Source organism: Strongylocentrotus purpuratus, unplaced genomic scaffold, assembly GCF_000002235.5.
Source record: "Strongylocentrotus purpuratus isolate Spur 01 unplaced genomic scaffold, Spur_5.0 spur5_scaffold_18, whole genome shotgun sequence".
In the NCBI taxonomy this organism is placed as follows: Eukaryota; Metazoa; Echinodermata; class Echinoidea; order Camarodonta; family Strongylocentrotidae; genus Strongylocentrotus; species Strongylocentrotus purpuratus.
The window spans coordinates 16,532,725-16,676,903 of record NW_022145603.1 but is presented as its reverse complement, the minus strand read 5'-3'; the positions used below and the strand labels follow the sequence as shown (position 1 = coordinate 16,676,903).

Genomic DNA, 144,179 nt, shown 5'->3' with positions numbered 1-144,179 from the left:
TTTTATATGTGCATTGGGTTTTTACAGACGTGTATCAATCAGATATGATTATTTACGTCTGAGGACCGACCTTTAACGTCACCATCCGAAAGACGTGACTCAGTTTCTGCGTCGTCGGCTGAATCCGTTTGTAACTTCCATTTTTAGCTGGATTACAGGTGCACGCCACAACACCCCGTTGTGATAAGTTCTTTTCTATGAAAGCAGAAAAATATAAGAAAACTGAATGGCGAAAGTTTGAAATAGAACAGACTAAAGATCAGAGAGTTATGAATGTTTGAAATATGAGATCACTATAGCTATGTGAATCTTGTAAGTGGATTGTCATGTATTAAATAGACAACTCTCCCGTTTGTTGGAGACAAAAACCTCATTATTTCCTTTGTTCTTCCAAGTCCCTTCTACCTTTATGGGTCCTCTGAAAAGAAAATATCCTCCCGAGTCATTCATGTACATTTTAGTCGTTATGTGTTTTGGAACAAATTGGAAAGTTGTCCGGCACTACATCACAGTGACATGCCGATTCAGCCAATTTGAAGTTTCCGTATGTACATCATATTATTTACAACTTTCAAATCTTCATAACTTTCTTAATTTTTGTCCAAGCTAGTTCAAACTTTCACCGTTCTGCTTCTTTGATTTGTCTGCTTTCTTTTAGAGTTGTTTCCTGTTATTAAAGGTTGGATTCCTTTAAGTGTTTTTTTTATTCATAGAGGAAATGTACAGTACATGTACATGTAACACCCCCTTCCGATGGACATTTTTAATAATTGAAAAATACAGTTTTGTGTAGTCAAAACTTCCTACTGACAAAGTTTGGTTCATTGGCCAGATGGAGTGAAATCGACCCAGCTTTGTGGAATGTTTGGGGGGCTTTGGCTTGACCCGACAGCCATGGTCAAACTGACAACATTTTTCTGAGAAACCAGAAATGTATTTACCGTATTTCCCGGCGATAAGGCCGCACCGCCGCATAGGCCGCACCCCCGCATAGGCCGCACTCCAACTTTGACATTTCAAAGAGGGAAAAAAAAACGAAAAAAAAAACGGACAAAACAAAATAATCATAATTTTCTCGAAAACACTATTTTTGTTTTACAAACTGATATCAAATTCATCCATATTCTTATAATTTACCGGAAGTTTAGCTAAAAAAGTGATCGCAGGCAGATTTGGTGTCCCCCTACCACAATGTACGAGTAATGTGAAACTGCATGAAATGTAAAAACAAAATGGCGACTTCGGAGGGATGTTCGCGGCAGCTCCGTTAGACTGTCCCTTCCTTTACCTTTGCAATGCATTGGCACGAACTTAGATCAAGATCTATCGGCAAATGTTGTGTTAGGACGTTTATTTTCGTCTTCATGTCAACAATGCAAGATAAAATTGTCGGTAAGATGTTTGGAAATGTCCTGTACCATAGTGGTATTGTTGTTTTACCGTTTCAAGTCCCATATGTGCAAATTTGTGTTGGTTTCGACTTTTTTTTTTTTTTTTTTTTTAATCTTTCGTTGTAAAGGCCGCACCCTTACTTTTTGATATTTTCTCTTCCAAAAATACTGCGGCCTTTACGCCGGCAAATATAAGTGTTATTGTGCACTGTTCATTTTTATACAGCTATGCTTATATTTATACAACCTGTATGTTGTATACATTGTAATGTTGTTATTGTACATGTACATGACTACATGTACATGCATGTGTATATATATATATATATATATATATATATATATATACCTATACAACCTGTATATGCATTGACATGAATTTCACCTGTTTTATCTTCTTGATTTTTTTATTTCGACAGCAATTACCGGTATCAGAGGAACCTTACCAAACTCTCCGCACCAAAACCTCGCCGATTCTTCAGGATATGCCGAGAGAAGTAGAGTCGTATCCAACTCGTGGGAACTTTGGGCCGTTACGTTCAGTGACTCCTAGCGTTCGTGATGCATCAGAACACAGAGGGGTATGCCCTGGTAAGCATAAAAGTGACTCAGTAAAATCGTCTCAGATTCTGAAACAAAATCCTGGATTTAGCTCATGCTGCTTGATAATTATAAACCTTGGTCAGTCAGGAACCCCATGACTTTTACAAGCCGATTACATGTCTGATTATCAAGATATTTATGATTGGAAATTGAAATCAAATTTTCCATTTTCCTAACAGTTTCTATAACACTACAGTCTATTGGGGAAAAAGAGTATGGTAAAACTGGTCACTCATAGATTTTCACTTTTTTGAGGCACTTTATGATCATTTTGAAGCGCAATTTGTTTAGGGCTTCAATATTACACCATGTCAAAGACACTGATAACACATAGGGCAATGCATCTCAGATTTAACATTGTTTAACGATGCCTTTAATAGTGTAATTGATGGTGATGATGATAATAATGATGATAATAACAACAAGAACTACAATGATAATAATGATAATTATAATAAAAGTTATGATAATGATAATGATACCAATTATGAAAAAAATAAAGATATCAAAATGATAATTACTTTGATAATAAAAGTAATGATAATATTAAAAGTAATAATAGTTATAATGATATAATGATAATAGTAATAATGATTTAAACAAAATATTATAATCATTATTATTTTTAGTTGAACTAATGGTAGTAGTAGTAATATTATTATTATTATTGTTATTATTATAATCATTATTATTAGCAGTAGTAGTAGTATTAGGAGTAAAAGAAGAAGAAGAAATATTAGATGGAGTAGTAGAAGTAAAGGAGGAAGTATTAGAGGGAGTAGTAGTAGTAGTAGTAGTAGTAGTAGTAGCATTTTTACTGTTATTATTTTATTCAAAAGAAGATGGAGTTATTGGAAAGATACAAATAATTTGGGAGCATTCTCTTTGCCAGTTTGGAAGAAGATTACTGTAAATATGTACATAAAAAAAGAAATGCTCCTTATGTTTGAAAATATTTCAAATGAACTTTAAACTCATAAATTTACGTAATTCTGAATATCTCTCCTTTCTTTTTGTATTTGTATTAACAGGAAAGCAGTATTTAGTGGTTTCATCTGATAATGAACAAGACAGACAGTGGTCCAAGAAGTTGTGTAAAATTCTGAATAAGAAGGGACATCAAGCATCCTGGCTTCATGATGTGCATCCCGGGAGCTATCGTAGGCTCTTTTATCAGGTGAGTTTACACTGAGCCTCTTTGTCACATTTGAAAGAGGAGAGATATCAAGTCGTCTGTTCAGATCCAAAGAGGCTTGTACTCGGTGATTAGTATTTGAGTAAGTGCCCATCTTACTCAAATACTAATCTGACTTGATATCATTTGGGGTCATTAAACTTGAAATTGCTTAACCATAACAGATCTCCCCCCCCCCCCGATATGTTTCAAATAGTATTTTAAAAAGCATTTCCATTTACCTGTATTTTCTACATCAATCAATCGTTTTACCCATGCAATTTTCAATACTTTGAAAACTGAAGGAAGATTTAACATTTTTAATCCACCTTGATTATAATTCTCATAGGAAAGTTAAATATCCTTGGATTTTAGGTTATTTGCATGTTTTATAAGTTTAAAACTATTAATCTTAAAAGGGTTGCCACATAGTTAATTCGAGATGGAAAACTGTTAATTTGAAAGCTTTAGTTTTGCACAAAATGAATCTTCTGTCACTTGGTGACTATTGTTTTGTGCTAATCTGCACAAGTGACAAACAAGCAACTGTGTCCTTTGGCATTTGAGGCAAATGAAAGGTTACCGTCTGCCTGCTACTGTGAGTGTATTTAATTGTTTATCTTTTATTCTTTCAGGTTAATTATGTGTTGGTGATTTACACCGAGAAGTACAAGAAGGATTTTCAAACAAATGGAACTAGAAACCAGTAAGCACTCCTTTTGAATCCTCTCATTCTTGTAGGCAGAGGCGGAAATTCGTTCTTAGCCTAGGAGTCGACCCTTCCGGGGGGGGGGGGGGGGGGGGGGGGGGGGGCAGTGCCCCCCTTTTCAGGTACCCCAAAAGTACCCCTTTAACTGTGTAAGAAGTGCCCCTTTTACTTTGAAAAGGTGCCCCTTCCCCTTTTTACCTCTGATAAGTGCCCCTTTTATTTTGCCATGTGCCCCTTTTCCTTCGACAAGTTCCCATTTTCCTTTGCAATAAGGGTCCATTCTTCATTTTCATAAGTTCCCTTTTAAATCTTTATTAAGTGCCCCCTTAACCTCTGATAATTGTCCTATTTAAATCCGATGAGTGTCCATATTATTATTATTGTTATGAAAACTTTCTGTACAGCAGAGCACGAGAGAGAGAGAATATTTTCTTGCTGTCTGTATTGTAATTACTCCAAACCTCTTGATGCTTTTATGCAATGTAAACTTTATTCCTTTTTTTGGTGTCTTTTAGGATACTCTTTCAGGAGATGCAGATGGAATACCAATCCAACAGCAGAGTCAATCATCGATTCATCCCAGTGTACGATGTCAGCGTGATTCGTCTGTTACCTGATGCTCTGCTCAATGGCAACGCGGCTGAGCGGAACTACATCCTGGACCTTCTGAGTAGCAAGCATCCTCGTGGGGGCATGCATTCCTCTGCGCCATCCCGGGGGACACGGACCGAGGCTGTCATTGTTCGAGAGTACCACTCTCCGCAAACTCACGCCAAGCGCAACAACTCAGAGAAGAAAGGATTTTTTGGGAAAAAGAAATGAAAGTATCCGGAGGAAGGTTAAACAAACAAACAAGGAACTATTATTCAAACCAGATCAGAGCTTGACCAGGGGGGCATTTCACAAAACTTGTCATCAGTGACACATGACAGTTTTTGTCATAAGCTACTGAAATCCTTGCTTCTGATTGGTTATCAGCAGATTTGTCACTGAATTTGTCGTTTGTCATTGAAAAAAGGCTTTGTGATACGCCCCCTTGTTATCAACTATATTTTGTCATTCCCCAAGGCTCAGTACTGGGACCACCCTATTCTAATAGGCAATGAGTTAATGTCCATTTTTTCATGTCTTAACCCTATTTAGCCCGGGCTATTTTGAAACTGCATAGCCCAGGGGGGGCTTCTCAGGCCCCCCCCCTATGATCTCGGCCGTGAAACGCCTGATCGCCGCGAAAATTTGCATACATGTCAAGTGAAGTGTATAGAATACTACGGTAATTTCAATTTTTTGAAAAATTCACTCATTTGCATATTTATGGTAATTTATGCAAATAAGGTCATAAAATTCACATTTTTGCCCATAAATCAGACATTATTCATATTTAAGCATTCTTTCTCACTACATATATTTGTTAGACCATTTGGAATAATAATACAACACAAAAAATTGAAAAACCAGGGTTATTCCTTATGTTATCTATTGTTTTGATAATTTCTTATGTATTTCTTTGTTTTTTTTAAGTTATGTATTTTATTGTTTTTGTTGTTTTATTTCATTTCCAACTATAATTCAACTATTTTGACCCAAAAATAAACACCTAAACTATAAACAAGACCAAATAACCAATGTTTTATCTCTTTATTTGAAAAATGAGATTTACATATGTTTTGTACACAAATCACAAAAATGAGCGATTTTCGGGCTGACATGCAAAGACAAAAGGACACGTGACTTCGTAATGGTAGGTCCGATTTTCGAAAAATTTCTTTCAAAAGATGCGCAAGACTCGAAAGAAAAAAGTCACAAAATTTCAGTGCAAGATTTTCTTGCGTTAAAAAATTATCGCGAAAAATGTCGAGGGGGGGGGCTTCTCAAGCCCCCCCCCCCCCGGGCTAAATAGGGTTAAAGGGAAATCCAACCTGTAAGAGAAGGTTGAATTCTTCGGAGAGGTAACACATAATTTGTGAGCATTATCATCGTTATTATTATGCAAGTGTGGAAGAACATCAAAGACAAAGTGTTCCCTGAAAAGCATGGCTCTTCAAATGACTCCATATTCTAAATATGACAAATTACAGCTTAAAAATTAGGCCCGATTTTCATGCCACATGTTATATGTTTCCCATATACAACTTTCTGCGTACAGTGCTGGTTACTTTTAATACCAAGACTGGGCCAAATTTCTTATCATTTTGATGACTCCATAACCTTGCAGTACACACCAATACCTAAATGATCAACTATTTGTGATTGATTCCACACCGTTTCTTTCACACAGCAATCGTTAAACCAGAACTCATCTTTATCTTTAATAGTAAACTACTCTAAAAGAATGCAGAAAATCAGAGAAGCAGATTGGGGAAAGTTTGAACAAATTGGACAAAAAAAAAATTGAAAAATGATAAAAGAATTTAAAAAAAGTTGTATTGACTATATATACAGTGTATATGCACTGGCTGAATCTGTGGTGTCACTGCAACTTTCCCAATTGTTTCAACACACTAAAATGGCAAATTGTCACAATGTATGTCTCTCAATGGTCTGTTGTTTTGTCAGAGAACCTTTAATAATGTATGGTACCCATGACATCTATTTTAGATGTGCCCTAAGGGAGAAGGTACTTGTCTGGGAATCACGTCACAGTCCAGTGACCAAATTGCTAATTTGAGAATTGCATATCTGTTGTGATCTCATATTTCAAATACTTATAACTTTACTCAGATTTTTTTCAAAATGTCACCATTTTATTTCTCTGATTTTTCTGCTTTCATTGAATTGAAACAGCAATTTTTTAAATTCCAATTAAATCATTAGTAAAAATATTTTAAAAATATGTACCGGTATGTGAAATGGCTTTGCAGGACAGTGGTATTTAGGTTGAATTCAACCTTTCAAACAATCTTCCATCTGCATTTCTTTCAAGAAAGCCATCAATTTTGTAGTGGATACCTAAGCAAACAAAGAGGCTCGTGGATGAAGCTTCTTGAAGAAAACCAACCTTCACTGTGGTGTGAATATAACACTGTTAATTATGCAAAATAGAACATTGTTTAAAATCGTGTAAATTGTAGTAAACAGTGCTGTGTACATGTATAAAGTCTATATAAATCATTCCATTGTAGTTAATATTAGGGAATCATGTTTGTATGCTGCTACATGAGTATAGTAGTTGTCCTCGTTAAAATTATTTTTATTCCATCTTCTTTGCATCTCGATTTAGTGAGATGATTTTAACGATGGGTTTATCCGGCTTTGTTTGTAAATATTGCTTGATACAATCTCACATGTACATTTGATTCCTCTTATCATGTGTTGGTGAAAAATTTCTGTAATTTTGTTCATTTCAATGTATGTTACATGTCAAGTATAGTACTGTTCACATGTGGGAAAAGGCCATTTACATGTGTTTGAATGTTTGTAGTTGTAAAATGACTACTTGTTTGTTATGTAAGCAAAAATATCATTTTTTATTGGCATACCGGTAGTTGTGTTCACTGTAGATCTTTCTTAAAGTGACCCGGTAACATTGTTGAAGGTTGATGAAAAAAAAACTGCCTAATTTGTGTATGAAATGTTACTCATTATATTCCTTCTACTGTGCTTACCCGCTAACAGGCAACAAATCTTTTAAATATTCTCTAACCAAATGGGTATTTATGGTTTTCCTTGAAGGCGTTATGTGTAACTCCCTCTACCGTTGAATTCTTCTAACCAATTTTTGAATTTTCCCAACCGTTTTTTCATGAAAATTAGACATAAAAATATTTAAACTCTTACATGTTTGGAATGGTATATAGAGCCAATGCATTGCTTTGTAACGATATACATTCACCTAAACTTCAATTTAATTGTAATAATATAGTTGGGGGAAATTAAGGAATCGATCAGACCAGTTTTTTCCAATTTTGATCATTAATAATGGTCCGTTTTCACTCGAACTTTCATTTAATTGTATATCTAGCATTTAAGTCGCTACTTAGCACCATTTTCTCTCATCTAAGCAATGTTGCCACGTAAGCAATATGAGCATTTATTATTGGCATAGCTGTGTTCACTGTAGTTCTTTCTTTAGACCTTTTATTCATAACTATATAGCAGCCTTGTTTTCAACGCTTTTGCCTTGATAAAAGCATAACTCTTGAGAATGAATATTTGAAATGTTGAGATAACAACTCATGAAAAAACCTGTATTATATAGACGCCTATAGTTGTAAAAGCTTTTTGAAAAGGGACAATTTGACATATTTAGCCTTATAAGTGATTGATGAAGGAAAAAAAAATTGGATTTTGTAGCCTTGTGGAGATTCAAATGATGGATTGAAAAGAAGAAAAAAAACAAGTCCTTATTATACACATTCATAGTTTAGTGGAAAGATACATATATTTTATTAGTCAATACATGTACATGTAACTATTAAGATTGGATTCCCCTTCAAATGTATTATCAAGTGCATTGTACACAGGTACACGTGCATGCAATATGATAGGAATGTTTCTATTGTATTTTTTATAAAAATCAACACAAACAACTGCCAAATTTACCGAAATGTCCCAATGCAGAAACAAAAATTGAAATATTTTTTTTTGTAGAGAGTTCATGAAACTTGCCAATTTCAATGATTTAAAAGAAAAAATTGTTCTTATGGCACTTTTTTTATAATGAATATGACTAGAATTAATCTTTATTTTACTAACATGATATGCTGCCTTTTTTTTAGGGTAGAGAGTTCATGAAACTTGCCAATTTTAATAATTAAGAATTTAAAAGTTCATTCTTATGGCACTATTTTTTTAAAGGAATATGATGACTAGAATTTATTACTATTTTACAGATATATAATTATGGTGTATATAATCAGAGATTGCCTTTCTATATTGTGGGATGAAAGCTAGATCATTATAAGGGTTAAATCTATCTGTGATGGAGTTTTATATGATTTTACACGTGTAAATATTAAAATGTATATGCTAACGAGAGAGGTGCATTTTCCAGTTAATATGACAATTTCCCGTGATTGGAAAACAACATTTTGTGTACTGAGCCTCGAGAAAGATTATTTTAAATTATGAATACCGGTAATGTAAAATAATGGCATGCATATGACTTTAAAGAATGAATTATGTGAAGAACTTTTTTTTTTTTTAAGGATGAAAGTAATTTTGTAGTATGGTAAATGACAATTTATTGATCCCTTGATTCGTTCAAAAACCGAGACGAATATGCTTTTCACGCTGGTAAAGTTTTACTTAGCCCCGGACTATAGTGAGGCTAAAGGGGGTCTTGGCCCCACCGCTAGTCCTGGGCTAAGCTAAGCCCACTTTCTGTTCAGACACAAATTTACCAAAGTGGGCTAGCCCCACCTCAAGTACGGGGTTAGTTGGCCCTGCAAATATTACGGTGTTAACGTGAATGCATGTTCTTTACCGGGGATAGGGGCATAGTATAGGACTAAATGAGCGTGTGTAATTAGCCGAAAAAGTTAGTCCTGGGGGTGTTTCACAAAGATCCTAAGTTGGACTTAAAAATTATGGAAAGCCGTTTGTAGCCTTAAATAAAATACATACATGCCAACTGTTCAGATTAAAGAGGAACATTCCTCTTTTTGGGAGAAGATAATTATCATTTTAATGCAGGTGTTCCTCTTCCTGTACAAATTTGTCTGTAGTATTGAATAGGAGAGTTAGGATTGTTCCTCTTTTTTTTTGAAAATAGCATAATTTGTACAGATTTCGGATTTTCAAATGTTGGCATGTATGAAAATATATTCAAAATTGAAAATTCAAGTATTATAAACTTTTCATAAATTCCACATCAAGAACATGAAATCTCCCAGGATAATAGAAAATATGAATGATTTGAATCAACATTTTATGACTTTTAATATAAACTTTACAAAATATTTTCTAGGATGCTAATGGCTTTCCATAATTGTTAAGTCCAACTTAGAGATAAGTTCAACTTAGGATCTTTGTGAAACACCCCCCAGGGCTAAGGAAAGTACGGGGCTAATCAAAACAATTGTGAAAAGCATACAAGTCTTGAGCATTATCCTGTAGGAAAGGTTTTACACACATTCACTACCATTCATTTCTATGGGAGAAGATGAGATGGTCTTTATTTTCCAGACTTGATTGAACTTGTGTTTAATTTAGAGGGAGAAAAGGGGGTCAATATTATGCCACTTCACGAAGCTGAGAGCATAAGAGACAAACAAATCTTACTAAAGAATTTAAGAATACATGAATATTGTCTATTTGGAGTCAGTAAGGTATTAACCCACATACTTCAACAAAGAGTTAACAAACTTCTGGCTCTAAACAGATAGCACATGTATATTTCTATGGCTTTTAACCAAGTTATTTAGAATCCAATGTAATTAAAACAGTAACTTTTGGCTCTAAACAGATAGAACATTAATTTTTTATGGCTGTAAACAGAGACATTTTATTAGAATCCATTGGATTTAACAGTAAAGAAAGAACAAAAATATGCCTTGAAATTGTAGTAAGGGACAAAAGTGTGATTTATTTTTTGGTCTGTTTTACAGTATACATGACAATATATCAAAAACGAGAATAGGGACAATTATTTTGTACCAAAATGATTCATGGATGATCAGTACTGTAATGTTTACCACTGTTTATATTTGATAAATCATATAATTACATCGTTCTTCGAGGGATAGATGAAATTCTGTCTGTAAATCTGTTCATAGTCTGTATTTTGTGATTGTATGTACAATGTATTTGATCCACTAATTTGTGGTGAAGGGGTGTAATAAAAGAAAAATGGAGAAAGAAATGTTTATGTAGCCTTTGTTTGGTTGTCATTTAAGGGATCGTTTAACAATGCTAAATCTGAGATACACAGCCCTACGTGTTATCAGTGTCTGTGAGATGGTGTAATATTGAAGCCCTAAAAAAATTGCGCTTCAAAATGATCAAGAAGTGCCTCAAGAAAGTGACCGGTTTTACCATACTCGTTTTCCCCAATAGACTGTAGTGTTATGAAAACCTTTTGGCAAACGGTTTTCAAAATTTGTAATTACAATCATAAATATCTTGATAATCAGACAGGCGATCGATCGGCTTGTAAAAGTTATGGGGTTCCTGACTGACCTAAAGGTTTATAATTATCACTGCAGCATGAGCTAAATCCAGAATTTTGTTTCAGAATCCGAGACAAAGTTACCGGATCCCTTACAGAGGTTCACTTCCCATCTCTAGTGGTTTTTATAATTAAAATGATTTGTAAACTATTTTCTCAAAGATTGTCTCTATCCCTACTCTATAAACTCTATTCCCCCCTCCTTACAATGACTGAAAATTGCTCTGTGACCGTTTGTTAGGTTCTAGCTGACACACACCGCAAGTTCCTACAAGATTGCCACATGTGAGATCTAAAAGGGAATATATAATAATAATAATAACTGGATTTATATACCGCATGCTGGGAGATGGTTCCATTGGAGTGGGGCATTATTTAATTTCTCCAAGGTTATCTTTCTTTACTCTATACCCTCTTGTTGCCCCCATCCTTCTAATGATTAACAATATGCCCCTCTAGCTGTTCCTCATTTGTCCATCTGCTTTTCAGTCTTTGTTCCTCTTGCTCTAGCCCTATAAGTGTTTTGGTTGCTTTCTTTGTATCAAGATCCTTCTACATCTGTCGGACCATTTTTTCTCTTGGGTACAACCATGGACCTACTACGAAACTGTCTTCCTCTCTCTCCCTAGCTGTCTCTCATTTGTCTTGTTTGCTTTTCATTCTCTGTAACTCTTACACTCTATCTAGCCAAGTATGTTTCCAAGATCCTTGCCTTTTACTTTCTCTGTCTACTTTTCAGTTCCTCTTCCTCTTCCTCTCTATCTAGCTACGTATGTCTCCAAGATCGCCCTCTAGTAGATGTCTCTCTCTCTCTCTCTCTCTCTCGCCATTTCCCTCTGCCTGTATACATGTCTTCTACCTACTCTCTCTTCCTTACTGCCTTTAACTTTCTTTTCAGTCTCTCCAACTCTTACTCACTATCTAGCTGCGTATGTTTCCAAGATCGCCCTCTAGATCTCTCTCTCTCTGTCTCTTGCCATTTACCTCTGCATGTACACCAACTGTCTTCAACATATTCCTCTCTCTCTAAATGCCTTTTACTTTCTCTGTCTACTTTCCAGTTTTTCTTCCTCTTGCTCTCTCTCTCTGACGGGTTTAGTGTTTTGGTTGCTTTCATTGTATCAAGATCCCGTTTCCTACCTTCAATCAACATGCACATCCCCCAATATGTTTTCTCTCTCCCATCAAATGGCGAAGCTCACTATTTTAAAATCAAATCATGAATCTTTGCAAAACTTGCAACAAATTTACATGAATCTACCTGACACAAAGCATGATTTCAGCACAGTATAATCATAATTTTTTATTTGACAAATTGACGGTTCTTTTAAAGTCTCTTGTCAGTGTTTGTACATGTATTGTATTGTATTTATTAAACTTCATTGAAATACATCAATAATCTGTTTATAAACATATAAATCATATTACAATGCAATGTAACAAATTAATATTCTGTTTGTAAGCATATATCATGTAAATCAATTTTCAATGCAGTTGTATATAGTAAAAAAGAAGGAAAATTATATACAAAATAAATAAAATAATGTACCATAATACATCCAAAGATTTATATACCGGTATATATATATATATATATATATATATATATATAAAACCTAATATAGCAATTTTCGGAATAAATTATAACTCATGCTATACAAAATAGGTAAATGACGTACATGGAATGCCTAAAATAAATGACGTAATAGTACTTATACATATATGCGACCTGCTGTAAAATTAAACCAAAAACATAATATTGTAAATTTTTACTTTACATAGCATCAAAAAGTTACCCCTCAATGCAACTATGTTTTTGGTGAATGAAGAGAAAAATTCTCTTACATCTTTATTGTCTAATCTCATTATAAATATGAATAGGAGTATCTACAAATAAACCCCCAAAAGAACTGAACCGATGCTTGTGAAAACAAAATTCAATAATAAATGAGCAGTAATACAAAAATCCATGTAATATTACCAACGCTCAAAATACACGGGGGCGGTGGGCGATTCGCCCCCGTGAGCTCCACAATCGCCCCCGTCAGATGGTTCACGGGGGCGATTGCAAAATTAAAAATCGCCCCCGTGGAAAATTTAAAATAAAGATTATCTTTTCTGATATAACTTTAACACAATATTGTGTATCAATTTTCAAACCTTAAACCAATAAAATGGAACTAATTAGATGGCGCTTTCTCTCACATCTCTATGAGTATTACCGATACAAACAACAGAGCTCGCAGTGCAGCTGTAGTGCGGCCGTCAGCAGTGGCTATACTGCGCCGGTAGTGCCGGTGTGCACGCTGACGCCCAATATCTGCTGGAGCTGGAGACGATCGCGCAAGGACTGAACATGGAGAAGTTTTTCGTTGTGAAAAGTGTGAATCCTCTGAAATCTGGTTATTCTAAAAAATCAGCAAATAATGTAACTCGACCAGTAAATCAATATTGAGAAGAAGATCACCAAAGATGTTGCAGGGGCGGATCTAGGCGGTTTAGGGGGTTTAACCATCCCCCCCTCCCTTGGGCTGCCGAGTAAAAATGTGATGTGCATAGAAAAATGCTATCATGTGTCATTGTGTCCAGACCTACACAGAATTAGTAGATTTCAGTAGATGCCAGGAAAACATCACTTACGGGGGTTCAAAATAGCAACAACAAAAATCGCCTCGCCGCTACGCGGCTCGTGGATGATGTTCCACATCGTATTTGGGTTACCCCCCACCCCCCACCCTTAGCAAAAAGCTAGATCTGCCCCTGTGTTTTGGAAGGATATGGTAAAAACTAAAAGTAAAGAAAGAATGTATATAAGGTTGCTCCGAATAATGAGGAGGACATTATGTGCAGAGCGGGAAGAAATGGAGAGAATGTCATCACGGAGATAAAAGTCAATAACAGCTATATGTAACAAGTACATTTTTAAGAGGGAAAATGCCGACTTAAATAAATGATAATGATAAAATACCAAGGAATTTAGGAGTTTCATGGGTACCAATTCAATGAAAATTTGTATTAAAAAAAGAGCCCCCGTCGGTACTAAAAGAGCCCCCGTGAGAGGGCTCACGGGGGCTCTTTTTTTTTTGGAAGAGCCCCCGTGGACAAAAAATTAATTTGAGCCTTGAATATTACACTTATCCTGACAATATGGTCTACAACATGCAGTATGGAGACCAATGCACAAACATCCAGTCATGATCTTAATCCAAATTTGAAGAAAAAATATTAAAGACCCTATTTGATAAAAAGAAATCTTATATTAATGAAAAGCTGAATGAACGCAGAATACAAATATAAGGAATACAAAATATTTTTCCTTTCAGTATTGCCCGAAAGTAAATTAAAATTTCTTTTTCCGCACCCCCCTCCCCTCCCCAAATTGGAATGATAGTGGTGGTTATTTTACCTGACAGCTAAGAAAGCAATAAATGCTTGTTAGTAAGCAACCAGAAGACCGACTGATTTAGGTCCTCTCCGAGGGAACTTGGTAATGAGGATTAATGCCTTACCCAAAGGGCACTAGCACATCGACTTGGTTTCGAACCCGGGTCACCGGATTACGAGACCACTGCTCTACCGACTGAGCTATTAACAGGGTCAACAGGGGATAGATTTGCGGCAGTTACGGTAATGGCATGTGGACCTGATCGGCTCACCTATACAGGCAAATGAGCTGTGCTTAATCAATGCAAAGTCATTGTGAATATGCATACTCCACATAAGATGATGTCATCAAGTCGCTAGTGTTTAGGTCGACAACTTCTGATTGAGTGTTCAAGTAAAACTATTACAGTAGAGGTGTCGTGGATGAGAGGATATGTCACTGGACTGTGGATCACAAGGTCCGCGGTTCAAGTCCCACCGCGGCACTAATGTCCTTTGGCAAGACATTGATTTACATTTGCCACTCTCCACCCAGGTGTTAAATGGGTACCCGGTAGGATGCGAAAGCTAATGTGCTTAGATTAGCAAGTGTGCACTTGTAAAAATGATGCACTGGCTGGAATGCTCCCCAGGGAGTGGAGAATGTGCATACATTGTGTGCGGGTAAGCCTGAATCCGATGACCAGGGTAATAATATGATTGCAGGGCCCTCAGGGAGAACAGTATAAATACTGATGAGGCTACCCTTGGTAAACAAGATATTATTATTATTATTATTACATGCAATAATAATAAATGGCATTTATATAGCGCCGTCTATTAAGACAATTCTATTCCAAGGCGCACAAATAAATTATTACCCAGGCTTTAGCCTAACTGCCATTACATTTCAAGGAATTAATTCCTGCCAGGTAACTGTTTACCTCACCTGGTAGATTAATACCTTGCCAAATGACATTAGTGCCGTGTTGGGATGGAACCATGACCTTGGAATTTCAAGTCAAGTGCTAAACCACTCGACTACGACACTGCACAGTGAAGTTTCTAAATTGCAGCAGTCTCAGGAAAAGTTATTGTACAGCTACAACAGGCCCAAATTCTGCAGAGAAAATCCTTGAGCGTTTCAACATCACAAGAACTCCACTTGCGTCTAACTTCATTTCCATGTTGTTGTTCTTGATTTTGAGTCGCGACCCCTAGCCCCAAACAATGTGGATGCTCCTGGACGACCTCTGACCTCTCGCTCGCTGAGGTCAAGCTGGGCAAGTTCTTCATCATACCTGGATGAAGCAGAAAAAATTCAGTTAGATCGAACAAGGTAATTGAAATTCAAAGTAGCCGTTGTTATCAATTTTAAAACAGTAAAATACAGTCCCACTTTTGCACTAGAAGAGCTCTCCAAACACTGCCGAGATTTGTGACGTCACACAAGGGACCAAATAAACATAAGAATACGATGTCCCATGTTCTCTCAATATACGATTCCCATATCAGAGCTCAAGGTTATAGCTTTACGATGTACTTACAGCAGATCATAGTGTCCGTAGCATTCTTTAGGAGGTATCTTGTTCCATCTCACACTGTCAAATGAACAATAGAGAAAGTGCCGGTGAAATGTTTGTCATCTCAGACAACCAGAGTTATGTTAACAGAATTTAAAAAGATACATGGGACTGGAGAGCAGTTTACATGTAGATCTGGGGGGTGTTTCATAAAGATGTTCGTAAGTTACGCACGACTTTACGCACGACTGGAACATGTTCTTGGGTGCTAATCAGATTCTCAATCATTTACATGTAGCACAAGAACATATCACCAGTCGTGCGTAAAGTCGTGCGTAACTTACGAACAGCTTTATGAAACACCCCCCTGGAAAGATTAAAAGAGCTAACGCAAAAATACACTGCAATGTAATGTATAATAAATAGCAGCAACAAAATTTCTTTTTTCCAATTGCACAAACGTAAAAGAGATGTCACAAACTGAAAGATATTTATTACACTGATAAAAGTCATCATACAGTTTCATACATTATCATACAATATAATTTCCCTGAGATTTAACATATGAGCACGTCAGTTTTAGAGCTAGTTTCTTTTTACTTTATAAAGGGATCTGGTAACTTTGTCTCAGATCCTTAAAACAAAAACCTTGATTAAGCTCATGCTGCAATGATAATTATAAACCTTTAGGTTAGTATCAGGAATGCCATGACTTACACAAGCTGATCGCTTGTCTGATTATCAAGATATTTATGATTGAAAATCAAAATCAAATTTTGCGTTTTCCTAATGGTTTTCATTACTCTACAGTTTATCGGGGAAAATGAGTATGGTAAAACTGATCACTCAAAGATTTTTACTTTTTTTTAGGCACTTCATGATCATTTTGAAGCGCAATATTTGTAGGGCTTCAAAATTACACCATATCACAGACAATGACAATACGTAGGGCCATACATCTCAGATTTAACATTGTTAAACGATGCCTTTAAATCTAAACAATAAGGTAACAAAAAGTCTTACTCTGGTGTTTCTCCATTCGGCATGACAATGTTAATGGTGTCGTTGACGAGGTTGTATTTCATAATTCGGTCATTGGCCGTCGTTGATGTCAGTGATGGAGACGCGTTTACCTGGGAGTGAGTAGAAAATATTCATGAAATACTGAAGTCTTGACAGGCATACGAAGCGTACATGATTGAGGGTATTGTACAAGTGCTATGGAAGCGTTTCTGCATCAGGACTATCACAGTCTATAATAATAATAATACAGTCAAACCCTGCTTTAGTGACCACCTGTCTACAAAGACCACCTGTCTACAAAGACCACCTGTCTACAAAGGCCACATTTGTTGTTTCCCTTGAAAATGGTTTCATATTGAATCATGTACTAAAGGAACCTGTCTACAAAGACCACTTTTTGTTGTTTCCCTTGAAAATGGTTTCATATTGAATCATGTACTAAAGGAACCTGTCTACAAAGACCATTTTTTGTGTTTCCCTTGGGTGGTCGCTATAGACAGGTTTGACTGTGCATGAGATTTATAAGCCGCCGAATCTACATGAATCAAATGCTCAAGGCGCAGTTGTGAAGGAAAAAAAAACATGTGCATTATAAACAAAGGAACAGAAGTAAGATAGAGCATACAAAATGACAGAACAATAAATTATATACCGAATTAAACAGATACGTTTTAAATTACTTGAAACACTGATTTGCTATTACGAATCTCACGAGGAAGAGTATTCCACAGCGAAGCCCCTTCTTGAGCAAAGGTTCTTTCCCCTCACTGTAGTATTGAGCTTAGGAAGATCAAGAAATCAGAAGTTATTAGGACATACATATCTGGATGGAATGTCATGATTTATCAAAGTAATATTGTACTGTACAGCAGAGCTAAAAATATGGACACAATGAAATAAAAGCAAAATAATTCCGAACAAAATGTGTTCAGCCATAGAGGGCACCACCAGCCATGGGTATGTTTGGCAAAAGCTGGCACTTCCACTTCCTTTACATATACAATGAGACTATAACTGGAAAGTCTGATAGAAACAGTTTCGGAACCAATAAACTATAAGTATATGTATAATTCTTTGTGACTTTTCTACTCACTTCAATAAGCCATGGTTTTAAGTTGTCATCGATGATGGTGTCATACCCATAACACTCAAAGCAGTGTCTATCATTGGCCATCACAGTCTGGAATGAGAAGACATAAGAGATGAATACCATGAGAGAGAGAGAGAGGGGGGTAGAGAGAGGGTGAGAGAGGGGGAGAGAGGGAGAAAGAGAGAGAAAGAGAGAGGGAGAGAGAGGGGAGGGGATAGACACACAGACAGAGAGAGAGAGAGGGGAGGGAGATAGAGGGGGAGAGAGGGAGAAAGAGAGAGAAAGAGAGAGGGAGAGAGAGGGGAGGGGATAGACAAAGAGAGAGGGGAGGGAGATAGACGGAGAGAGAGAGAGAGAGAGAGGGAGTGGGAGAGAGGGAGTGGGAGAGAGAGAGAGAGAGGGGGGATTGGGATAGACAGAGAGAGAGAGAGAGAGAGGGGGAAGGGAAGGATACACAGACAGACAGAGAGAGAGAGAGGGGGATGGGGATGGGGATGTGGATAGACAGAGAGAGGGGATGGGGATAGAGAGAGAGAGAAAGAGAGAGAGAGAGAGAGAAGAGATGGGATAGGGGAGCAACAGATAATATACACATATATAAAATAGCTCTTAGTCTTTACACACACAAACATGTGATTGTGATTGGTCCACAGCTCCTCAATTCATATCAATTGCAATAATTGTTATTACCGATAGCATATTTCACTCCCAGTAATTCTGTTATGGTTAAATTGATCATCTATTGTCATTGTACTCATTGTACCCATTGTTTGCATCGTCTTAGTCACAATTTGACACAGAAAACTGAGCAGTTTGAGAAAACACAAGGCATGAGATTGCAACTATCCTTAATTTTACATCATAAAGTATACTAAAGGCTATATAATATAACAGATCTTGACTGGTGGGTGTGTGATATGACATCTTTAATTGGAACACAAAGAACTTATACATGTCCCTCTGCACTACAAGTTTTGGAAAATATAACCCACTTCAGCAGTATAGACATATTATTACACACCCTATCAGTCAATATCTGTATAATAAATCTGGGTCCTGTTCCATAAAACTTGTTATCAATAACAAGTGTTGCATTTCTATAACAAATGTGCTACCAGCCAATCAAATTTATGTGATTTCAGTAGTTTATAACCATCATTGTAACTTGTTGTAACTGATATCAATTTTTATGAATTATGATTGTTAGGTGAATGATACTTACAGAGACGGCTCTTAGAGAATGCACAACCTGCCAATTCATCTCATCAAAGAGCTTATCAGTTACCTGTAATAGAAACATGATCAATACAAATTGAATTGAATCAAATTAAATTTAAATTTATTACTATAATCATCACAATATATACAAAGATAAAAGATGGAATATCATAAGCAAATAATTACTGTTGGTGAAGGTGATGGGACAAACTATCACTTCCGAGGCGATCTGGATGTAGCTATCTTTCCAAAGCAAAGCTGAGGAATGATGGTATAGTCATACAGATCGCTGAGGAAGTGATAGTTTGCCATCGCCCGAAACCAAAAGGTGATCACTTTTTCCATCATTTCAGAGCAACAAGTCATCAACTAACAGCTAGCAAACAGTGCATGTAGTTTGTGGAACTGGTGTGACTGTAGTTCGTGCATGACCAAAGTTTGCATACTAACACTAAAAGCGCTTAAAGAGAGAGAAATATGCAACGTATACAATTAAAGTGCATTGCACTGTGTAGATACTATTACTATCTACTGAGTGCAACGCACTTTCAATGAAGATAGTAGTACCATCTACACAGTGTAACAAACCTTTCTTCTCCCATCAATGATGGGCGAACTATCTTTCATCACATGATGTACTTTTCACCAAACATAGAGCAAGATTCTTAGTATGTGGAATATAATATAACAATATTAAAATTTTACCTAAACTGAGTTTAGCTTTGTTTAACTCAAGGAAGAAAATTCTTGTTATTTGTTCCTTTGCAGGGGGGGGGGTTACATCTTACCTCTTTTCCCCGGGTGCCTTCCAGATGTAGTCTCAGGTTCTGAACTGTCCATTTACCACCGTGGTGAGAATTATACTCATCCTGTAAAGACAATAATCATGGTCCAATTCATGTATAACAATGATCCTGCAAGAAAACATTTCAAACAGTTTAGTTCATGTATTACATTATTCATTATTGTGGTACGTGTGTAAAAGCAAATAATTTTTGACAGGAAAAGGAATTTTTTCTAAATAATAAAGAGAGAGATAATTATAGCGTATTCAAATAGAGAATTCAGCTGGCAAAAAGTAAATACCACAATTTTTATATAGATACACTGCAATTCCCGTGCAACAAAACTGAATAATTATGTATAAATTTCAACCTTTATTCTATTATATATTGTACTGTATGGTTTATATACCGGTATGTCATTTTAATTTGTGGATATTCAAGTGGAAAAATAAATAAAATCAAAAATCAAAAGAAATTCAATGTTTATCTATTCAATGAATTACACTCACCCCGTGTTTCTGTATGGACACATTGGTTAGATGTATGAACATGTTATCCAGCTCATTCACATTGGCGTTGTATTTCACAGTACAGAAGCGACAGAATCCTTGCCTGTATCTGAAAAACAGACAAGACAAAAACCAAGAGTAAAACGTAAAGTCACAATAAAGTAGCTTTGCAAAATGCATTGCCACATAAAGATCAGTCCAGGGGGGGGGGGGGGGTGTTTCACAAAGATTAAACATTATGGATAGCCATTTGTAGCCTTAAAATAGAATATATTCAAGAGCAAAAATTAAAGTATTTTAGACTTTTTATAAATTCTGCATCAAGAACATGAAATTTCCTCAATAATAGAAAATATGAATGATTTGAATCAACATTTTATTCCTTTTAAAATTATTTTAAAATAATTTCATAGATGCCAACGGCTTTCCATAATTGTTAAGTCTAACTTAGAGACAAGTTCAACTTAGGATCTTTGTGAAACACTCCCCAGGGCCCCATTTTACAGACCTTGTCATCAGTGACAAATGGCAGTCTTTGTTTATAAGCTAGTGAAATCCGTGCTTCTGATTGGTTATCAGCAGATTGTAACCAATTTGTCACTGATTTTTGTCTTTTGTCATTGAAAAAAGGCTTTGTGAAACGGGTCACAGAATGGGAAAGGCATAATTGTTAATGATACTGATAAATAACTAGATGGAATTTTGACTGCGCACAGTCGAAAATGATGCCTCCGCCATAGAGCAATTTAAACAAGTTTGGAGTTTAAATCTCCAGTGGTTCTTGAGATATCATGATAACAATCTCAATGTATGGAATTTCATAAGTTGACCTCTGTGACCCTTGACCTTTGACCTACGTGCTCCAAAATCTAATCAGATTGTCTTCCTATGGTGATACACACTATCATTAAGTTTGAAGTTTAAATCTCCAGTGGTTCTTGAGATATTATGATATGGTGATACATACTATCATTAAGTTTGAAGTGAAAATTCTCCAGTGGTTCTTGAGATATCGCGATAACGATCTCAATGTATGGAATTTCATAAGTTGACCTCTGTGACCCTTGACCTTTGACCTACGTGCTCCAAAATCTAATCAGATTGTCTTCCTATAGTGATACACACAATCACTAAGTTTGAAGTTTAAATCTCCAGTGGTTCTTGAGATATCATGATAACAATCTCAATGTATGGAATTTCATAAGTTGACCTCTGTGACCCTTGACCTTTGACATACGTGCTCCAAAATCTAATCAGATCGTCTTCCTATGGTGATACATACTATCCTTAAGTTTGAAGTTTAAATCTCAAATGGTTCTTGAGATATCGCGCTAACAAACTCAATACAAGGAATTTCATAAGTTGACCTCTGTGACCTGTGACCTTTGACCTACGTACTCCAAAATCTAATCAGATCGTCTTCCTATGGTGATAAATACTATTCCCGAGTCTTAAGTTTAAATCTTAAATGGTTCTTGAGATATTGTGATAACGGTCAAACGAGACGGACGTACGGACGGACAACCCGAAAACATGATGCCTCCGGCACCACCTTCGGTGGCGGAGGCATAAAAAGTGTAATATATGACAAAAATTTATATACATATAATGTATATACATATAATGGCCCGTATTCTGAAGTCGTGTCTAACTCCTGTTTAACTAAACAGTTGTCTAAGTCCTGTCTAACTTTAGACACGAAGTCGTGTCTAACTTTTTTGGTATTCTGAAGTCGTGTTTAAATAAAGTTAAACAATAAGTCCTGTCTAAGTCCTGTTTAACTTTAGACAACTGTGAGGGGTTGTTTAAGTCCTGTTTAAGGGCGCGATTCTGCTGCTTTTCAACGTCGACGGTACACTCTACTTGCTGACCCCGAACTTGCGGGGGAGAACGATGGTACGTGCATTCTCTAAAATTTCAAATACGTTTTGCAGGATTTTTTCTCGTGTAGTCTAATTTTTTTTCTCGATAATATTAACTATTCTTATCTACTGGTGACATCTTGGAAATTCCATAATCTATAATAAACTAACCATTCTGTTGGAGAAGTGTCTTTTCCGGTTCTTCCGAGCACTGAGGCACTGATAAGTAGTGTGTTTGTCAATCTCAGTGTACAGTACGTGTACTACGTACGTACGTACATACACAAAGTATATGCAGTCTAGTCATTACGTCACGATCACATCACCATGGTACCAGCACGCACACAACTAGCTGTGCGCGTTAATTTATTTATCCGGTGCGCGCACGCATGCGCATTGGGTCTTTCGTCAGAATTAACGCCTACTGGGCATGCGCAGAAGTCGTGACTAAGAGTTAAACACGACTTGCGCAGAACTTAAACAGTTGTTTAGTTAAACACCACTTAGACAGGACTTAAACAGTTGTTTAGTTAGACGAGACTTAGACACGACTTCAGAATACGAAATTTAGTTAGACAGGACTTAGACACGACCTCGCGTCTAAGTCCTGTCTAAGTCGTGTCTAACTAAACAGTTGTTTAACTTTAGACGTGGCTAAGTTAGACACGACTTCAGAATACGGGCCTTTATGTTCATGTCATTCAAATTAATTTATTTGTATGGAATAGCATGTTTTAATCCAATGTGTTGTACTAATATTTTTTATACGAAGAGGGAATTTAATTAAATACAGTGAATTTCTTGATTGAATGAACACGTGGTACAGAACATTCTGTTACATTTCTTTCCCCCTTTCCTCTTCACACCAATTCCTTCTATACTTACAGATAGCACTTGAGAGGTCTGTACGATGTGACGAGGACGTAGATACGCAGATCAAACTTCTTTCCTCCGATCAGTAATGGGTTATCAATATACTTGGAGATTACGTAAGCATCCTTAGCAGATGGTGCTTGGAACCTGTCAATGAAATGAGGAATCTTATTTTATCTCTCTCTCTAAGTGCCATATCGTTTGACTTTGGCGATCATGCTGTTCCACAACCCTCGGCTCCTAGCCTTCTGTATTAGTACCACTCCCAGTTCTTTTACTCCTCTCTCTTCCAACAATTTCTGCAGACTGTCCACCTAAAGTATCCTCCTTCTTCCCCTACTCCTTCTTCATTCTCTAGGCCTTTTTTATGTGTAATGTGAATCATGAACTTCAACTGCCTAATCAGCATCTCACATATCATTTTCCTTTGTACTCCAGCTCGTGTAAGAACTCCCTCATTACCAACTTTGTCAGTCCAGGGGATTTTCATCATTCTTCTTAAAAACCACATTTCACAACTTTCCAAACGCTTTTTAGTATCAGACGCTAAAGTCCATGTTTTACTACCACACGTAAGTACTGGGTAGGTGGTTTTATTTTATATGGTGCGTATAAAGATAAGGTTACCCAACTTAGGTAGCTTCTAATTAAAGAGTTATAACCGTGCGAGCTTGAATCATATTTCATGGCGAAGCCTAGATACAAAGCATCATTTTAAACAACAAAACACTGAAGCACAAGGCATAATTTAACTTTTAAAAGGATTTAAGACCATGCAAAGAAGCATGGCCTGACCGACATTTGTTTCATTGGCTCAAACTTGGTGGGGGAAATGTTAATTATGAATCTACCCTATTGAGTCACTATGAATATGACGTACAAAGAAAGCGGACTAAATATACAGTTCCTCAGGTAGACAAAGGAACATCCCTTCACTGCTATTATGTAAAAATGTGTAGAACAGGCATATTCACCTGTTCTACACATTTTTACATAATAGCAGTGAAGGGATGTTCCTTTGTCTACCTGAGGAACTATATATTTCGTCCGCTTTCTTTGTCCGTCCTTTTCATAGTGAGTAGAGCTAACACTCACGATGAAGTCTTGCTGTCTCTTGACCATTTCTTAATCTGAGAGAGTTTGTTGATCAGGAAGATTCCAATTCCCCTTGCTGAATAAAGAAAAAAAAATGAAGAGGATGAAAACAATTCAAGTGTATCATGAAACAAAATGTAAGAATAAAAATGAAAGAAACATTGGTTATTTTAAAATTGTGACGCACATTGATATGAACTATAGAAGCCTAGATTATAATTATTATTATCATTATTAGATGAATTTTCAATATCCTTGCATAAAGAGATGTCAGGCCTATGATAAAAAGAAAGAGGAGAGGATAAGAACTTTTCAAAAAGTGTTCAATAGAACAAATATAGATTGTACAGTAGGCTTGCGGGTGCACCATGTGAGAGAGAGGGAGAATTGAGGAGTCCTGAAAAGGACTCTCGGTAATCTTTCTTGAGGGTGTGTAGTCCTGAAAAGGACTGTTGGTGTAGTCTTGAAACAGATTGTTGGTTATTTTTCTTAGCTTACATGGTGCACACGCAAGCCTACTGTATCTACATCGCCATGCAAGCCGATACTTACAAGCAGCATCTAGATAGATTGGTAAAAGTAAACGCTCTATATACTTGTATAAAGGAGAGATAGAAGGCCTGAAATAATACTAGCCATTTTACTTTTCACATGAGTATCTTTTTGAAATGATACATAAAATTGAATAGCAGAGAGCTACAGCTGATTTTTATATGAATGTATATTGTTCTCTGTTTATCAATATTCACTGTTCAGAATGACTACAGGATGATTATTCCTTCTTTTAGGAAAGTAGGAAAGTATCTTGGTACTTTTCTAAAGAGAAATGCCAACCACTATTATCAGATCTAAACTCTTCAAACTCTTTTAATAAACACTTATTCCAATACCGGTATTCATCCTTCTCTTTTATTTTCTTAATTTCACATTAAACACAGAACCCCCCTTCCCCTCCACACCCATTTCAGAGTTCCAATTGAATTTTTATCCCATGTTTATCTATGTGAGCACAGAGTAGAGCAAATTCACTTCAAATTTACAACTACAACCATACTACCACCTTATGGGATACTATATCATAACCATTTAGTCAGAAAATATGTACCCCCCTCCAAAAAAGAAAGAAAGAAAGAAGAAATTAAGCAATATAGAACACATTAGCAAGATGTACACAAAGAAATAGAGGGAAGGAGGGAAGGAGAGAGGGAGATATAGGGAGAGAGGGAGGGAGATACGGAGAGAGAGAGAGAGAGAGAGAGAGAGAGAGAGGGGGGGGGGGCAGGGAGGAGAGACATTTTTTTGCATCACAGTTACATTGTATTACCTTTTCCTGTAGGCTTCATGATCCAGGTACTTGAAGGATTTTTCCTGAACTCTTCAACAAACAGGTTGTAGTCTGCTGGCAGCAAGAAAGTGACTGGGATGAAGTCTAAAACAAATTCAAAATGTACACATCAGAATCATGCTAACAACTCTCTACAAGACATAGGTAGTGTTACAGTAGACTTGCTGATGCACCATGTGAGAGAGAGAGAGGGAGGATTGAGGAGTCCTGAAAAGGACTCTCGGTAATCTTTCTTGAGGGTGTGTAGTCCTGAAAAGGACTGTTGGTGTAGTCTTGAAAAAGACTGTTGGTTATCTTTCTTAGCTTATAGTTCTAAGGAGAACTATAGCGCTTGGAGAGGATGGGTGGCAGGAGTGGCTCGACATTTCGAACAGGTTGACTATCCGTCGTCAGCCTACTGTACATCAACATCACCATGCAAGCCGATAATTACAAGCAGCATATACATGTAGGTAGTGATTATACACAATTTAAAAAATAATTCTGTTTAAATAGCAAAACTGTATCATGTACACATTTTAGAGAAGTGTGGGTATCTTGATAAAACAGGATAAGCTATCAAAAGATGACAAAGAACTGTTTTGTCTTTATTTCTATATAATTCTATTCAGGTGGTTATCTCATCAAATCAGATCTCAATTATTAAACATAAGAAAAAGGGGATCATGGGTGACCAATGGGTACCGCTTAGGCATTGTTTGCTATATAGAAGGCGCAAGTAGCTACAGGTACTGCAGTCCCGCTTTAAGAGCAGTACAGTACAGTGCAGTACAGTATAGCCGCGTTATATACATACACTGTACATGTAATTATTGTTATTATTATTTATAACTATTATCATTATTATTATCATTTTTATTATTATTGTTATTATTACTATTATCATTATCGCCGTCGTCGTCGTCATCGTCATCATCATCATCATCATCACCACCACCACCACCACCACCCACCACCATCATCATCACCATCATCTTCTTCATCATCATCATCATCATCATCATCATCACCACCATCACCATCATCATCATCATCATCATCACCATCTTCTTCATCATCATCATCATCATCATCATCATCACCATCTTCTTCATCATCATCATCATCATCATCATCATCATCACCACCACCATCATCATCATCATCATCATCATCATCACCACCACCATCATCATCATCATCATTATTTGTATCAGTATTTACCTAGATGCATGTATTTGCCCTGTTCATCCTTCTCCGCTAGAGGGCTCCCTTCCTTCTCTAGATCCTTGCGATAACGTTTGATGTTCTTCACCATCAGGTCCTTGCGTGTCAGTTCATAGTGGTTTGGAAAATGGTTTAAAACTCTGGTAAAAAAAGAAAGGAGTGTGTAAAGATAATAATAATAATATTTACCTTTTATAACGTGCTTAATACAAATGTCTCTAAGTGTTTACAAATATACTATTACCCCAGTCATTGGATTCAGTGCTTGTTCGCACACACTGTGTGCACGATCTCCACTCCCCGGGGACCATTCCAGCCAGGCGTTACTTGACGCTCAAAAACTGTTTGACCAACAATGACGGTCGCATCCTACCGGGTACCCATCTGGGTGGAGAGTAGCAAGTGCAGGTTAATATCTTGCCAAAGGATATTAGTGCCGTGTCGGGATTCGAACCCTCGACCTTCGCATCTCCAGTCAAGCGCCTTAAACCACTCGACCACAACACTCCCTTGTAATGAAATACAAACCTCAAAAATGTTTTCTAAAGACTAACGGTAACAGATAAGGCAACATTTAAAAAGCATTGAGGCTTCTTGCTTTAAAAAAAAAAAATTGTAATGAAGAAACATGTAAAACATACTGTTAGAAAAGCCTAAAATAAAAAATTTCTGAAAAAATTAAAATAAAATAAAAAAAGATATAGATAACATAACCACATAATTTGACATAAAACGGAAGACACAATATAATTATATATATAGTTTTCAGAAAGAAAAATACTTTTCTTGATAGTTTTCATTTGATAAACAAGTCGAGCAACCATCAAAACTTATGTGAATACATGCTTCCTTTTTGAGGATTACTTGGTCACTGTTGGTGGAACAATTACTTTAAGCAGTCAAAAGAAATGCTATACTTATGATAGGTCTAGAACCTGCACACCCCAATCAGGCCGAGTATACGGCATCTGCAAGTATCTTCATTATTGAAGGAGGCAGATTATCTTGAAGAAGGGAGAAGGAACTTCTAAATTCTTCCAACTTGCCACTGGCATGATTTCAAGATTGTCAAACGTTTCAACACAAGACTTAGGCAGTATAGTTTCTCAATAAGGAGTGTAAATAATTGGAATGCCCTGCCTAAGGAAGTAGTCAATGCTGCCACCATTAACCAATTCAAGTCATCCCTAGAAAGGTATTGGAGAAACAATCCAATTGAGTTTGAACCATACTTGAGACGGGATGCAACAGTAAAGAGGGACAAATAAGCTAAGCTTCCAGTCTCTACACCCAAGTATACCCAAGTATAAGTAGACCCTATAACCAGAATCGCAAAATCTGGCTCTAAACTGACAATGCATTTAATAAAGTCATTTCTGCATGTCGGGTCCCCTCTCCATTCAGAGTTTAGTATGACATAAAACTTCATTAGATCTAGCCTACAATTACAAATTAGTCTACTTACTGATCATCTTGCATGCGATAGCCACTGTCTACATTGAAGATATTTCTGGTTGTCCCAACAGTGCTCCTGAAACAAGGAAAAATAAGGGGAAAAAGGATGAAACACTGATTGACTTAGTTTATAAATTAGTTAGTTTATAAAAGTATGTCGATCTAAGAGACTGTCTTAGACTTGACTTGCCTCGCCTAAGTTGCAATCAGCATTCAAGATTTTGATTAGACGAGATTCTAGATCTAGATCTAGACCTAGACTTCTAGATCCTAGACTCTAGATCTACCTTTTTTAGTTTTTAGAAATTTTATCAGATTTTGGCCAGATACATCATACAACCTAGATCTATATCTAACTTCGAAGGCCTGTGTATGATGAGTGAAGTCAAGTCTAGATCTAGTCCTAGAGACCGTTTTTTAGATTTCGAGTTATTTTAGCTGAAGTAAAATATGCGAAGCACTCGATTCAGCGGGTACAGAGGGATTTCTTCGCCAGCACTTCGGGCGTGCAGCGCGGCGTACGATCACCTTTGCCTCTGGTCGACCGCGTTCAACGTAACATTAAAAATAAGTGACCAGAACCACCCGCTTAAAAGCTCATCTAGATCTAATTCATGAATGAAACAAAGTCTCACCAATAAAAATTCCAGTCATCATCTCCTCCTACTTGAATCCATCCTCGCTTGTCAAAATTCCCTACAAGAACAGTTTTATCCAGATCTGTAGCGTAACGGATTTTGGCTGCCATTTTCGCGTACCGTTGATAAGCGACGAAAATGATGAAAATTAGTCTTGCATCTAAGCTTCATTAATTCTAATATGGATATTGACTGTTTTAAGATTAGGGTGGTGCAGGCGCGTAGCCAGGGGGGGGCGGTGGGGGCGGTCGCCCCCCCCCCCCCAAAACGCCGGCCAAAAAAAAAAGAGAGAGAGAAAGAGAAGAAAAAAAAGAAAGAGGACGTAGGAAGAAAAAGGGAAAAGGAGTCGAGAACGGTACAATGAATCTTCGAAGCTTCCGCGCTTCGCGCGGGAAGGGGGAAACTGAGTTCAAATTAAGAAATATGAGTCGGGAAAGGTACAACGAATCGTCTTCTTTCTCTAATAATTTAATGAAACGTCAGAGCTTCGCGCGAGAGAGGGGGGGGGGGGAACAGAATTCAGACAAGGATTAAGAGTCGAGAAAGGTACAACGAATCGTCTTCTTTCTCTAATAATTTAATGAAACGTCAAAGCTTCGCGTGAGAGAGGGGAGGGACTGAATACAGATAAGGATTAAGAGTCGAGAGAGGTACAACAAATCGTCTTCTTTCTCTAATAATTTAATGAAACGTCAAAGCTTCGCGCGAGAGAGGGGAGGGACTGAATTTAGACAAGGATTATGAGTCGAGAAAGGTACAATGAATCGTCTTCTTTCAAAGCTCCCGCGCTTCGCGCTTCGCGCGGGAGGGGGGAAACTCCCCCCTCCCTGCACCCACCCCCCTAGGGAGCGCGCTTCGCGCGCTTTTTAAGTGATTCGCACGCTTCGCGTGCTCACTACCGCCCCCCCTAAAATGAAATCCTGGCTACGCGCTTGGGGTGGTGGGGGCATTTACAGTAAGTATACGTAGATGGCAATAGCCACTGATGTTAAAAATTTATCTTGAGATACCAAGTCATCCTTTAGATACAAAATATCTACCTTCTAATCAGTCAAAACAAATTATTACCTCCTCATTTTCATTAAAACGTTATAAAATATAGACTAGAAACCCCAAATGACTCCACTCCCCCCCCCCCCCCCCCCCCACTCGGTTTACTAGGGTACGCATAATTATGCTTGTTCCCTCTTTTTGAAGGCACCCCCTATTTTGATGACTGCCAACATTTCCGAACCCCCCCCCCCCCCTTTAGCGGGCTCTTGCGGGCTTTTCCTGCCTTGGAGACCCCCTTAAATCATGAAAAATGCTCTATGTACCCCTCTAAATTCGGAATAATTTCTCAGGAGTCCAAAGAGATGAGAGAGAGAGAGAAAAAAAAAAAAAAAAATACCCCCTTTTTAAAGAAATCTCCGGGTGAAAAGTTAATACACCCCTTTTTTTTTTACAATTTTCGGGCCGGACTTTGTCGCACAAAAAGTACCCCTTTACTGGACATTGTGGTAATAGACCAGTTCACGGTTAGCACATTACTGCAATGACCCACAAATATCCACAGATCTTCAAAACATGAAGAGGTCCCACTTTGTACATTTTGAAATAATCACTCCTACAGCGATGGAGGGGCTATATAAATAGCATTTGTTTCCTCTTTTCAAAGAATACTTCCACCTGTGTATCATGAAGTGCACTGAATGTGCATGAATGCATAATGTTACATAACTTTCATGAGCACGTATCCAGAATATCGCCTCCGTGTATTTCAAAATTTGTTCTGCAATGACCTTTATCTGCTCATGCTCAGACTGCAACCGTGAACTCGCTTATACACGCATGAGGTCCGTCCGTTCTCGGAGTGGGGGGGGGGGGGGGGGGGCGGGCGGGCTCCACTCAAGCTACCAGCAACCTCCTCCTAGCTACTATACCCCATCTACTCCGGCCCCCCCCCTCTTCTTCCTCCTCCGCCTCCTCCACATTTTTCTCTGAATAAACATAAATTTATCAAATAATAATGATAGTAATATGATATCAATAATTGTAGGCGATACCGATTTGTTTTTTCCCTTTCCTCCTATGTTCACCTGATATGGCTTAGGATAAAAACAACACTTAATAATAATAATAAATTACATTTGTATAGCGCTTAATACAAAGTTTCTAAGCGCTTAACAAAAAATTAAATTAAAGTAATGTTAACCTACAAATTACAAGAATATAATACATGATACATAATACAAATTCCTAATAACAATCATACAATAATAATAGTTTATATTTACATAACGCTTTATAGTTAAACAAACAAAATATGATTACATTACATTACATATTAAACAGATAAGTCTTAAGTTTACTTTTGAATGTCTCTAAGGTTGGGGACTCGCGTATTTCATGGGGAAGATTGTTCCAAAGTTGGGGGGCACAGACAGAAAAGGCACGATTTCCATAGCGGGTGTGGGTGCGAGGGCCTGGGGCAAGATGAAGATGTGCTGTGGATGATGATCTGAGACGCATAGATGAAGTACGCGTTATATAGTAGGCCTAGTTGTAGGTGCCCCTTTTTTTCTCTCCAGAAAGTGCCCTTTTGGGGGGTGCCCCCTAGGCCTACTTTAGAAGATGCTCCACCTCCCATGCATTATGCTACTTGGTGATGATGCGGATTTTGGGGCCACGGTATTATTAGTTTAATCGATTTCCATAGTGGGGTATAGAATTTGGTTTATTAGGCCTACTAGCCTTTGTTACAAACTATTTGTTCAGATCAAATATCTATTTAAAAAAATCAAATAGTGCGATACGAGCTGAAAAGTGAACAATATATAATTTAAGATGACCATACGGAGAGTATGGTCTAAATATTATACTTATAATTACATAGATGTCCACAGAATACGATAAGATGTAATGGCAATTCACTCTTAATAATTGTACTACTGTTTTTGCTCTCATTCTGCGAGAAATGTCTGTGCATTTTCAAAGAGTTGAGTTTTGTTAGCATGCATTCTTGTATCCTGTTTTTGTAGGCCTACCTCTTTGACCCGCTCATCGTTTCTTACTATTTCAGAAACAAGATATTATTTTTTTTCTGATTATGATATACAGTGTATTGTTTTAACCTCCGTGTACGTATTTAACAACATGTCTATTACATTTCAGGATGAGACATTATGTTGTATAGGAAATTGATATATTCTGGATCACTTAATTTCAAACAATATTTTTTGTTTAAAAACAAAATAAAAATAATTCAAACATCATAATATTCTTACAAAATGAAGCAGGTTTAGACAGATCAAACAATGACATGCTTGTGACTGTTTGTGCGTTGCCAACAATCATGTTAGGAGAATCACTATTTTCTTTTCGAGATAATCTCCTAATTTTGGGGGCTTGTTGAGAAAGACGATTAAAAAAAAAATAAATCATCACGTGTACAGTTGCTGATAAACTACTACCAGGAAAGAAATAACAAAGCGCACACTTGTAATCCTGTAGAAACCATTCAGCATTCTGTGCCATTTTATTATAGAGCAGAAATATTGACATGTGTATGATAATAAATTAATGGAGGGTGTTATGTAATGAGTTGAGTCTGTTCTATATTTTTGTTCCGGGGGAAATTGTGACAATGAAAATACACTCAAAAACTATATCTATATGGACGGCGCGAAAGGAATGTTGATTACCTCACACCCGGGTGGGTTAATTAGACCAAAATGTATGATGAGTGTACACACAAGGTCAGGACGGGTATTGTGATATAGACAGGGCCTTATGGAAGACCAGTTTTAATCTGAAAGAGATACCCTGAATAAATATGTGAAATAAATAAATAAATAATTAAATAAATATACGATTATACGGGGCCAATTAACGGCTAATGGAAAGGCGTGATGTTTTTTTAAATTGTAAATCACTTATATGTTTTAATGAGAACAAAATGAAAAAATACCTAATACTAATTCGGGGACAGTTCTTGACAGAAACAGGAATCTCCGGAAAGGGGGGGGGGCGTACAATTAAGAATCAAATTGTAGAAAATATACGACAAGCATCTGTCATAAATATTTTTTTTTAAAGAAAAGAACATAAAGAAAAAAAGAAAGATAAACAAAGGTGGGGGGGGGGAGGGGGGGGGGGGGGGGTCATGCATGTGTCCACTGTGTAGGTCTTTTCCCTGGATCTGCGGGGAGTGGTTTGCCTTGATGAGCCTCACCTCTACGGTTTCGCTGTGATTGTTTAATGTGTAAGGCCTATATACTGAAATTTCGTCCACTTAGGCGGACTGGTCCGTATGACGCGACGGTATTCGTGGAAAATCGAGTCGACAACTTCAGTTTCCGGTGTCACAAATCTTTGTTTGGTCAGGTATGTATTTTTCTTTTTATTGCACTAATTTATTAAGAATCTATAACATTTGATAACTCATTATTTCAAGTGAACCCCTGTCTGCTTATATGATTGTAATTAATGCAAATCCATGTTCGTTAAATCGCATCGAGCTTGAATAGAAGTTATGTCGTAAAATATCGTCTGTCCCATACGCTAAAATTGGCGTATGGTCAACTCTGATGAAGTTGAGTGCGCTTGCCATGTAGACATTGGTGGTGTGACCAAAGTTCGCGCGTGACCTAAGTTCGCTATCTCAAAGAAATCAGTAAGATTTCGAAAATCTGATATCACCAATGGAAAGAGGAACATAAAATTACCCAGAAATGAAATTTTCTTTGGAATTGGGTACGAAATTGTGAAAATATTGCCAAATTTTGCAATCTTTTAATTTGTTTGCGTCCGTTCTGAAAAATTATCAACTTACCAATATTGCGATCAGGGTGTGGAAATCTTCATTTTGAGAGCAGATATCCTCAAAATTGTAAGTAATTAGTGGTACCGACTGGTTGTATGATATTTTGCCTTGCAAATTATACCTTATTATTGATAGATCATAATTTTTTATAAAGCAGCTGTAAACCCCCGTGCATGAACTTAGGTCTCGTTGTTTTTATGACTTTCTTAGATGCAGCGCGCACACACGATCGGACATCAAATTTTTAGATCGCAATATCTTCGAAATCCTTTGACGATAAGATTAAGATTCTGCCTAACTGAATTCAGCTTCCAGAAGTTACCAGAGCATCCTAAAATACTCTAAAACTGAGAGTCGACGCTTATGGCGTGCGTATTGACCTCGAGTCTAGCGTTGTATACAAGTACTGTAGCCTACATCAAACTAATCAAAGATTCCATTTTTTGAACTTTTGTACCATTTGGATACTCTACTAATACAACTTAACGTGGACTATCAAATCATTAGGTTGAATATACCATAATGGTACATGATTCTCTTAGTAAAGTGGAAAGAAATGTCAAAAAAACTTACTTTTAAAAATAAAGCCCTTTTTCTCTCCCCTTTACCAGAGTCTTCGCACGTACTCAGTAGGGGCGCTGGTCCGAGAATAAGGATCGTCTTCGTAAATGCGGACAGACGTGTCCTCAAAATTAAGGATCCTCCACATTTTTGCAGACGTTTCATATTTCCGATCTGCTCGTCGGCGATGCGAAAAATGGATTTTGCGATGATTTTCTTGATGCATTTTTTATTGACTGTCTACAGTTATAAGTGATAAGTCCTCGGGAAGACAGACAAACCATACAAGTAGATGGTAAACTGGGGTTATTTTCTTATGCGAAATCTGTTTTTTGCATCGACAGAGTGCGGTTCAGGAACCCAAAACCCGCAGAGCGCAGATTAAAAAAACGTTCGCAAAAATGCAGAAGATACTTTTTTGTAGGAAGCAATTTGTCCGCGTTTACGAGGGTATCCTTGTTTATGCGGACGATCCTCATTCTCCGACCAGTGCCCCCACTGATATGTGGGCTCAGCGATAGCGCTTCGGTGGCAATATGCTATTTTAGATTTTAGATAATTCAGATGAACACTATTTATTGCCTGGAATAAAGACTCTGCTTGGAAACAGGGGTTCCCTTGAAAAAATGGAAACAAATCTAATTTTTATGTGTTTCTGTCCACAGAGTTGGGAATGTGCAATTGACTTGTCAAGATAATCTAAGATGGAACAGACCAGATATAACCTCCGAAGGAAGTCCAGAGAAGGTCCTAAGGTGGACCAAAGAGTGGACCAAAGGCCACCAACAAAAGAACAAAATGGTAAGAAATTTGTCCAACCAATAGAATCATCAAAGTTTATCTCAATTTGCTTTGAAGAGTTTACAGAACTTCCCTCATCATAAATCTGTTTCAGGTACCCGGTAGTGGTCCTATTCAACATTATGACAAGTCTTAAAAAAGTTGATTTTGTTATTGTTTAAATGTAATTCCTCAGTCGCACCTTTGTCGCTAGAAAAGACTTTTTAATTTTTAAAAGTTGATTTTGTTATTGTTTAAATGTAATGCCTCAGTCACACCTTTGTCGCTAGAAAAGACTTTTTAATTTAGGGTTGATTCTTAAAGGGGAGATTCTCAGCCTTAAAATGTTATATTACCCTTCAGAATTGTATGTCCCTAACTCAGATTGTTACTTAAGAGAAAATATGTTCAAAGTCTCTGACTCCTTAGGTCTGTGGCAGGGTGACAAAAGGAGGATTAAAACTCTATAGAAATTTCTGTGAAGGGAACTGTAATGATCAGATTGTTCTTAAACTTGACACACTAAATAAGCACATCGTGTTCTTTATTTCTCTGAGGAATCGATGTAATAGCTTACTCTGTTTTAAAGTTATTTGAAGATAAAACTGAGACCAGGGGGGCGTTTCACAGAACTTGTCATCAGTGACCAATGACAGTTTTTGTTATAAGCTACTGAAATCCTTGCTTCTGATTGGTTATCAGCAGATTTGTCACTGATTTTTGTAATTTGTCATTGGAAAAAGGCTTTCTGAAATGGGTCCCAGTAGCAAGGTCGTATTAAATGAAATAAAAACTACTACAACAAACTCAAATCAGGGAAACGTAGGTCTACAAAAGTGGTGTGTGTCATGTGATTGCTTCATAGCCAATAGGATGCTCTCTACCAATACCGGGCCTATTTCATGTATTTATATGTTCAGAAGTTAATCCGTTGACTAGTGAATCCATTCATTGCCATAGGGTGCATACAGGGGCCACCCGGCTCCAGTAGGCAATGACTTAAAGGAAACCAAAACCTTCATACTAAGTAACTTTTATTGTAAAGTTTAAGATAATTGAAAAATATCAGTGAAAACAAAATCGGGCAAGGAATAAGGAAGTAAGAGCTTTTTAAAATTACTAGTCACTAGAGGGCGGTATTCAATTTGATGACATCATCTGTGAACAACTCTCTATGCCTTTTGTACATCAAATTTCATGTTTTTCCTTCTTTCTTGTGATTGAGATAATGTACTCCCCTGAAAGCAAGATATAGAATGCAAAATGATATTCTACTTCACATGTTATGAAGTCGGATCAAGAACACAAATAAATACGAAGAAAACAACAAAATTGTGAAATTTTATGTACAAAAGGCATGGAGAGTTGTTCACAGATGATGTCATCAAATTGAATACCGCCCTCTAGTGACTAGTAATTTCAAAAAGCTCTTACTTCCTTATTCCTTGCCCGATTTTGTTCAAATTTTCACTGATTTTATTCAAATCTTTTAAACTTTACAATAAAAGTAACTTAGTATGAAGGTTTTGGTTTCCTTTAGAGGGAAAGACCAGTATTGGAAACGCCCCAATTTAAAAAATAATGAAATGAAAGCTCTTATTATCAATCATGTGAAAGAATGTGTTTTGAATATTACATTATGATAAAAAATTTGACGGGAAACCGCCTACTAATTGATATATTTGGTAAATTAGTGTACCTCTCGCCTGTTGAGAGATATGAAATGCACGTGTCGCGCACGTGTGTGTAGTCCCATATACATCTTTCTGTGTACAGTGCTTCTAACTTGATGAAGAATTGGCCAAATTTCTTATCATTTTGATGATTCCGGAACCTTGCAGTACATCTATGCTAGATGATCAACCTCTTCTGATCGATTTCACAACCTTTCTTTCACAATGCAATCGCATGACCATAACTGGTCTTTAGCTTTAAAGGAATTTGCCTCAGATTCTAAACAAAATCCTGGATTTAGCTCATGCTGCAAATATAATCATAAACCTTTAGGTCAGTCAGGAATCCCATGACTTTTACAAGCCGATCGCCTGTCTGATTATCAAGATATTTATGACTGGAATTCGAAATTTCAAAAATCGTTTTCCCCTACGTTTTTAATAACACTACAGTCTATTGGGAGAAATGAGAATGGTAAAACTGGTCACTCAAAGATTTTTACTTTTTTGAGGCACTTCATGATCATTTTAAAGCATATAGTGCTTCAATATTACACCATATCTCAGACAGTTGATAAAAACACGTAGGGCCATGCATCCCAGATTTGTAAAACTGGAAACATTGTTAAACAATGCCTTTAAAGATAAAGACCAGTTATGGTCATGCGATTGCATTGTGAAAGAAACGTTGTGGAATCGATCAGAAAAGGTTGATCATCTAACATATAAGTATTGGTGTATCCTGCAAGGTTCTGGAATCATCAAAATAATAATAAATTTGGCCTAGTCTCGGTAAAGTTGCAAGCACTGTACACAGCAAGATATACATGGGACTACGCGACACGTACATGACACATGCATTATATATATCAGGTGCAAATATATATAATAATTTACCAAATATATCAATTAGTAGGCGGTTTCTCGTCAAAATTTGTATGATTACGTATTAGTCAAAACATATTCTTTCACATGATTGGTAATAAGAGCTTCCATTTCATTTGTTGAGAGGGGGGCGTTTCCAAAACTTGTTTTTACCTTTAAACTATTTATCATTGACTCTCCTACCATTTCTAGATGTCCAAAGGATAGCTGAAAGCACGGAAGCACCCAGCGTGAAGACTGTAGAATCTACCGAAGTCCAGACCTCTCGTCCGGCCCTCATTGTTCTTCTTATATTCCTTTCATCTGTCTGTATCATGGGCCTAGTCTACTGGAGCTTTCCAGAAATTGATGAGTGAGTCAAGACATTTGAATTGAATTGAATTGAGCTGAACAGAATTGAATTGAATTGAATTGAATTGAATTGAATTGAATTGAATTGAAATGAATTGAATAGAATTGAATTGAATAGAATTAAATTGAATTGAATATAATTGAATAGAATTGAATTGAATTGAAATGAATTGAATAGAATTGAATTGAGTTGAATAGAATTGAGTTGAATTGAATTGATATTAATGGAATTGAATTGAATAGAATAGAATTGAGTTGAAACAAATTAAATTGAATTTCACCACTTTCATAAAAGCATGCAAAGTCAAAGAATACAATTGAATATTTCTTACAACATAAAAGGGAAAAATACTAAAGGAAACTACGAAGTGGTTGGATCATCAAAGGGTTACAGAAACTTATAGGTACATGATCCTACACAAAATGCAAAAACTAACAGGAAAAAAAGGGACAAAGAAATATGGTAATACAATGGTACTTACACACATAAAAAGTGTGGTTGTCAAAGTCATTCATTGAAGGGCATTAGTTTCACATTAAATAAGCTTCATGTTTTTGGCAATGCTGATTTAAAGATAAAGTTGAGTTCTGATCATGCGATTGCATTGTGAAAGAAATGGTGTGGAATAGATCAGAAAAAGATGATCATGCAGCATAGAAGTATTGGTGTGTACTGCAAGGTTCTGGAGTCATCAACATGATTTTTGAGTTTTCTTTCATAGACTCATATATTGTTAAATGGCTATGCTCACTCGTACATGAATCATACTGAGTGAACATGCACTCGCTTTTTTTCTGCCTTATTTCAGAGATGACATGGAGCATATTAAACTGCCCAAGAATATGGATGACGCAAAAGTTCTAGGAAAGATATTATCCCGTTACAACGAACAGAACTCCATTGCTGTGACGGCAGCATTCTTCATTACATACATATTGTATCCTTTGCTGCTCTGAGATATGCGCCAGTGATACTTACCCTGGGGGGTGTTTCACAGAGACTAAGATCGACTGTAAGTTGGACTTAACTATGGCTGGCCGTTCATGGCACCGATTCCTCTCACCATTATGATCTTTAGATAATATCTTTTCCTTCTATAATGAATTACCAAAAAGGTAAATTCTGTAGATTTGTGACCATAATTTGTATGTCCCTTGAGAGACGAATGCTAGTAAATGGTGATAGGAAACAGTGGCATGAATGGCTTGCCATAGTTAAGTCCAACTTAAAGTTGATCTTTGGCTTACTTTGAATCATTGTGTCATCGCCGTCCTGTCGGGTGGTCGCTTTACCCGACCTTTTGTCAAAACATGCCCCTTTATTCATGAAATGTCGGAGGTAATGTTTGTGAAATAAACCCCTCTCTTCTACAAATGGTCTGGTCCAATTTACCAGAAACTTTGTGCAAACCCTACGACATACATGTATCTACTAAAGGTCTTGAGATCTTCCGTGTTCATTTCACAAAAGGTTGTGTAACGCGACCGACCCCGACCGGAGATGATGACCTGATGATTTAAAGTAAGCCCTAATCCTACTGGTGTGGTGGGCTATTCTGCAGTTCCCCTCAGATAGCTTAGGGAAATGTAGTGGCAAGAAAAATGGCATTAGGGGGGTGTTTCACAAAGATCCTAAGTTGAACTTATCTCTAAGTTGGACTTAAACATTATGGAATGCCGTTAGCATCATTGAAAATATTTTGTAAAAGTTATTTAAAAGACATTAAATGTTGAGTCAAAACATTCATATTTTCAATCATCAAGGAGATTTTAATGTTATTGACGTGGAATTTATGAAAAGTCTGAAATACTTGAATTTTCGCTTTTGAATATATTTTATTTTGAGGCTACAAATGGCTCTTCATAATTTGTAAGTCTAACTTAGAGATAAGTTCAACTTAGGATCTTTGTGAAACACCCCCCATGGAATGCAAAATGCCTTATTGTTTAAAATCAAAATTTTAACGCATGATGGTTAGGATATGGAGCTGGACAATGCATGTATCATCTCAATGAGGGTTTAATGGTAGCTGAACTTTCATTCAGACGTGTCAACAAAAACTTTAGAATAACAAACATCACCAACTATTATGAACTTTGTGTTCCGCATATGTTTTTTCGTCGCACTACATTTTGCTAACCTACCTAAGTTTGTCCAGGTGATAGTAAAAAGAAGGTGGATTATAAGCTGTTGGAATGGAAGAGGGGGGGGGGGGGGGGGAGGAGAGGATATACCCTGTTTCGATATGCGATATCCGAATATCCGGTATCCGTCGTAGTTCAATAAACAACATCATTCACAAAATAATCGAGAGAATACAGCATCGTCACAGTGTCTCGGTATGGTACACTGTGTGCTGTGCGGTGCTCGCACTATTAGAAGTTACAACGACGCGAAAATCGTCTTCTAAATTATAAATTATAAAATTCCCAACTGTCTTGGACTGGATCAAGATGTACTTTTAGCAATCAAAATTGATTTCAAATATCCCACCGCTGCCACCATGATGAGTTTGAGGGTCTTGGTAAGGGTAGATAACCCGGGATAATAGAGAGTCGGCAGGCTGGTTTGTTATGGTAGACATGTTATTTATTCAACTACCACGGATACCGGATATTTGGATATCGCATATCGTAACATACCCCAAATGAGAATTTACTTGTGGGGATGTAATTATCCTCGAATAAATACATTTGCCCTATCATTATTGAAGAGAGGGATTCTATCTATCGGTAGACTTGTATGATCAGTTATACCGTGCGTCCCCCAAAAAAGGATTTACCTCTCACAAATTGGAAGGCTAATTCCTGCGCAACCTGATTTTCATACCCTTTACAAAAGTGAGCAGTGCTCACCCAAGCATGAATTATTCTCAGACTTTTTGGTGTCATATGAAAGTTGAGTTTATGAGCTTTCCATACATATAAAACTTTTCCCCCAGAATCATATATTTTTTATTCGACAGCCATTTCAAAAGTGTATATTTTTTTGGGGGGACGCACGGTACAGATAAATAATGTTATTATTTCCTTGACACTTTTCATCCGCTCAGTTTACAAACCTTCGCTATACCAGGGTCCATATTCCTGAGTATACTATCAGGATTCTTATTCCCGTTTTTTGTAGCTCTCTTTTTAGTCTGTCTGGTGAGTATTTTCAATTTATGTATATTTTTTCGAACCCAGTCCTCTACTAGACACACCCGTTCAAAATGATTCCAGCTAGTCATTCCATGTGTTTCGAATTGTACTGTCAAACCTTCTCTAGCAACTACCTGTATAGAAAGACCACAATTTTGTTTATAAGTCAATCTGGACTACAATACTTGTATCTACTTTCGCCCTGTATATAACAAACAATGCCTAAGCAGTACCTGTTTGTCCCCCATGGTCCCTTTTTTATTACGTTAATTGAGAGCTGATTTGATGAGATAACCACCTGTCAGTGACCATGCAGGGATGTGTAATCCCTGCTGGCCAAACTAGTGCAGATAGGCTTTAAGATATTCAAGATATTCTATTTACCCATAACCATAAAGACATACAGACATTAATACAATATACAATGGCAAGGACCACAAGATGAGAAATGCTTGTAAGGAATGGCGTGAAAAAAACAGTATAAACAACAAAACAAATACAGTCAAACCTGCTTTAGTGACCACCTGTCTACAAAGGCAACACTTGTTGTTTCCCTTGAAAATGGTTTCTCATTGAATCATGTACTAAAGTAACCTGTCTACAAAGACCACCTGTTTACAAAGGCTTTAAAATTGGCATACCTCTGTATAGGTTTATTAAAAACTGAAATTTGAATTTTTTTCTTGTTCTTGTGTTCTTTTCCCCTTGCAGTGTTCTGCTATTGGTGCCAGTAACTGCTACTTGATATCCTATTTTGTCGGAGTTCAGTTAGTTCAGAAGTACATTCCTGAAAGGGTAGAAAAATGGTCAGCAACGGTAAGCTTCTTGGTTATCCTATTCTTCGTAGTTTATATTTAAAAGCATATTTAATTGCATGTCATATTTTCTTTTAGTTATGATAACTTTCTTGTTTTTTCTCCTTATTATTTTCATGGGTTGAGGCTGTTCAATAGAGTCACCTATCAACATACCTTCCTAATTTAATCACGATCATTTTTTGTTGTCGACAAACTAGACAATTTATGACGTCAAAATTAGTGTAGTTTTATACGCTTCTTAGTGATGTCGAACTCCCCTTGAAAACATGAATATTCAATGAAGGTAGTTGCATACTCATAAGAATTTCCATACTTTCACTATTCAAATTCTTCTTCCACTATGCATCAGTGTTAATGGACCCCCCCCCCCTCCCCCTTGACCATGGTTTGTGTTATTTGATTTGTCATTGTTTTATGATAATATTACAACTTTAATTTCATTGTAATATAGTAATGATAACATATCACAGAATATAAGGAGCCCTTAGTAATAGTGCCTTCCACATGCTTTTATGACATGTATTACCCCTACATCAATCTCATAATCCATCAATATTTGTTGTGTATATTATGCAATTGCAAACAATAGCCAGTTTAGGTATCAACAAATAATTATTTACAGCTGGGGAGCGTTTCACAAAACTTGTCATCAGTGAAAAATGACATTTTTTGTTATAAGCTACTGAAATCCTGGCTTCTGATTGGTTATCAGCAGATTTGTCACTGATTTTTGTCATTTGTCATTGAAAAATGCTTTGTGAAACGGGCCCCTGGTCACACCACTAGTCCCTGCAAGGAGAGCCCCAAGGAATTTTGCTGCTGCTCATATCTGTGTTGGTCAGTAGAGCGTCCGCCTCACAACCGGGAGGTCGTGGGTTCGAACCCCGGCCGCGTCATACCAAAAGACGTTAAAAGACGGGAGTTGCTGCTACTTTGTTTGGCGTTCAACAATAAGGGATAGAGCAACGTCAGTCTGGCGCTGCTCAGTGGCTGCCGGGCTCATGATCAATTGGGCAAAAAGAATTTCCGTTTTCGGTTTAACTTAATAAAATTTGGAGTGGACTTTAAAAGATTATTATTATTATTATTATTATTATGTGGAGTAGATATCTTCAGTCACAATAACCAATCCTCCTTTTATTCCGTAGGTTGCAAGGCATCGAGAACATCTTCTTAACTACATCATATTTTTGAGAATAACTCCATTCTTACCGAACTGGTTCATCAACATTACCTCACCTATATTAGAAGTCTCCCTGTGGCCCTTCTTCATCGGTACTTTCCTTGGTAAGTCCCGACTCCTTGTGAAAAGATACACTTGAAATTATTATGAAAAACTCTCGTTAAAACTATACCCCACCACTATAACACAGGAATCAATGTAAATCAGGTGGGGTATCAGGACCCCACTTTCGTCAACATTACCTCACCTACATTAGAAATCTCCCTTTGGCCCTTCTTCAGTGGTACTTTTCTTGGTAAGTCCTGACTTCATGTGAACAGATACACTTAAAATAAACATAGGTTTCTTGTCTGTTACTCTGATAGTAATCTTGATAATAATGATAATAATGATAATAATAATTATAATAATAATAATGATAATAATGATAATAATAACAGTAATAATAATAAACAAATATACCATGCACTGAGAGGCTCTAGTTGAAATTATGGATCAAGGTGGCAGGAATAGCACTTTTTTTTGAGGGGCGTAGCCCCGAAGAAAATAGTGCTGTTTCTGTCACCAAGGAATCCATAATTTCACTAGTGGCTTGAAATAGTGCATGATGTATTTGTTTTATATTTTCAAACCAAACTTTATAACAATAATGATCGATAATGATAATAATAATAATATTTACTGTCACTGAAGTAGTGTAGAGTCGGTAAGAGCAGCACAGATGACCGCGACCGATAACACATTGATCTTGATCGATCGCATATACATGACGTCATCCATGGTATAGTACACTATACCATGGATGACGTCACGGTTGCATCATAGCAATGTTATGTTTGGTCGCATGATGCTATGTTGACCAATCGCTGAACAGGATTTCATTCATCAAAAATATAATAATAACTATAATAACATTCAAATCAAATAATAATAATCATGATGATGATGATAATTATAATAATAATAATAACAATTACACAAAAAATAAAAATATTATTACCCCCGTCATCAAGTTCATTCAGGCACATAGTGTGCACCATTTTCACTCCCTGGGGAGTCCTCCCATACTGTCTCCATGAGAGCAAAGTCTATCATAACGACTTTCGTCATACTACCAGATCCCCATTTCTCTCCAGGGTATGGAGTGGCAAGTGTAGATTAGTGCTTTGCCAAAGGCCATTAGTGCCGTGTCAGGGGTCAAACCCACAACTTTTACAATTCCAGTCAAGTGCTAAAACCACTCAACTTTAACACTTCTACACGTCATATACAGTGGTTTAGGAAAAGTGCAATTGGTTTATTCACTCCTCATGACTGAATAGAAAATGTTTAAAACCATTAAATTTATTGAGACATTAAAAGTTAGCTATTAAACTCTGAATTGAGCAAAAGAAATAGTGATTCTACTGAAACTGTTGGAGATTGAAACACTTATTCCAAGTGGGATACTGGTATGTAAATTCTTAATTTTTTAAAGGAAACCTCTGCTATTAATTAAGGAACTTTAGCAACATGACACCTTTTTCAAATCATATAAAACAGCCATGATACCCATAATTTGCAGACAGATATTTTTGTTTGCTGCAAAAATTCAGTGATATCTCAGATTTATTCGGTTATTATTCTCTTTTAATCTTTTAGAGATACTATGTCCCTTTTGAATTGAATTGATTTATTTGCAGCCAACATCAAATTCTGTAGAACTTTGCAGGAATTAGGAATATGTCTGTCCTATCTGTGAAATTTAAACATTAGCAGTGTCCTCGTATTCAAATTATGCAAGGAAACCCGTTTACCTTCAAGACTTCACTGTCAGACACTACATTTTTATTGAGTGACTGACTGACATATTTTTTTCTTTGGTAATAACATACATAAAATGAGCTGTAACGGGTAAATGACCATTTGTCTACATCAATAACCCACTACTTGTAATGGCCAAAATTAACCTGATTGAATCTTTGTGCAGCACCAAACGTACAACCATTCAGTAAAAGGGTCTAAAAAATCAGACTATTACTTAGGTGATTGCAATCACTTAAGTCGATTAGACGATTAGACAACTAATGTTTGTTATTTTCGCACTAAAAGCCATTTTCAAGACCTTCCGTTTTGAGGGAAGATATAAATTAGTATTGTATTTCAAATACCGTTGGAATTTAACCTTTTTCATTTTTTTGGCCTGCAAATGGGACATAGTACCTTTAAAGGTGTAGTAATAACCAGTGCAATCTCAGTTTTTATTCAGTTTTTTATTCTCTTTTATAGGTGTGGCGCCCCCCTCGTTTGTTGCCATCCAGGCAGGTACGACCCTGTATCAGTTGACCCATGCAGGCGACGCCCTCTCCTGGACGTCTGTCATCGTCCTGGCTGTCTTAGCAGTCCTATCTATCCTACCAGCCGTCTTCAAGCAAAGGCTACAAGCAAAGTTTGAATAATATGAGTCCATACATCATCATCATCATCATTGAATCAGACAATGTTACAGGGAAACCAATCTTGTCACTACATCGGTTTTAGTAGTGTCGAAATATTAATATATGGTAGCAGACGTAATTAACATTTGTTGAGCGTATCCGGACACCTACCCCCTGGAAAACCACCCCCGGACAACTACCTCCTAGAGTAGTTGTCCTAGAAGGTGGTTGTCATAGGGGATAGTTGTCTAGGGGGTAGTTGTCCTGGGGTAGTTGTCTGGGGGGTAGTTGTCCTGGGGAAGTTGTGTGGGGGGTAGTTGTCTGGGGGGTATTTGTCTGGGGGTAGTCGTCCAGGGGGTAGTTGTCCTAGGGAGGTAGATGTCCTAGAGGTTGGTTGCCCAAGGGGTAAGTTCCTAGAGGGTGGTTATCCGGGCGGTGGTTATCCAGGGGGTGCGTGTCCTAGAACCATGATGGTATATATATTCACTTTTTTTAATCAGTTAAAAGCTATTTATGAAAACTGATTTGACAGTACATTTAGAATATTTGTTATAAAGTTTTGTTTATTTGTGTTTTCATTCTTTTGTTAATTTTTTTTTTATGTGTGTTAATATAAACCCATTAATATAAATAAAGTTTAATATATAATGCATTTCCCATTGGTTTAATTATTACTTTTTACATATCATTTAAAGATGCTTAGCACTCATGGGGAATTTGACACTGTTCGGGTGTATACCGAATAACAGGTGTTGTCAATCACCAGGATTAGCCTTCAGTTTTATGACCAACAGGCCTTATGTAATGCTCTGCATCTTCCACCGATAGCCCCATATTGCAAAGTTGTTATCATTCATTTCCCTCACCCGAAGACTCTCTGAGAAACCAGGGGTGTTTTTTTTATGGGACCACAGGTTTGCTGTGTAAGAGGCTTGTACACTCATTAGTGGTATTTCCACCAAGTCTGGTGTCAGGGAATTACGACCTATTGCACATGGACACCGTCTACCATCTCCATGTAACGTGTTATTCCATATCAGTGTGTATGCACAGTGAGGACCGACCTGCATTGTTATATGTGTTGCATCAGTGCAAGGTTGCCGATGAGCCGGACAGTGTAACAAACCAATTCAGCGGAATTGTTCCTCAAACATTCCTAGAGGTGTTGTGGTTAAAGGGATTGGGTAACTTTGTCTCAGATTCTGAAACAAAATCCTGGATTTAGCTCATGCTGCAATGATAATTATAAACTATTAGGTCAGTCAGGAACCCCATGACTTTTACAAGCCAATCGCCTGTCTAATTATGAAGATATTTATGATTGGAAATCGAAATCAAATCTTGCATTTTCCAAACGGTTTTCATAATAATACTTGAGTATGATCAAACCGGTCACTCAAAGATTTTTACTTTTTTAAGGCACTGCTTGCTTATTTTGAAGCGTAATTTTTGTAGGGCTTCAATATTACACCATATCACAGACACTGACAACACGTAGGTCTGTACATCTCAGATTTAACATGGTTAAACGATGCCTTTAAGTGGATACATCATTGTGGATCATATGGTTTGCGGTTCAAGTCCCGCCAGGGCACTAATGCCCTTTAGCAAGGCATTAATCTTCATTTGCCACTCTCCTTCCAGGTGTCAAACAGGTACCGGTAGGAAGGAAATCCTTGAATGCTGTGAGCACTGAAAACGGTAGCCTCCCAGATCTGAGGTATTCATCGGTATTGCCATGAGCACCTTGCATGGTGGATATGTGCCCTATGAAATACCAGTATCTAATAGTACCGGTATTATTATTATTATTATTGTTATTATTATTCAACAATATGATTATATAAGTAGATGTCATCAATTGTCTACAAACAAAAATTAAATGTCCACATTATCAGTGGCAGTAACTGCCTACTTGGGGGTCAGCCGATGATGCAGATTTGTTCCACAGAAACACCACACACAATGTACATTTGTCTGTAATAATCTTTATGATTGAAGGACACAAAACTACCTTCCTTCCTGATAAACCTTCAACATTCTCTTGGAAGACCCACAGATTTATCAAAGATAATAAAAATGAGAATTTTGTACCGTACCCATTTGAATTCTGCAATACACTGACATTATTATCTGATGTCAGAAATTTGAATGGAAATGTATGCTTTACAGTTAACTCTGCATAGCTTGAAGTTGCACTAGTAAAATTTTTCCCTAAGGCCTAAAAAAAAAAATTGATGACTTGGCGTAACCCGCCCGACCCTATTTTTATCGCCGACCCTACGCTTTTTTTTTTTTTTTTTAATTTTTATTTTTTTTTGATTTTTTTTTTTTGATAAAGGATTCTGAAATACTGAAGACATTTTTTAACTGTTTGTTATTACAGAGCCATTCACAATTGTAAATATTTTCACAAGTTGTAATTGGCTACTCTTCTCAACCCTCATTCTTCAAGATTTTGGATACATGTTAACATGTTAACATGTTAATCTCTAGACAAGTTATAAAAATGCTAGTCAATACATTGTGCAAATACTAATATTTGTGAACAGCCCCTTCTAAACCTACATATTCACCTGTTTATCCTGTTGAAGACAGTGTCTGAGATATCTCAGGCTGGGGTCTGTTGGAAACCTATTAATGCGTTCGTATGTTTATGTGCATGAGGGTGTATGTACATGTACATGTATGTATGCAGGGGGGGGGGGCAGGTGTATGTATGCATCCCCCAGGTCCCAAGGTGATCAAGATTTCAACAATTTCTTGCTCACTTTGCTCACACAGTGTGTGTGTGTCCATATATGTGTGTGTCCATATATGTGTGTGTGTGTGTGCGTGGAGTTATTTGAACATATTGTGGTCTACCCCTCTCATCAGATCATCCCCAAGGTCTGAGGACCTATCTACGCCACTGTATGTATGTATGTGTATGAATGGCTAATTTCATGTATGCAAATATAAGCAACAACAAAAAAACAAAAACAAAAACAAAAACAAAAACAAAAAAAAATCGCCCTACCTACCCTAATTTTCAGTGACCCGTTACGCCAAGTCATCAATTTTTTTGTTTAGGCCTAAGTCAAATCATTTTATTTGACCAAACTATGCAAAACATGCCATGTTATGTACCCCTCCCAACTCAAATTTTGCATAAGTCGAACTATACGTGCATTGTATGGTCCCAACCGATTCAACCTATGTTGAGTTAACTGTATTTGTTTTGTTGATAATTTCAACAAAAACCTGCCTTTCATAAACAAACTTATACCTTCTGTTGCAATATGCTTGTTTTACACGATATATTTGTTTCACATTGAAATTCATCATTTGATATTCCATTTTGTTTAATTTTCCAAAATATTCATTGTTATGTGTTTGGTTGTACATGTATATTTATTGATCCAAAGAAGCATTATGCTTCAATATATATATATATATATATATCGTATAGAATGTAATTAATGTTCATATGTCTGTACTCTCAACATATTGAAGACATTTGTCTTTACATTCGAAAGCCAATCAACAGGTTACACTCTCACCCAGATGCATGTATATTGTTTTCAGAGACATATCACATATTATCTGAACAATGTAGCAATAAAAGAAATAAATCATTGTTGCCAATTTGAAGAACAATATGTGATTTATATATGTGGGAGTGTCGTGGTCGAGTGGTTTAAGGCGCTTGACTGGAGATGCGAAGGTCGAGGGTTCGAATCCTGACATGGCACTAACATCCTTTTGCAAGATATTAACCTGCACTTGCTACTCTCCACCCAGGTGTTAAATGGGTACCCGTCATTGTTGGTCAAACAGTTTTTGAGCATCAAGTAACGTCTGGCTGGAATGCTCCCCAGGGAGTGGAGGTTGTGCACACAATGTGTGCGGGCAAGCACTGAATCCAATGACCGGGGTAATAGTATATTTGTAAAGCGCTAAGAGACATTTGTATTAAGCGCTATATAAAAATTAAATATTATTATTATTATTTTATATTGGCACAAATTATAAATGCTGTTCCGAAAGGGTTAAGTCCGGAAATGAATGTTCATTTTCCTGAAAAAAAGATGGCAGTACATTTTCTGGTAGAAAATGTCTCTCGAATCTGGGACATATATTCATAACATCTGCAGTATATATAATAAAGTGGAAACTTGTTACGAAGAGCTCTGATACAAGATCCCTTATATAACAAGGTCAAGTTACTGGTCTAATCTGTTTATGCTACTTTTTTCTTCTTTTTTGCCTGATATTAGAAGATAATTTTCATTGTCCTTATGTCTTCATTATAACGAGTTCCCACTGTAAGGCCAAATTTAAAAAAAAACATGTTTAGCGTCCTGTTATTTTGAAAAATAGGAAGGAGGAGGCCCTTTTTTTTTCTTTTTCTTTCAAAACGGCCGCTCAAAATGGCCGCTCGGTACATTTTCCCTGACAGTCGGGCTATTTTTCAAGATGGACGCCGACATTTTTTTTTTAGATCAGAAATAGATCCATTTTAGCAGTGTTTTTCATGTTTTTTTTTCTTTTAAAAAAAAAAATAAAAAAAAATAAAATAAAAACAAAATAGGAGGCGGCCCCCCAAAAGGAATCGGGCAGGGACGCTAAACATGTATATTTGTTTTAATGGCCTAATGTTACGCTTTACATGCTAATAAATGAAACCTTATTATGGTTACCTGATTCTGGTGATTAGAGGGATTTTAATAAAAGTTTAATATATAAAGTGTTAGTGTCACTAATATACGCACAAAATAATTGTAATTGGTATGGAGTTTTTATTTTGGCGGGTAGAGATAGGTTGTAAATTTTTGGTGCATATTTTTTTACCCGTCATAAATTAAATGCATTATACCTCATAATGGCTATTACCGTAGAGTATATTTTGTTTGTTTATTTCTCATGTTTAAAAATAAATAAATCATAATTCCATTGTGTTCTTTCAGCTCCTTTCTATTTTTCTATGTGCTCAGTACAAGGATTCTAAGCCAATTTTATCTTCCTTCTCTAAATCCATGGATGTATTATTTCCTGCCTTTAACTTTGATCTTTTACTCCTCTTTATATTAATTTGTTACTCCTGCCTTTAAAAAAAACACCATTATCTCCCCTTCTTTTGTTTCTTTTGACATATCTCCTTCACGTTGTCCCTCTTATAGGCCTATATCTATTTTCTCACCCTTTTGTTTCTCTCTCTCCATATTTCTAATACTTATCTTTCTATCAAGTTTCTTTTCTTCTCTCTCTCTCTCCCCCTCTCTCTATCCACCTCTTAGACTGTCTCATATACTATTTGTTTCTCATCTTTCTTTCGCATTTTGTTCCCAGTTTTCTTTTTCTTTATACGTAATTATAAATGTAAGATAGTGAAGTAAAATATAGGAAGGTTAAAAGCAGGGAATACATGATTTAAAAGAACACATTTCCAAAGCCAGAGACTTATTTACAACATAATATTTCACAAAAAGAAACCAGTGAGACAGAGAGAGAGAGAGAGAGAGAGACGGAGAGGGGGTGAGAGCAAAAGAGAGAAGAGGAAAGAAAGACGAAAAGAAGAGAGGAGAGAGAGGAGAGAGAGTGAGAGAAGGAATACACATTTGGTCAGTAAAAATATCTACTGATAAATGACGTCAAGCAACACATCAGTATACAATACACACAAGTAACGAACCAAAGACTACTTTTGAAAGTTTTGTAAGTTATATTTAGTCATCAGAAATTATATAGACAATACACAGTATAAGTCAACAATATCTCGGAATGCTAGTAACGATTTTTGTAATCTCTTTTTTTCCTCATTTTTTTCTTTCTAACTCTATTGCCTACCTACTATGAAAAAGGTGGGATTGATATAATACAAATGGAACAGTTCAAACACGATTAATAGAAATTCCCCGAGTCCGTTGAAATACCCCTTTATACAACAGCTATAACATTCTTCATTCATTTATCTCACTGTATTTTCGCGCACCCAGCATCCAAACTGGTCGCCAAAATAGTCGCGCGCAAATCATTGAACACAAATTTTACATCGCCGCCTAAACGCGCACGAAAATGGACACCATATTTCACACGATAAGACTGCCCATGCCCCTGCACGCCGCAGTTGCAGTTTCCTTGTATGTTTTCATTGAACATATATACATGATCTCATTCTGACATCAGATTTGCAATGTACCAACAACTATCACATTTGTTCAGTTAGTAAAAATGACAAATTCGATAGGTGATGAGAACCTTTCTTAGCATATGAATTTGATTAAAAATAAAGCCTTAGAGTTTTGGTGTCGGTTACAGGTATTTTTACGCTCATTCGCTCAGTCGATCCCCATGATCACAACTTTTAACGGGAAAAAGGGAAAGAAAGAATTTGACGTGACACTTCTTCACGAGGAAAGCTGTTCCATCTGATCTCACACACTTGTAGATTTATTCAAAAAAAGTGAAAATGCTTTCAATAGATTTCCTAAATCGCGATACAGACTCTCTCGTTTTGACCAAAACTTTCTGACATTAATAATTGGTGAAAAAACTGCTATATCAGCTTCATAAAATGGGCAACAAGTTTGATCAGCAAATTTGCAGATACTTCCCTGATGCTTTTATATCAAACGACATAACTAGTAATGTCATGGTCCTTGGAGCAGCGGTGTAGTAAAACGAGAGGGGGGGGGGGGGGACTGCATCCCCTACCCTTATTCCATTAAAAACCTAAGTATATGCCATTAACGAAGTGCGTTTCATTGCCATCGATTTTGACTGCATTTTGTAAGTAAGCAATCGAAGGTAGGTCCGAATTATAACCCCGAATTTGTCGTGTCCAGCTTTTTGAAGAAAGTTTACGGGCTAGTTATGGCGGACGATGAGGCTGACGTGAACACACACACACAGACACACGCGCATACCGCACTTACACATCCGCGCACGCACGCACAATTACAGTTTAGCGATAATCTGGGCCCTGTTTCATAAAACTTGATATCAATAACAAGTTACAAGCTACTGTTATAAGCTACTGAAATCGTGGCATCTGATTGGCTGAGAGCAAATTTGTCATTGATAACAAGTTTATGAAACAGGCCCCTGAGCCGGCTCCCCAGTGATACAAATGAACGAATGTATGAATATTAAATATCAGTTTCTATAGTACACAACAACATCATCATGATTTAAGTCGTTTTTTTCTTCATAACAAATCACAAGTAATTTCCGTAGACCTACCACATAGACAACACGGTACACTTATGCACGATCGGTACAATTGAACATTCAGTACAAAACATGGTCATAAAAATCATCTTTTTGAAAAAGTACAGATTAAAAACAAGTACCTTGTACGTCCGATATGAACAATACTAGCCTCTTTCACAAACCCTGTATCATAATTCTCTCTTTAAATACATAAAACAGAAGCATAACAATAATCATTTAACTATTCTTCATACAAGGGAATCAATCCCTTGGTTTCTACAATAAATGGCAGCTATAAGTGTGCTTTTCCCTGCTTTATAGGTCATTAAATTTGATCACTGATTCAAGCAAATTCGCGTTGACACTCGCGATTTGATATACTCTAAATTGTCAAAGTGAATACAAGAGATTAACTATGAAATAGCTAGGATTTATGTATCGTTTGATTGTTCGGTGGGGCAATAAAATAAATTGTACTGCCCGCAAAGATTTGTTAGACTACTTACGACCACAAAAACTGTCGTAAAACCACCTTATTAAGGACATTTCAATAGGCTTAGTGGATAGTGAGTACATGACGTCACAGACTCATGAGTGAGTTGCCAATTTGTCTAGTGATTTTCAAAGTTTTTAATGTCATTAAAAATTCATAACTTTCTTATTAGTTATCCGATTTTGCTCAGACTTTTTTTGATTGGTTTGTCTGATTTTTCTGCTTTTATTGAACGTAAGTTTTTTTGGGGTGGACTTGTCCTTTAAGCTGATTTCTCGAAAGTTTATGCGACCGTGCTATTGTTTCTAATAACTTTCTTAGCTTACTGAAAGTGTTCCATTTGAGTTAGGTCGATAAAACCACTCTACGTTTCAGGAACTGGACATTTTTTCCAACGAAAATCATTGCACAGCACATGCCAACAATATTTTCATTGTTATAAAAAGAACACGGGATCTCATCAAATTGATAAACATTTCAACTCAAAATATATTTGAATGATTGTATCATGATACTTCCTGTCTTTTATGGGGGACCTCTCGAAAATTACAAAATGGAAAACAAAATTATGTAACCGTTTCTCAGATCAAATCATATGAACGTTAACAAATAGATGGTACACGACGTGAAAGCGAAGTGAAAATGTGCATTGATGCATAAATCAAATCTTCTTCATTTTACAGAGGTAGAAATAAAATAATGTTATCAAACTCTACAGTATTGCGTAGTTCAATGTCAAATTCAAAGCAACGCTAATGTAACGTTAAAAATGTTGCTAAAAACTTGCAGCGCATTAAACAAAAAAGAAGGCAAAAATATAGGTAGTGTATTACGTAAAACAACTTAGTACTTTCAATATTATTGATTTGAAGCAGTAAATTGCATGCTTTCTTCCTCTTTACTCTTCCTCTTTCAACAAATCTCTCTATAGATTTCTTAAAAATTAGATTATAACAGGTTTATAATTGGTAAAATAAATCCAGAGTATATGAACATACTGAATATCAATTATTCCCAAAAAGGACAAAGCTTTATTATGACTTTACTGAGAACAAAATTAGTACCATTCTAGTAATCTCGAATGCCTGTCAGATAAACCTTTTCTGCTTTTCAACATAATTATATGCGTTGTACGTCTACACCCATTTTGTTCTAAGGCGATTCAAATAGATGGAAATCCTCGAGGAAATATACACTACTAAATACCTATAATGGGGCTGTCCTATATAGACAAGCCTGTAGAATAAAATGCAACGTATAATTTAAAGTCTTAAAGTTGACATTTATCCTTCTGAAATCCATTGCTTTTCCTTGATTTCTCACAACCTGATTATTTAGCCAGCAAGAAGGGAAAGGTGGATGAAAGTAAAACAATACATTAATATATTAATCTATTGTTTTCTGAGTGACTAAATAGCTACAACTAATTTTCAATTGTATTTAAATGAAATTGTCCATACCTTCGGAGCAAAAATTTTCTTTGATGTGTAAAGATCGCAAAATTTGCCTGATTTAGCAGCAAATAATTTATGAAACTTAAATTTCATCTAGTCAGATTCTAGCATTTACTACAGGTGGAACCAAATATTTCTTTGCCAAGTGTTCAGGTAAAAATTATCAAATATTTAAATGCATTTTAAACTGGCTTATTTAACATGCAAGTTTTAGTTTTAAGTTCTATCCTATGTGCCTGTATGGGTATTTACATCTGCTATCAAATTGTGAAGCTTATAATGCAAGTTCCATCTGTAAACCGTTGGTATATCGCGCAAGCCTCATGCATGCCAATGGCTGCCAATAATAACCATTGTAAAGGAGGTAGACCTATGCAAAATCTGAAATAATTATTCTGATCTGGACTTAGAGTTGGGTTCTGAAAGAGATCGGCTGTACAATGAAACAATCACATTTGGACAGCCTACTGTGATATTCAAACTTATCAAACACAGTACTGTGACGATCGAAGAGTGTTTTTGTACACAATAACATACGGGTACCCTGCGCATCCGATTGCAAATGACATCCTTCAGCGATGACGATAGTCGTTTCTTCCTCCGTCTCTCGATCGGGAGAAGAAGAGACTGGTACTAGTTTCTCATGACTACTGAATGCGTGGCCAGTATTGGTGTGACGGGTGGGTATCAGCCGGAGATGAGCCAGGCACCTGTACGGGTACAGACACACCGGGTGAGATCAGACCTGTACACAAAAGGGGGAAGAAAAAGAGGAGGAATAGTGATATCAATGACAAGAAAAGTAACAATAGAAGAATGATGATGGTAACACTAGTCTTGATGGTAATTAATCAATAAAGAATGACGTTGATCACGATGACAATAATATGATAACAATAACAATAACAAAAGTAGATATAATGATAAGAAGAATAAAAAGAAGAAGAAGAAGAAGGAAAAGGAGAAGAAAAAGAAAAAGAAGGAGGTGAAGAAGATACTTAATGATGAAGAAGGAGGAGAAGAAAGTGTAAAAGAAAACAATGAATAATGATATCAAGCAAAAAAGAGAGAACAAAGATGGAGAGAGAGAGAGTGCGAGAGAGATTGAGGGAGAAAAAGGAAAGGGCCCCCTGGGGATGAATTTCAAATTTGCTTTCGCACCATCCACATATGACTTGAACAAATAAAATTTGATTTCGTAATGATTCAACTGAAATTAAATTGAATTTCAATAGAAATGAAAAGACATTTTTTTAAATATTGATTGAATTGAATTGAGAAAACCAAATTGAACAGATATTGATATAATTGAAATTGAGTCATATGGATTAAAACTGAATTGGAACTGAATTGATATTGATCAAGATTGAAATTGAAACTTAAATCGAAATTGAAATTGATATTTCAACTTAGCATCATTTCAAGCACTGCTCAACTAGAATTGAAATAATTAGTCTCAGCTGACGGTGAATTTAAATTGGAATGAATTGATATGAATTGACATAGATCGAAATGAAGTTGGAATTGATAGTTCAACTTTGCATTATTGCAAGCACTGTTCAACTAGAATTGAAATAAGTAGTCTCAGCTGACGATGATTTTCAATTGGAATGAATTGATATGAATTGACATTGATTGAAATGAAGTTGAAATTGATATTTAATTGATCAAGATTGAAATTGAAACTTAAATTGAAATTGAAATTGGTATTTCAACTTACCATTATTGCAAGCGCTGTTCATATGAGTCTGATGCATCCCGTGGTGGGTGGGGGCGTGTCCATGTGACGTCATGGCATGGTGGTTAGGTGGAGCAGAGTAAAGAGAATCGTAACCATGGCTTGGTTGATGGAGCATTCTTGTGTAGGAGCTGGTGTCCCGGGGCTGCATCCCGATATTGGGACCAGAAGCCATCGAGAAACTCGGCATAGGTGGGATGGCGCTGTATCGAGGAACAATCGGAACATTAAATCAAAATAACAGTGGTGTTAACACTATGAACATGATGGACAAAGAAAGAGGATAAAATATACAGTTCCTCATTCTACCCTCAACAATTGCTGTGGTAGACATAGGAACATCCCTTCACTGCTATTATGTAAAATAAGTAGAACAGGTGAATATGCATGTGAAACCTGTTCTACACATTTTTACATAATAACAGAGAAGGGATGTTCCTTTGTCTACCACAGCAATTATTGTTGAGGGTAGAATGAGGAACTGTATATTTTGTCCTCTTTCTTTGTCCGTCATGTTCATAGTGTAAATTAGTGAAAGGCTTTCATAATCAAAATATTGATCGTAAACAATATATGCAAAATGACTTGAGATCGCTGGTTAAAGATAACTGACATCTTGCTATCAACATTATGTAAAAAAGAATGGCAATGCTGCAAATTTGATGATATTCATTATTATTACATATTACAAGATTGCTTGGAAACTTCTTGTTCCCGAAGGAACTTGATTTTATGTCCTTACATGGATTTTGATGTATTCTTATTTACTGCGACGTCTTAATCGGATTTTGCTCGAACTTTCACCGACCTGGGGCCCGTTTCACAAAGCCTTTTTTCAATGTCAAATGACGAAAATCAGTGACAAATCTGCTGATAACCAATCAGAAGCAAGGATTTCAGTAGCTTATAACAAAAACTGTCAATGGTCATGCACTGATGACAAGTTTTGTGAAACGCCCCCTGTTTCTCTCATGTTCCTGCTTCTATGAAAACCAGCTTGATATCAGGGTGGACTTCCCCTTCATAATACTTAGAAAACCAGAATCTACCAAGTAGAAAAAAGCAGTAAAGTTCAAAGTTCAAAGTTGAAACCTACCTGTACGAGTCCGGTGCGGTACGGGGTACCATGGTGGCCGCGGAGGGTTGTGGGATCGGTTGATACACACTCACATTGTTGGTACTGTAACCGCTACTTAGTGGCAGATGACTGGAAGACTGTGTATGTACCCCACCCACCTCGGCCTGCTGTCTTCTCTGATTGCGCAGTTTCTCCTCGCGGCGCCATTTTGCACGGCGATTCGAAAACCACACCTATATCAAAGAAAGAAATGGAATTCAATTTCAATTTCGATTTATATTTCTATGAAAAATATAATAATTACATAATGAATACATACAACAAATAAGAAAGAAAATGGGAGGGGGGAAGAAGTAAACAACAATTAGGAGTAGAATCGAGCTTGTCACACATGCGGCACATATTTTTTTGTTATGGTGATTGTAACTGTAAGCACCACTACCAACCAAAAAGCTGCTTATCAACACTTTAAAGCTCCACTGCACTACTTATAGGTACTTGCGCCCTCTATATAGCAAACAATGCCTAAGTGGTGATCGTTGGTTCCCCATGGTTTCCTTTTTCTCTTGTGAATTGAGAGCTGGTTTGATGACCCAGTGACCATGCAGGGAGTTGTAATCCCTCCTGGCCAAACTAGTGCAGATAGGCTTTAAAGGAGAAGCTGGTGTGAAACGTTTGAGCATATTTTCATGGAAGGTGACTGTCTTTAGAAGACCTTTCTGGACTTGTGTGGTGCCCTTGATTCCATATATTATCCTATGCATATTTTATTGCGATCCAATATATTGAACTAGAACTTAACTACATGTATCTTTTTAATAATAATATTAAGTAATATTTTTGATAATAATAATAATGATAATGTAATCATGATCTCAAGGTCAGAGCTTAAATTACCTGTATTCTAGCTTCCGGTAGGTCAATTTTCTGTGCCAGCCTCTCTCGTGCAAAGACATCTGGGTAATGTGTTCGTTCAAATTCTGTAGAAAAGACAAAATGTGAATAAGAAATGATTAGTTAAATCATAAACGTTTGGGAAAAGAAATACGAAAATGTATTATCACTCATTGTAAATGGAGGAGGATATAGAAATGGTTAATATATAGGGTAAAAGTATTCTGGTTCATAATTAATTCGAAATTCTCTAGTGAAGGCCTATGTGGTGAGTCATCAACGTTCACTTCCAATGCATTCATTTCCTTCAACTGTCTGTCTTCGTGGAGCTTTCTCTCCGTCTTTCTCTTCCTCGCTTTGTCTCTCTCTCTGTCTCTCTCTGTCTCTCTATCTCTTTATCTGCCTCTTCGACTCTTCTCTCTCATCCATTCTTAAATTCACCTGTCCCTATCCCACCCATGACTTCTGATCGAACCCTCCCGTAATATTTCCCTCCCCTCCTCGTTTCTCATCCTCTCTCTCTCACCCACTCACTGTTTTATTCCTATTTCCTTTAATCAATCCATATCTTCCCCTCATAATTTCAAATCCCTCTCCCAATCTTTCCTTTTCCGATCTATAATTATCTACTTTCATTAACAGAGCCATCCCGCAAGTTTCCTTCCCGTCTCAATGAGTAAAAAAGACAATCTTTTATGAAGATAAGGCTGTATGAATATCACGACATCATTAAGAGCTCCTCTTTCTGTTGTCATCTATCCCGTTCTCTGTCTCTCTCGCTCTCTCGCTCTCTCTCTCTCTCTCTCTCCTATTTTTTAATTCATGTACGTCGGTGAAATTCCCGCGCGTACGGGGCAATCACCCGCCAATATTTCACGGGACAAGTCAGGCGTAAGTATGTCGCGAGCGTCTCGCTAAAAGGCCCGCTTTTGACAGCCTATACGGCGGAGACCTTGGCGCCTAATTGGATGGTATTGGCGAAGGTGCAATACCAGTTTCATCACGGATTCGGCCCTAGTGGATTCGGCTCCGACATTGGTGGTCTACTAAAATGTGCACTATGGAAAGATTGTCATAATGATCCTTATTCATCACTGTGAATTATAAATCAGATCACTGCGTTTGAATTTAGTATTAAAATGATACTACTAGGCCTATACTACTACTACTACTACTACTACTACTACAGCAACGAAGACTACTGTCAGTACTGTACTTCTACTACTACAACACTACTTCTACTATAATAATGACAACATCAACACACAACCTGCACAACATATGATGATGATGATGGTAATATTATTATTACTAATAGCATCATTAATAGTTATCATAATACTAATTACATAAATTTAAGTTCTTTATTCTTAAAGCGTCTACAGAATCATGCTTTTACCATCATTATCATCACTCTTAAGTATTCTTTTTGATAAACTTTGCAGTGTCATTTTCAACTTTCCTGAAATGACCCTATACAATAAGAATGTATACGATGATAAAACCTAGAGAATCTCTGAAGATCTATAGATAAAGGTTGATAGAAGTTATGACAATTTCACTTTTACAGTGGGATAGCCATGGGGGGGGGGCACATGCCCTAAATCAAAGAAAAAAGGAAATAATTATATTTGTTTGTTAAAGGCAATGGGTAAAAGAAGGCGATAGGACCCCTCCCACCATATCCCCTCACTTGAGGCGCTAGTAATACCAGTTCCCGGTCACCCAAGATACCCCCTATAAATACCAGAGTAGGCCTATACCCATGCTAAAACCCAAACACACCTTTTTTTTTGCTAATAAAAAACAAACCCCATTTGGTTTCATAAAGGAGAGCGAGCCCCTAAATATAGCCGAATACCAGTAAATACTGTTAAGCAATGGAATTCGTTAGTTTTCATTCCTCTAAAATGTTGAACATCTTTGTAATTCTATTTTCTAACCATCAAGTATGACATGCTGCAAAACTATTACAAAAATAATGACACAAATTATAGAATAATATGTCCTTTTACCCTAGTTTTTTTCCTGACATAGCTATAATCGGCAATGAGCTTTCGATTTTCTGTTCAATATTTTTACGCATAGCTATTCCGGTAGGGAATACTAGGACGTTTTCCGATATGAAAGATTGTCACGGCCAAGTAAAGGCTATATTGATGTAATGTGTTGAGAGGGATATGACACGTATTAATGCGTGACCTTGGCGTGGCCGTGCGTATTATCACGCGCGTACGTGTGCACATTAGCGCGCGCTCGGCTGCGTTACGCTGTCTATGCGACTCGTATCGCGATGTCGCACCCCGCTCGAGAAACATGATGTCATGTGAAAACATGTCCTATAGATACATGAATAGGTTGTGTGTTTTTTCTTCAAATGAGAGAGAAATAACTTAGTAGTAAAAAAATTGAAACACTCATGTCTCATGCATTTCATATTTAAACTGATTCTATCAAATATAAATAAAATTTCATTCTCTTCAGCATTGGTGATCAATTGAATTATTTTGTTCACCTCTTCACGTTGTTCTTAGTTTCTAAATTGCTGATAAATACATGTTTATATTCCTATAATAATCCTTTCAGACCTATTTCTCAAAATGACAACAAAAAGACATTGGAAGCTCGTCTGTTTCCAGGAAGCAGCTTGCACACAGCGATTCAAACTCAGATATAAAGTTATTATTTCCAGGGGATAAGCGTAATACTTAAGTGTCATAATCGTCAATATCATAAATACATTCAACAGTATCCTTTAAAAAAGCATTACTCAATCAAAAGAGAATTTTGTTTTAAGTTTAATGACATCGTTCACTTCATGTCTTCATCATCATTCGTGCTTCTTTGTAAGTTAATGGTATACAGTATATTATGCCTATATATATTTACTTTTAATCTGAATGATTGTGAAGAGGAAACGCTTTTTAGGTATTCCCGGTGTAATGCAATGCCTATATAATAATTTATATCAAGCAAACAATGAAAATGTGTATTTAGATCGAAATTGGACAAGTCTTTTAGGCTCTATGACACAATGAGTTATAAAGAAGCAAGAGAAGAAAGGGGGAAGAAGGAGAAGGAGAACCCCAAGAAGAAGGAAAAAAATAGATTTTAAACAAAGGAAAATTAATGAAGATGAAGAAAAAGAAGAAGAAAGAAGAGGAAGAGGTAGAAGGAGGAGAAGAAGGAGAAGAAGGAGAGAAAGAAGAGGGAAATTATATGAAAAAAAGGAATAAAGAAGCAAGAGAAAACAGGGGAAGACGGAGTAGGAGAACCCCAAGAAGAAGACAAAAAAAAAACGATTTAAAAAAGCAAATGAAGATGAAGAAAAAGAAGAAGAAAGAAGAGGAAAGGGTAGGAGGAGGAAAAGAAGGAAAAGAATGAGAGAAAGGAGAGGAATTATTTAAAAAAAAGAATAAATGGATAACAATTTTATTCAACCGGACAGTATTTTCAATGATCACCGGACTTGGGCGTACGCCACCGTCAAGTCGTCGCCTAGCTAGCAACGGGCGATTACCGTCCTGGTCTGCCGGACCGCCGGCCTAGGTTTGGCGCTAATCGCGTTACGCGGCTAAGTGCACAGTCTTGCCACCTCGCACGGCCACGGCGGCTTTGGACACCAGGGGGGTGTTTCACAAAGATCCTAAGTAGAACTTAACACTAAGTTGGACTAAAAAATTATGGACAGCCATTGGAGCCTTAAAATGAAATATATTCAAAAGCAAAAATTCAAGTATTTTAGACTTTTTTTAATTATAAATTCCACATCAAGAACATGAAATCTCCTTGATGATAAAAAATATGAATGATTTGAATCAACATTTTATGCCTTTCAAAATTACTTTTACAAAATATTTTCAAAGATGCTAACGGCTTTCCATAATTTTTAATTCCAACTTAGAGATAAGTTCAATTTAGAATCTTTGTGAAACACCCCCCTGAATACGGCGGATATTTTTATTTTCCAAGAAGAGACGGTTATTTATACATGATGAAGATTGACAAGGAGTACCTTTTCAGGGTTATATGCTTCATGATTTCATGGTACGGTCATCATTGTAAACCAATACTTATATTGAAATACAGGGAACCAAAACGAAGATTTATGCCCCCAAATTATTCATTTGTAATATATACCTGAATGATTTGTAATGTTCTTTGTATTAATGATCTACATGTATTTATATTCATAATTTATCAATTTCATTGTACTCAATTTAAAAATGTTCATAATCATGTTGAAAATGAAGGCCTATGTATTATCAATCCAACCCTTTGGTTGCTACGAATGAATAAATAAAGGAATATAAAATGCACATAATATTTTGATGACACCTTATCAATTAACGCAGAGATTTTTGCTTCATTTACTTTTTCTTTATGTTAATCAGTTAATATCTCGTACAAGCAGGGAGGTGAGTACAAGTATGAACAAAAGTGATATGATCATAAAGAGCAATAACACGAATTAAACACATATGCAATTCAAGTAGGCCTAATGAGGCTTAATTTTCGTTGTGAAAAAAGAAAAGAAAAAATAATGTTATACAGAAAAATCAACAATATATATAACGTTGTTTTAAATCACAAAGTTATTCCTGTGTCATACCAAAATAAAGATCTTGCGTATGTTACTACAATTATCCCAAAAGTAAACAGAAAGCAAGTCGGAAATGTCCTTATTAAATCACAAAATAGGCCTACGACAAATTCAGATATCATAACTCCGTAATATTGCGTATTTGCTATGACGATCTATGACATTGTTTGTTTGAAAGGCCTAAAGGCTGCCCTTTTCTGTCAAAATAATGAAAGGCAGATAACACAGGGCAATCCCTGTCTCCCGTAAGTATGTAGAAGCCAAACGAACGAGGAAATAACACAAATATTAGCGCGTTATCCCCACACCCATTAAGTCTACGGTGTCCTTCAATTATAAAAATGAAAACAAACTACCACTGCCATGGTCAAGCGTAATTACCATCAATTCCAACAACAGCTTCACTTCACTCTACTCCAAAATAAATACTCGTATGCCCTGATCGTGAAGACAGTTATGATGAATCATGGTAGATTTGAATGTTGGTTTTATTTCTTTGTTACTCAATAGGGACTTTTAGATTTGCTTGGACTGATGATACGTGTGACGTCCATTCAAGGCAGTGCATTAAAAGGACGTCGATCATAGCAATCCACGTTGTCGTTGTGCAAATCTAAAAGTCCCTAATGACGATCATCGGTTCACTGGTATCAGTCATTCATTGCATACAAGATAATCAATTCGTTAAAAAAATGGTATAGGAAGGCTCTTTCGAGGAATAAAGAAATCGAGGTCAGATGGTGACAATGAAAATTTATTCATTTACCTTTGCAACTTTACAAAAATTATATTTTCGTCGATTAGTTGACTTTTGGAGCTTTCAAATCTGAGAAATATTAATATTGAATCTGATAAATTGTCTATAATTTCTAAATACTCTTATTCCTTAATCACGTATTACCATGTTTAAAAAAAAATGCTTGCACATGATGTATTTTGCTATGAAAGGTGGAAAGGGGGACAATAAGCACATAATATTCATTAAAAATAGGAAACGGATCGAAGAATCATCCCGTGGATGGATAATAGGTGAACAATATACGGAAAGGAAATAAATTTGACCACAAGCAACCGCCTAGACCACATGCCCTCTGGGCGTTTCAAAGAAACTCTTTCAAGGTAGGTGTTTTTGTGCCCCTTTTAGAGTACCTAATTACTTAATTCTGGTGTAAAAGGCTTCATATAATACGGAAAATATCGATTAAATCCCCCAGCTGCACCTTTTCTGAAAAATGAAACTGCTTTTCTGACGAAGAATTCAGTTTAGTGCACGAACTTTTGGGGAACTCTTTATGATTTTCATCGAATTAAAGACCTATGGTAAGTGTAGAAAATCCCCAAAATATCCTCGAAATATTCATGTACCATCATATATTTATCACTACAATGTACTTTTGCTATCATGGTTTTATTCCAAATAGATTGGTTGTGGTTAGGGCTTGTTCATCTAAACTTCAATTGAGCAATATTGAGACCATAATCAACTTATTAATATTAATAACATTCTTGAAAATAAGGAAATTTTGACAAAATGAACTAAAATGACTGAACGAAATAGTGCAATAAGTTCTTTCAAAAGGACCGTGAGGATTAATACAATTCTTGGACAGAAAGTGAAAATACCATGACATTCAAGACTCTTGTGAAAATCCGTTTTTTTTTTTGGTGACAATTACACAATGCAAAATATAAGAACATCCTCATGTTAATAGCGAGCTCAATGGTGCACACTATTGTTTTATGCCAGAAAAAAGCTGTTGCCGATAATACACATGATGCATGATAATTATGAATGTAATAACCCATGTATGATATCATAACCTAGGGGTATGTCGCAGAGTGCTCAATACTTTGAGTTCCCAATCCTTAATCCAGACGAATGGATATGATGAAGGATAGCTGGTAACTACCATACTGAAACTGACAGACGGTCGAAAGACGCTTGGTTGAGAAAATTGACAAATTAGTTCTACTCGGCACCCCTTGACGCTGATGAATCAATTTACGAAGAATTAAACAAAAACATCCCCCAAGAACGGCGTCCAAAACGCGACGAAATACCCTCCGAACTTTTTTTTCATCATCTTTTCCCCAATTCCCCCACGGATCAAACAGTGCTCGCATTCCCAGTGCGATAGTGGCTGATAGTCAATTATTTACCGTTTTCACGACTGGGGATAAAGGCCACAAGGCTTGTGCGCGTCGGCGCAGTTTTTGGCAAGCAATATATCGAAACGCAGTGATGCTTCGCTAGGGAGAACCATTCTTTCTCGATTAGACGTCTTCCCAGGTGTATGGTGATTAAATATTAACACGGTCTTCCAAATAGCTTCGGGCCTTGAATCAGTACTGTGTTCGGGCTTAATGAGCTTATAATTACCACTTGTGCTAGGATCTGTCGATTTGCGGCGCTTCTTTTAGCCCAATAGTTCCTGATGAAATACATTTAAAGTATCAACGCCGAATTATCCCCCTTTTTCAAAGCATATTTACTCAATTCTGTATTAGCTTGATTAAGAGAGAAGTAGAGTGCACATGGCACGGTAACTGCGATATTCAGGATTTAAAACGGAGAGACAAAAGAACCACAGGGTAATAAATGAGAAATTTAATGATTGGGAGATACACAATTCTTCAATTCCAAATGATAATCGACGTCTATGATACATCTAATTATCTTTTTTTATTATTCCATCTCCCTTTTGTTATTCTTCACAGATATATCTACTTACTCGGTTTTGAAAAGTTTCAATTTCGATCGCAACACATGTGTCTGAAAAAGACTGACGCACTGCCAAAACCTACTTCTTTATCATTACACTTATTCTAATGAACCCTTCAGTATATACAGCTCAAAAGGCCTGCTTCATATTTGTCATTTCTGAGGTAATGATAGTCAAGTTCTCAATACTGTACAAAAGTCCTATCGCAGGGAGATAGTACTTTCTATCATTGATCATTTGACTTCGTTTAGACCAATCAGATTGCAAGATTCTTAGTATGCGGGATATAAGTGGACTTAATATGTTGGATAACCGACAGATGTTGAAATGTACTTATCCGATCTCCGAGCATTCATTCTAATTATCTTCATACACGTCCGAAATTTTTTGAAGAGATATCAGAATCGACACGACTTTCCTCCGTGAAATCCTACTTTATCAATTAAATTAACAGTAACATTCAAAGAATTTATAATTCGTAAGAAAGGTGTCAGTTTCTTATTAAGTAGGCCTATACTACAAAATAAATGCCAAATGAAAAGGTGAACAAGAAAAACAAATACAACTCGAACCCTTAACTTAAAGTGAAAGATGATTTCGACATTAAATTAAATCTAACCACAATTTTTATCAGTGAGAAAAAAAGGACCGAAAGCCTCCCGCCCTCATAAAGAGAGAGAAAGAGAGAGAGAGAGAGAGAGAGAGAGAGAAATAGATAGAGAGAGAGAAAGAGATTCTCATGCAGTCAAAAATGTTATTGTTGTTCAACTTTAACTATCTATCAAGTATTACTTTGAAAATAAAACCATTCCAAAAATAGATGAGTAGGTTTATCTCATGATACAAAAATATTAGGGATAAGCAATAAAAACAAACTCCAAAAGACGATAACGAAATCTACATTGGAATACATGGTTATTTTTTTTTATATAGTTACAATTCTGTTTGTAATGCAGGTATTTAGATGTCAGACACGCAGGGTGTTTGCATTTCTTTTCAACTTATATCCCGAGCATGTGGGAGCAAAGCGTGAACAATTCACCAGCTTTTGCGAAGCTTAATCCGGATAAGACAAAAATCACCGCGCGTGAAATTGTTTAATTTCTGTAAGAAAACCGGTGATAAATCACCTTTCAATCTCTTCAAAGCATCCAATTTATCTTAGATTGCCTACAATTGTGCTGGTTTGCAAGTTTGAATGGTTGTGTCAGTGTTGGTGGTTCAAACTATTGTCATCTAAATAAACAGCAATAATAGGTAGGTTCAATGTGCTATGGTTAGCTGGAGAAGATCACATTACCAAGGCGTGCATTGCATTTGTCGCGGTTCCTTTCATTTCAATTTATCTAGCGCGAGAAAACGAATTTTCTCATTACTTCAAGTATTTCAAAAAGATGGAGAATAAAAAAAGAACCTTCACTATTTTTCTCACGGTTTAACCCTTATTTACTCTTACTAGCTTTGCATGGTATCTCAACATTGTTTAATTGGGAGTTAACATACAATTCGTGATTTGCTAGATGACTTTAACGACTTAAAATACAGGTAGTAAATAAACAAGGGCACAATTATGAAATACAGACTTTTTCCCCTAAGGAAAATCTCTTCCTTTCTCTCTTCATTATATAGTTCAAAAGATTAATTTAATTTTCTTATTTGGCATGGATCGTGAGGTAAATAGCTTTTGGCGTCAAAAGCAACTATCATATTGATGTAAAAATAAACTTTCAGAAGGAATGATGCCAAGAACTTATAATGAATGAACAGATGCACACATTTTACTTATAACAGAAGAGGGTTATTGGTGAAGAATCAATCGTTTGACACTCAACCTAAATCTCAGTCCTGGCTATCAAACTAAGGGTTATTCTTGCTCCTAATCTCCAATTCAATCTGGCTCTCAATCTGCACTTGATCTTAATTTCTCTCTTAATCTTTGCCTCTCGCCTTAATCTCAATCTCAGCCCCCCTCTCAATATCAATCAACCTCAACCACTGCGTCCAAGTTTGGTTCCAAATTTTAATCTACGATTTGAACGCCAGTTTAGTGCTGAAGGCACAACACCGAAACCAATTCAATGCTATAGTTCCCCTTGGCAAGGCATTCATCCTTATTACCAAGTCCCTCGGAGAGGACTTACAGCCATCAGTTCCCAGGTTGCTAATATACAAGCATACACATGCTTTATTAGCAGGCAGGTAAACTCAACTAACCAACCAAACCAACCTCGAACTTGGTTAACCCTTAGCTTACTGGAACCGGGTGATTCCTGTATAAACCTATGGGGAATATGACAGTTTTAGGAGATAATGGGTTAAATTCTTACCTTTCTCAAGTTCCTCTATCTGTTGAGCAGTGAAGGATGTTCTGTTCCTCTGTAATTTCCTTTTCAGTCGTAATCTAGCTTGAGCATCCTCATCATCTTCCGCAGCCTTCGGTTCATGCTCACCTGAAAAATAAAAATAATGTGACTGATTTAATTTTTTGAGCTAATGAATATTCTATGTTTCCATCATTGACAAAATGAAGTGATAGGGTCAATTAAAGTGCATGGTCATTAATGCGGATGGGGGGGGGGGGGGGATTTCCTCTATTTTTTTTCTAAAGAAAGGAGGTTTCAATGTATTACATGTGTTATGTGGAAACAAAAACAAGGAGCTCTCTCCTGTTTTTTCCCCACCGACGAAATACAAATAACAGTGACAAGTCTGAAAAAGAAACACATGCGGAATAAGTGTGTGTATGTTAGTGAGAGAAAGAGAGAGAGAGAGAGAGAAAGAGAGAGAGAAAGTGAGAGAGAGAGAAAGAGAGAGAGAGAGAGAGAGAGAAAGAGAGAGAGAGAGAGAGAAAGAGAGAGAGAGAGAGAGAGAAAGAGAGAGAAAATGGAGGCAAATAATATCATGAAATAGGAACATAGTTCTATCATCATGAGCTTAAGAACATAATAATGATCACAGAGCTCTAGCTTCTTGCTTAGTATAATTACAAGTTTAGTGAATTGCCTCTGATGAGTCAAATCAACTGATGATTTACTATTGTTGTTTACATATCTTCATCAAGAACAAAAATCAACAACTAACAACAACAAGACAACTAGGACTTTACAGATATGATTATAGTACAGTGCTTAGAAATAGTAGTGTCAAGCGCTGTATAATCATATTTTACTATCATTATCGTTATCATTATGAAAAAAAATGCTGTTTCATTTCTTTGGCTTCAGATTTTTGAGTCAACATGTGTGATAAAAACGTACAGAAGGTGTTAGCGTTCTCAAACCACGGCATCCAACCTGTCCCAGAGTACTCGCCAAATTGCGGCATGGAAAGTCTTGGGTTCGGGATGCTCCAAACGCCTACTAGACGGCTTTCACTATACCCCCTTCAGATCAAAGACAGACACACGCTCTCGCCGCAAAAGAGATACCTGCATCCCCTTGTTACTGACTTTTGTGTCAACTTATTATTGGTGATTTTCGGTTATCTTGTGGTAGGTAGATCCCATGAAGATGTAGACGAACCAAAGAGTTCTTCCGAAGGAGCATTGACAGTGAAGGTATGTCACCAAGTGGGAATCGTTGACTCAAGGAATATAGTCTCCTTTGACTTTAATCCCGATGATATCCACTTTCATGAATCCAAATACAGCTTTCAAGATCACCTGTAGATATCCTCCCCTGGCAGAGTGTATGAATGTAACTGTAAAAGGCAAATTGGCTGCGGTAATCAAATGGGGGATTCCCTCGGTTATGCAATTAAAGAGTTCATCTGCACTTTAGCATCAAATTTGCGATTGTTTCAACGAGAAGCTATGACAAATGGGTTATGTTCTACGACAAACAACGAAGAAAGAAAAGTGTAGTGGTAGACAGATAATGCAGAACTTTCTAAACGTTTTCCTCAGCTTTCCTTAAAGATAATGTTCTCCAAGAGGAATATCAAGTAATCTTAGAGTGACTCAACTTTCTCCAGGTGGATAGCTAACCAATCGACAACACAGTTCTTTATTTGGCGGGTCTCAATCAACTGGTGACTTCAAAACTTGCTACTGTTAACCAACTCTGCCAAAAGTCTGCACGAGACTGTCAAAATATAGCATGGTGAAAAATCACCATTGCATGCACCAAGTTTTTAATCATAAAAGAAACACTTATTTCAAGTGCGTTCAATGACACTAGACTCTAAAGTGCAATTTTGCAATAAACAACAGAGAATAGTGAGGCTCTTTATTCGTCCAACAGTACATTCAATTGAAGCTCTTTATTTGTATGAAAAGACACAAAACAGTCCTCGATCTAGAGTCTTTTCTACTTCACACGTGACAATAAATTCCGTAACAAAAGTGCACAATTACCTTTCGGCCCATTCGGTTTGCAATTTGGTTTCCCGAATGATTACTCACCCCGCAAAAATTCAGTTTTAAGGTCAAATAAATAATTAACACAACATTCAATGAAACATTGGACCGATTTAGTGAAATTATATATCTGATCATATTCAAACATGCTTTTGATAGCATTGACATGCATATGTATATATATATATATATATATATATATATATATATATATATATATATTCTTCTTATGTGTTGTGTGGGTGAACCATGCTGAAACTTTGTGAATTGTTGAGTAAATTTCGATTTTCCTCATAGAAATGGACCTCACAGTACGGTGTTACTATTAATTGTACCACTTGTGGGAAGTTTTTGTTTAAAAGAGAGAAAACTAAAACGCACGCACTCAGTGAACTAAATACATGTATATTGAATTCTTTTGAAAGTATATATGGCAATAGATTCTGGTATAGAGTACTGATTTCGGTTAAATCGTAGGTGAAGGCATTGGGGACTAAAATATCTGTCTCGGTTTAATATTTTACACATACCTCCATTTCAACCAGATCTTTATTCTAAATTTAAGAAAGGAGCAGAAATAAAATGAAATATTCTATTTCTTTGTATCCCAACGCTTGTTCGATTATAGATGTAAGCTCATAATTAAAACAATTACCAAAGGAAATATTCAAAACTATTTTCTCGATGGACTTTCATACGATATGTATTGTCAACTTTACAAATTAGGCAGCGGTAAACACAATCTTGAATGTGACAGTCCATACAATGCATGCATGCACGCTGCATAGCGATACTCGGCTGTTTTTACTTGACAATTGTGAAAAATTGAAAGAAATCTATCGGACAAAAGTACTCTAATTTTCATATTTCTATACTCCCTATTATTTCCCTACCCGTTCCCCTCTTCCAACTTTTCTTGGCGTACTTTTGAATTTAATTATTTACAAGAAGCGATTCCATTTTCCTTTTTCTTCTTTCGGCACCTTTCTCTATACAACTATACAAAGAATTCAAGAATAAGCTTTGGGGTATAATAGTTCTGAGGAAGGTTGCTATTTTGTTTTCTCACTTTTTCAAACTTCAAATATTTCAAGGATTTCTACATTTCTTGATTTAAAAACTCGAATATAGGTCATTCTCATATATATTTTTTCTCAACATGATCTATCTTATATCCACATTGTGAAAATATGAATTATATATCAAAATAATTTTTGCCTGTGGTAATTATCAGTTTAGTGGTTTGGTTTGCATTTGTCTTGACTTCAAACATACTTTAGCGTAATTATGATCATTCTTAAGTGATACGAACTCAATCAAGTCATATTGTTTTATCCGTATGTCTTCTAAATAATAATACAGGACATCATAATATTCGAGATTTGTAAGGCGCCGAATCGACAGCAAATACTCACGGGCGCATTTGAAAATAAATAATCGTAGAATAAACCGTTTCCCCTAAATTCTGAAATCGTCTGAATGAAAATTTAAAAAAAATTCCCCCTAATTAACCCACGAAACATGTGAACAATATAATTATATATAAATTCAAATTGTCTACGTTTTGAATATCTTGGCCGTAACACAAGAGAAAAAATTTGACAAATATTTGTCTTTATTACTGTTTTAATGTTATATATTACAGGAAAATATACAATGAAAGGTCTAAACAGTAACGAAAATATGATGAATACGATGATTTCATGTTGATGTGCAGTCATTAGGGTGTCATATTATATTCTAATATTGTATCCTTTTCACAAGGACATGTCTCTGTTAAAAACATTTCCTTACGAACTGTAGCTACCGAGTACCGGGTAGCCCCCAATTAACATAGGCCTACACTCAAATACTTTTCTTATTTTCAAAATACATTATTTTCAAAATACATTTAGATCTAAACGGTCACACTGGCATTCAGATGTTTGTTTATTTATGTATTCTTTTTTGAATGATTATTTCTTAATAGAAAAACGGTACATATTTAAAGCCCTCATATTTTCATGCTACGGTTGTTCAGACTATATCTCCAGAAGAACTATAAAGAGCGCCAGCTATGTCATTGTTACGTTTACTAAAATCAGGATAACTACAAAATATTCTATTAGACTCCCAAGTTTCGCAAAGCTATGCATTTTTTTCCATTATTACATTACAGGTAAAGAAAGAACTTTTGAAAGACAGCAAAGAGCGTTTGTTGGTTGGGAAAAGACAGAAACAATAATAACATTAAAGAGTGTGAGAAAGTTATATCTTACTGAAAACTGAAAATTAAAATTGTGGTTACCTAAGAGAATGATAAAAAAAACAAAAAACATAACAAATCATTGGGAAATGAAAGCTTGATTGGAACTCCATCGCTAATCCATAAGTCGACAACAAATTGGAATGAAATTTTCATCTCCTTTATTGCTCTAGACAGTGTATTTGATCAATGAGATTTCTATGGCTTTGTCTAGAATTTACACGTCTATTTTCTGTGAGGAGGATTCGAAACAAATAAAGATGCATCGTTCGAGGATGCAGGTACATTTGCTATATGACTGACCGATAAATGACTGGGCAATAAACGACATGAGTAAATTAAAGAGAATAGTGGGAAAGAAGTATGTGCAGATGAAGAGAGGGGGGATGAGGGGGGGGGGCAGGAACAGAAGGTGCGCGTTCCCCTGTTGAAGAATGGACGTATAAAGCTTGCTCGCGCTCTCAATAGCACGCATTCATTGTAAGGTGTGTTTTTTCGGGCGCCCCCTCAAAATGTGAATCCCTGGATCCACATTTGGAGAGAGGGAGGGAGAAAGAGAGAAAGAGAAAATCGGAGTGAGTGGGTAGAAGGGAGCGAGAAACAGGGGAAAACAGAGAGGGAGGGATAGAGAGAGAGAAAGATAGAGAGAGAGCGGGGCAGAGAGAGAGAGAGAGAGAAGGCTGCCTCAAAGTTGTTGAAAATGGAGAATTATACAATGATTGCTGACTTGCTCAAGGCAATTTTCGAGGAGAGAAAAGAACGTATACAGACGGGGAGACGGCGGTGAGGGGCGCTGTAAAAAACGTTTAAATTCATCGGCTAGCTTGAACATCATAACAATCTTAAAAAGGAAACGGAAAAGTGCAACAACCCTTTCGAAATAATACACATCAACGTGAGCTGACACGCGAACCCATGAAAATACAAAAAGGCAGCCGAACAGAAGCGCTGTAAACTATGGGATTTGTAAAGTAACAATACCTCAAAAAAATACTCGAATATTTGCAGTCATGACAATGCGATGGCCTTTAATAATAAGAAGATTAGGAAGTATAAATCTAGCCGCAACATTATCCCAACTATCTGTATTTACATAAACTTCCTAAATGTGTTTTTAATTCCTGTTAATTTTATAGCATTTTGCTTGTTAGCGGTTTCTCGATAGTCTCTTCTGAAGGTCTTCATATAAACCAAGTGGTAAATCATTCCATCATTATAAGCGGCTTCGAACGGAAGTTTACGACGTCATCAAATGAATATTATCATTAAATATTTATTGTCTGCAGACGTTTAATTTTTATCACGAAGAAATGTATACATTTCGTTTCTAAGTTCGCGTACATGACAGCACAAATATAAGGCGTTTAGCATCATTGAGAAGCTGACGAAAGCAAAATGCTGCTATGTAAAGGTTACATGATAAGTGTTTTGACTCTAACAAAGAATCTAACAATAAAACAGAAGGATTTCTTTTCATCCCTGGACATATGGAAGTTTTGAGCTACGAGTATAGTCAGAATTGTAATATGACTCGCCTCTTCGAAAAAAATGAAGCTGACGTATTTGCGAATGTTTCTCGTCTGTCTTAAGTATCCTCAAATTTGATACGAAGCGCCAATAAAAAAAAGGGGGAAACAGCAACGATCGTTATTTTATGAAAACTATCCTAGACAGATCTTGTAATAATCACCTTTGCATAGGATTATCAAGGAGATTAGAATCGGTATTATCCTATACTTAACAAGCAAATCTGTCATAATTCCAAGAAAAGCAAATAGAACGTTATGTCTGTATCGGTAAGAAGTCCCTTTAGAACACCCATGTGATTCCCGAGTCGTTAATCTTCAATTTCTTGGGAGTTCAACTTGTCAGAATATATAAGCAGATTCTTGATTAGGACCTATATTACAGTTATTCTAATCTCACTAAGAAATTCAAATCCCTTTCCTAGATGTTATCTAAAAATGACACGAAATCTATGTCACACTTGGAGACGAAAGGAAACATGACATGCAAATCTTTTACCCGCCTATGGGAAGATCTATCACGTGATTAGTCAGGTGGGAGATATGAAAGATGGATCACATGATAAGGGATCCTCCCAATGCAAACAGATTATACATACAACTTGTTTTTATGCTACTTTGTACAATATTCTGTTGATATGAATGCCATAGGGTTTTAAAGAAAATAGGAAAAGGGAGAAAACGAGAAAAAGAAAAGTCAAATGTCACTGTCTTTTTGTAGAATGACCTGATTAAACCTGTTTTCGATTTTCTGGTGTTTCCTTCTATTATGGGATCGCGATCATCATTCCTATGAACCCACCTCCAATATACATGAACAATCCAATTCCATTGGGTAATTAGTCGACTAATTAACTAATTAATTAATTTAACTAATTAATTAATTAATTAATTATCCTTTAAATTAAATTAAAAAAACAACAAAAATGCCTAAGTTTTAGGTATGGATAATTTCATCATCAGCACTACAGCACAAGACTTTATACTGTTTTAATACAACTTTGCTCAATTTTAGAACACGTTATACTATACCCCAATGTCTTGGATGCAACATGATAAATATAGTCAAAATATTCCATTTATTACGTATTGTTTCAGTATACCTTTTGAGTAAATATCATATCTTGAAAACGATAATGGAGCACTTTATTGATGCCTTTTTTAAGCCATAATCTATCTTCGGCTTCTCAACGACATTGCGTTTATTTTTGTTTTCAATCCCCTAAAGGATAAGAACGTTTTAATCTATTTTCAAATAAAATGTTATTTTAAAATCTATTGCGGTGATGTGGTAACTAACCATTTTATATCTATCATTGTACTTACAAGCAAAAAGCATTTGATTTGAGTTTGATATTTGGAAGAAGAAAAGCGTATTAGGTCCCTCCAGATTGATAGTACTAAAATCTAGCGATTTGTGGTGGATTTTTCTACTTCCAGTTCCCATTCTTGTAGAAGTTTTTTTTTTTTTTTTTTTACTTCTCTTTCTTTCTTCTTTACAATTCAGTCTTGTGGGTCACTTTAATTTGCAGTGATATACACTTTATTCAAACATTAGTTTTAAATACAAAGTTCATCCAGACAAATAACTACTTCTAGCAAACGTTTGAAAAGAGAAACACGTCATTTTTGGTCTGAGAGTGTAATAACTTTCACCAAAGGATATATCAACGATATCATTCAATTCCCAGGATTCTGAAAATATGAAATTTGCGCATATTGCATGAAAAATAAAATGAATAAACTTTAACAGTAGTAATTCGTTCTGTGGTTAATGCGTAAATTGAAAGCGAATTTCTTTTCTCCTGATACGACTTTTAGGTTTTTAAATGACAAGATATTCAGAGATGTAATGATTTACGAAATATCAGACTATTTTACACCTCACGTTTAAAAAGACAAACACATTGTGACAAGAATGTTCAAATCAGATCGCAATGTTTATAATTCGCAGAAAAGGCAAGTCGAAAGAAACTTACTTGTCATTATAACATATCTAGCTTAAAAGTAGTAATGTACTATAAAAACCTAAATGTTTAACATGCTTGTGAAATAAATTTCCCCCTTTTCAACCACGATGGTGGCAAGATCGAATTTTTACCCAATAAAGTCACAGTATAACCCCACCAAAATACAGCTTTACGTGGATTTTCAAACAATATATTCCATCCAATATAGATGCGCGCAGTTTTTGTCAAAGTCGATATTTTCTGTGTATGGTAGCTTCTGAGAAGAGAAACAAGAAAGAAAACTCGCTGCCACATGGCGCAATAATTGCCTGATAAAAACACGTTACTTCTACACCATCGCACGTCCAAATTTCCCCCTTTCATTCTCCCCGTTTATTTTCCCATCCTGTTCCCTCTTTCCTCACCCTTCTCTTGTTTTCGCTCCCCGCTGTCTCTCTCTCTCTCTTCCCACCTCTCTTTTCTTTCTTTGAAGTTAGGCCACCTAAACTTGACGCTCTCGCATTATGACCCGCACTACGCAATTTCGTGCAATTAGTAGACGGCTGACCGCAATCCCATCCCCGGGTTTCCCCTGCCATTGCGGCCGGGGGAATTTGCAGCAAAGAGGTGGGCTCTGGTACGCCCTTTGCCATCTTCATAATTATATCTTCTCTCCCACTTTTATCACCACTATAGGATCACCAATATTTGGTATACCTTTCGTTTAAAATCTTGATTTAAACTGACGCCTTTACCAATTTCCATACTTTTGTAACCTTTTCTGATTTTATTTTAATTACTTTGGAAATGCTCGCACTTTTTAAGTCAACCACGTTAATTTCATACTTCAAACATCATGTACAAAGTCACAATTGTTTTTGAAGGCTTCTTGTCCGTCGAACACAAAACGCTTTTATTATCATATTCCGAAAAAGCGTTTTCCTGTCCCGCTTCCTCTTACAATGTCAATGATAACATGATTTATCTGAATACTTAAAGTACCACATCTTACTCTGCCCTCCCTTTCTCCTCTCTTTTGACCATTTCTGAATCAAAACCTCTTTAGGAGATCATCGTCAAGAACTTCATATATCGTCCTTCCGTCCTCTTACCTTCCTCACATCATTGTTTCGTCATTCTTCTCTAAACCCCATCCACGCCCTCTTTTCTACTCATCCTCTACCCATTCCACTTCCCCTCATTCTTGTCACCCTTCTCCTTTTCCTATCCCCCATTTCTTCTCCTTCTGTTCACCACATTCCCCTATTCTGATTCTATCTCCCCCTTTCTTCTTTTCACCTCATCCCCCTACCCTTACTCCACCTCTCCCCTCCTTCATCTCCACCTATCCCTCCATCCCTACTCCACCTCTCCCCCTCCTTCTTTTCACCCCATTCCTCTTTCCCTAATCCCCTTCCCCTCCTTCTTCTCACCCTATCCCCTATCCCTACTCCACCTCTCCCCTCATTCTTTTCACCCCATCTCTACTCCATCCCTCCCCTCCTTCTTCTCACCATATCCCCTATCCCTACTCCACCTCTCTCCATCTTATCTCCACCCGTTCCTTCATCCCTACTCCACCTCTCCCCCTCCTTCTTTTCACCCCATTCCTCTTTCCCTAATCCCCCTTCCCCTCCTTCTTCTCACCATATCCCCTATCCCTACTCCACCTCTCTCCATCTTATCTCCACCCCGTTCCTCCATCCCTACTCCATCTCTCTCCATCTTATCTCCACCCCGTTCCTCCATCCCTACTCCACCTCTCCCCTCCTTCTTTTCACCCCATTCCTCTTTCCCTACTCCACCTCTCCCCTCCTTCTCTCACCCATCCTCTGCATGCCCTCCAAGTATATCCATTCTTCCACTCGAGTGAGGGATGCACATGGACGTGCCCCTAGGTGATGTGGAGATACAACGTGTATGTCAACATCATACTGTAGACGGCAAGAGGAGAGCTGCCTTTCATTCTCCTAACTTCACTTGCTTCAACCGCTATGTGTGCGCCGATCGCAGGTCTACATGACTGATGCTACACAATATATAGATAGATACATGTAGTTCTACAACCAGGATATAATATTGTAGGCTTCTATTTGAATACCAAGGTCTAATCTCCTTGATTTTGTTAATCTTCGCATGGGTAGATCAGGTTAACTCGTATAAAACTGTAAAACCAATCACTTTTTGTTTTAACGAAGAGTAAGCACCAAATAGCTCTAACCATCATCAATATTCGTCCTTTCGAATCATTCGTAACATAAGACTATTAACATAGGTGTATGTCATTTCTTTAAACTACTGTTTTGAATCAACTGTCCGGCCAACCAAAACTGTCCAAACACACGGTATGTGGGGACGCGTTATGGCGCCTCACTTGCGGCGCCGCGTACAACCAGTAACACCATACACAGTGGTATGCGGAGTTGAGCTATGTACTACGGCGGTTTTTCGTAGAATTCGGTGTTTTTTCCATGGATTTGAAAAAGCGGACAATTCCCTATCTCATGTTTTGATTAGTAATAATTGAAGATACATCAACTCGTGGTAGGAGTAAAATATTAGAGAGAAATAATATTAAAAAGATGAAGAGAGAGAGAGAGAGAGTGAGAAGGAGAGGAAAATAAAGAAGAGAAGACGGAAGAAAGAGATAAGGATGGGGAAAGGTAGAATGAAGAAATGAGAAAGAGAGAGAGAGAGAGAGAGAGAGGGAAATGAGGAGCAAAAATACTTCTACACTGTATATGAAACGTTGGGTAACGTTGGGTAAAGACGATCGGTGTTTAAATCATATGCCCTCCACTGTTTAATTATAAACACACACTTCTCAGCAAGAAATTATATCGATATACTTGTCTTAGAACACGAGAGAGAAGGGGTCAGAAAGAGAGATTGAAAGAACAACAGATGCCTTATTTTCAATATGTTTCTCAATACTGTTTTCTTCAATTTTTCCCGATAATACTTTTAAGCAACTAAAAAGCACTTCCTCGTTCTATTCCCTTTTTGTCCAATGATATTGCTATAGCACATCCCAAGAGGGGCTTTGCATACAGTTTCTAATGTTTGTCTTCGGTAACCTGGGACCAAAGTTTGTACAACCCCTGGCAATCGCTATAATACACTTAGGCAATTTTTACCGACCGTGACCCCAACATGAACTTTTTTCCCTCTTCATCCTGGCAGACCGACTGTAATAAAAGGATTAAGTCAGGCAGAAACTTTTGCGCATGCGCACGTCATAACCTATGTTGTTGTATTCATTCCGTCTTTCATTTGTACAACCGGCAATGAGAACGAAGCGTGGGCCCCTATAAACATGGCGTGAATAGGGACACGATCTAAAGGAGAGGAAGCAAGATTTCATGATAATGATACTGCAAAGAGGTTGGTATAAACAATTCAGATGTTATGACCTGAACTATATTTCCGTGCGAGTAAAACAAGACATTGAAATAAAACTTTAACTAACCGCAAGAGAGGATGAAAAGAAAAAAGGTTGACAATCGTGTCGAAAACATAAGAGCTTCTCGAAACCACAAAACCGAGAGGGTAGCGGATTTTATTCATAATTATATGATAACATGCCCTTGCAAAGTGTGTCTTTAATAACACGTTTGGGATTACTTTATTAAACTTAAAATTACTTTGATGTGCTGCTCCTACCGGGATTATGGTAGCCCTTTTTCAAAATGATATATTTTTTTGCCCTTTTACAAGGTTACGACACAATAGTTTTTTTCCCCGCTAGACTGGCTGATAATTATTCTTTTCTGTTTCTGTTTTTTATTCTATCAGCATTGCCTCTTTGAAACCGAGAGCTTTCTCGGAAAATCTAACAATAATAGACAGGCCAAATTTGCATACTTTGGGTTACTCCAACTTCGTTATGGCGGAAACATAATCTTACAAGGGCTAAATGTATTTATATAAATATTTATTTATTCATCTATATATTTATATATTTATCTATTTATTCATTTATCTATATAGTTATATCCATGTATGTGTGTATTTATTTATTTATATATCATACATTTATTGAAACGTAATGAAAATATATAAGGCTATTTTCTATATTGTAGTCTTGTTACCTAAACAAAACATACAGTAAACATTACACACACAAACAATTGTATATGTAAAATATTAATAAACAGTGTGCATTATCACTTAACTACACCATGCTAACGTAAGTAAATAACCACATAGTTATATAATTTCGTTGTATCCGTACTTGTATAATTTGGAAATCTGAAAATAATTTAATATTAAAAAAATTGCATAAAGATGAAAATATGAAATAAAAGAGAAAGTTATACAAGATTTAAAAAAGATGTTGTTGCTTTTTCATCTTTAAATTCAAGTATTCTTTCATGACGAATTCCGATCACTATTCATAAAGGTGGCAATTGTGATGTTAAACAGACGCATTTCTCTTAGCATAATTCCGTGTAATTTCGCAGGCCGAGAGAAGGAAGGGTTGATAATTATGCCGATCTAAAAATAGCGCATAAATGTAGTCAACCGTGATTCAATAAATACAATGTCCTCTCACATTCATAACATATAGAAGGGAAGGGAGGAAAAAAAGCAAGCTACGTCTCGTCTTTTAAGCCTCAAGGCTGATTTTTCTAACTGAATTCACCTCATTTCATCTTCGTCAGCATTAAAGTAACTCAGTATTGTATGTCTACAGTAGGAGGGAAACGAATAATGATAATATTTGATCTCTAAAGTTCGTGTACTCTCCGTATAGCAAGCAGAAAGCTGTGACGTGTTAAACTTGTGTAAATTACATGTTTATACTAATGTGTAAATTACATGTATATACTAATGTGTAAATTACTTGTATATACTAATGTGTGAATTACATGCATATACTAATGTGTAAATTACATGTATATACTAATGTGTAAATTACATGTATATACTAATGTGTAAATTACATGTATATACTAATGTGTAAATTACATGTATATACTAATGTGTAAATTACATGTATATACTAATGTGTAAATTACATGTATATACTAATGTGTAAATTACATGTATAATGTATCATTTTTGTAACAAATAACAAGGAATTATATTTGTTTTGGGGATGTTATTCCTTAGGACTAAATTCAGATCATTCCCTTTTGTTCCCGCAGCCCGGTTAAAAAGGAGAGAAAGCATTGAGAAATATTAATTAAAAATAACAGTTTTTTCTTGTTTTCTTCTTCTGATTATTAAATGCAACGATCAGTCGCCAATAGTGCTGTCACAGTTTTTGTATTGGTACACACGATCTATAATATTGTCTGACTTATCATATGTGATTACTAATTAAACAGATTTCTATAACATTTTTAATTTAATGTACATCAATTGAAACTCGAAATACACATTAATAAAGTTGATTTTGAATGAAAATCATACTTCTACAGCCCTTTCTAATATAGCACCACCAAGAAATAGATGATAAATTCTCAAAAGGTCTTTAAAAAAAACTCAAATGAATATATGCTTCTTTGTCTTTTCATTTGTATTTAATTCATCAACTGTCCTATAATTATAATATAATGCTTTGTAATATCTCTCGTTCTAGGACGAAACTGTTTTATTTATGCTAATCATGCCTAAAGATGTGTTAGAGGTTAAAAGTTCATATCTTAAAACCATAAAACCTTGAAAAGCTAATGCAAATCTTTAGCGAAAATAATGTTCACCTATTTAACAAATAGTTGATATATAAGCAAAGTGGGACAGTGAGAATTAAGACCTGCCGTCATACATTTATAAACATCGGGGTAGAGATCAATAGTCTTAAGTTTTTCTTAGAATATGGCGTCTTTTCTATTGCGCCTTCTGTCCTTGGTAAATAGGCAGGTGCCCTTCAAAATTACCCCGAAACCTACCCGAGGCTATTCTCTCAAGAATGCCTTTAACGTCATCATATCCTCATCATTGCTTGACCCTAATATATCTCTTATAAACACCCTTTCTCTTAATCTCATCTAACTTTATTTTCCCCTTTTCTTAAATCACCTTTGGTAAAGGGAGACGAGAAAAGATGAGGGGAGAAAGAGAAAGCCTCTTTTCCTACACGCAATCACAAGAAAAGAGTAATTTCCGGGATCTGCGGAGAACTCGACTATTTTCTTCGCCTATCCTTCTTCTGCTTGGCCGCACTTAAAAGTACGCTTAACCGTAGACATTGCTGCCTAGTGCTACGCTGATGACGAACTCAACACTAGAACCAAGCTTACACGACAACTACCGAGGCATCCATCTACCGCCCGCCCGCCGACGCGCTGGGGAAAAGTCTGGCGACATTGACTGTCGAAAATATATTTTATTTTTAGAGAGCGGTTTGCAGCAAGCCGCGTCGGTCGATTCCTTCCCTCAACTCTCCCCGGGATTGCCCGTGCACCGGGATGTCAGCTGCGGTGAGACGGGTCGATTCAGGCGGAAGAATGAAGAATTACATAAAACAGAGGGATATGCCGGAGCGCCTTGCTTATAAAATAGACTTGAAAAGAGAAATGGAATATAAGAAATCGGTAGAAACTTAATTCTAATATCAATACACACAATTATGTCCCAAATGAGTTTGCTTAAGATACAAGACCCATACCAGCTGAAGGAATGTGATAAACTTCTGATACTAAGATATAATGTTCAAGTGCAATTCATGAAAGAGCTATATCTTTGGTATTTAGACAATATAGTTAAAAAACATAGTCATAGCAGATCAAGGAACGTGTTGAATAAGTCGTATTAAACACGGAAGATAACACAGCTCACAGAGAGAGAGAGAGAGAGAGAGGTTGGTTAGAAGAATTAAATAGAGGATAGAAAGAGAGAAAGGTAACGCATTAATGAAATATTAAGAATGAGAGAGAGAGAGAGAGAGAGAGAAGGGGGGGGGGGGTGAGAACACAGAAGGAGAGAAGGAGAAAGAAGAAAGAGAGGCAGAGAGGCAAAGAAATGGGGGAGGGGGCAACACATTACGCGCGGTTTCGTTTGAGTCAAATAAATGGCACTTAATAATCAGATTTGTGTCTTTTTTGCCATTTTGCCGAAAATAAACAATTGACAGAACAATTGAAATATATATACTTACACATTTGTAACATATATAAATATATAATTATATATTCACGCGATATTTATATAGGCCTATATATATGTGTGTGTGTGTGTGTGCGTGTGTGTATGTGTGTGTGTGTTTAACCTTTCTGATGAAGGAGTGAGTTGTGTTTCGAATTCGGACACTAAAATATTATATATTAATTGGCGGAAATGCATTACCCGATCGTCTTCCCTTTGTTTCTTAATATACGCCAATAAGTGGACATTAGGTAATATATATATCAAATATTGGCTCGAATGAGTACCAAACAAAAAGGGGATCGGATAGGGTTCGAGCGAATTAAAGGTGCAAGGATTTATACGAAAGAGAGAGAGAGAGAGAGAGAGAGAGAGAGAGGGGGGGGGGGGGGTCTTGGGGGAGTGAGGGCGCCATATTTCAGTGAACCTGGCAGTCAAGGCGGGTAAAGATATGCGACTGAACTGAATCATCAGTAATGTAGTTGGGAGATTGGGGCACCCCATGCTGTGACACTAATAACATGTTCCTCGCTTTCCATATCCTGCTCTTCACGTTCAAACGCCATCCTTAATAACCACAGCGCAGCCATTTTTTAGCCTCCTCATACTTTCCCTGTTTACTTTTTAAAGTGCCGGAGAGTGAGAGAAAGGAAAATGCAAAAGGCAAATAACAAAAATTGCCTCATTTTGGTCCTGTGGATGATGATAATCATCAGGGGTGTTTGAATTTGTAATTTTAAAAAGGGACGAGAAAGGCAGATACCTTTTAAAAAGTGGCGTTGTCAACATGAGACAATGGATCTCTGTAACGGTATGATGATGATCATCATCATCATCAGAGCAATGTATTTATGGAGGAGAATCGACAGAGATGGGGAATTCGTTTACATTAAACGGTTTTTATTACTGTGTATGCTTTTGGATAATGGGTTTGTCGGGGATCTTTTATACCTTTAATTGAAGAGAGAAAGGAGGGGGGGGGGGTACACCAAGCACAAAGAGGAGGACGCGATCTAGGATGAAAATTACGACATCTGGATTGCCCGTTGCCTATTCATGAGAAATAGGTTTTTCAGGTCAAAATAATATCATGTCCTGTTCGATAAAGTGCTAAGTGCTTGTCATGCACATGTCAGCAAATCTGAAGTATCCCTATCACAAATTAAAAAATGTAAAAGGGAACAAAGATGATAGAGGTCTAAGAGCGTAAAAACTTCACAGAAAAAAGGATGGCTTCCTCTGACTTCAGAATCGACACGAATAGAAATTCAGAAACTTTTGGGATTATCATATTAATAAAGGCTTGCTGCAATCTTTCCTAACTGACACACAGTTCTTCTCAATATTGTATAGATGCGACGTACGCAACACTACAAACAATGGATTAAACTACCTATCTATGAATTGGAACTGGAACTTCGTCTAGAAAAAAAGAGATGTATATATTCTTGATGACATATTATGTTTTGTTAAAGAAAACATAAACATATTTTGTGTTTTTATTGGCCTAATTTAAAGAACTTTGGTAAGAGCAAGAAAAGCAAACAATACAGATATCAAGTGACAAAAACCTGTCAGTAATTATGACAAGCACATCATAAAGTGATGAAGCGAAACCATACAACATCTTCAGTTTGCTCTTAGCCGTTTCATGAAATAAACAAAGCATGAACACTTGGCTGCCGTGCTAAGTAAGCTCCATGGATTGAGCACGCCAGGACGCGCGCACCGCAACGGATCGAATTGCATATCGGGTGTCTATGCAAAGATAGCGTTTCGACACGACGAAACACGATATCACTAGAATTATCCTGACGATAGAAGGGGATCTTGAGGTACTTGGGCGGGAATTAGAAGACAGTTTCCGAGTCGCAAAATGACACCTTTACGATGCTTCGGGGGTGGAATACACCGCAGCTCCGGCCCCGTGCAAGTATGTCGCCCCGCCCGCTCCATCCCTGCCCTCGTTTACTCAAAGACCATCATTTTATAAGCTGCTCCATAGGCAGAGCTATACCGTACAGTCACACGTAAGAAGAAACTCCCGAATATACACGTGGGGTTTAGTAAGGCTTTTATGCACTTTTTAGCGCGTTTTATTATTTAAACATTTACGTCCCTTGGTGGCGATACAATGTCACGTCTTAGAGGCACAAATTAGGCTCTTTTTGGAAGATTTTACCCATTAGAACAATCAAGAAGGCCGAAGGAAGCAAAGCGTTGTTAATGAATTCCGCCCTCTGGTTGTGATTAACAGACAGGCGTCACTAATTGGAGTTAGCAGAGCTGATTAACTTCACTAGGGCATAGTACACATCAACATAGTAAGTTTATTTTGTAAGATATTGGTCGAAGCTGAAGATGTGTGAAATGTATATTCATGCTCGCAGACATATCTGGGGACTTAGGCACCTCCTTCTCAATCAAACAGATCAGTCTCATTACCCATCCCCAAGTGATTTTCAGACCTGATATACGTGTTTCAAAAAGGGATTGGGAAAGTAGAGGTGTCCTGGATGAGTGGATACGTCGCCGGACTGTCGATCACGAGGTCCGTGGTTCGAGTCCCGCCGCGGCACTAATGTCATTGGCAAGACATTGATCTACATTTGCATGGGTACCGGTAGGAAGGGAATTCCTTTAAATGCTGTGAACGTCGAAATCGGCAGCCTAGCATAGCCTGGTAATGTTGGAACACCTTGATGACCTTGCAAGGTCGATACGGGCGCTACATAAAAATCCAATGTTATTATTATTAAAAGTGGGAAAGGGAATATTAATCAAAATTCAAAGCAAGCTTATAGGAAAGACCAACATCTATTATAGCGCCAAACAATACCAAGCCTTAAATTCAATAGAAATTCAAATAAATCATTGTGAATTTTTTATTTTAAAAGAATCTGACGTTGTCACTTTTATCTCACGTGCGAAACGATTCAAGACATGATAGATGAAATATATAAATTTGATGTTTCAACTTCCTACAGGCAAATGGCACTTAATTCTAAGGACTTAACATATGCAATGGCTCGTTTTAACTGTTGAGAGTGAGACTACGTCACAGAGATCGGGGCAATATCTTACGATTTTTTGGGTGATATTAACACTGAAGTTAATCCCTTTAAGGGTCCCTTTAAGGGTTTAATGAGTGCGGAATGACACCTTGGCAGTGATGATGAAGATGTTGAGATCCCCATCCCGACAGAGACTATTCTGGACAAGACGTATCATTTTTCACCTTTGCCCTCCAGACCCCTACCCCTCTGGGATACCCTCAACACTTTAAAAACTCCCGGTCCACTCACGCTAATATTGGTAATACGGGGCACTTTCTCCCGGAGCGCCACTGCAATATTCCAACGTTATAATTCATTATGAGTGCTATATTGGGAGTTGATGCAGTGACAGAGTTTGTCCTCGTGGTGGTTAATAGTGACATTGTGTGAGCGCTTTCTCTAATGTGTGAGCTTAGATGGCGGACAGGGGGCATATGGGTGTGGGGTTGGTATGGGGTTGACACTTTCCCAACTTACCCCACTAATTTGCGGTTATGGTAGCGCTAAGGTGACCATGTCGCCGTAATATTATATTTGGTCTCATTTCTTGTCAAAATTATTCTCGATTTCTTCATCGAATCTTATTGGTGTTTGATGAAGTAAACAGTGTCAAGGAATACTGTGTGGCATTTCATAATTGGAGGTATTTTTGTCCATGTAATGGCTGGGTCTTTTATTTATGTCTATGAATTTCTATTTCAATACAGCTTATTGAATACGTCTGTTGATTTTCTTTTTGTCGAGTTAAATTCTTTTCACTTTCAACAAACTTTTCTTTGCTTCATGCATTATTTTTCATGAATACAACGAATGATATGAATGAAACTGAAATAAAAGGTAAACTGCTGATAAAAGACAACATTGATGATGATCAGGGTGTTCCATCTCACAAAGTAATAAGTAACTAAATAAATGAAAATAAAAAAAACAAACAAAACAGTATGGGACTTTAAAATTCTATAGTTCACCCGATCCCGTTGGTATTCAAATAAAAGTGGCAACTTATATTCGGCGAAGTTGCTTATTATTGATTGATGAATATTTGTACACTTGGGAATATAGGGAGATGGAGGTGAGGGAAACGAATGATAAGGAAGACACGGAAAGATTAAAGTACTTTTTGGGGGGAGAAAATGGGGACATGTCCATCGTATGTCAGACTTCAAAATGTTCATGTTTTCTGATATTTCGCCATCAAAAATAGCTCGAGAACAAAAATGATTGGGAGAGAGACAGTATTAGAGAGCGAGAGAGAGAGAGAGAGAGAAAGAAAAAAAGGTTGGACAGACAGAGAAAGAGAGGAGGGATGGGAAGAAGACACACAGAGAGGGAAGGATGTAGTGGAAGTATGAGAAAAACAGGAGAGGAGAGGAAGCGATGAAGAGAGGAAAAGATAGATGAAAAAGAGTGGAAAGGAGTGGAAATGGGGACACACACTTAAACACTAAAAGAGAGGGGAAAATACGGGGAGGGAAATAGAGGTGAGAGAGAGAGAGAGAGAGAGAGAGAGAGAGTGAACACAAAGTGGGACAGAGAGAGAGATGAGGGATGGGAAGAAGACACAAAGAGAGGGAAGGATGTAGCGGAAGTATGAGAAAAAAGATAGATGAAAAAGAGTGGAAATGGGGACACACACATACACACTAAAAGAAGGGGGAAATAGGCGGACGGGGAGAGAGAGAGAGAAAGAGACAGACAGAGCGCGGCTTAAATCTACATACATTGAGCCTGAAGGGAGATGACATAAAACTAATTAATGAGAGAACTTTCACGGCAAATTAACTGCAGACACGAAACGTCTATTCCCCGTCCTCCCTCTCTCTGTATTCCCCTCCCTACCTCATACTATATAGACGTGGTCTTTTACAGCATTTCTTTGTCCCCTCATCCTTTTGGAATGATCTTGTAAATTATCCAAGGATTCTTGGTCACCTTTCTCTCCATGGATCGATAGCTCGTCGTTACTTTAATGCCAGCAGAATGACATATAACATTCCTATATATAATTGTCGAAATTCTGAGGTAAAACAAATTCTTACATCGAAATTAAAAAAAAGCTTAAAAATACAGTCCTTAACATCTTATAATATTAGACAGTAACGGCCTTTTCTCCCCACTTTCAGCAAACCCTCTCCCACTTTTACAATCCCCTCTCCCCACTTTAGCCCACCCTTTTCCACAAATGTATCCGTCCCTCTCTCCACCTTCAAACACCCCTCTCTCTACTGCCACCCATCTCTTCCAACTTACACTCACCCCACCTTCATAAACCCCTCTACCAGTATCCCAAGCCATAATCCACCTCCACTCCATCTTTACCCGTCCCTCTTTTCCATCATCACCCCTCTCCCCAGTTTCACCCACCCTCTCCACTGTCTTCTTCTGTTTCTCTCTCTACCATCACACACCCCTCTTCCCACCTTCAGTTCACCCAACCCTCTCCCCAATTTCACCCACCCTCCCCACCATCTTCATCCATTCCTCTCTCTATCATCACACACCCCTCTTCCCACCTTCATCGGACCCTCTCCACAATTTCACCCATCCTCTCCACCATCTTCATCCGATCCTCTCTCTAACATCACACACCCCTCTTCCCACCTTCACCAACCCCTCTCCGCAATTTCACCCATCCCCCCCCCCTCATTTACCGGACACCCCTAGTGTCCCGCTACGCATTAACACCTGGAGGCTCGAGAGCGTCGTCTACCAGGTGATAGTCGGTAGGATGAGAGCGCGAGACGTTCTGATCTATTACGCAAGAACGACTACCAAGATTCTCTCATTCGATTATCTCGTGTGATTACCTGTCTCGCGTACCACGAGGCTACCAAACACACGAGATAATAGAAGAAAAAATAGACCCCTTCAACCACGGCACGCTACTTATCTGTATCTTTCTACATACCTCAATTATAATATGTTTCCATGAAACTATTGTCTATTCCAGCATTCGTTGTATTACCTAAGATGCTTTTTTATTTTGAGTCCAATTGGAAAAAGCTGGGCACATTTTATGGGATACCGTGAAGTAAAATTTATTTCATTCTAAATGTACTTTAGGTGTTGTTGTATAATAGACGGAAGTTAATGAAATGAAATATAATAACAAATAAGATGAAATAAAATTATAATAAAATATAATACATAAAGTACGATTAAAATAAAATCATGAGATTCTTTATAAAAAAAGAAATTCTTCTAAGGTGTCAAATCAAGAGGTAATTAAAAAATATGCTCATGAATAAAGGTACAGTTGAAATGCTTGGCTTGTACTTTTTATTTGAAAACAAAAATAAACACAGACTTCACATCCATGGCGTATAAAGTAAGTTGGAATGTATGATAGCAAACATCTTTCAATTAAACAGATAAGGTGGAGGAAATTTCAATTCTTTTGTCATGCGAACTTCAACAAGCTGGAAGGGAATTTCCCTGATGATCTTGAATATGAATCGCACTGCCGACTGGAAAAAAAATCTTGTTCTAATGGAATAATTAATAGCGGCAAGATTATAGACAGAATTTTAGCATTGTTGCAAACGTCTTCTCGTCTTTGCATCCTTCGAGTTTTTTGAAATACTATGGTAAGAGTACTGGGAAGAATGCGCATACAAAACATCGAATAGAGACACGTTTAGCTATTACGCGGTAAACCGCCGCAAAAAACAACAACAAACAAACATAACCCCGGTTCTTTTTTAAACGTGTAAATGAATGGTAAATACGCGCCACAAGGTCCTGCGCGTATTCTCTGAGCTTTTTGTAATAATACAAAAATATGAAGCGTATTACATCGAATATTTTCATCTCTGCGGTGGGTATAAATTAACAACTTTGCAGTTGACTTGTTTACTAACTTTGGCCCGAATTCACAACGGAGGTTTGTCGACAAACCTAGGTTTATGTGCGTCATATGACGCGTTTCAGACCAAGATTTGTCTGAACCTTGGTCTGAAACGCATCGAAACGCGCCATATGACGCACATACACCTGGGTTTGTCGACAAACCTCCTTTGTAAATTCGGGCCTTTATGTTTGCTTCTTTAACAAGAATGTCTCTCTTGACTATTTAAAAGGTTTGCCAGAGGTTTGCCAGACCTAAGAACAACTAATGTAGGTACAGTCGATCCCACCTACAGATATGTTATTATGCATGCGGTTTAATAGTAACCACGTGTTCTGGAATGAAATCATTCATACATTGGAATACAAAAGAAAACAGGTTAAATGTCAGTAACGAGTACCTACGCACTCTCCGGCACCACCTTGGTGCATCCTGCAGTAAGCCTACCCAAGAAGAACTGGACACGAGCATATAGATGAAATTTCGTTAATTCCGCGACGCCACAGAATTACAAAGGTCCAATTTCATCACGGGCCTCCTCCCATCCATAGGTCGCAATAACGCACCGACGGCCAACGAAATTGGGAACAGAACAGACTACATCCTCCAATATTATTTCCTTGACTTAATTCTGTTCGTTGCTTCTCCTAAATTACCTGCCTACGTAGTCCCTGATATGGCTTTATTGATGCCCTAATAGTCAGCAAAACGGGGCAAGAAACACACAGTATCCTTGATATTACGTACTTCATTTCATCCACTATGATTTCCTTTCTTAAAGGGGATGTCTACCCTGGCTTCAAATTCATTAACATAAAATGAGAGAAATGACTAAACATATTAATACAAGTTTTTCAAAAAAATACTCAAACGATAAAAAGAAGTTAATTTGAAAGTTGTGTTCGAATACAATCATATTCAAGTTGAAATCTTGTTTAACCCCTGCGAGAAGAGGAATGTTTGTATACTTGTGCGCTTTACATATCAATGAACGCATGAACACATTCTTGTTTTACATTTTACTTTTTTTCTGCACGCGTCAAAGTGAAAATATCAATGTATTACGTCATCGCTGCACGAATCGTATAGTTTATGAAAGGGAATTAACTATTTCTCTGTTTTCATTGTAAGTTCAATAGTTCACGATTCATAATTCTCATTAACACGGGCAAATTTGATCTAGTTTTAAAGAAAAAGTACGAATGAATTTAATGACAACAAAAACTGTCAAAGAATGAAATTACAAGAAATTACAAGAAATTTAATTTGTAACATAAACCTTAGAAGGAAAGATAAAACCCCCTTCACATAATTTGATTACGATACAAGAACACTGACTATAATTTTTATCATGCATTACCCTGTCAAAATGTTGTTACTTTTTAATATTAAATATAAAGGTCTATGTGGCATTCAGAAAAAGTTAAAGCTTCTCCTTAATATGAAGTTGCAGTTAGACAAATATTCGTTACTAATAAGAAATTAGCACATGCATCCGCGCACAAATATATCGCAATGAGCCTGGGTTTATGGTAGAAAAATAAGAAATGGAAGGAATAACGAGAGACAATGCTAAGGCATGCGTGTAACAAGTTTCCCTCGAATTATTGGAAACCATGGCAACGCGAGGTTGGGCAGAAAAGTTCAAGTGACCCGAGAATTTGTGCAAAAGTACATTTGCTAAAGGTAGCAATAAATCATCGCGATTGCGATATGTGACGTTTAGATACAGCTCCAGTCGATTATTTGATTTTCATCGATTTTTTTTGTCGGAGAAGAAAAGACAGAATGGGTTCACGATATTGCACTTCTTGCATACTTTATCGAATGTTTGAATTAAACTTCCCCCATCATATCACCATCTTGAAAACCTGAAATGGTAGTTGTGAGCATTTGTCGCCTTTTGAATTGTACAAGTATGTGGTCAAATCATTACATCTAAAGCCTCTGATGTTGGTTGTATTACATGTACTTATAAATAGGGAAAGGATCCGCTCTTAAACAGTCATCTCCATCATATTGGGAACATTCTGAGGAGTAATTTATGTTTTGCAATAAATGTACATCGCCGCAATGTATTTTCATTTCCGCTGTGAAGTGCTTGTACACTTACATGAAGAAATCATGGACTTGAATGTTAAAGTATTTTTCATGTAATAAAAAATCTTATTGAAAAGCAATAACAACAAAAATAAATCCTTAAAGAGCAACATTAAGCAGTAGAACATGTCGAATCTACCAAGGCTTATAATAGCTTTGTGGTATATATCTCACTTACTTAGCATCTAAATCCATTTTGATTAAACTCCCACAATGGTTAAGAAAATTTAGTGGTAATGATATAGAATATGGGAAATGGGTTTTAAGTTTCGGAGATATCGCAATGCGTATATGCTTTCCACTTTTGCAACGCATTGTCTCTATGTTTCCTTCAATAAAAGCGTTGGTCTTATAATGACTTTAATCCTCTATTTCTCACAGGAGCACGCTATGAATTATGCAGTGTGGATTGAAATCCAACCATTGACCATGTTTTGTCTTGTTAAGACCTCTTATAAATAACACTGATGTATTCATTTTCGATTGGGATCTTTATGTTTTCTGTTTTATTTCTGCTTTATTTCAGGCATTGGAAGTTTACCGCGCACGCCAGCTTAACAAGGGTGCAAGATGGTTGCTATTATATGCATATCCAATATTAGCAACTACTGAAACAAATTATATTTGGGCGAGCCCAAGGCATATGGTTATTCGATGTCCAATACTTTACCACGAATTATGACATTATTAGCATAATTCAATACTAACATTAATATGTCACCACCTAATTCAGTTTTCAGTTTCAGATTCGTTTACTTATCGGTTTCAGTTGGATTGACCTGATCAAAAGCTCTATGGTAGAACTTGCAGATTGATAAAATCATCAAATATATTAATGTTGACAACAGACAAGCTTTAAATGCTTTCAATGTGGTGCGACACATTGAAAGCATTTAAAGCTTGTCTGTTGTCAGGATTTTGGTATGAGAAAAGAAGGAGCTGATGTGCATCGAAGTAAATAAGGGGCCACAATAGCTTGAACGTGTGCTTTTTTACATTCACATTCACATTTATATTGTCCGAACCTCGCGAGTCTTCTCATTCTATGATATCCCAAGTTGGCCATTCAATATTCAAATTTGGAGTATCAAAGTATCAAATTGAAATCCAGCTACCACATACATCTGTGAATCTTGATGTGCATCCTCTCTTTCTTTTCTTTTTTATCCTTCTGTCTTTTCCCCCTTTTACCAATATTTTTTCCTCCATATTTGTATTATTATGTATCCTTTGAGGGTAGTCATGCTATCAAGCTTTGCTTACTTTGTCAACCCTCCTGTTTGATGTTTTTCGATTAGATACAACCAGCCTTACTTTATTCTACATATATTCTTATGTTATGTGTGAATTTGCAATGTTTGTTTGTTATATATATGTAAAAATGCAAAAGAAAAAAAATCAAACAGACATAAATAAATCAAGGACGGCTTACCTTCCTTCTTGAAGGGTTCCATGGTGTGGTGACCGAGAGGTTGACCTGGCATAGCAGGATTAACATTGGGGGCGTACCAAGGACCTGACCGCGCCCACTGGCCATTGAGCATGCGCAGTTTGTCGAACATGTCCCCATGACCCATGGTCTTTTCTGCAGCAAGATTGCGTAATACTCGGTTAATGGACGACACCTGTATGAATGATAGAAATAAAGAAGGTATTAGAAATGTATTTCCTAATTGTATTGGAATAATTCAAATTTTTACTCAAAATAAGCTATTTTGGCGGCCATTTTGTTTTTGGCCATATCTGAAAATGCTCAACACTGACAAAGTTCTAGTTTTCTGTTTGGTCATCTGCAATGCCCAGTGGCGGATCCACTACCCCCCCCCCCCCCCCACTGAGCGAATTTTTGGCCGGAGCGATTTTCAAATTTTCGGGAGTAAAAAAAAAAAGTTGGGCCCCCTCCCCTAAGAAATCCTGGATCCGCGCCTGGCAATGCCTAAGGAAACAGAATCCATCAACAACAAAAATATTTTAACAAAACGAGGTATAGCTCAGTGGCTGCCGGACTATTGGTATACCGTTTAAGATATCTAGAGCTTACTCCCTTAACAGAGCTTGAAATCTGCAACTACAGCCCAGGCCTACACATAAGGTCTCATCATTCCTGGAAGAATGCATGATTGTATATGATGTCACAAGGTAGGCTTCACGATCTATATATACAGTATGAGTTCATTAAGGTCCAACTTTGTTGTTGTAGGTTTTAGGTCTTCAGTGAAACATTTGTCTATGCATTTACCGTCTTTCTTGGCATTTTTTCCTTGGATATTGGCCTGATATTGGGCAGCATTTGAAAATATGCGAGGACCTAAATAAATGTATGTTGTTTTATTATATTGTAATCATGAAGAATACATTGTATGCATACATTTCGTAACCACATTTACATAAGATTATCCGTTATGTTCTCAGTTGCCTAGTAATTTCAGCAACATTCGCCTTTGAATATATATATATACATACACAGCAACATTTTTTTAATCTTGTGAAGCGCTAGCCTAAACGTTTCAGCATTACGGCAAAATGAAAAACGTATATGCGCTGTGCTTTTCTTTGCTAAGCGAGCTTGAAAATAATCAATAGCATGTATTAAAACGACTAAAGCGATCGATGGCTGTGCGGTAATATCTAAAAGCGAGGACAACGTTGAATGTTTGAAACGTGAGTTGAAATCGATAGCAAAGAGACAATCGACCTATAACGAGCCAAAATAAGGATTCGTTACGCTTGAGGTAACCCATATTTTACGCTTGTTAATTTAGATTTTGTTTTATTGGCCTCTAATTAGAGAGCTTGTGTCAGAAAGGCTTAGGGTTGTAGCGGAAAGGAATTTTATTGCAGGTGGAAAAGAAATATTTTATGTGATATATAAGGAGGCGTTGCGACCGCAATACGTATGGAATAATAATAATAATATTAATATTGGATATATTTATAGCGCATTTCCTCCTAGAAAGGTTCTCAAGACGGTCTAATATTACTCCGGCTCTTCAAGGCTACCAATGTCGGTGTTCGCATCATTCACGGAATTCCTTCCTACTGGTACCCATTTAATATCTAAGAGGAATGTGGCAATGTAGATTAATGTCTTGAGCAAGGATATGAGTGCCGTGGCGGGACTCGAATCGCAAATTATGTCATCCACAGTCTGACGACGTATCCACTGGCCAACGACACCTTTACACATAGGCAATACACGTTGGAACACCTTATTCATCGTTATTAGATATTATATTATAATCATTCTGTTGCAGAAGAATACCAGAGGAGAGAGATAGTGGTTTATTAAATGGAAATTCCGCTGTAAAGCATTGGAGACATACAAAGAAATGGGTACAGTGAATAGTATGACTTTAATTGAACAGATTAAGATCACCTTTCGAAACTATGAGAACAAATTAATTTACACGAAGGGGCAGCACAACTGTTGATACAACAGGAAGATATAATATATAGATATCAACTGTTTTAAAGCTTTTAGGACTACTATTTTGAGAATCCATTAAAATTTAAGAAGGATGGGACTATTGAAGCGATATCTATTTATTTAGGTGCCAACTTTTCTCACGGCGATTAGCGTCAGGAAATATAAATTGTATATTTTATAGTTTCGTTTCCATGACCCAACTTACAGCAATAAACGTGTATTATTTGATAATAACACAAACATTTTCCTGAATAAAGAGGCCATTTGCTAAAGTCTAAAATTCCTTTTCGAACAATGAAAATAATTCAAAGGCTTCGGGGACCTTGTATGCCCATTGTATTATGGGAAGTGGTATAATTATATGGGAGGAAAAAAAGGTTTCTTCGATTTCTGTGGAGATTCCCGCGATATCATTAACGCGTTGTTTATTTAATATATAATAGGCATCGACGTCAAGGAGTGGCGTTCCATACTTTTTTCCCCTCCGATTCGGGAAGACTTATCTAGACTCATTACCCCAGCCTGTTTATTGATTTCCATGTTATTACAATGCGTCACTTTGCTTGATGTTTTTAGAGGGGGAGCCTGGATTTCGAAAGAAAGCAGATGGTCATCGGATTCGTCTTATACGAGTCAATATATGCTTCTTTCTTTTGCTCTCCATCTCTGTATCTCTTTCTTTCTCCCTCCCTCTCCCTCCCTCTCTCTTTCGTTTGAAAGCGGCAGCACAATGAGTTGTTTTGGTTGGCATTCGAGTCGGGAATGCAGCTTAGTGTTTTGACTAAAACTGCGCGGTCTAGACGCGAGACGGGACGGCAACGGTCTGTCTCGCCCAAAGGCCTGGCGTAGCATATTCCCTGGTGAATGTTCATGTCTCGCAACCGAATGACAGTAGAAAGCATCTTATGTTTGTATTTATTCTCGCTGCAACGTGGTCCATTTGTGCTTTTTGAGAGTAGACCGTTCTTCTCCAAATTGTCCTAACCTTGTTGACGATACCATAATGGCGCTTTTTCCAAATTCGATTGCGCTCATTCTCGCTTGTATCTTCATCAAAGACTTACCGTCTCTGTGTGCATGGTCACTTTCCATTAAAAACTAAAGGAAAACTGTAAATTCAAAATAACGGGAAAAATCAATTTCTATTAACAGTCTCGACGTTAAATCGAACTGTCATGGGTTTTATTCAAACGCGAAGTAAATCCAATTTCGGGAGAAAGTAAAAAAATTCAATGGCGTAAAGAGAGATTAAAACAAGGTAGCAACCCAACGATGTAACTGAAATACCGACGTAGTCAAACGTATATATAACCTGAGTCAATAATGAAATAATAATATTACAGAATTTAAAAAACGTAGAAATACCATGCTGTTTGGTTTGCATGTTGCCAGATATACTTGGAGACTGCATGACGAAAGAGTAAATGAATATCCTGAGAACATGAAATTCAATGTCAGGCTTTTAAGCACAACCTTTGTGGATAATTCCGGACATAATTTCCTGATGTTGGGTAAGGTTAAACTACGATTTGCGCTTTAGTTTGTTTCAACAGGTCCTTTTATCGAAACGGGAAGAGGCAAAGGCAATTAAAACAAGAAATATAAGGACATTTCTTTATCATTACTCACAAATATTTCAGTATCGTTTTTCAAATCTCTAGATATACATTTATACAATGAAGTAACTGCTACTGAATTCCCTCCTCTTTATCTAAGAAATTCATCATGTTTCCTAATTTTCATCAGACTTAAGCCAGAGTGGACATACGCCATAAATTGGCTGATGTAGGCTTTATGCAGGAGCTGCTACTCTGCGTTCTGCACCGTTCATTCCTGCATAGGAATGGACCAAGATGCACAGAATTTCTTTCCATTTCGGCATGATTTCCCGTTTCTTTATGAGTCCAATTACAGCCGCCTGTAATGCTAACCCTGAAAAGCGTCAACTAAAACACCCGTGGTTCGCTGTACCATGGACCCTAGGTCTATGGTAAGCCCCAGACCTCGGCGTGCTATTCAGCTATTTATACACACTACATTGGTAATAGGACAGGAGTATGGTGAAAAAATGATACAGTTGTTATGGATGATTATTATACATGTCTTTGATGTCATTGATCTACATTTGCCACACTCAACCCGGGTGATGTAAATGGGTACCTGGCAGGAATTAATTCCTTGAAATGCTAGAGCGCCGCAATGACAGCACAGCTAAAGCCGGGGTAATAATCTCCAAATTTGGAAGCGCTTAGTGATTCTAAAAAGCGCTATATAAAAACTGAGTATTATTATTATTATTATAGATATGTTGAAAAAGAGCAAATCTAGATAATGGAATCAATTTCAGAGAATAATATCATTTTTGCTCAAAAATTAACTCTAAGTGCTAAATGTGATTCATGAAGAAGCTGCTTAATAACTATTTGGCTTTTTCAAAATATTTAGATTTTTAAGAGATTCTCACTGGAAACAAGGCAATCGTCCCTATCCCCCCCAAAAAGAGCGTTACTTGGTGCACTTTCTATACAAATTGAGTATTCATTATCAATACATCCACCACTAACTGCTAAATAGTTAGAAACGAAAGCTTTACCAAGTTTATATATCTTTTATTTAGTAAAAAAGTCCATGAAAAAAAGCCAAATACATAAACCCTCTTGGATATTTAAAGTTATAAATAAACGGTTATTCGTTAGATCAAAAGCCAACAAATTTGTTACTGTAAGAGTGCATTTACGCTTGGTAATGCCACATAGATACAAGGTGTCAACTTTCATGAATATGATAGAAAATGTTTTGGACTTTTACCATGTATATACTATGCGTATTTCATAATTGATGTGCTATTAAAGATGATATAAGCAAGTAATTGAAAATGACAAATAATTTTTTTTCGTCGTCTGGCCCCTTTACAGATATAATAATCATAACGTTTTTGGTTTCTACATCTGGAGAGACGATATTGAAGTTGAGCAAATCTGCTAAAACCCTCCAGCTCGAAAATACATCCTTACCATGATGAAAAAACGAGACTTTAAATATGATTAAGATAGCATGTTCATATCCCATTAAAATGATGGATACTTAACCCCCCCCCCCTTTATACAAATTTGAATGTATATCTGAATCAGATATCTAATCTAGTGTTGACTGAATGTGAAGAATTAACTCTGCGATAGATTTCTATGTCCTATAATTTTCTTACAACTAACGTTTTCACCCACGATTTAAAATGATTGTTTAATTTCTGTTCAGGTAAGACCAGTTATGATACGTCTGATTTGCTGTGCCCATCTACATACTATATCACGTCCGAACCTTAAGCAGTTACAAAACATTTTTAGAGAAAATGTAGCATTCTTCTTCCATATATTTATATCTAGCGTATTCCTTTTTCAAATCCATGACATTCCATAGAAACTCAGATAACATCTGTATGAAGTTGTTGCAAAGTAGCCTGATGAAACAAAAATGAAATCGTCAGTTCTTTTTGGAGATAGATCTACAAAGGAGTGGAAAATTAGAACCATACGACGGTGTAGCTCACACGAACTTCTTACAAATTTAGTTTGAAAGGAAACAGCGAAGCCTATTAATGGATTTCCTATGAACTTCGAACGATAAAAACATCTTTACAAAAACACGTCCGGTGCGTGCTTTTATCACAGAATTTCTATACATCACCAGATTTTTTTTCTTAAAAAAAGTTTCTTTCTTCTGGTTCTCCTATACGTTCTAAGAAGTTATGCCCACGCTTTATTTTTTAAATGAGATCGACATAAACAAGAGGGTTTTCGAACGATAAATAAAAGCAAAGAGACCCTAAAATACCTTTTAGAGGGGAGGATGAAAATTGAGGTGAAGAGAAAGAAGAACGCGGTAGGTCTGTCCCGTATTCAGGAGCAAGGGTAGGCCGCCATTTTCTATTTGGGGCTCACAAAAGAGGTCGCATTTTCGTAGCCCACCATAGTACAAGGAACACCGGTGGGTACTGGGTGATGCAGCGCCCCGCGGAGAGGAGAGCGGCACAACAAGAGAGCAATTACGCGGGTGACTGGCCCGCGAGAAAAGACCCGACGGGCCGCTGGTGATCGGCGTGTTGGATTTGACAAGCGCACCATGACCTTGAATAGTGTAGAAAAAGAAAACACGAAGACCTTGCTCGGGTTTGCCTGTACTTTTCTGTCGAGTCGCACCCTATATAGTCCCAGGTCTCTCTTTTTTCACCACTTGCTCATAATCTTCTCTTTTCTACAACTCTATCCACTTTTGTTCCACAAACTATTCCTTCTTCGCTATTGCCCACGGACTTAAAAGTTCTCAGGAGACTTAAATTTATTTTCACTCTGAAAACATTATGTTATTATCCCTTAAAATCACTAGAAACAGTAATTTACACAACGGATGTTTCAGTTTTGAGAGGTAGGCCTTTATACTTGAACTTGGACAAAACTCTATCATGTGATCTAATTTAATAGTCACTGCAATCTGTAATTCTGCATTTCTCCAAAGAGAATTATTACAAATGTATACATGAAGGACTTGTTCTGGAAAAAATTGAAGGGATTCAAACTATCATATTTTTTCCCTTCAAATATCAGGTTTTCCTTCGAAAAATCTTCAATATGTCTCTCAACTAAAAAGGAAATACATTCCCTGTCCCATATCGGCATATTCCCTTATTCGCATCTCATTTTTTTGATTTTGCGTTACAGTTACAACATTCTTTTCTATAGCACGAAATAAGAAATGTTTACAAAAGAAGACAAAATCTTCTATTTTTTCCAATTTGGGACGCTATGCAGTCCAGAAGTCGGTCCTCTAGTTGTTGACTTACAAGTATATACTTGCTTTCTTAGCAATCAGGTAAAATACTAATTAACCATCAACCTTAAACGAACACAACAGACACAGTATACAATAGGAGTAGGATCAATCACAATAATAGTATTGGAAGGTACAGAGCAATACAATAAAGAAAAAAATTTCCGCTAGCTTGCACCCTTTATCAGGTAAGCTCTATGATGCTTTAAATCATTAAAACAGATTTATGCTTTCATGTAGATGAATACAAACCTATTCAAGAGCAGTACCTCAGCCATTTTAACTCTACTCTTGATTTTGTTCCGTTCTGAACTGGAAATTTCCAGATTCTGTTTAATTGGCAACAGATTCGAATGTCTGCCTCCCGATCCGAATCTCCCGCTGGTTTTATATCTAACAATTTTACCTCTACTTTCCGAGCAAAGAGGAGGGGATAAAAGAAAAAAAGAAAGAGGATGGTCAAAGATATTTTCCGGTGCCCTATTAATCAGACTCATCACAAAATTGGAGATGAGTTCCTCCCAGGAAGAGCAGGAGAAAAGACCGGTGCAGTGCAGAATTAGGGGAATCAGCGAAACTAGGGCTGTAGCCCTACGCTGCTCCTCGCAAATTTAGCGCTCCGTACAAACAGCACGCGTGGCGCCATCGCTTCGCGGGAGAAAATGCAAATGAAATAAAGTAACCCCTGTGTCGTCTGCGCAAAGACAAGTTCGTGCTCATCTCAAAACCTTCATCATTTTGCTGTTTCTTCGGTAGAGATTATCATTGCAGGGCTCAAATTGAATTATTTGATAAACACTCATACAAACAGATAAGAAATTACGAGCTGGTACATAATGAGTATCAGCTTCTCCTTTATAAAACCCACCTACATACACAGCCTGTGAGAAGAAAAATACCATTTGTGAAGAAAACAAAACAAAACAATAAGCAGATGAAGCTCCCGAATTGAATTATTATAAGAAAGTAGATCTTCTGAAATTACTACCAGATATATTTCTATTAAAACAGGAATTCCACGAATTTTATGTTTTAATTCAAAAAATTCAAAATATTAAAAAGAAAACATAAAAGTTATCTTGATATGATGTGAAACAACAGGGACCTGTTTCACAAAGTTTTTTTTCAATGACAAATGACTAAAATCAGTGACAAATCTGCTGATAACCAATCAGAAGCAAGGATTTCAGTAGCTTATAACAAAAACTGTCATTTGTCAGTCACTGGTGACAAGTTTTGTGAATCGCCCCCCCCCCCCTGTATGCGTCTAATCATAGCGTGAGACTTGCGCTTGGTGGCTTAAAGAGACATCAGTTACTGCTATGTTTCCAAGCCGTTTTCGCTAGCTAATATGTTTGAAAACTTTGACACTTTTGAATGATATCAGAGATATTTGGAACATGAAAGAAGTTACTTAGACAACTCTTTATTCCGTATCGCATTAATTAAACAAATTTGGCTTGAAATTGTCGATGACATTTTTTTCTTGAAGGAAACAACCATATTGGGGTGAGCACAACGGAATATTTGGTATAAAAATATAGAAATACAATAATAATATGTCACGAAAAATAGTCTGTATGGCCCTTCTTAAAATAGAACTTTTGGTCAAATATTCGATGTTGATAAGTATCAGATTATTATTATTATGGATATTGAATTAAATACCCAGGATAAAAACATATCCATGTACTTACACAATATAATGGAAAATATTGTTACCAACATAGATGCTGCCCACCGGTTAACATGATATTCGTTTATGTTCAAACACGAAAGCAAGCTTTAAAAAATAAGGAAAATAAAAAAAAAGATAAGATAAACCTAAATTAAAAAAAAGCAATTTAGTCACTGCCCTGCCTGGCTAGATTTTATATTATCATTTCTATTCGCAAACCTATATTTCTGTTGCTCGTCGCATGAAGCCTTGCAATTCACGTCCTTAAAAAGTTTCATTTGTGTATAGAAAGTAACACAACGCGGCATTACTTTAATATAAATTATTAAAAGGCGTTAACCTCCAGCCAAAGTTGAATTTAATTCTTATTCTCTCACTAACTCTCATTGTTTGACTCTTAAAATATTCTGCATTGTCTACATGTTTCAGAAAATGTTTCCAAAACGGTTATTTTTATCCTTCGCCGCCCCTTCTTTAACTTAAAATCTTTTCTGAGTAAGTATTCTTAGTGATAAACCTTTGTAATGCCATAAGCAATATGACAGACCATAGATGAGTGGAATTTAATTGAAACAGTAAATATCCTTGAAATTGCTGAACATGAGGTTGGTAGAACAAGAGATAAAAAAAAACTTAAGCGAGGAACAGGGGAATGAAATGGTACAAAAAACACGAACTTACGGTCTCTGACCAAAAGATCTTTCTGAGTGAAATACAAAAAAGAAAACAAAAAAAGGAAAAGCAGATGAATAACCGAAAAGAAATCAAGGAGAGAAAATGAGAGATGCAAATAATTAAGTAGAGACCAAGGAAACGAAATGATAGAGAACCACAAACCTCAGGATTCTGGCCAAAAAAGCTTTCTTTTGGAAATGCAAAACTAAACAAAATAGATGAAAGACAAATGAATACCTGAAAAGAAGGAGGGGAAAAACGGGTATAGAGTACAAAACTGAAAACTGCTAAACCTTGACCGAATCGAAGTTGAAAATCTGCCACGTTTGGCTTCTTTGAGGCTTATTATTCCATACAACACGAGATCGCCCGTCGCTTTTGTTATTCTTGTTGGTTTTCGGGCGGAAATTTGAGTTTTTGTCACTACCGTTTCATTGCAAACCTTAGGTAAACATTATATACAAATTTCTGTAGAAAAGAGAAGCAAACAAAATCTTACAATCCCAAGTCATTATGAGAATGGGATCCTTTCAGTAAGATACGGTGGTTATTAATAATATCTATCTAAAGCTGGATGTTTACCATCATTATCTCAGTAAATTCGTGTCTCAATCCATTTGAAAGAACCGCTTGTTTTCCGAGGAAGATGGAAAGTACAAAATGGAAGAGATTCGTGTAGGAATCTTCCTTTTGTTTTTTTCGAGCTCGTGTTGGTGCTATCGTATTCATAGCTACCGCCGTCTATAGACGTTGAACAGACTCACAAAGAAAGAGAAAGCCAACATTGTACAAATTGCCTGCACGATACTGAAGACATTTGGAGTTTGGAGGACAAGCAATGAACGCTTCATATGCTAAATCACTTTCCTTTATATGTGACTTACAATGAGACTTAAATATAATTATTCTCAATATCACTTATATTCTTCCATAACATAACATATATTTATTACATTTCATTCTATGTTCCCCTTTTTTCTTTCTTTTTATGTGCAATTCAATATAATTGTTTCTAGAAGTCGTAAATCCCCCATCTCACAATCATCGAGTATCCTAAAATGATAACAGTTTAATGGCAAAGAAAATTATTATTACTAATATAATTTTGTTTTTGCAGTATGCGACCAGCAATATTACACAGTTTAAACGAAATAAGACAAAGCCTTTTATAATTCATTGATGTATATGCTTTCTAATAATTTTGTTCTGATGTTCAACAACAGAAAATGTTGTAAAATGTCAATATCCTTTAACCGCACCTCTACATATTAATTAAATCGTAATAATTGTGAAAAATTGAATTTTTGCTCACTTACTTCGAATAGAATCAACTCAGCTATTGTTGGGTGAATATTAAATGTATAGGTTAGTGACTAAAATGCAAATGTCATGGAGTTGCATGCATTTTCTCTTGTGACAAACACATCCCACAGTTTGAGTCAAAAGGAAGTCTTGTGACGTTTTTTCCCTCTCTTTTTCTTTAAAAAAAAAATGTATCTTTGCAGTACGGCATCTTGCCAGCCTTACCGATCGAGGTATAGGCGCTTGGAGCCGCCTGTTTTATGCAACCCAGTTGTTGGTTTACGGACAATGTATTGATTTAAACCAGAGGCTACGTTTCCCAGCCATCCGCTACCTTTGCACGCACGCGCTCTTGCACTTTTTGTTAACCTCCTTCGCGTGGTATTTCTTCTTGTAAACGAGCGAAAGAAACGAGTTGATGGGATGGAGAAAGGATGGAAATACAAGTCATACATGGCAAGTATTTTGATGCCGGAGGCCTTTTATCGTGACTTCTAAAAGGTCATCATTCCAGTCACATCGAAGCTAAAAGGGTATGATATTTGGATGTTGGTAACCAAGGTTATGCATGTATCTTACAAGGCATGGCTGAGATTTGATCCAAAAGATGTTTGACGTCGCTTTAAAAATCCACGAGACTACAGTCGAGTGATTCAATTAGAAATCAGTTGAAGAATACCTTCATTTGCAATAATAATTCGAGTTCCCCCTCCATAAACACTGATAATAACAAAGTTGTCGAAGAAACTAATTTCCTTGCTTCATTAGCTCATGTTCACATTGTCATGGGTAATGTGAATGTAAATTCTGAATAGAGTAAACCGCATTACGTCATCGATGTATATTTGAATTCCATTGATCTGATTTCTTCAAATTCACTGTGTGAGATAGAACATGTGAGTGTGGGAGTGTGCGTGATCGTGTGCTCATACTAACTGTGCCAGAACATGTGCGTGTGTGCGTGTGCGTGTGCGTGATTATGTGCCTAAAATAAATGTGTAAGAACATAGGAGAGTGTGCGTTTGAGTGCGTGTGCATAAACGCATGTGCTTCATTTTTGTTTGTAGAAACCAAGATAAATCAATGAAGCCCCCCTAATTTGAATCATCGATTTTTTTTTCTTTCTTCTCTATTTTTTTTTCATATATATTTTTAGTTAATCTGAGAACGGATTTACGTACTGAAATCATGGCGCTCTGCCTTGATCAAAGGAAACAAGGGAAGAAGCAGAAAAAGAGGAAGAAGAAGCCCCCAAAAAGGAGGAAAAAATAAAGAGAGTTGAGACGAAGAAGAGGCCGAAGAAGGAGAAGAAGAGGTGGAAATAGAATAACAATAAAAAGAAGAAGTACAAAAACAAGAAGAGGAAGAATAAAAAGAAGAATTAGTATAAAAGGAATAAAGGTGCAATGGCTTCGATTAAGATAGGGGTTAGTAGCTACTTCTGTAATTTTTGATCTGTATGATCAGTATTTACAAAATAATCGCATCTTTGTCTAATTCGCAAAACAAAAGATAAATTTGGAAGCAATGTTAAAACTTTAAAAAACAAAATGTTGTAACTTCAGTGTAGAATATGTTAAATTTCCTTCAACGCAGTAGTATTATAAGGCAAAACGTAGATGCTACGATATTCTTCAATTCATATTTCGATGTGTATTAGTAATAATAATAACGATAATAGTTTTGATGATATGATAATCATAATAATAACAATATTCATGAAAACCATGATAATTAAAATAATATTTGTGACCATTTGTAATGCGCCATGTCTGTCGTGATTGAGACTCCTGGAGCAGTTATGAGAAATGTGGTATAATTATGGGCAAACATCCATAGAATAAATATATTTTTTAAATATTGCAGTAAATAATGAAGACTTTTCCCGTCTGTTTCTTCCCATCTTCGTCGAATCATATTGAGCACATTCTTTAAAGTAAATTCAAGAAAAATATAACATTAACTAATGAAGATTATTTCCGTCTGTTTTCCCCCATTTACGTAAAATCATAACAGAAAGCATGCTTTGATCCCCAAAAGACCACTTTGTTAGTTACAAATATATATTATGCCTGCATTCTGTAAAGAAATGAGATACATTTATATATATCTCGTATAGAAGAAGATGAAGGGGGAAACTTGAAAGTTTGTGTTTATTGATACGTCTTTAGATTTTTGCAGATCAAAATATTTTAAATTTTAAATTAATGCCCAGTGGAAATGTTTACTTTTTTAAAATTAATTCCCTTGTTAGCTCGGGCATAAATTGTTGTATAAATGCAAGCTTATCATAATGGAAAAGGGTATTGTTATGACAAAGATATAATTAGGAATAAGAAATAAACAAAATTGTCATCATGAGGAGGAAAGTGGAACTAACATGACGTTCACTCGTAAAAAACCTGTAATCTTAAATGTATAATTATATTTGTGAAATGAAGTTAAAAAACCACTTCTCATTTTAAATTAAGCGATCAGCATACTGACGACATCTTTACTTATAATTCAAAAAGTATCCCTTAAAGAATATTTAAAAGGAAGGAAAGAAAGAAATTTAATTTTAATCTGAATACCAGAGTATACCAGTGATATATTTCAATTTGCAACAAAAATCCGACAAATATAAGCTATAACTTAAACGCGTAGGGGAATAAAATTTTGCTGTCTTTTAGTATCTCGTTTTGTTTTCTATTAGAAAAGTAGGCACTTTAGTAGTTATGAGTTGAACGAACATCACAGTGCATGATGATGTTAAAGTCCTGTGTTTGTTTCTCCTAAGTATTTCAATTAAAATCTGTAATATAGAAGAAGAACAAAAATTGAAAGATGTTGCATTATTTGAACTTGCTAGTGCTTTTTAGAATCTGCTGTTGCTCCTAGAATACATCTTTACCTCGCGAGAGAAAATCAAATTAAATCAGTAAACAACAGCTAATATTTGCCTGATGGTAACTATATATCTTCACATCAACTTACACTTGGAATATTTTCTTGGTTGCATATCTTTTCGGCGAGTAGCCGGTCCCTGATCTCCCATGCGAAAATTGACGGACATTCTCTCTTATAGTGGGCAATCCGCGTCACAACATGAGGGGTAGCTACCCGAGGCTTACTCCCCCCGATGGCCCGGGGTCGTATGCTCCCTGTCTCGTAGTAGCGGCCTAGTATCTTCGAGACGCAGCCATTGGAAACCTGTAGTATACGGGAGATGTCGCAGGGACGGGCGCCGCTGTGTGCTAACTCGACTATCTTCTGTCGGGTAGAGTCCGGCAGGGGACGACCGTTGACGAAGACCCCTCCGAGCTGATTTACTCCACTGTGCCCTATGAAAAGAACAAAAGAATATAATCGAAAAATTGATCAAAAGAAAATCAAATGCGATAAGTATTAAATTGATAATGGTGATGGTAATGAAAACACTAACAAAAAAATAGTTTCACTCTTTAGAAAATCAAATTTGCGAGTGGATGATAATATCTCTACATTCCTATCAATAGTGAGTTTCTCCGAAAAAACACAACGATAATAATCTATAAAAGTACTGTTTAAGTATAGCCTCGAATTGATAAACATGTGTGAATTTTTCACTTTTCTATAAGAGAAGAAAGTAGTTGTTGTCTGCTGAAAGCCAAAAGGGTGTTAACTCTGTGTTAAGTATATGTGTTAACGCCCTTCTGGCTCCAAACATTGGTTGTAATTTTCCAAAAGAAATTCTATCATTATGAGGTGTAATTTGTATTTTTTTTAAAATCCAAGTCACTTTCCTAGTTCATTCTCTCATTTTATATTGTATAAGCCTATTGCGTATTTATCTATTTAAAGGACATTCTCTGCAAATAAACTCTACGTAACAAGTAATCTGTCTATTTTGTTATACGGCTAGCCTTGAGTATTTATCTATGATCATCTATGTCATAGGCCAATAACATTTTATTACCACTTTTTTCATAAAAAGAAATTATCTTTACTAAATAAATGTCTTTATCAATTTTCCTAATTTAGACGAAATTAAAAGAACTATTTTGATACTGTTCACAATATCGAGAGGAAAAAAGATTTATTATTATTACATTCAGAAAGTTAATTGTCGTGTAATGTGTTTCTTACTTGAATTTCTTCACAACTCACTTTTAAATATCAATTTCGTATATACCGTCACTTTTTGTTATAAATAAATTTGCTTTCATGCGCTAGAAATTAATTTTTCTAGTTTATTTTTATGCTATTTCTACCTCCCAAAAATGGCTACATCTCTTACAATAAATTCATTATAGGCCTAGATTCATTTTCATTTTATTAAATGACGTAACAATGCTAATGGTTTAAACGACATCGATACAAAAGGCATGTGTATTTGATGCTGAATATTAAACAAGTATACGGAATGAAATCTGAACGCTTACATGTTCTAAATATTTGAATTAGGCTTTTTTAATTTTCATGAATGCATCGATCACCGCCTGAACTAACCGTACTTTTTCTGTCTCAAAAGACACCATATTATTTCCCATAACATGAGGCAATTTACACGAATGCAATTGCCACAATAAAATATACCACGACCTCACATGAAATGAAACGAATAAATACATAAATTAAATGAGTAAACAAACAAACAAAAGAAAGAAACAAACAAACGAACAATTAAAATTACTCCGCGAATTTTACATTTAAAAAAGAAATCTTCTTTACCAACATAGACGGTAGTCTGTATTACACGCAGTTTTCTTATTTGATTTAAACAAAAACACAGAGTGACGACAGTGCTTTCCAGTTACGCATTCATTACAATACATTTCTTCAATTTAGTTGTCCACCCCAAAGTACTCTTCCACTCGAGCTGTTCCTGTGTATTGGTCCGTACACTTGCTGTATCACCTTATTGCGTTCTTTAACATAAACCCCCAAAAGTCTACACAGGACTCTCAACAACAAGCAAAAGTCACTTAACCGTTAAATCATTTTGTCGTCGCTTTTCCCTCACTCTCTCTCTCCCTCCCTTCCCCATATTCCCCCTGCTTTTCTCTCTGTTCGTAAATGTGTTTCCTTTTCTTTGATTTCTATTGATTTTCAACTCGTGGTGAGAACATCAACCCAATCGTGAAATTATTCCACGATATAAATTCCTTGTCCCAACAGCTTTCCATAAAAGGGCTTATCTATTTGCTATTGATCCGGACGCATCGCATTGTGTAGAGTGTCATCGCATATTATTTGCTGCAACGCCATTGGCTAAGACGTTGTATCACGTGGGTAGGATGCAATGACGCCGAAATCAAAAGGTCTATCAACCCTGGTATATATGTTCAATAACGGAGGTGTTCAGGCGATAACTGATTAATGACTAGTTGCTGTTGTGATTCAATAACACATTGATGACGTTGTTTAGGTAAGGAATTCCATATTACTTCCCAGTGTTGAAAACATACACAAACAGACCCCCAAAACGTTGAAATATAAATGAAAGAATCTGAATAAATTCATGATTTAGGCTATCCACATTCAACAATTAAAGAACAGTTTTATGATTTAATTTTTTTTAAATAGAAAGAGCCCCTTCAATAAATTCATGATTAAGGCTATCCACATACAACAATTAAAGAACAGTTTTATGATTTCATTTTTTTTTAAATAGCAAGAGCCCCTTCAATTTCATATAAAAGACAGAATAGTCTGAAACTTGACGAAGAAAAATTTCTTCGGAAGATTTCTATTCTCCTCCATAATGAACTTGATCCATTGCGCATGAACTTTACCAAGATTCCTTCGTCGTTTTTATTGTTATTGAACATTAAAACATTACAAAACGATTTAAAGAACATCCTGGAATAGGGATTTTGTATCAACTAAATTGTTGACGGAAATCACCTAGCTTTGATAACCGCTTTAATTCCGTCTTGTCTTTCATTTGGCGAATACCATCGATAAACATCAAAATCATCTCTATCATGAAAGTAATAAGATAAAGAAAAAATGTCAACTGCAAAATAAAAATTAGATATTTAGATACATTACACATATATTTTAAAATGCGAATAGGGTAAAACCTTAATGCATTACAGGGTTAAAATCATGTAAACGTTTAGGTAATTGTATGTTATGCTAAGCTTAATTAAAACTAACATCTCTACTAGCCTATATCTACTATTACTGAGTGATCGGTATCCATTTAAATTATTTAGCTTATAAGATTTCGGCTTATATTCTCCATATATTCATAAATATTTGTAGTTTTGCTGATCCATACGACAAAACTACTCCACGGGAATTTTCAGTTTCTTTACAGATAAAAATGGCCTAAAATGCATTTGTATCATGAAGACCAAATCAGTTTAGATGGCTTAGTTCTTTTAAAGATAGGTTGAAATAAATTAGAGTTAGTTTGCTGTAATATTTTTTTTAACAGTTGAAGACGGCCTGCATTAAAACATATCATGCGTTATTATATGCAATCGTGCAATTCCCTTTAAATATTAAACGGAGGGGACTTGAAGGAAAGACTGAACTCGTCTTTTGAAAAGAGGGAAGAAGTGACATCATGGACGCTAGTTCAGCAAACAATCAAAATATTCTAGACTGCTGCGATTATGTCGATAAAAAACGGAAATTTGGTGGCGCTTTTTGAATGGATTATTGTGTGAGCGCAGTGTAATAACGCGCGCCTAGCTGGAAATAAGAACGGAAGACGAACCGCACCTGCCCCTCTCGTCCCGGCCTATTTATCAGCCGGCGCCTCGCTCAAATTGCAGCATAGAAACGGCTGCATTTGTAGGCCCATTAAAAGAAAGAAAATAAGATGAAAGTAAGGAGAGAAACCTCGTAAAAATAGATAAATTGGAGAGAACAGAAAAAAATGATCGGTGAAAATCAATGCGGAAATTCACTTTTTTTTCTTCCAGAATATAGAATGACGAGAACGGGAAAAGGCGAAACGAAATAAATTTTAAAAAGTCAATGTTCTACCTTCTTCACGTTTTGTTAATGTTACCAAAAGCTATTAAACGTCATGTTTAATATTTTGGCATGGTCGTGATAACACTTGAAGTGTGCATTTATCATGTTAATTTAGCATTAAATAGAAGAAAAGATGTAACAAATTTCAGATAAAGAAAGAATATCCAGAATTGGAAACACTTGGTGTTTGTTTCAGTTGGGATAATAAGAATAACTATTAAAACCATTAGCATCATCATGACTAAAAAGACAAGATATTGTATATATCTTTGTCAACAATTCTCTAGTCTGGCTCCCCATCAACACAAGAATTGATTTTTTTTCCTCTTCAAAGTGCATGTTTAAAGCCTAAGTAGTATACAACGCGTGTAGGTGTAACTGTGATGCATTTAAATGTCCCTAGTAAAGCGAAATAAAAGTTGGTGTAGTCGCTAGATCACCCTCGTGAAATATCACTGAAATCCTTATCTAATATTGTCAATCCGAGTACATAATACAATTCACCACCAAAATAAATGCTATGTGCAAGAAGTTCTTTTGTTTTTGAATGAATAATAATTATTCAAAAATATGTTGTATTTGGGGTAAAATCATTCCCTAATATTTTAAGATTAAATAACATAGTTTCATTATTTCATGAACACTACCATAATCTCTCTTTTTTTAAATCGAAAATTCCTTTACTAAGGCTCTCTTAAAATACATCATTCTCGTGAAGTGCGAGTGACAAACGCATATTTCTGCAAAAGATTAGCATTTTTATAGTAAAATACCATCAAAGTCACGTGACGTTCGATACATTCCTGACATGTTAAGACACGTGTGTCTTCAATGTATTTCTGATCATACTCGTTCACTAGAATGATTTTCTATGGCAATTTTCTGCTGATTAAAACTTCAAGGCCTCAACAGTATGGTCGGGAGACTTCCACAGGAATAACTTCCGTTTTCGTTGTGTAGAAAGTTTAAAGGTTTCATCAGTGGTAACCTGCTTTTTCTCCTGACAGTAAAATCACAACAACATAATATCTAAGAAATGAGCATTATTTTCAATCAGACCGTTTTGTTGTGTAGAAAGCTTAAAGGTTTCATCAGCGGTAACCTGCTTTTTTCACCTGATAGTAAAATCACAACAACATAATATTTCAGAAATGAGCAGTATTTGAAATCAGATGTGAAATGCTAGGTCGTAATTCACTACAATGCATCCATGACTATTAAACGACATTCATTTTCACTTCACAGACGAAAACCAATACTACATTTTCGTTTGAGTGTGGGCAATTTTATATAAAAAAATATACACTATTTGTCTTATAAGCGTAGTTTTCCAGGAGAAATATCTATTAATGATACAGAATTAATAGTGATCTTTAGACTCTTATTCTACAAAAAAACAACGCAACTCTGCACTGGGTTAAAGTTCGAATTAAGGTCACGTTAGATAAAGGAACATAGAGAGAGAGAGAGAGAGATCCAAATTGTCGCTTAATTGTACTCAGATTTGACCAAAGCTATTTAAAAAAATAAAGTGAATTCTTCTTTATTCTAAAAAGCACCCAGCGAAGTGATAGATACCCACAAAGCCATTTTTCTTTCTTTTCCCAGCTAAAACGTAGTATTTAGTAACATACTCCGTCTGTGATTATACAAAAGGAAATAGATATGGAGAGAAAGAAAGGGAAATGGACGGTGTGTGTGAGGGTCAATTAAAAGAAAAGAGAATTCTTGTCTGGAATTGAAGGAACCCTGGCCACTTGTGGTCAAATACGAATGAAACATAATCTCCTGCCTTCTATTGATAATCTGGAGTTGTTTACATAGTAGTTAATAGGGTATAAATACATTGGAAACTTATATTGCACTTATGGGAATAGTTTTATTTTGAACCGTCTACATTGAACCTGTTGTATAACCTTGTATCATCCCCACGAATCTGCCAAAATGGTCCGCACTATTAATTTCTTGTTATAGATTTTAACCCGTCCAAGGTCTAAAATCGCAAGTCTATGCCCTTTAAACCGTAATATTAACTGGCAAATTTTTGTTAACATTTTCGTGTAAAGCTTCCAGACTGGCGTAAATAAGAACCAGCATCTGAGAACGACAATTTTGTTGTATCAATGCACATTATTGGTTTTGTTTAACACAAAGTCACGTCAACCTTTAAAGGTAAATTCAAATAAATACATTTTGAAGTCTTCTCTAATAATACCCCAAAAAGTCAGCCCTTTTTTTTTACACACACATTTTCTTAGGCTCACCCTATGTTCAAATTCAGCTAAATTTTCGCCTCCATGAATATCAACAAAGAAGAATGAAGAAGAAAAAAATGATATTCATGCATAATAAAAAGAATTTTAAAAAGTGGATCAAATTTGTGAAGGGCACACCCCAGTACCGCCGCGATAAATGTGTTTTCTAATAATCGAAATGATGAGAGGTGCAGTAAATTCAAATTAAAACAGATAAGTAAATTCGATTATCAGCACACAGCTGATAAAAAGAACAAAATGGCACATAATATCAGATAGGCTTGGGAATGTGTTAACAAGAAATGAATATTCGAAATCAGATTTGCAGTCGGTAATCGTAAGAAATAATACCTCCTGATTGCATCTGAGTGGAAATCTAATTACGTCTCATCAGTGATGTCCAATTACATCGATTTCATTTGCTACTCAAAATATTCTTAACTCACTTTCAATAGATTACACACGGCTTTGAGAACTCAAGGACAAACTTTGTCCTATTTTGCCAAGCCGATATTTATAGCAACTGAACATCAGCGAACGCAAAAGGCGATGTACAATGCATCGTTCTAATATAATATCATAAGCAGCGCCCGAAGGCATGCATTAAGACCGGCGATTTGCGGTACACGTGAACACCCAGCACCACCCACACGCACACACACATGCGCGCGCACACACACACACACAAAAGAGATATCAACACACACTACTAATATACATATAAGATTTCCCATGATGCACTTTGACACGATCACAATGGATGATAGATTTGCTTTGGCGCGCAATAGCTTCAGTCAATTGGCCCGTTCAAACTGAATGCTTTTGAAAACGCCTAATTTGTCTATCGGCGTATTATGCGTGTTAACAATACGTCACGCATAAAGGCGTAATGATGATGAATGATGAGGATTCGACAAGGCGAGTTGGTATTATGAATTGCTGATATGAACTTGAACCGATCAAAAATGTCTGTTGTTGGTTTGAGGATAACATGGAAGCCTAAGGATAATTGGAATTGCTCGGTCTATAGGCGTGGATAATGTCTAACGATGGGATTAGATAGAGATTAGTTCCACTCTTCTGGTGAATCGACAAAAGAACTCCATGCCCAATGATCAATGCTAATTAACCAATCAAGTCCTTCATTTTCTTGCTCAGGACTTTGCTGAGACAACTCGTACAAGGTCCAACAACATTTATTTCAAAATCGGCATTCTAAATTCTTTCATTTCTTCAAATAATGATACCTAAAACAGTCTTAACCAATCCATTCATAAAACATTCCGCATTTCCACTTCGATTGACTCTTTTAAGCAGAACTTAAAGACGCACCTTTTCAATAACTGAACGTTATTTTTATAAACTTCTTTTCCTTATTTACTTGTCTGTCATTATCATTAATTAGTGATATTAAGCGCATTGAGTAATATTTTATTAGATTTTGCGCTTTATAAAAATCAATTGTATGTATGCATGTATGGTTTTTGTTCAAAATAACGTTTGACAAAATTGCTTCAGGGGTAAACGCTTTATATTATCAAAAACTTAATTATAGTGTATTTCAGAATTACAATAATAATTTAACATTCGGTAAATGGAACCAATAAATAGCAAGAGCTTTTTAATAGTGTCGTCATGACAGTACATAAACAAACAGAACATGTTTTGATTTCCTCTATTTAATTCGTTCTTCTTAATCCCTATAAACTTTCGTACCCATCACCCCGATTATCACACACTTGATTCACATCAGAGCATTCTAATTGACCACGGGTGTTTATGGGTCTTTTAATGCTATGATAACTGTGTGTACAATTATTTTACCCTTCATTATTCTGATTCTTATTTTTGTATGTTTGTTTGTTTGTTTGTTCTACTTGACTGCTAAGAAAGCATGCGTATGCTTGTAAGTAAATAGCGATGTGGGGTTAGGTGGATAAACATTCGTATAACATGCAAAACTTGTGCAGGGTAATACTTTATTAAGAGATTGATATTTAACCAGTTAAATGGGGAGGACACTTTAAAGGTCATAATACATTCAACGTGAGAAACATTTAGAGGACGAATTCCATGTGTGCTACGTTTGCCTGAGTGTTGGAATTGGTACATGTCCTTAAATTATGTTAAATTATGATAATATAGGATTTATTAAATTGCTAAATTTTGCATAAATCGAACCTTTTTAGACTTTTTGTGAAGTGAAAATGGTTACCGGAAATGTGTATGCACCCTTTGATAACTATAGGCCTACATTCAATGTCAGTACGTATCCTTTGTTGGATATCATCATTGGACAAAACGTCTAGATGATTACACCAAGAAATTACATTGAAGAATTTGCTACATAGATGAAGTTACTTTGTATTGCGATTGTAAATGTATACTAGTTTCAATTATGTTTTTCTTTATTTATAATGTTTTCGAAAAGACACTCTCGATTTCATTGGATATCCAATAAAGGCAAAAACGGTAAAGATCGGTAGTTCAATTTATCCACCGCACAACTATGACAACATGACATATTTAGATGATAACACATATAAGCTTTATCAATGCATATCATGTAATATGAGAAATCTATGTTCGAATACAATGGTATCGGTAAATCTGGGGTATAAATATCAAAATGAATACAATTAAAAACATTATGTGAACGAGAGATATAATTGGCGTAGAAATAGACTCAGTATTCCTCATTTTTTCGCCCGCACTCCCTTTTCTTTTGCAGACAGAAGTTAACAGGCTAAAAGGTATATAATTACGTATCAAAAATATCCAATGCAGGTCTCCAATCGGGCCTAATTTTGTTTTGTTTTTAATTAATATATTATAATAATTAAAAAGAGTTACGATAACGATATTCCATTTCATAATTTCGCCATACACTTTCAATTAAACACTATTTTCATCCCAGTCGCTGATAAATCATTAGATTGATTTCAATCGCGTACGGTGTGATATTTCTCACAACGCGAGCGCAAGCTGCTGGGAAACTGGCAGTCCTCACACGAGCGAGTGTTACAAACTCTCCCTCGCCGCAACTTCCCCGACAAGTCTCTCCCTCCGCTAGTGATTAGCATTTTCCGCTGCCTACAGTGCTTAGCAGACAGATTTACGTTTCTCCTAACATTTTGAATCATTTTGTAACAAAATGCATATCATCATATTGAATCACTTGTGCTTGTAATTATGTATTTGTAATATTCACGGTTACATTCTCTTTAAAACAAAACATTGATACACCTTGTCGATGAAACTCGGTATGATTACAAAAATACAAATTGATTTGTATCATTTGTACATTATATTTTGCTATGAAATAGAAGAGACATCTCTATATCAAAATTTAAAGTGTACCTTTTCCCCTCACTTTTAACAGATATGTGGTGTTATGTACAGTTGAAGAAATGCATTAATTCCGTACTATAGCACTGACCGAGTACGGATTTGGAATTTAATTATGCTATGGTATATTATATGCGAATTTTAAAGTCTTTCTTTCCACGACGTGTAAAGAAATAGACGGAAGAAGGTTGCAGGAGGACGAAAACTTGATATAATCAAGATATTATGGACTGAATGAAACCTCATGTAGCTTTTCATTTAATCTTTAATATGTAATCCACAACTGATTAATTACGGTGGAACCGAACAAAGCATCATTTTGCAATGGAACTCGTTAGTAATTTAACGATAGCATATTATCCATCTTTTTATCCTGATGTTTGATGAGTGGAAAATAAATTCATCTAGTAGAATCTTCATCTTTGCTTTACAAAGAAATTCATTCTGACCTCAAATAAAAATTGAGGATGTAGTTTCAGACGGGGTTTTAAATCATGATTAAAGAGAATTATATTTCTTTGTCTACATAATATATGCCTTCGTATAATTTCTAGGATAGATCAAATATCAGACTTTTAAACTAAAACATACATGTATTGTTTCAAGAAAATAAATCGAAACAAGGCTACATGAGATTTTTATGTTCACAGTGGGAAACGTATTTCTTTTACTTTGCCCTAAAGCTACCTTCTAATAAACCTATATAATAACATTTCAGATGAATTTTAAAATGTTCTCACCTTTGCCCCCATCGTTGCTACCCCAATCGTGATCTAAAAAAAATAATCCATAACAAACAAAAAATATATCAATAAATCGTGGTTTTAGATAGTTGCTTCTACTTCAAATAATATTCTGGATTTATATAAAAACGACTAGCAATTGTGATGAATGATGAAATATTTTGAACACAATAAATTGGAATGACACAAAGCAATGATGATGTGGAATATCTACTTGTGATGCGGATATATATTCGCTATTAATACATTTACTTTCATTTTGTAATCCCTTCCATGGATATAATTTGATCTTGTAAAACATATCCCATTGCAATTTTGCAAGAGTTACATGCATTTATACATGAAAATGCTTCTTATACGACTAGTATCGATGTAAATATTACATTGAAATATGTGCATAGTATAATATTGATGTATTTTCAAAATATGTTGAGTTGATCAAAAAAAGTTCTCTAATATGATTAAAAAAAACATTTGTTAACACTTTTATAAGAACAATCTAGACGAAACATGCTGAATATCAACTTTCAAAATTTTCAAATAAATGATGACTGAGAAAAAGCGCAATGAAGGAGAGTGCGTGGAGATGAAAAGTATGAATGCGCCTTAAAGAAGGCTAGATGCTGAAAACCCCGCTGTTATAGGGTATGTCTGAATAGCATTATTTTTTCTTTTCTTCAGAGAAGGTCATCTTAAACAAATGCAGAGTCTGCTCTACTGCTTTTTTCCCTTCTGTATTATGAATCGGGAGGAAACAACAAACTAGATTCTTTGCAATGGACTGGTATCGTTTCAATTAGCAAGATGATTTCTACACACTTATACAGCTCTCAAGGGAATTAAGGGTGATTATTTTTGTTAAAATTGTTAGGATTAAAACAGCAAATACACATGCATTTATCAGTCTTTTAAGCAACAAAGGATGCGAAACAAATTCAGGTATCTCGAAGGTATATAGGTATATAGTTAGAGAACGAACACTACGCAGCCATATTTTGAATTGTTCTTTTACCAGATTACCTTAACTATGAATCGATGCGGATAATGCCATATATATATTTAAAAGTAATGATATATATAAAAACATGCTTTTTAATCTTCTTGTCCTATACGATTGGTAATGATAACAAAATCTGAGTATTAGAAATACAGTTCCCGTGTAAATTATTTTATTAATCCTCCGTTCTCATAAATTTGAATTGTTTTTGTTATGTAAATGTGGAACAGATACATTTCTAACATTAAATGTCTCTAGTATAACGTTAGCAAATGTTAGACGATTTGTTTTCTTCATTTTCAGTTAACTCAACGAATTTTGAAGCCAACTAGTACAACGTCATTGCGGAAACCAATCCATCATCATTATGACAATGAAGGGACCTAACCGATTCTATAATTGTGCCTCTTTGTAATCAAAACCCTAATTATTTGGGGCTCTTTCATACATCGAAAAACCAGCGTGCGAAATTCTGACCTCAAAAATACAAGAACTTTATTTAAACGTTCCTCTGCCCCTAAGTTGTTTGTTTCTAAGCATTGTAATGGCATCACAATGTTCACCGACTCTACAATACATGGAAGAAACAAATACAGGATGTGGGAATTGCGATGGATATCTATTTAAAGTATTGTGGCATTTGCAGGCTCGCACTACAGAAAGGCGATTGCATTCTTAAAGAGAAGATATTGATAAGTACCATGTAAAAGTGTGGAAACATATCTGGGGGGTGTTTCACAAAGATCTTAAGTCGAACTTAACTCTAAGTTGGACTTAACAATTATGGAGAGCCATTTGTAGCGGTAAACTTAAATATTTCCAAAAGCAAAAATTGAAATATTTTAGACTTTTCATAAGTTCCACATCAATAACATGAAATATCCTTGATAATAGAAAATATGAATGATTTTAATCAACATTTTATGCCTTTTGAAATAACTTTTACAAAACATTTTCAATGATGCTAAAAGCTTTCCATAATTGTCAAGTCCAACTTAGAGATAAGTTCTACTTAGGATTTTTGTGAAACATCCCCCTGGATTGTGACAGGGTTTCACATCATTAAAGCCATATTTTGGACATTTAAGTTGGCGAAAGGTGGTCGGGCAGATAACCATTGCCCCCAATGTTTGGAAATGCTTTATCTAGTCTTTTGACTAGATGCTAATCCTAGCACGCTGAAGGATTAACGACCAAGCGAATATCAGTAACACAATTACATCTTAGATTTTGCAACACCTATCTCATGCAATTAACTAGTTAGGCATTGTCCAAGTTCAAATATCTATTTTATGTTGACCAATGCAACACACACTTTTTGGGGCTACAACTGCAAAACTTAGATTGTTATAAACCAGTATAAGTCACAATCATTTCTCTTTACGCGATTTGTATAGAATTAAATCCACCACTGTATGTACAACCTGAACATACGACAAGATGAAATATTTAAAATCTTCTGTATTATGATAGTCTTTTTACAGTACACATCTACTTTACCTCCTAACCCAGTTTTATTTTATTCTCTGGATCAGATAAGGAAAGAGCATTCGTTCAGATTTTTCCTCTGCCTGATGATTACAATTGAACATCTTTAAAGAGAAATGAGTGCAGGCTATCTTTCTTTATCATACGTAACACACACGCACACACACAAATCACCCACACTAGTTTTAAGATTTAAGAAGATTATTGCTTTAAAAATGTACGACATATTCATGAGGGATTCATATACTCGGTGTAGAGGTAGATCTAACGAAAACACAGAGGATGAAAGAAAGATCATCAAATAGATAGCCAATGTACTTTTTGTCTGTTTCTGTCTCTCTTTCCATCTCTCTCACCCTCTGTCTATTTCTCGTTAGAAAGTCCATGGTATGTTGGAAGATCGGTTTGTATGAAGCTCGGAGCTTAATAAGATTTTATCGAGACAAGCACAAGGTCATGGGCGCCATTCGCGATTAGGTCATACTAAATAATGCGTCATTGAAGCGCCATTGAGTCTCCAGTGCATACCCATACTTTTGCCTCTGCCATTTCAATCCTTACAACCATGTTCTGTACCAATTTGTGTCGTTATTTGTGCTTTTATTTATTTAAAAAATGTACTTAACATAATCAAGTCATTTAGGCTTCTAAAGAATACGAGAGATAATAATATACTAACCAAACTTGGTAATGAAAACAAAAAAGACTTTGAAAAGATTTTGTTAAAATTTCTTATCATATATGTAGTAATATTTTGGATCTAAAAGACATCTATTATGATGTGGAGCAGTTCAAAAAAGTGACGGCACAAATATTCTGTTGGGGAACAGGAGTTAAAAGTTGTATCAACTGCACCTTTTTGTAGTGAATTATCATATAATGGACCGAATTGTTGTGAAGAAAATTGTGAAAAACTGTGAAACTGCGAAGAAATGGGGAACCAATTTCTCTTAGATCACAAATACAGGTAGTGTTACTCCAAAATCTTTAATGCCAAGCTTGGCGATTTATATGACGTGTTTTTTTTTAAAGTTTCATTTGTCATGTCCTCGAAAAATGCTGTTAGCTTGTTACACTTGTTAAAATGCGGATAAAAAGGTCTTCATGCCCTTCTTTTCGGCAAAACATTATGCCTTGAATATAAACCATTCCTTACTAAAAGAAAAATCGATGAGTGGCTATAAATTGTAGTCTAGGTTCTCCATATAAAAATGAGGAGACCTGTTTATCCCATAGCTACAAAGGTTTCATTTTCTTAATATACACATTATATAGGCCTACATCAATGTTCCGTAATGCAAATGAAAAATATTCGTTTACGAACCTCCTGAGAAATCGAAATGAAAATAGATATCGCATCAGATTAAAAAAAAAACCTCTAAACACCTAAATCACTCTATCCGTACATGGGAATAACATAAATTGATATTTTAAATAGAATATATCGCATTTTTTTTTACAAGTCTTTCAGAATATCGTGTACATCCTAGATTGACTTTGGAAAAACATATGTGTGTATGGGGGGATATTAACAATTTCAACAAAGGTAATCAGAAATACATTAAAGTTATGAACATTCGATGATAATCATAAAAAGGCTACCTCTTCTAAACAAAGATAAAGTGTTTGAATAATTACTCATTGTGTGTCATAAAGTTTAGACCACGTGACTAACGCACCTGTCCATGATGATCTTAACAAAGTAAATCTTAAGATTATGGACTGCAATCACGTCATTTATGCAAATGATTTTGATGACAATTTCTTAGCTCATAGGTTTTTTGTTTTCTTTTTGTAACTTTGGAAATCAACTGCACTCAAATCTATTTACATGTGCGTTACTAGCGAATGCAATTAAAATGATGGATATAAAAATAACATTCTGATAAAATACTTGGTACTGAGTACTTCAAACGCATCAAAAAGAATAAATTTATCAATATGATCTTTGAAAACAATACAGTTTAAAGAAATAAAAGAGTTAATTTTGCAGCTATGAATGAATCAGAATGGATGCTATGAGCAGATAAGATGCTCGTGGAATGTGAGTGCACTCTGGAAATATACGATAATATCCGGTTTTAAAGAGTTTCTTTTATTTGAAAAATGTAGTTTAGGATACCATTAAGAACAACAATTCTGTATAATACTGAGAGTTGTAAAAGTCCTAACGCCTCATTACATGTGAGATATTTTATGAAAATACCATAGTTTGTCTGACTACTTTTAACCTGGCCCTTTAATTCATTTTCACAGCATTAACTAATCTAATCCCTAAAAATGGAATAAACAAGATTTGCAAAGATCTCCCCTCTCATCCTTTTTTCCTTTTCTCTCCCCCTTGTTGTCCCTCTCTCCGTTTCTATTTCTCTCTCCCCTCTCAATGAAATATGAAATCATATTTAGTTCGAGGCAGCTACACACCATCAATAGGGGAAATCGTCTTTTCCTCTAATACTCCGCCTTAAGGCATGACAAAACTGTTCTTTGTACAAAGTGCAAGGGCGCACAGAATAAAAATAGAAATAATCCTTATTCGTAGGACCACGTGGAAAAGCATCTGTCGGCTCAAGGAGAAGAGCACAATTACCCAATACATTCGTCAGCTTCAACTTGGTTTATGCGGCTTCCTCTCAGCGGCTTTTACCGGTTCGGTGACGAGTTGCGCCGCCACTGTATCGGCGTGCTCGTAGAGGTATTGCCACTGAGAACACCTTGCTGGAGGAATGCTGGAAAGCAGTAACTTACTTGCAAATGTAATCGCTGCTTTCCGTATAATTTGAATTCTGTTTTCCCACAGTATATTACTATCGCTTTACCAAATTACATTCTAATTCGAAACCCATCGAAATATATTTCACAATACTAAATGAACAATAGGCCTATGATTTTGACGAAAAAATAAAATAAAACAGTACTTGTAATGGTATACCACTCAGACTAGTGAATACAATTCTCACATGTAGAGCACAGCAACTGAATGGATAATTCAAATGACATTTTATGTTGTAACCCTTGAATATTCTTTAAAATCATGTGGGACAAACGTTCATAATGGAGAAGGAACAAAATATTCGTTCAAAGAAATTGTTTTCATTCACACTTTTGCTTATGATTCAACGCGATAACATGAGATGAAGTTTTTATGAATCGTTCGTATGCTCGTCCAACCAAAAGATAATTTGAAAGACAGTCGGTGAGTCCCAAGGATACATAACTTAAGTCATCATCTTTATATCAATTGCGAAAGTTTCAATGGTTCAACAGACTGATTGATATCATAATCAATATTTCACAAAAACACTTCTTCTTTTTTCTTAATGAGTATATACATATGAAGGGAACAAATAGATTGCACTTTGAAGTATTTTCTAATGAATTGGATGATTAAGTTAACGGTTAACGACTTAGTTAACGAAGTGCTGGTCAATATAGGATATAATTCTATAAAAATATTTTAAACAAGTAAATCAAAATGACTGTATCGGCGGCGAAAGGAAAGGCATGTTGATCATGTTGATGATCAGTCAAGTCTGATAAATTTGAATGTTTTTCTTCTTCTTAACAGTTAATGGTTCTTGAGCATTAATACTATTGTGCAGCTCGACCCCGGTGTAAATGACGAGTTTCTAAAAATATTTAAAGGAATGATAACATCTGAACTAAAACCGCAAGATATGTTTCATGCTCCTTAAACTTGATTACTTTACATTTTTTCTTCTCTAATTCGGCAGCTCAGATTTCTTTCACCATCGGCACCCGGCGTATGATACGAATGTCAGACACCCTTCAACTTACACCGTTCAATAGTCACAAATCCGGTATTTAAGACTCAGTGATCAAAGCGGAAACAATATATAAATATGCTTGAATAATTGTTTATAGAGCACAAATTGAAAATCAATTTCAACCTGTGGTATCTCTTACCTCGCGATCTACTGCTTTTCTTGGGTTTATTCGTACCATTTTGATCCATTTGCTGTTGGTTGTTACCGGGCTGTACAGGCACTGGTTGCGGGTCGGCTAAACCGTGCTGTGACATATCTTTCGAGGTGATGAACGTTTCCACCCTCGCAGATCAAAGTCCGTCAAAATAAAAATGTTTCTGAAGAAGCGATATCTTCTTGCGTAAGAATTTCAAATCAGTGGTACATCAATTCAAATAAACGGTGAATAATATTTTTTTTATAACGAAAGGTGAGTCCAAATTGTTGTAGTGTATTTAAATTCGAGATGTATTAACGCGAAAAGTGTTAGTCCGTGTTCAGGAAAAGAGAGAAAAACATGTGTGCGAGGCCTGTTAGGACAGAGTTTAGCCCCGGGGTGTGCTGGCGTAGGAACAGGAGAGGGCAGCGCTGGATGAAAAAAATGTCGCCACAAAATGAGAGAAGACAGATGAACGATGAGCGATTAGTACACGGCCGTGTGCTCTGGTGCGCTTCGTTGAGCGATCTTACACTTTTATGCCAGCGCCCATTGAAAAAGAGCGACCAAGCACATTGAGACCGTGCCCCGGCCAACCTCGCTCTACCCCACACCTTCTCAAACCAGCATTTGCATACATACACATACACACCCACAATCTTTGCATACACACAATCCCCTTCAAGTTCACATACACAGACAAAAAAGTGCAGTATATACACACAATCTATATGCAGCCTTCATCATTATATGTGTAGATTACACCATTACTGAGTTTTGGGAGGAAAAGAGCATCGGATGGATTCTTCTGCGCATGCGTTATGGCGTCTCCGAATGTCAAACAAAATGGTTATATTTGGATAAGCAACATAATTCTTTTATTTTTCATTTTTACGTTGTTATGTCCTCTTCTTAATGTTATCTTATTTCATTATAGTATGTTAAAATCTTGAACTGGATATTACAAACATTACGTTTACATTCAATGACACATTTTCAAGATATTGTGTAATATAGGAAACTTTTACAATCGACCTTGCATAGCAAATGTCCAGTGAAAAAAAAAATGTTATTAGAATTAAAGGATGATTTTTTTTTTGGGGGGGGGGGGGGGGACAGCATTTTTATCTTCTTCGCAAATCTTCCATTTTATAACTACGATTATTTAAAATAGATGCTTTTAAACGTTCCTAGATCATACAAACTGATTATTTTGTCTCATAATTTGTTTAAATTCTTGACAATTGATGGTTGAAAATATTTGTGAAAAGTTCCAAACTACAGTTTTGCCCAAAAAGGGTAAATAGGAGAAAAATTTTCTTATTATAACAGTCTCATCATGTTATAAAGATAATAAACATATTATCATGGTCAAGTTTGAAGCTGTAGACGAAAGTGACTGTACCAGATTACATGGCAGGATAAATTATGATTCAGGAGAAACTCAAACCAACACAACACATGCATTCAAAATTGTGAATTCCAGACTACTTTGAAATATATATATATATATTCATAACGGTAGCCAGAGGCAAACATGGTATAGCACGCATACAATGTTTCGAAAGTCTTCATTAAGAACAAGTTTAAAGATACTATGTCCCTTTTGCAACCAATATCAAATTATATAGAACTTTGCAGGAATTTTGAATATGTCATGTATTTCCTATCTGTGAAATTTAAACTTTAGCAGTGTCCTATAGTATTTAAATTATGCAAGGAAACCCGTTCACATTCTAGACTTCACTGTCAGACACTTCTAAGTGACTGACTGACAGCTTTTTTTATTTAGTAATAACATACATAAAATGAGCTGTAACAGGTACATGAGCATTTGTCTACATCAATAACCCACTACTTGCAAGGGCCAAAATTAAACTGATTGTATCTTTGCGCAGCACAAGACGTACGACCATTTGACGATTAATGGTCGTTATCTTCCCACTAAAAGCCATTTTCAAGCCCTTTCGTTTTGAGGCAGTTCTAAGTTAATATTTCCTTTCAAATGCCGTTGGAATTTAAGCTTTTCATTTTTTTGGCTTGCAAATGGGACATAGTACCTGTGTCATGTATCAATCAATCGTGAAAGAAGTGACGACCTTGGTGAAATGATTTCACATATGAGAATGAAGCCATTTTTAGTGTTTTATTAACATGACTATGTGTTTAACACCAGCAGAAACGCCTTTCTTGTCTAGATTAAAGGTAGTACAAAGTTTTTGTAACATTTTAAAAGGATTGGATTATCAAATTCAAAATTTGTATTACCATTTTGGAACCTAGTGTTAGAGAAAGCAACTTTTAAAAATTGGGCTCTAAAAGGCAAAGAATTCCGAGAAAATTAAAATATCACAATTATCGGGGCTTCCGATCAATTTCAAATAGCGCCTATAGCCATACAATGGTAGCTGCGACCATGAAAATCTCTAAATATGCAGTTCTGATATTTAATTTCTAAACGGGAATAGAGAATCGGTCGATTTTTAGTCAAGAAACATTGTTTTGAAGCTAAAGTAATATCAATCTTAAAAGGGAGCTATACAACATAAAGAGTTTATTATTCACAATTTTACCACTTTAGACTCGATTTCAACCGCGTCAACGATCATTGAATATGTTTATTTGAACCAAATTTATGACTTCATACACAAACTTTGTATTGGCTTTCTGTAGTGTGCAGCATTGTTTTTGTTTTGTCCTGTCACGTCTTGTTTATCTCATCCTGCTATGAAATGTTTTGTCATGTCCTGTCTTATCTTATTATGTCTATTTCCTTTCTTTTGTGTTCCGTTTTGTAGTTCTGTTATTTTGTATATTTCGATTATTTAGACACTTTAAAAGGGTTTAGGAAAATATGTTATTATATATTATATTTATATAACTGTGATTATTTAGACACCTTAAAATGATTTATGAAATAATGTTCATTCTATATTTATTCTTGGGAACCTACAAAAAACAAGCTATGCCTTCCAGTAGGTTCCTATTTCATTTCATAATTTTGAACTTACTTTGTCAACTATGTACTTTATTGTGCAAAGAATTGATATGAAATGGAATAAATTCGAATCAATCAATCAAACAAAGTATTTTTGTTAAACACTATTTTTGTCATAAATATTCAAGACGAAATTTATCATCATGAAAGAGCACTGCATGTGATATCTGGTGAAGATTCTTGACTCTCGTAAGAGAGGTCAGCGGTTCGATCCTTGCTCCGTATTTTTGTTTCTTTTCGTGAAGTGGAGTGTTTAAAACAAGCATCAAACTGAAATAATTGCATATTCTTAGTAACTAGGAATAACCACGTTCATTTTACCACATGGAATCAACATTAGGTACAATGCGACTACAATCTGTATGCGTCACAACAATGCGGAAAGCATTTATTTCAAATTACTTCCACACAATTTGAATAGAATTAGGAGTTAATATCCATGCACATTTCTCATTATTTGTTTCATAGTGTAACAGTGATTATCATGAACACCATTTTTTTTTTTAAACGTGGTCGCCCTGTTGGCCTAATCTATCGTTTATTATTTATTCCTATAATTTGTTCGATGTACATGAGATTAAACCGCGAAAAGTTTAAGGCCTTCATTCCACTTTTTGTTTAAACCTGATTTTTAATAGTCTCTCCATGAATTCTACACCAGTTCGTTATAATCTATTCTTAAAACTAAAAATAAATATGTTTAATATGTGATTAGGTTCGATTTTTTTTGTTATTGAAAGGGAAATAGTGATAATCAAAGACATTCGCTTTTAAAGGGCAGATCCACCCTAATATTATTTTTGATAAAATCGGAACACTTAGAGGAGCAGCTCAGTGGAAGTTTGAACAAGATTCCATAAAAAAATAAGAAAGTTATTACTTTTTTTAGTTGCGATCAATCAGACACAAATGTTCAACTCTATGACGTATTTCGGGAACTCCCGTCCCATTTGCTCTTTTTTGAAAAAAAATAAGAAAAAACTTTTGTTACTCTAAAGAAAATTTCTAATCATACTTGCACCCTAAATATAATTGTTGCAAGTATGTTTTTTCCAAATTACCCCTACATGAAACTATTCTATTCCGTCATCAATAACTAAGAAAATGAAAGCTTATGAAATGTTATGTACAGGGTAAATTGGAGAGGACCTCGCAAGATACGTCACAGTGTTGCCAATTTGTGTTTCACTGATGACACCTTCATACATTTATAACTTTTATATTTGTAATAGGCTATCGCTCAACTTTAACTAATTTGTTTCTCTCTTGTCATGGTTCTATTAAAAACAGCTAATTATAATGATGGATTTCCCCTTTAAATGTAAGTGTACCTTTTCCAATCTTGTATCTTCATCTGTAGCCCATATGAGCGAAGGAGGTTAGACCACACTTATACGTTAATTTCCTACACGTACCGAATTTATAACTGTAGTTCTAAGACTAACACTATAAACCTGACCCTATACACCTTACCTAAAATCATATCTAAACAATAACCCTTAAAGGGATCCGGTAACTTTGTCTTAGATCCTTTAAACAAATCTTTGATTTAGCTCATGCTTATGGTCAGTCAGGAACCCCATGACTCTTTCAGGCCGATCGCCTGTCTGATTATCAAGATATTTATGATTGAAAATCGAAATCAAATTTTGCGTTTGCCAAACAGTTTTCATAACTCTACAGTCTTTTGGGGAAAACGAGTATGGTAAAATCGGTCACACAAAGGTTTTTACTTTTTTGAGACACTTCTTGATCATTTTGAAGCGCATTTTTTTAAGGGCTTCAATATAACCCCATATCACAGACACTGACAACACGTAGGGTCGTGCATCTCAGATTTAACATTGTTAAACGATCCCTTTAATGTATTCAGGGCAATCGTCACCGGAGCTTTATTATATTGGGTCCTAATAGGTCCTTGAGTCGACTTTCTCCGGGTACACTTAACGTATATGGATCATTTAAACACATCAATCGGCAGGTGTCATTGTTATTGCGATACCAATGTTTGTTCCTACACGAAGAGATAAATTAACCTACAACAGTACAAATTTGTCTTGTTTTTCTTTCTCACATTGGCAAACAAGTAATCTCATTTTCCACCTCTTCATAGACTGACGATTAATATCTGTATCAACTTAATGAACCAATGAGAACGAATATTGAAAAATGTAACAGAAAAATTGCCAATTTGTACACGAAAATAGGGATTTTACATTTTAAACTGCTTTGCTAATTGCATATTGCATTGGGAAAAAAGAATTCCGTGATTTTACCTTTGACTGCTGATGTATAATGTGTAATTCCAAGCATTCTGGATCAAAATATAATGCAAAAATATTCCTAAAAACAAGAAACAGTACTGATATGGCTATGATTTTGGTTGTAAAAATAAAAAAACCCTTTTACTTTATCAGGAGGAATGCACTTGACATAATTGTCGGAAGTACTGATAAATAAATAATATATAAGAAATGTGTGTTGAGATATCCAATACACAACAAAGCCTTCCAGTCCCTAACGACGTATCTGATTTTGTCACTGCATTATACACAGGCTTTGTATGTTACGAAAGAGAGACATATTTGCAAGCATTTCAGACTTTTTAGAAAAGCGTCATATAAAACAAATCGACAAAATATATTATTGCCTACCTGTAAATGGTTCACCATTCATCTTCAGTATTCACCAAACGAAAATAAAATCATGCTTCCAAATACATGACACTGAATAGATTCATCAACTATAATGTTGATGGGCGATTACATGTCTTTAACCAAATGAGCTGGTACTGATTAAGTTTTTCTACATAGCATTACTTTAACGACGTCACCAAAACGGTAAAACGAATTTCAGTTTTATGTTACATAATAACAATTAAATACTGTTTCGTTATACCCTGAACATTACCTGACACTGACACGAAATGGTCGTAGACATTTTAAAGGGTTTTTCTTTCCAGATATTACATAATCAGTGTTAGCATATCACTGATAATTAAAGGAGAAATCCATCCTGATATATATATATTTTAATACAAGTAGACAAATGAGAAAAAAAGGTCGGTGGAAGTTTGCGCAAAAATCTAATAAAAATAAGAAAGTTATGCATCTTTGAAAATGGGATCACGCAAACACAAATTGGCTACTTTGTGACATATCTAGCGAAGGTCCTTTCGATTTGCCCTGTTTTACTTAAAAATATGTTTGTATTATTATTATCATATTGTTCATTACATATTCAACCTCTTTGAACGATTTTCCGTTTTCCCACAGTTTAAACGTAGGTCTATGTTCCTTAGGAGTTGAGAATTGCATTTGCATGTGATATAGGAACATTTAGGCTAGGTGAATATAAACGGCACAGTGTAGTGTTCATGTTTGATCAGTTATATTAATATTGACAAAACGCGACGGGTGTTTAATGAAATGTATAAGTAAAAACTACTTTGATATGCACCGCTCCTTTTGAAAGAGTAACCTTTCACTAGTAAGCGTGAGAAAGCGAAGCATACTCCTTCGTATGATGGCATTAGCAAACATGAACAAAGAATGGTTTCAGGGTAACCCCATTTTCGATTGCAAGGGTCCCGTACCACAAAGCTTATCCACCGATTGTAGTACGAATCATCAATGCAATCAGTCGCAATAATGAATCGCAATAATCAATCGTATTAATATTAATTAATTAAATGTAATGTTAATTGTTATTGTATAATTGTTTTAAATGGGGGAACGCTACAAGAGTCCTATCTCGCACCCCGGGGCAACGTGTCTGACACGGCCGGTTGTAGCAACTACTCCGAAGATCAGGATACATTAATCTTGATCTAAGGAGACACGAACGAACGATCAATCGTATGATCAATTGCCAAGCTTTTTGTTACAGGGACCAGGGGGTGTTTCACAAAGATCCTAAGTTGAACTTATCTCTAAGTTGGACTTAATAATTATGGAAAGCCGTAAGTATCTTTGAAAATATTTTGTATAAGATATTTTAAAAGGCATAAAATGTTTGCTCTTAAATATATCTTATTTTAAGGCTACAAATGGCTCTCCATAATTTTTAAGTCCAACTTAGAGTTAAGTTCGACTTAGGATCTGTATGAAACACCACTGATCGGTATTAACGGAATAACACAACACTTACGAGGAAATGTCATGGAAAAAAAATTAAAAGTTAGTAATGAAAAGTTAAAATTTTGCGCGGGTAAACAAGATAAAAATACTGTAACATCATGTTCATAAGTTAAGAATGGGGAAAACATGAACAAAGTGATGTTATGATACCTGTTTTAATTTACTTTAGTTTGAATGATATGTTATCTACATTCTCGTATAAAGCAAGCACCCTATTTAATAAACTTCCTCCCTCAATTCAATCAACCAAATCAATTCAAATATTCAAGCGCGGATGCCAATTGGCAATACATTTATTATAGTAGAATCTCCGTTCTTATTTCCCTCTACCGCTATAATTATTTTTCTTATTATGTTTGTACTCTATAATATGTCAAATATGTCAATGTTTAGTAATGAGGAGTGTTATATTTTTATATATTCAATGTATTTTTGTATATCACAAACTTGTTATGTCGTTCTAGAACAGAAGGGTCTTTTGCCTTTTAAATCATTGAAGGGTAAATGGATGACGATAAGACAAAATATTTTCAGTGAAAACTAACAAACTGTTATAAGTAAGTAGATTGATATACAAAAGAAAGATATAGTCATATTTTATAATGTTAAATATTCAGTAAGGAAAGTTATACAATTTTGTTAATAATTTATAAAGTAAATGCTATATAACGTATCCAGGAATTGTATTGACGATTGAACTTATTAGCGTCGTATATTTGCAAAAGGATTAAGAAACCAAATAAAATGTTATTCTTTATTATTCCAGATAATACTACCGCATCTCTACTTAAAATCCAATATAAAAGCTCCAGTTCAGAGTTCAAAGAGAAATAAAATGAAAAGAGCGAACTAAAAGCGATAAATTAGAATGATCCTTTTGACATCAGAAAAAACACTTTCATTCACCTGTACTTTAATGCCCTTTCCTTTTGTACATTTGTAATGCAAAGCTGGTGGTGTCACGCGAAAAAAATATAAGCTGGAGATGTTAACTTTGACTTTACAGGTCCTATTTTGCATTTCACATTCTATGCCAAAACAATGTACATCATAGAGATGTTTAGTATGCAAGGGGTTGACGGTGCGTTGCCTCCAATCTTTATCTTCCATCTCACATCTTCAAAATCCTCCTCTGTTTGTCTTTATCTTTCTGTTAGAACTCTGAAGGAAATTATACGTTAGGAGTGCTGGCGACGAAGAGAGGAAATCGCCTTTCATTTCGACCTGTCTGTTCAAGGTCAAACAACCGTAAACCCTTTATTTCGGTTTCCGCTTCATTCCGCTTTAGTCTGCTTTATTCCGGTTTAAGTGACCTAATACAAGGTGCCAAAATAATTATTTACACCCAACTTTATCTCCATGTTTTCGAAATCATATTCATAATTATACAATTTACAGAACGATGATCAAAGATGATATTCCATCTTTTGTAAATGTTATTCGGTGTGGAAAAACGCCCACGTGAGCTTGCTAAAGCTTTCATCGTTTAAAATAATCATTGTCAAAGACTTGTTTGAAACTAAGATAGTTCGTTCAGAGTCATGACACTGTCAGTGTTCTTTAGAATAGCAGGAATAGTAATCATGAAGATGACGCCTCGTGAAGAACAGTAATGCAAGATCTTGCAAAGATGTGAACTTTCTCCTCTAAGTACATGTGTTCGGGGGCATCAGAATAGTATCTTGGTTAAAAGCTGCATAGGCTGAAGAAGAACGAAAAAGAAGAAGAAAAAAGAAGAAAAGAAGAAGAAGAAGGATAAAAAGAAGAAGAAGAAGAAGAAAAAGAAAACGAAAATTGTCTCGGACTTGTGAAGCTACTTTTTTAAGCGCTTTAAATTGTAATTATTATTTCTTAATTTAATTAATTGCTTATCCGAACGTGATAGTGCACACGCTCCGCTCCCTTGGGAGTATTCTAGCTAGGCGCAATGTTACAACCAGATGAACGTTCGCATCGTACCGGGTTCCCATTTACTTCACCTGGCTGAAGAGTGGCAAATATAGATTAATGTCTTGCCAAAGAATATTAGTAATGCGGTGGGACTCGAACCGCAAACCATGTGTTCCACGTTCCGGTGACACGTCCACTAGACCACTACACCTCTATAGAACAAGGTACAGTTGAAATTAGTGAACAAATTCAAACAAAAATGAATTGAAGCCGATGAAGTATTTGTCTCCCTGAATTTAGGAGCTATAGAGATGTGTGCAAATGTAAATTTGCTTTTGTTCTAATTGTTGTCTTTAGACCAAAGTCGAGAGTGGGCCTTTGGTCCCCTGTATATGACGTAGAAGTAGAAAAGGAGGAGGAGGGGAGGAAGGATATGGATAATAAAAAGCGGTTTAGCTTCGCGATGCGACAAGAAAAAGGGGCGGAAGATGGGGACACTCTCCCACCTGTGATGTAAGACACAGGCCTACGTGAAGGCAGTTTTTACTTCCAAGTTAGGGTTACGATGAGAGAAATAAAATGAAGACACTAACATGATCAACATAGTTTACATCTGATGTCAACATGGAACATTCGGACATGTAAGAAGGGCCATAACATTTAGTTCCCCTGATCGTCAGTCTTACCAAGGAGGATCGATTAGAAACCACCTTGGTCTTGCTAACCTCTCATCAATTTAGCTATTCTTGAAAATAAGAAAAACCCATTTAATTCACAAAACACAGGGCCCATCAGGATTTTTCTTTTAATCCCATTCATCGGTGAAATGTAATTTCCCGCTTTTTTTTCTTTTGCGGGAGATGTTTGTTTAACTTAAAGAGAGAAACGAAAACTGCATTTGGTAAAGAATATCAACAATAGATTAAATACACTTCATTCAATCTGTAAACAGCGTTTTGAAATACCCTAACCTGAAACTGAAATTCACACCTTTGTTATCCCGTGAGTATTGTGAATTTTGGAAAGCTTATGACAAACGTGTCAAAATAATCGGGGAAAGAAAAACTGAGGGGAAAGAAAACATTCGTTTGCATTTAGAATTGATCATCACAGATACCATAGAGATATAAACTTGAATATATCCATACATACAACATAGTGCCCAGAGGCCTTGACCATGACATAAAGTGCAAAGAAGTGCAACTGTGTGACCTTGAACATCTAGCGCTGCGCACGCAGTTACGCATGCGCGCTAGTCCGGGTTAAGTGACGCTTGCACAATTAGTTGCCGTCGGGGACGTGTGCAATAAGACGCAACTAACGTGCACCCCCATCGGATGGTGGAAGGCAGAGGAAGGTAGGAGAGACTGAAGAGAAGAAAGAGATAGGGAAAGGAGAGATTAGGAGAGGGATATAGAGAGGACGAGAGAGAGGGAGAAGGGGAGAAGAGAGAGAGAGAGAGAGAAAGAGAGAAAGAGATGGGGAGTCAGGATAGATAGGAGGTTAGAGAATATAAGAGGGTGAAGAGAAAAGCGTGAAGAAATAAATCAAGTGAGAAAGAGAGAGAGGGGGAGAAAGAGAAAGAGAGAGAGAGAGAGAGAGAGAAAGGGGGCGAAAGAGAGAGAGATACAGGGGGGGGGGGGTAAAGAAAAAAGACAGAAAGGAAGTGAAAATGCGACTGACAGCCCCTTGTCCCTCGCTAGATTATAGAGGAGAAGGGGAGAAAATAGAAATCGATTTTGATAACGAACTAATTCGAAGGCATGTGAGCATTCTCTCTCCTACCGGCCGACGACAAAAATAAAATGCTTGTATTGTTACTCGAGGCATACAGCGCTTCAACTGACATGTTGTGTGCATCTCAGAAACATTATGTCGATACATTTTTCGACAAATAATTTTTAACAGAACGCATATCCATCAAACCCCTTTACTAGTTCTGTCGATAAAGGCATAGACCTTTAATATAACGTGCATCCATGCTGTCTAAATAATAATTGTATTTATAACAATGCAGAATTTGTGTGCTAGATTCACGAACTATCACAGAAACAAAATTACACCAACAAAAGGGATTTTAACCCATCATTTCTTTTGTTCAAAACTGTCTAGTTAACTTCATTAGACGAAGGATGACTATTACCTAATTTTTCAAACATTTCCATGTCATATACTCACCAATAAGTAAGCACTCTCTGACTACGAACTGGTGTTTAAATATTCATGTACTTTTATGACAACTCTTTAATTCTCAACAATGTGAATAGGATTGTGTATAACGGACGGCTTTTTCCATCAGGTGACGAAAAACAATTGCATAAGAAATTATCTCGAATTTGCATCCCTTTTGACATCTAGCCGCAATAAAAGACATCATTCAATATTATATTAGATAAATACAAATAATGATTAACGTGAAGGGTAATGTTGAGGTGTCGTGGTCTAGCGGATACGTCACTGGACTATGGATCCCATGGTTCGCGATTCGAATCATACCGCGGCACTAATGTTCTTTGGCATGACATTAGTCTTCATTTGCCACTCTCCACCCAGGTGAAGTAAATAGGTACCCGATAGGAAAAAATCCCTTGAGTGCTTAAGCGCCTTATTAAGGCATATCAGGAACAGCCGGGGTAATATAATGATTTTTTGTTCTAAGCGCAGTAGAGTTTATTCATATAAGAGCTGCGCTATATAAGTTGACTTATCATTATTATTAATGCAAAAAGTAGAACTCTCTTCACATATATCAAGGAAAATAGTAAGATCTAGCTGAGCTCATTCAGACGTAAACAGAGGCATTTCTCGATATGTATACAAAAACCACTTTGACGTTGATAAATAAATTACGTACATTCGGCCAAATAAATAAAACTGTTGTAGATCATGACTTTCTCTGAATAGTATGTTACCAAATCCTTTATTTATAATGAGCTTCATTACGTGACGATCGAAACATTTTAATTATCCATAAACTTAAGCTATTTCTCAAAAGTATTGGAATATTTCAAAGCAATATGACCATCTTTTTCTTTTCGTTTTTCCTTTGTGTTAAACATGTACGTCTGCAGAATACATGTTTAAAGATTGACCAAAGATTATCTTAAAATATCACTTAATTTAGCGTTTATATGCAATTTAGAAATGTATATCGGTATGAATAATCAAGAATAACTGTTGGATTATGTTCCTCGAATTTAGGCATGCATTAATGATTAGGTTTTTTTTAATTTCATTTCTACATTTTCATTCACAACGAAACTGTATCCAGGGTGCACGGTGTATCGAACTGTCTGAAGTCATTCCATTGTGTAGAATTTGTAGAATATTAGGTTGTGAAAACAGTATGAAATATATTTGGGGCTTTTTTCCGCTTTCGTTCAACGAAGCTAATTTAGCTGATGAAAATTGAAATTGAAAAGAATGCCCCTAGAGGTGCCTGTCTTCGCTAGTCTTACATAAATCTTGTGTTAGCCGCCACAATTATTTCAAATTACAATTCATTAGGTAATTGATTTACTTTTCGGCAACGCATCGCATAGTAAAATATGGGTTGTGGTGGTGGGTGAGAGATGGCGAATTGCAAGGAGTGAAAACCCGTTTGTTTTCCCGAATTAGTGTAATATTAATTGAGGTAATGGTGGGAAAAGAAAGCAAAACAATAACCTGAAGTCACTTTTCGCCCAGAGATACAATCGTGAAACGTCAAAAGTTCCATGCGCTGCGTGAGGCGGGGTAAAAATAACAAAGTCTTGAAAAAGAGCGCTTGGATATTCCACAAAACGCGTGACGGGAAGGGGCTGAGTTCTAATTTGGCTGGGAGACAGGTCGCGATAATTTCCCGTATTCACTAAAGTCTTCAACTATTCCTTGCTACAATGTTCATATGTTGATTGCACGCGGTTTAATCATTGTTTGTCTAAAATACCGTGCATTATCGTTTATGACGTGAACTTCTGTTATCATAGAGATATAGACAAGTATTTTTTCCCCCAAGATTTGTTGTACGTTCCTTATAACTAATATTGTTTTTTACCTGCGGCGAAAAATGGTGTAGCCCGTCACCGGAGCACTGTGATTGACATATCATCTGCGCGTTGCGCGTGCGACAGGTACTCTGCCTTGGGCGCGCGCAGAAGGCTGCATTTGTTTCTAGGCTCACGTCAAGTCGTTCGATATGTCAAATTAGATTGCCTCGGGTAAACCACACCCTAGAGCTTTCTCGCGACTTTAAAAAATGAATAACTTCACTCTATAAACACCGTCAAGATTTCAACAAGAGCACAAAAGCTCTACCAGCGCTTCCGATGTTCCCCTACTACAGTCAAAGAGTGACTATGTCCGACTGACACAGAAGTCGATGATGATAAAATTTGTAATGAATGGAAATGTTGTGCGCCTGATTCAGATGTTTTGGTCGCAAGAAAATGGCTTCCCCTTCCTAAGGCTGTTTACGAAGAACATAATTTTTTATCAAAAATGTCTTTAATAAAATTGATGCTGTGCCTCCAAGGTCCGCTCATCTTAACGGTACGGGAGTAAAAACATGCTGAGGTGAAGAGCGGAACACCACGAATGAGAAAAACTATGCACAGAATGATACAAGTAAAAACTAAATGATAACAGGTAGAGACATCATTGTACAATGAACATGATAAAACTCATGCTTGTTCCATATTTCGTATTTCTTGGTTAAAAGCAAAATCAGGAGCGGTTATAGACGAATATTTCTTTGGCGGGGGCGGGTTTGTAGGGGGCGGCTTGGAGATTATGCCTGGGGAGGGGGAGGGATCGAAGATTAAACAATTAAATGAATACACATTCTTAGGTCAAAACAGAATAGGACTCAAGACTATCTGGATAAAGAAAGAAAGAAATTAAGAAAAGAAAAAGAAAGAAGGAAAAAATCCCGGGAATCTATTATAGTAGGAAAAGGAATATAACTGGGTTATTGAAGAAAAAAAAACATGCGTTCGATTTTACATTTGCTTTCTTTTGGCTAGCCTAATTAAAAGGGCTTTTTTATCAATATTTTAAGTCTTCTACGATATTAGCACAAATGGAGACAACTTTTTTCCGGAACTTCACGGCTAGCTGACAAAATAAAAAAACCTAGATGTATAATGCAGATCAGGTGGTGTGCTAGTTAGAACAGCAAATCTAGGGAAATAGACAGGGGTGCCAATATTGGGTTTACTGGCCAAAGTTTGAGGATCAAAAATTGGTCGCACGCCTTCGTTCGCAGTTGCCAATTTGAATCCGCCCCCTGCTGAGCAAGGATTCGATTTTAATTTGGTATTCTCTGATGAAGCATTGATTCTGAGTGAGAAAACCCGAATGGGAATTTTCTCTGCCCTCTCTGCATGTTGGCCGTTTGTATCACCCTTTCCTATTCGCATTTCTTTTAGGAGTTGTTGATCCGGAAATCTGCACTTTTCATCGCCCCTTGGATTGGGAGGTGGGCATACAAAACAAAAGGAAGGGCTTTCAATGCGTGTATACAAGTAAACCGGGGTTACATGCACTATTTGGTGAAGTGAAGTTCGCGGTTAACAACATACGAATACTTAACCCTGAACAACAGAAATGATCTATTCTTCAACCCTTTCTCTAGCCTCTGAATAAGAGCAGGAGGAAGGATTGGTCGGCCTTTACTTCCTTCAAACGCTGCCTACATTATACAACTAGATCAAGCACTTGGTACATTGCAGAAATGAACAGCCATTGAGAGCAGCTTTAAATATTGGCAATGCTCAGCCAAAACTGAAACATAAACATAACATCGAAAATAATATCGCTCGTGACATTCGTTTGTCTCGCAATATATGGTCAACAAGGGATCTCAGGGATCTTTGAGATCCCTTGTTGACCATACATTGCGAGATAAACGAATGTCACTAGCGATATTATTTTCGAAACTATATATCCGCAATGAGTAACATATTTAGCAATAAACATAACAATTTGACGATTTGTCTTCGCACTGAAATGTCACAGCTTGGGATTTGATAATTAAACAGCGTTCCTATATCAACGGATCATTAATTATAATGTAACTCCTTAAGTCGAAACGTGTGAGAATATACATACATTTTAAAAATACAAATTAGTGTATATACTAGATTATTCATACCTCTTGTGAATGTGATGCGTTTTGTGTTTTTCGCAACTCAAGAATGAAAAGCGGACAGGTTGAATAAGGGACTTTGTTGAATACGTTTAGATGCTTGATTACTCATATATGCCTTTTAGATAAACTAGTTTACTAATTATTTCCCCTTTTGGTTAATTACTTCTTTGTTAGTATATGTGAATCGTTGTGTATACCTTTTTATTTTATATATATATGTTCATTGTTTTGTATTTTTCCATTCTTTGAATAGAATGTGGAAAAGAAATAAATGACATGAATGAAAATGGAATAAAGTTCAATCTCTTTTGTGTGAAATGCTTACACAGTATTTTAACAATGGACAAAGAAACAAATATTATTATACTTGTGTTTGCGGGCATGAAAGATGGATTATCCAGTCTTGAGAAAGTAAATTTGAAAAAGTAAGACATTTCCTCGTATTGCTCTCAATATCTTTCATTCGATTTGGCACTTATATATTGTTCTGCAAAGCAAATGGTTAATGTTCCAAGTTAATGAACTTTCCCAATTAATAACTAGAATGAAGAAAAAAAGAGGGGGAGAATGTTCTTGTTCACTTACTTTAAAAACTGTGCAAAAACTGTGTATCGAAATAATTTTCATACATATTCGATTGACACACAGAGCCCTACTTGTGAAAAGTGTTGTTATCATGTCCATTAACACAAAAGCTCTGCTATTATCTTCATTTTTCAATTCAAACGTCTAAAATTATCCTTGAACGAACGTTCGCCGATCAACTATCAAATATCGATCTGGTAGAAACAGGCTTATTACGTTTTCAATTACTCCATATACATCTGAAGGACATCATTAAATATGTATATGTTTGTCGTATCGGTGTTGAAAAAGAAGGTCGAAATGACAATGTGATTATTTTCTTTAACACGCAAGTAATATCCCCTATAACAAGATATCTTCGATGCTTTTAACACTTTATCTAGGGCGGCGAATAATAAATATCAATTAGACCTAAGAACGTGATGATAAAGACCCCGATGCATTGTGTGGGTGAATTGATTGGTAATAAAGGACATGTATCAATTCAAGAAAATAATATCGCAAATGCATCCTCATCATTGGGGCAATTAAAAACTTATGAATTAAACGAGATGAGCATTCCATAACGAAATGAAGAGAAAAGACAATGCCATGAGAAGCAGATTAAATAGACAAAAGGAAAAAATTTATTGTTCTTTCAATAATTGTCCTATGCTATGGCCATAATAATAATTTAAATAATAATAGTTTGCATTTTTATAGCGCCGTCTATCTAAAAAATTCCATTCCGGGGCGCACTAAGTATTACCCCGGCTTTAGACTAGCTGCCAATACAGCGCTCCAGCATTTCAGAGAATTAATTCCTGCCAGGTACCCATTTTACCTCACCTGATTAATGCTTTGCCAAAGGACATTGGTGCCGTGTCGGGAATGGAACCACGACCTTTAAAATCGTGCTTTAACCACTCGACTACGACATTCCTATGAATGCTATTGCATCCGTCATATCAATTTAAAGATTCGCCCTTTGCAATGGGCCTGTATCTACTTTAGATATCAATTTTGTACATGCTATATCAATTTGTAGATTTATAGATTCGAGAAAATAGAGTTTATAGTTTTATTATCAAATACAATTAAATGTTGATCGCGACGAGTATACCCTTATATATTGAACTAGAATCAATTCTTGCTATTTCGTATTAAACCCCAAGAATTAAAAAAAAAATGCATTTAAGAAATCCATTAATATATATATATATATATACATATATGAATATCTGAGGGTGAATTCTACAACTGGTACATGTCTTTACCTTCACTTTTCTCAGCTTTTTATATCACTAGATAAATTTCATATTCTTTTGTCTTGATACTTAAATTTCTGACATTCAATAAATGTTTGATGGATTATACAAGATCTTCCTATGATTAGAGAACTCAGACATTTTTTAACCCTGAATGTAATGATGATGTAATCTAAATCCCATTTACATAATCCTATTCGATTGTATAACTGCTGAGGGCAATACGATTTGATCCCATCACATCATCAAATATAATACTCCTTTACGGTCTGATACTATGCTATATAACAGTCTTACTATTTCTTCATTTCTGGCATCTTCTACAAGAATCTATAATACAAAGAAAATGTTTCTACCTGTTGGCCTTTCTCTCTTTCCATTTTTTTTTAGTCATATTCACTACTTCCCTCAATCTGAGCAGTCTCTGATTTACATTCTTCTACTCCTGTGCATTAATAACAATAAATATTTATCTTTCTATATTATCTCTCTTTCTTTTTGTATCGAACTTAATGCACTTCACAGTCTGTGCTATATTCCTATTACGGTTTACAATTATATTTATTCCAAGTCATAGCTCGCCTGGAGAGAGTGCTGGTATTTTCAATGGCAGGTCCCCTAAACCAGTCATAACGAGTGAATAAACCCACATCCACACCCACACCCATTTATCTATCATATCCCACACATCGCGCACCTCCATAATTATGCAATATATAGTGTAGTAACAGATTTAAGGGGAAAAACACAAGAACAATTGTTGCTGAAATGAAAGGTGTTCATGAAAAATTGAAAACATATGAATAATAAAACATTACTATTGTAACTTTTTGTCTCGAATTCGTTTTTGTTTGGAAAGATCTACTAGCGCCTGTGCTATATATGGATCTTCTAAACAGGGATATATCGCTTATCTAAAAATGTTTATGATGCCCATGTCTCAGTTGTCTTGTTATATTTTCTATTTATCAATCTTAACAAACAATTAGTCAACAGAGTCACAATTTAATTTCAACAATTGGGATTAAACTGAGAAGGTTAGATATCATCTTATCTAAGAAAAGTCGCTTTTCGATTGATACTACCTCACCCTTCCCCATCATACATGTGAAAGGAAGAATATCTTCTCCACAATGTTGGGACAGATGGAAAACCAACAATTATTTAGAAACCATTTTCCGGTTCCAGCCACAAAAAAAAAAAAAATTATTTCACCGAGCACCACTCCATGTGTCCAGGTGTATAATTTATTTTAACCGTATCATTACTTGCAAGACAATAGTAAGAAACTTATTCCCCGCTCCTAGAAAAAAAAAATTGTACGGACAGTTTGAATGGCTGTAGAAGTGGTGCTATAATAAAAGTACGGTTGAGTACTAACCACACAAACTAAATCAATAAGACACAACTCTTACTTTAGCTTGATCACTCCAAAAACAAACAAATCATTATACCACTACCACAAATCTCATAATCTGCCAATAATTTTTCCTTTTGGTGAGGTAGCATGCACTTTCCCGGCCACCGCAACTATGGTAAGTATTCAGATTTGCAGTGGCTCTGGCGAGTGACAAAACTCGACTGCTTTTCTCGAAGTGGGTCGTGTTTAGACGAGGATTTCATACTGTGGTAAGTATTAACATTTACAGTGGCACTGACTATAGTGAGTAAACTCGTCTATACGTCTCGAACTGGGTCGGGTTTAGACGCAGTTCTTTTCTATAGAATGAACTGTCTCATTTGATGCCGTATGGACAGCGAGAAATCTCACTGATCATGGTAAAGGTTTTCAGAATGGTTATCTTGTGAGAATGATTCTGCTGATCGAGATTTTTTAAGTAAATGTCTTTATTTAATATTTGCTTTGTTCTAAGCAAAACCTTATCTTAACTTAACTTAAACCATTGGCTACTGAATTATTTCATACCCGTAGGTTTTATATAGGGACCACCGGCTTCAGTAGGCAATGGGTTAAATTCAAGAAGCAGTACTTGCAAAAAGTTAGACGTCAGAGACATAAAATATATACCCAAGTAGACGTTATCTTGTTCTCGAGAATTGGTACCCATTTCACAAGCATTAGATGAAGATGAAACAGTTCGGCACTCTTAAAACACAGTAAGGCAACACAATGTAAAATGAATGATTCAGAAATAAACAAATAGAAAAGAAATTTAAATAGAAGGATAAAAGTGATAGAGAGACGGAGAGAACCAAAAAGGAGATAGAGAGAGAGAGAGAGAGGAGAGAGCTTATAAAGCTTTGGAAAGATTTTTCATGGCTATTTCCATCTCCTTCAAAATATCAGGAATGTGTGCATTTAAACGAATCACGGTAGTACACGCCAGTTATTTGAATTAAAATATTATAACAACTAAATTTCGTGATTTTTTTTCCTTCAATGACGCAAGCACTACACGGGTTTTGGTATTTCCACAGATGGGGAAAAAGAAGGGGAAAAACATATCGTGTGCCCTAGAAAAGTAAGCCTGAATGACCATCACACTGAGTAACCCTACCAACAGCCAGCGACGGTTTCCAACTTGCTAGAAATTATGGATATTGCACTTTCAATGCAGGGGGTTAGTAGATAAAAATCCATACAAATTTTATTTTCCCAAAATGTCGCGTCTGCCACGCTAAACATCGCTATGATATTGGGCTGTGGTTTTGCAGAATGGGAGGGAAGGCGTATACCTCGTAAGAGTCGGCGTGGGATTTTATCTATATCAATTTAAATTCTGCTTGGTTAAATATTAAAAGTGATTTATAAATTTCTTGATCAAAGATTTAGGCGACCAACGGAAGGTCACTTTACTTTCTGCAGCGATTCGTTTTTTTTTTCTGTTGTTGAAGTGTAGTTTTTTTTTCTCTTGGCTATTGCAGTTTAAATGAATTAGGAAAGAAATACATATAAGTTTCGAGTGTAAGTCACCTGACATGCGATAGAAATATAAAGGTAAAGATAAGAAATACAAGAAGCAAAGTAAGTATCACATAATCATGGCAATAGGGAGCCGATTGACACTTCCTTAATTTTTCCTTTACTTAATTTTGTCATCTTTTACTTTTGAAGTTTGTTTTTATTCCATTCTTGGAGCATAACAGCTCAATTTCATGTATTACGCAATCATATGAATGATACAAAAGTAAACATATCCCCTGGTTGATGCATTCTTTAGTCTAAGAGTTGAGATTTGATTGAATCAATCACACTTGTATAAGAACATTAGGACAAAAAGGTGTGTTGGACATACAGGAAATAGAAGAAGGCTAAATCGTAACAAAGACATCGAAACATCGACAAATTGTTTTCTTGTTTATAATGGAGATATTTCCCCCGTCCAACTTGAATTGAATTGAATTGAAAATGATGAAATATCAATGGATTACTTATTGTTATTACTATCATTTATATTATCAATGATTGTTAAGGTTAAGTGCATTTTCATGTAAGGCTTGATAGTATTGTTACCAGGATAGCGTTAAAAGTGTATATTTTGTTTCAATATCACTTTATTAACAATCCTGATTATCAACAAAGGAAGTTATAGTATATCAAATTGAATTGATACTACAAAAAAGTATATTAAAGTAGAAAAGAGAAAATTCCCAGGTCATGTTTTATTAATAACAATGTAAG

At 36.1% G+C, this 144,179-nt stretch overlaps 4 protein-coding genes across 7 annotated transcripts in view; 2 read left to right on the top strand and 2 right to left on the bottom strand.

Moving 5' to 3' along the window:
* Positions 1 to 5,004, top strand: part of LOC105446334 — a 14,586-nt gene extending 9,582 nt beyond the window's left edge. Inside the window, exons 6-9 of the mRNA XM_030989297.1 lie at positions 1,811 to 1,982; positions 3,026 to 3,171; positions 3,804 to 3,874; positions 4,393 to 5,004. Coding sequence (XP_030845157.1) covers positions 1,811 to 1,982; positions 3,026 to 3,171; positions 3,804 to 3,874; positions 4,393 to 4,699 — 696 coding nt within the window. The 3' untranslated portion in view covers positions 4,700 to 5,004. The remainder of the gene's footprint in view (positions 1 to 1,810; positions 1,983 to 3,025; positions 3,172 to 3,803; positions 3,875 to 4,392) is intronic.
* A 10,109-nt stretch (positions 5,005 to 15,113) lies between these two features.
* On the bottom strand, positions 15,114 to 29,127 carry LOC576275 (probable tubulin polyglutamylase TTLL1). The gene is made up of 13 exons (XM_030989296.1): positions 28,968 to 29,127; positions 28,343 to 28,408; positions 26,875 to 27,017; positions 25,651 to 25,755; positions 24,327 to 24,402; positions 23,244 to 23,378; positions 20,497 to 20,605; positions 19,991 to 20,071; positions 19,207 to 19,269; positions 17,988 to 18,074; positions 16,895 to 17,004; positions 15,896 to 15,949; positions 15,114 to 15,649 (listed from the first exon to the last, which is right to left on the bottom strand). The coding sequence occupies exons 1-13, from the start codon at positions 29,078 to 29,080 to the stop codon at positions 15,526 to 15,528; spliced, it is 1,266 nt and encodes a 421-aa protein (XP_030845156.1). The 5' UTR covers positions 29,081 to 29,127; the 3' UTR covers positions 15,114 to 15,525.
* A 4,125-nt stretch (positions 29,128 to 33,252) lies between these two features.
* On the top strand, positions 33,253 to 45,841 carry LOC590316 (transmembrane protein 41B). Its single transcript, XM_030989295.1, has 8 exons — positions 33,253 to 33,335; positions 35,001 to 35,136; positions 37,866 to 38,025; positions 38,834 to 38,962; positions 41,078 to 41,171; positions 41,877 to 41,981; positions 43,132 to 43,270; positions 45,435 to 45,841. The coding sequence occupies exons 2-8, from the start codon at positions 35,040 to 35,042 to the stop codon at positions 45,602 to 45,604; spliced, it is 894 nt and encodes a 297-aa protein (XP_030845155.1). The 5' UTR covers positions 33,253 to 33,335; positions 35,001 to 35,039; the 3' UTR covers positions 45,605 to 45,841.
* A 7,645-nt stretch (positions 45,842 to 53,486) lies between these two features.
* Positions 53,487 to 129,308, bottom strand: LOC100892714 (paired box protein Pax-6). Of its 4 annotated transcripts, none has more exons than XM_030989293.1 (9): positions 129,200 to 129,306; positions 117,136 to 117,168; positions 106,815 to 107,161; positions 93,365 to 93,557; positions 68,088 to 68,210; positions 58,438 to 58,520; positions 57,559 to 57,773; positions 56,445 to 56,665; positions 53,487 to 55,469 (listed from the first exon to the last, which is right to left on the bottom strand). In XM_030989293.1, the coding sequence occupies exons 1-9, from the start codon at positions 129,219 to 129,221 to the stop codon at positions 55,372 to 55,374; spliced, it is 1,335 nt and encodes a 444-aa protein (XP_030845153.1). In that variant the 5' UTR covers positions 129,222 to 129,306; the 3' UTR covers positions 53,487 to 55,371. The 4 variants fall into 4 exon arrangements, with proteins under 4 accessions (XP_030845153.1, XP_030845151.1, XP_030845154.1 ...); XM_030989291.1 differs by lacking the exon at positions 129,200 to 129,306 and adding an exon at positions 123,551 to 124,314; XM_030989294.1 differs by lacking the exon at positions 117,136 to 117,168 and having other exon boundaries at positions 129,200 to 129,308.
* Between the last annotated feature and the right edge of the window lie 14,871 nt (positions 129,309 to 144,179).

Coding starts and splice junctions, on each gene's coding strand:
- LOC576275 (XM_030989296.1), bottom strand. CDS start 29,080: ATGGCAGCCAAAATCCGTTACGCTACAGATCTGGATAAAACTGTTCTT. Junction 25,756..26,874: donor GGGCAAATACATGCATCTAG/GTAAATACTGAT, acceptor AATTTGTTTTAG/ACTTCATCCCAGTCACTTTC. Junction 18,075..19,206: donor ATTCTCTAAGAGCCGTCTCT/GTAAGTATCATT, acceptor TTCTCATTCCAG/ACTGTGATGGCCAATGATAG.
- LOC100892714 (XM_030989291.1), bottom strand. CDS start 123,665: ATGTCACAGCACGGTTTAGCCGACCCGCAACCAGTGCCTGTACAGCCC. Junction 58,521..68,087: donor GATAGAGGAACTTGAGAAAG/GTAAGAATTTAA, acceptor TCTTTTCTACAG/AATTTGAACGAACACATTAC. Junction 56,666..57,558: donor ACCGCACCGGACTCGTACAG/GTAGGTTTCAAC, acceptor TCCTCGATACAG/CGCCATCCCACCTATGCCGA.
- LOC590316 (XM_030989295.1), top strand. CDS start 35,040: ATGGAACAGACCAGATATAACCTCCGAAGGAAGTCCAGAGAAGGTCCT. Junction 35,137..37,865: donor ACCAACAAAAGAACAAAATG/GTAAGAAATTTG, acceptor TACCATTTCTAG/ATGTCCAAAGGATAGCTGAA. Junction 38,963..41,077: donor TTCTTCATTACATACATATT/GTATCCTTTGCT, acceptor TCATCCGCTCAG/TTTACAAACCTTCGCTATAC.